This window comes from Pristiophorus japonicus, chromosome 7 (assembly GCF_044704955.1).
Source record: "Pristiophorus japonicus isolate sPriJap1 chromosome 7, sPriJap1.hap1, whole genome shotgun sequence".
NCBI lineage: Eukaryota > Metazoa > Chordata > Chondrichthyes > Pristiophoridae > Pristiophorus > Pristiophorus japonicus.
This window is the reverse complement of record NC_091983.1, coordinates 196,126,931-196,271,109: the sequence shown is the minus strand read 5'-3', so window position 1 is coordinate 196,271,109 and position 144,179 is coordinate 196,126,931. Positions and strand designations below refer to the sequence as shown.

At 46.0% G+C, this 144,179-nt stretch overlaps 2 protein-coding genes across 4 annotated transcripts in view; one reads left to right on the top strand and one right to left on the bottom strand.

Moving 5' to 3' along the window:
* Positions 1 to 28,184: 28,184 nt before the first annotated feature.
* mettl24 (methyltransferase like 24) lies at positions 28,185 to 109,045 on the top strand. 3 transcript variants are annotated; one of them, XM_070884551.1, is made up of 3 exons: positions 28,185 to 28,264; positions 47,787 to 48,015; positions 108,197 to 109,045. In XM_070884551.1, exons 2-3 carry the CDS (start codon positions 47,821 to 47,823, stop codon positions 108,509 to 108,511), a joined length of 510 nt encoding a protein of 169 aa, XP_070740652.1. In that variant the 5' UTR covers positions 28,185 to 28,264; positions 47,787 to 47,820; the 3' UTR covers positions 108,512 to 109,045. The 3 variants fall into 3 exon arrangements, with proteins under 3 accessions (XP_070740652.1, XP_070740651.1, XP_070740653.1); XM_070884550.1 differs by lacking the exon at positions 28,185 to 28,264 and adding an exon at positions 38,987 to 39,099; XM_070884552.1 differs by lacking the exon at positions 28,185 to 28,264 and adding an exon at positions 39,781 to 39,920.
* Positions 109,046 to 122,171: 13,126 nt separating this feature from the next.
* Positions 122,172 to 144,179, bottom strand: part of cdc40 (cell division cycle 40 homolog (S. cerevisiae)) — a 177,475-nt gene continuing 155,467 nt past the window's right edge. Inside the window, exons 13-15 of the mRNA XM_070885677.1 lie at positions 127,255 to 127,331; positions 125,284 to 125,428; positions 122,172 to 124,079 (exon numbers count right to left, since the gene is read on the bottom strand). Coding sequence (XP_070741778.1) covers positions 123,902 to 124,079; positions 125,284 to 125,428; positions 127,255 to 127,331 — 400 coding nt within the window. The 3' untranslated portion in view covers positions 122,172 to 123,901. The remainder of the gene's footprint in view (positions 124,080 to 125,283; positions 125,429 to 127,254; positions 127,332 to 144,179) is intronic.

Here is a 144,179-nt window from a genome sequence, read left to right as displayed (position 1 = left end):
GCCAGGACTTATTTTCAGGCACTTTGCCAGATTTTAGATATTTGAGGGGTGGGGAGGAATTCCCTGACACTTTCTGCTGACCTCTCCAATAGAACCAGGAAATCCCATGGGCGGGTGATTAACAAATCTGAACATACAATGCTGCAAGTAATTACAGCTAGTGTGGTAATCACAAGCCAAATACAGGAACGTGCACAAACCCCTCCAGTGATACTGATTGCAAGATTTTGCTAAAGAATGATAAAAATGCCTGGGAAACTTAATATTATCATGTGGGAGCTGGCACTTTCTTTGAAGATCTTTTGGAAACACAAAAGGGCTCCTAGACAAGAAGGGAGGCATGGGAAGAGAGAATTCTGTGTTTCAGCACAATAACTGAAGAAAGAAGCTGGCGGGATACCAAAAAGAGATTGCAGAGGAAGGTGTTGTGTTTAAATATCGATAGGTGTGGAACCTGAAGAGGAAAATTACAGAACCATTTGATTGTAGCATAGGAGAAGCTCACAGGACTGTGTTCCTCTCTGAGACTGTGGCCTAGATTTTCCAATCGGATGTGGAATAGGATGAGGCCGGATTAGTGCTCAGTTCACCCTACATAATGAGTATTGATCCTGCTGTAATAATTATCATGTCACACCGCTGATCATGGTACATCTACTATACATAATAGAAATCATTCTCAGATGCTGCGCTCAGGCTTTGCGCTCCAGTGCACTGGACATCGAAATTCTATTCTGCAGTTTCTATTCTAACTGCCCTCTGAATTGCCACAGTTATCACGAAGGCAGCTCACCACCACCTTCTCAAGGGCAATTAGGGATGGGCAAAAAAATGCTGGCTTTGCCAGTCACACCCACATCCCATGAATAGATTTTTTTTTTTAAGTTCGTTGCGTTTTAAGACCGTTCTGCTAATGTGTCCTCAAGACCTCATTACTGTCCCAAAGTTGTTTTAATTAATGCAAAGTGGTCTCCTGGCAAATTCCATGTGGACTTTCACAGGCAGCTCCTCAGTTGATGAGCAACAATATAAAATGGAGTGCTGGGAGGTGTCCATATTATGCGCTACAAAACTCCAGTACTTAAAGCTAGGTTACTTGATGAGTCATGGATTATTCTCTATTTTAGCACTTCTCTGGGGTACAGCTCCAACAAAATCATTCATGCTGCCACCAGTTACCATCCACAGTGATCAACATGGGCATTCCTGCCAATGGCTATCCTGGAATTACATAGAAGTTACAACACAAAAGCAGGCCATTTGGCCCAATCAATCCATGCCAACATTTACCCTCCAAACGCGCAAGAAATTCTAATCACATTTAACCACCCTCTTTCCATGTCCCTTCAACCCAGTCCAATCTAATCTTGAAAGTTTCTGCCTCAACCATTAATCCTAGAAATGAATTCTACAGCCTCATCATCATCATCATCATCATCATCATCATCATCATCATAGGCAGTCCCTCGAAATCGAGGAAGACTTGCTTCCACTCTAAAAGTGAGTTCTTAGGTGACTGAACAGTCCAATACGGGAATTACAGTCTCTGTCACAGGTGGGGCAGACAGTGGTTGAAGGAAAGGGTGGGTGGGGAGCCTGGTTTGCCGCACGCTCCTTCCGCTGTCTGCGCTTGCTTTCTGCATGCTCTTGGCAATGAGACTCGAGGGACTCAGCGCCCTCCCGGATGCTCCTCCTCCACTTAGGGCGGTCTTTGACCAGGCATTCCCAGGTGTCGGTGGGGATGTTGCATTTTATCAAGGAGGCTTTGAGGGTGTCCTTGAAACGTTTCCTCTGCCCACCTTGGGCTTGTTTGCCGTGTAGGAGTTCCGAGTAGAGCGCTTGCTTTGGGAGTCTTGTGTCAAGCATGCAGTCAACGTGACCCGCCCAACGGAGCTGGTCAAGTGTGGTCAGTGCTTCGATGCTGGGGATGCTACAGCCTCACTACTGTCTATGCAAAGATGTTTCTCTTGCTCTGTTCTAAATCTCTTACATTTAATCTTCTATCTATGGCGCCTTGTTCATGAACCCTGGAATCAGTCTGCTTCTACGTAAGCTGTCCCCTTCCTTTCATCATTTAAAACACCTCTTGTCATTTTGTCTCGTAATCAGCGCTGTAACAAAAAAAGACCCCTTTTTTCCCAGCTCCTACTGCTAAAGCCCATCCTGATCGGAGTTGAGCTAACCCCAAAACATAAATAAACCTTAATGCAAAAGCAAAATGCTGCCGATGTTGGTATCTTGAAGTAAAAACAGAAAATGCTGGAAATCTCAGCGGATCAGGCAGCATCTGTGGAGAGAGAGAAACAGAGTTAACTTTTCAGGTCGATGACCTTCGTCAGAACACAAATAAACCGCTTCCCCTGAATAAACAACCTTAATATAGGAAGCCATAATCTTATGGGAACTGGGATCAACTCCACTGCCATAACCACAGGCAAGGATTTTTTTTAAAAAAGGAACCAGATAGTGGCAAGAAAAAAAGGACAAGAAATAATAAAAGCGTGAGCCAAATAGTGCAACAGGCTCCAGTGCAACAGAAACTCCAGCAATGAATGAGATTATGAACAAGAAGGGGCAACTACACTCCTGCCCGAGCCCCCTAACCGCTAACCCTGAGAGTACATTCCACGGTGTATTGTTCCTCACAAAAGGCAACAACATTAACATTTCAGATTGTTTTCATTTACTATTCCAGTAGGGGGCGGGCTCCCACTGATGTACCACTTGATCTTGAGGACCCAAAAGTCCTGAGACCCTGCACTACCAATGGAAGTGCAGTGGGGTGTGACCTCTGGCTGTCTGCTACAAATAACAGAGACAGAGTTGTTTACATAGACAGGGTGGGTGGCCCAAGCTTGCTGAAGCGCAGCAGAGCTACCTGCCCCGATAGGTGGGCAGTAGTTGGAGCAGCACCCCACTGCTCTGATATGGGGACAGTGTGATCCGGGAGGAGCAAAGAAAGCTGACTGGAGCAAACGGACATCTTCTCAGTGGTAATCCTTCCCATCTGGGAACTGCTGGAGCATCCCAAGCCCCAGTAGCAGAGATCCCCTGGGCCCATCATTGGGTCGCAGACAGGGCAAAATTCCCAAGGTGGTCTGGGAACACCGTAGACACCCCACGCCTCCCCGCCCCCCCAGAACTTGCTGTCGATGTGGGATTGGGTGGGGGAGGGGGGCGTTGTTTGGGGGGGAAGATTGGTGAGCTGGAAGATCCTGCTGATCCAAGGCAGTTTTGTTTGGATTTATTCTGACTAAAATTGCGTTGAAACTGCCCAAAGCCTTTTCAGCCCTGGCAGAGACGGAAAACTTTGTTCTTGATTCAAACTCAGGTCCCAGAGGCCAGTGTATTAACATGTTTTGCCGCTCAAGCCCATGTTTAAAAATAAAGAAGCAATGAAGACGGAAAGGTAGTTTGTAGTTTCAAATATGAAGCCTATTAGCCGTAAACTTCTAAGTGCTTTGGGGTGTATATATATAATATACACACAAAAGCTCGTCCTTTCCTTTTCAAAGTAGGACAACATGTAGTATAACTAATCACTTCTTCCAATTGGATCAAATTAATTATATGTGCACATCAGGCCAGACAGCTGGCTGGCCATTGTGCAACCCTGTGTTTAAAAACAAATAATGAGCCTGACAGAAAGGAAATGGCAGGAGATCAACAACAGATGTGGGGGCAGCGGGGAGGGGGGGGAGCAACCTGACCACATTGAAATGGACTCTCGATGAAGGCACAGCTCAGCTCCAGGGACTTTAACTGAATGAAGCACTGATAGAGGCAAGAGGAAAGGAGGGTTGGGAGCCAGTCAAAGGCACACAGACCAGGCCTCTTTTGTTTTGCTCATTAATCTAAAGGTGTTTTTAACCTGATGTGAGCACAGTATCAATCACAGAGCCTCACTCGTTGAGGATGCAGGAGTGCAGAGTTTGGGCAACAGTGTTGTAGCCCTCTCTCCAACAACAACAACAAATTGCATTTATATAGCGCCTTTAATGTAGTAAAACGTCCCAAGGCGCTTCACAGGAGCATTACATAAGAACATAAGAAATAGGAGCAGGAGTAGGCCATAAGGCCCCTCGAGCCTGCTCCGCCATTCAATACGATCATGGCTGATCTGATCATGGACTCAGCTCCACTTCCCTGCTCGCTCCCCATAACCCCTTATTCACTTATCATTTAATAAACTGTCTATTTCTGATGATACAAAGATGGGAGGAAGGGCAATGTGTGAGGAGGACATAAAGAGGCTGCAGGAGGGCATAGACAGGCTAAGTGAGTGGGCAAAAATTTGGCAGATGGACTATAATGTTGGAAAGTGTGAGGTCATGCACTTTGGCAGAAAACAATCCGTATTAACAAACAAAATTTGACATCGAGCCAAATAAGTATCTATTAGGACAGAGTTTGGTCAAAGAGATAGGTTTAAGGAGCGTCTTAAAGGAAGAAAGAGGGGTAGAGAGGCAGAGGGGTTTAGGGAAGGAATTCCAGGTCTTATACCTCAGCAGCTGAAGACACGGCCGCCAATAGTTGAGCAATTAAAATCGGGGTTGCACAAGTAGCCAGAATTGGAGGAGCGCAGATATCTCAAGGGGTTGTGGGACTGGAGGAAGTTGCAGAGATAGAGAGTGGCGAGACCATGGAGGAATTTGAAAAAAAGGATGATCATTTTAAAATCGAGGCATTGCTTAACCGGGAGCCAATGTAGGTCGGCGAGCACAAGCAGCGGGAGGCAGGGGTGAGGGGGGGTTGGGTGAACAGGACAGAATTAGGATGGGGGCAGTAGAGCTTTGGATGAGCTTAAGTTTATGGAGAGGGGAAGATGGGAGGCCGGCCAGGCATGCGTTGGAATAGTCGGGTCTAAAAGCATGGATGAGGGTTTCAGTAGTCGATGAGCTGAGGCAGGGGCAGAGTTGAGCGATGTTCCGGAGATAGAAATAGGCGATCTTAGTGATGACGAGGATATGTGGTCAGAAGCTCATTTCAGGGTCACCAAGGTAGCGAACAGTCTGGTTCAGCCTCACACCTGCCAGGGAGAGGGATGGAGTCGGCGGCTAGGGAATGGAGTTTGTGGCGGGGACCGAAGACAGTGGCTGAGGTCTTTCCCATATTTAGTTGGAGAAAATTTCTTCTCATCCAGTACTGGATGGCGGACAAGCAGTATGACAAATTAGAGAGAGTGGCGGGGTCGAGAGAAGTGATGGCAGTGGATTCACCACAATTTTGGCCTGCTGTGTAGGGAGAAGTGCTCTTCAGGTGCGAAAGGTATTACTTTGCTAATTTCACCTTAAAGGAGTTGCACGCTAGAAACGCAGCGGCCCCGATTTTAACTCCCCCCGCCCCCCCTCCCCGCCTGGTGGAAACCCGCCGGGCGGGGCAGTTAAAGTGAGGGCAGTGACTTACCCCCTCTGAGCCCACTCCCTTCTCACTAGGTCCCGATGTTAACTAGCTCTTTTGATTCCCTGAAAGTGCCGCAGCAATTAAGGCCATTATTATGTAGGCAGTCCTGATTAATTATCATCAGGTTGCAGTTTCTGAATATCTATGTGGTCTACACAAGTGTTTGGCCATAAAGAAGCAAAGTCCGGAGCTGGCATAATTAGGCAAACAGCACTTCACTCTTATCTGGCCTGAGTTATACCTGACTCTAGGTGCGAAAATATTCCTTTCCCTTGAACCTTCTCGAATGTGAAAATTCAGTTGAAATAATTCTAAATAATAACCTTAACAGCATCACAGTAATGGTGTCATTCTTCCCTGTACTAGTTAATGCATATGCTTCTGTTCTCAAATCTAGTGGAGACACCTGCCACAATTCAAGCTCAGTCCAGATAATTTTTCTTATACCCAACATACGCCGTCCATTTCGGTAGATAAGCCCTCATTCCCTCTGAATGGAATTGTGATCTCATAAGCGGGGTGCCCAGGTGAACCATGAACCCCTTTATTGCTAATGAGCAACACACAGGGAATCCACTACATCTCATGTCACTTCAGACGATGGTTAATATTGGCTGTAACTTTTGTAACAAGCTAAGCTATCTACGAAAGAGGTTTATTCGTGATTAGGGCTATATAAGGACGAAAACAGTAAAAGCAAAGTATTGAAGTAAGCTAAAATCAGCGATCTGGAGCCAGTTCAGGGATGGTTAAATAGGCAAAACAGCCAGATGAGATACTTTGAAAACGTACTTTCTAAACTTTATGGAATCAATACAGAACTAGAAATACCATTTGACCCATTGTACTACTGCTAGCTCTTCCACTGGAGCAGTCTGGTCTAAACCCATTGCCCTGCTCTTTCCCCGTATTCTTCTACATTCTTCGTCTCAAATACTTATCCAATTCCCTTTTAAATCGTGTTTTGTAGTCTGTGCTTGTTTAGTGACTTGTGGTAAAGCATTCTATGTTCAAAAATGCACAGTGAACTTCTACCTTATCGCTTCATTCTTGCAGTGATAATCTTTAGCCTGTGCTGTTGCTGATTTGTCAACCAGTGAAAGCAAACTTTCACTATTTAACTTCTCAAAAGCTCTCATAATTTTTAAACCTCTATTAGATTCCCCCTCCCAGGGCTAGAATTTCCCATCAGCCCACCAGCGCCCGATTGCTGCCCAAAAGACCGCTAAGATTGGGAAGATTATCAGCGACGAAAATTTTCTCGCCCCCAAAAAATCTGGCAAGCAAAAAAAATGGGCGTTGCACCCCATTCTGGACAAAAAAGTGCAATTTAGGGTCGATTGGGCGTTTCCTAAACAAAATGAGCGATAAATTAAAAAATCAATAAAAATTTACCCCGAGGCTGCGGGTTGGGCCTAGCACCAAAAAACAATAAAAAATAATTTTTAAAAAAACATCACCTAAAAAAATCAAAAAACCAGTCCCACGATCCTTTTAATCTAAATCACAACAGATTTTTAAAATAATGAGTAAAAAAAACAATTACTAACCTTTTTCTTGAAGAGCTACTCACCTACCGCCTAGCTCCACTGATCCTCGTGGACGTTTTTTTTCATACTCATCTATGGTTCACCATTGACCCAAATATCACGCCAGGGCGATCGGAGGACGGTGCATGCTGGGGTCTGCTCCCCAGGGGTACCGCGAAACCGCCGGCGTAACTCAGGTTGGGAATTTTTCTAATTAGTGCCCACAATGGCCAATAAAGGAGGATCCTTCTACCCTTTCACAGACCTTCTCTTTTGTTCTCTCCTCTCCTCTCCCTTTCCCTGACTCTGTACTTGCTTTAAACCTGGTACATCTCTAACTTTTTCCAGTTCTGAAGAAAGATCATCGACCTGAAACATTAACTCTCTCTTTCTTTCGCCACAGATGCTGCCTGACCTGCTGAGTATTTCCAGCATTTTCTGTTTTTCTTTCAGATTTCCAGCATCTGCAGTATTCTGCTTCTCTATGTAGAAAGTGATAGTAGAATCCAGAAGAGGTAGTAACAATCCCAGGTTCCCCCAGCGGAGGGACAGAACCTACTTTACCTTCGATCTGGCACCTAGAGGTTTACTTGTGTAGTCCTACAAGGCTGCAGCTGCATCAGGATTTGGGATGCTGCTGCCTGTAGAGTGTTTGTTTTACACTCTACCTTGATTCATAGACCTCGGGAATTATAGGAAAAAAGACTACATGTGACGCAAAGTTTAGGCTTAACCCAGTGTCAGTTTTACTACGTAAAAACTAACTAAAAAAACTATAGACTAGACTTCTGAGAGAATTGACTGAAGACATACAATCACCCGTCCAGTTCATAGCTGTAACCGTAGATTGTAGGTTCGTGGTCGTTGGTTCCGTGACCGGTTGTTCCCTCTTCTGGTCTTTCTTTTCAGTCCTGTTCCTTCCCATTTACTTCCGTACTTCACTTCGCTTCCGTACTTCCCTTCTGAGCTGTTTCTAGCTCATATACTTATATCCATTTTATGAATAATCCCCCGCTGAGCTGCAGTTTTCGATAATGTGTTTGGATCGATACGTTGTTTGTGGTGATCTGTTCAACTGACTGCCATGATGGACCTGGATGTCCCCAATTTGCACACGGAGTCTACAAGGCAAAAGATAACTCTTTGGGCCCAAGTTTCCACATGATTTGCGCCTGATTTTTAGGAGCAATTGGTGGAGAACGGATTATCTTAGAAATCGCAATTCTCCACATTTTTTTTTCTGCAGTTCTAGTCAGGTAGAACAGTTCTACTTTAGAACAGAATTTTTTCTTCAAAAGGGGGCGTGTCCGGCCACTAACGCCTGATTTGAAAGTTTCCACAGTGAAAACGTACTCCAAACTAAAGTAGAATGGAGCAAGTGAAGATTTTTGTAGAACTGAAAAAACCTGTTCTACACATTAAAAAATCAGGCGCAGGTTACAAATTAGGCGTCCAGAATGAGGTGGGGGGGGAAGGGAAGTCATTAAATTCTATAATAAATCCTTATTTATACTTATACAAATATTATACAAATAAATCCAACCTGAATAAACATCTATAAGCAAAGAAAAGATTAAATAAACCATCTTCCTACCTGTGTGAAAGTGCTTCAGGCAGGCCCTACGGGACCGAAGGCTGAACGGGCCGGCCCCAGCACCAGATTTACAGGTAGGTGGCATTGGGTTGGGTCGGGTCGGGGAGGTTCGGTTCGGGTCGGGTCGAGGGAGAGAGGGGGGGAGGGAGAGAGAGAGAGAGAGAGATGGGGGGTGGGAGAGAGAGAGAGAGGGGGGGGAGGGAAAGAGAGAGTGGGGGAGGGAGAGAGGGGGGAGGGGGGGAGAGAGAGGGAGGGAGAGAGAGAGAGAGAGGGGGGAGAGAGAGAGGGAGGGAGGGGGGGAGAGAGAGAGGGAGGGGAGAGGTCAGGTCGGATAAAGTCCGGGAGCGGGAGTCGGGTCGGGTCCAGTGGTGGGGGGGGGGGGGGGGGGTAGGGTCCAGTCGGGGGGCGGGGCGGGGAGCGGGAACAGGAGCTCGGGTCGGGTCCAGTCGGGGGGGGGGGGTGGGGAGCGGGAACAGGAGCGCGGGTCGGGTCGGGTCAGTCGGGGGGGGGAGCGGGTGTCGGGTCTGGTCCGGAGGCAGGGGGGAGTGGGTGTCGGGTCTGGTCCGGAGGCAGGGGGGCGGGGGTGGAGTGGGTGTCGGGTCTGGTCCGGAGGCAGGGGGGCGGGGGTGGAGTGGGTGTCGGGTCTGGTCCGGAGGCAGGGGGGGGGGGGTGTCGGGTCTGGTCTGGTCCGGAGGCAGGGGGGCGGGGGTGGAGTGGGTGTCGGGTCTGGTCCGGAGGCAGGGGGGGGGGGGCGGGGAGCAAGTGTCGGGTCTGGTCGGGGGAGGGGGGGAGCAGGAGCTGGCCGTGGGAGGAGCCTTATTCACGCAGCCCCAGTGAGGCCATTCAGCCAGGGCTAGGGGCTGCGTGCTTCGGGCCCCTCCCACACAGTTAGGCGCCTGGAGCTACTGTACTTGCGTGCCCACTGTAGCGTGCATGTGCAGAGGTCCCGGCACTGTTTTCAGCGCAAGGACCTGGCTCCGCCCCCCCACAGCTCGTGCTGGCTGCGCCGAGGGCCAGAGGACCTGTAAGTAGGTGGAGAATACCGAGGGTTTTTTTAGGCGCACTTTGTGGCGCGAAAAACGGGCGTCCAGGTTGGGACTGCGCCGTTCTAGGCGCGTGTGGAAACTTGGGCCCCTTATGTTAAGTACCCCGTTCTCCAAAAATGTACGCCTTGTGGGGTCCCTTTGTTGTTCTGGTTCCTTGCAGACTTGGAGTCTCCAGAGAGCATTGTTTTTCTCCCTCCGGCCAATCAGTTCAGGTGCTCTGCTGTGGGTTTATATCAAATGTGTCAAACGCATTTTTTCTATGCATAAAACCAGTCTGGTTCTCAACCGCAGAGATTGTCCTTAATTGGTGATGAGTCACCACCTGCCCCAGGCTGGCGCCTTTTCCTCCCTTTGTCCAGTCAATCCCAAAAGCTAGTATTAAATCAATTTAATCAATTTTTTGTTTGTGGCCTCTTTCTGTGCCTTCTGGAAAAGTGTGTAACCTTACATGCCCATTTAACATTGTCCCCACTATATTGGTGCTGCAGGTCCTTCTTGGTGGCAGGAATTCCGCTAGTGCCGTGTGCTCTGCCCTAGGGAACGGGGTTGGGGCCTGGAACTCTGCCCCAAAGAGGATAATCCCAGCTTTTTTTCTCTAAAACCAATGTGTTGGTCTTTTAATAAATGCATAACTTCCATTCTGAGTCTGGTATTTTAACGAACTAAAAAGACAGGGGCAAAAATCAGAACAAATGGACAAATTATTCTATTCTTTGTCGCATTTAGACAATTTGCAAGACAGTTCATAGAATGATACAACACAGAAGGAGGCCTATGGTAGGACTATCCAATTGGTCCCACTCCCCTGCCCTTTCCCCATAGTCATGCAATTGTTTCCCTTCAAGTATTTTTCCAATTCCCTTTTGAAAATTACTATTGAATCTTCATCCATCACCCTTTCCAGATCATCACAACTCACTGGTTCTTTTGGCAATGATCTTAAATCTGTGTCCTCTGGTTACCGACCTGTGGAAACAGTTTCTCCTGATTTACTCTGTTAAAACCCATCATCATTCTGAACACCTCTACTGAATCTCCCAATAATCTTCTCTGCTCGAAGGAGAAGATTATTGGGAGATAATCTCAACTTCAATTATCAGCAAAGTAATGACAGGAATCATCAACATGCTTTCAAGTGCCACTTACTGACCAATAGCCGGCTTACTGATGCTCAGTTTGGGTTCTGCCAGGACTGCACCACTTCAGACCTCATTACACATAGATAAAAGAGCCGAATTCCAGAGGTGAGATCTCTTGTCATCAAAATAACATTCAACCAAGGACCCTAGGTAAATCTAGGTAATGAGGATCAGGGGAAAATGCTCCACTGGCTGGAGTCATACCTGGCACAAAGGAAATGGTTGTGGTTGTTGGAAGCCAATCATCTCAGCCCCAAGGCATTGGTGCACGAGTCCCTGAGGGCAGTGTCCTATCATCAGCTGTTTCATCAATGACTTTCCCTCCATCATAAGGTCAGAAGTGGGGATGTTCATTTCCATTTGCAATTCCTCAGATAAGGAAGCACTCCATGCGCACATGCAGCAAAACCTGAATAACATACAGGCTTGGGCTGATAAATTACAAGTAACACAAGAACCAGGCAATGACTCTGGTTAGGCCATAGCTGGGTCAGAGAGAAATTTTCCCAGATTTTTTCCCCCCAATTGGCCTAGATTTTAATCTATTTTTTGCCTGTCCCAGGAGATCACATGGCTCCTGTTGGGGTGGAGTGTAGAATGTTACGGTGCAAGGGGTGTGGCAGTTATGTGAGGCGGACTGGTTGGGTTGGGTGCTCTTTACCTGTTCATAGGTTTATATGTAACCTTCAGGGCTGCTGACTGAGGGTCGTGCGGCTCTTTGTCGGCCGGTGCAGACACGATGGGTCGAAATGACCTCCTTCTGCACTGTAGATTTCTATGTTTCTCTTGTCTCTGCATGTAACTGAAGTCCCTCATCTCTGCTACCATTCTAGTAAACCCCCTCTGCACCTTCTCCAAGGCCTTGACAGTTTACCAGGAGTAGTACCCCTGTAATTGAGAACGCTCCTTAATGTGAACGTTTTTAGTTTTCCATTTCCACAAATCCTTGATGCTTCTAGGGAGTGAGATTCACCATCCTTACTGTAGAATAAATGTTGTTATCCTCTTTGACACGATGTGAGTAAAAGAAGAATGTTGCTATAGTCTACACCGGGTTAATTGGTGTTATGCCGCAGTCTCCTGAGTGTCCTTGGAGAATACTCACTGTCGACGATTCCTGGCACATTTGCAGGATTATGTGAACCCTTGTGTACTGTTCTCCCACTTTAATCATCACATTATCATTATACCTTGCTTCCTGGCAACACGGCAAACAAGTGGACTCTGTATGTTCTGCTATGCTGCCTTACATCCCAAAGTAAACACAAAATTCCTTTTCTTGAGAGCTAGTTGAAATCTGCTTTGTGCCCTATCAACAGCAGTACTCAAAGCTCAGAATTCTGAAGAAGGGAGGGTTGCCAAAAACTATAGCTTTGTCCCTATTGCTAATTTAATATTTTATATTAATCTTTGCACCGGACATAGAGTGGCATTGATTCAACTGCGGATAACATGTTGATAACCTGGCAGGTATGTCTTCTCGTGTGTACATCATTGTGCATCACGGGGCACTGAGTGCTCTCATATCATGTCGAATGACAGCCACTGTCACCTCTACTTAAATGAACAGTTCAGGTCTGATTTTTCTCTCTTGGTGGAATGGACATTGTTCTTGAAGGTAAATCCTCTGCACGTATTTACAAGCTCTGAAATGGTAGACCCCTTCACCTAGATCACCATAAGTGTGTTTGGCCCAATTTTACCACACGGACTGCAGCGATTCAAGAAGACAGCTCGCCACCACCTTCTCAAGGGCAACTAGGGATGGGCAATAAATGCCGACCCAGCCAGTGATGTCCACATCCTGAGAATGAATTAAAAATAACAAGTTGTGGGATGTGGGCTGGAACCTCTCACCAGTTTCTTTTTGCTTGACCTCAACCCCCACCTACCCTTTTCTCTCAATATCCCTTAATCCTTCTCTTGCCAGAAGTGCAACTAATTGCCTCTTGAATCCATTTATACTCTCCAGATGACTTACCCATATAACTTATTCCATAAGATTATTATCCTTTTTAAAACAATGTTTGCCCTGATTGTCTTCCAAAGTTAGCTTTCCTGTCACATTCAAATTTAATAAATTGCAAATTAGTCATCTTGAAGCCTTGGAAATGGGTCACTCAACCTTTCTAAACATTATCGGGCTGAATTTAAACACCCAAAAATGGGTGGGTTAGAGTCAGGCCAGAGGTTAACATTTTTTTTAAATGTCAAACCCGACCCTAACCCGCGTTCAACTCGCCCACTGCTGGATTTAATGGGGGGCGGAACAAGGGGCAGGCAGCCAACCTGCTCCCAGGAGGCGGGTTGGCGATTTTAATATTGATGAGGCTGGCAGGTTTAACTGTGGCATGCCGGGTTTCCCAAACCTCGGGAAACTCAACAACTGAAGCGAGGACAGCTTTGGGGAGCAGGGAAGTGCCATTACAGCACGGCTTGTGGGTCAGGAGGAGCAGGCGTGCTTCCTCCCAGCCACCCAAGCTCCACCCCCATCAGACCAGCACAGAGACATAAAAGGATACGGTAGCACAGTGGTTATGTCACTGCACTAGTAATCCAGAGGCCTGGACTAATGATCCAGAGACGTGAGTTCAAATCCCACCACGGCAGCTGGGGAATTTAAATTCAGTTAATTCAATAAATCTGGAATAAAAAGCTAATATCAGTAATCGTGACTATGAAACGACTGGATTGTCATTAAAAACCCATCTCGTTTACTAATGTCCTTTAGGAAAGGAAATCTGTCTGTCCTTTCTCGGTCTGGGCCTATATTTGACTCCAGGCCCACAGCAATGTGGTTGACTCTTAGCTGCCCTCTGAAATGGCCGGACAAGCCACTCAGTTGTACCAAACCGCTACTGGAGCGGGTCAAGAAGACAGCTGACCACCACCTTCTCAGGGGCAATTAGGGATAGGCAATAAATGCTGGCCTTGCCAGCGATGCCCACATCCCAGGAACGAATAAAAAAAAAAGGCCACACAGCAGGTAGAAGAGCCACAGATTGGACTGCAAACATCTGTTGAGTTTTGGATTTCAATAAGTTAATGGGCACAAAGCTGTGGGATGTGGACTGGAGGCTCTCATTCTGACAAATTCCTGATCTTCGTTGAGTGCGGTAGAGAGGCGCCGAGGAATGACCAGGCATCTCTTCCTTGATATGAGGGACAATCTTCCCTGGCTCTTGCATGTCACCTGATGATAGTTGAGCGAGACACTGGTTGAGGTGTGGATGTGGGTCACTTTCCTCCCTCTTGTCCACGAGCAGTGTGAAATGATTGAAGAACCTGAGCAGAAAATAAAAGTGGCACCGTTTCGTCATATGTAGCTTGGAATTAAATACTCCATCAGAATCCTCGTGAATGTAGCTTGGAATAATGATGTGGATGTTAAGGAAAAGGAAGCAGGCACAGAGTTCACAATGTTTTGTGAGCAGCTGTCCTTTGTACTTTATTCAAACGAGACCAGTGGGTCAAGTTGCCCCACGCTGGATTTGCAGTGCATAATTCGAATTAGTAGGTCGAGTTGTGCTGGTACTGGAAATGCTGGAGCCGACACAACTTTGCTATCTTTTGCAGAAAAGAATGGGTGTGGTAACCGTGCCTTCTATCGGCGCTCCCGGAGTGCTCGCGCGGTGCTTGTGGCGTGCGTCGCTCAGCGCCACGCGACACATATCAATGCAGCGCTGATGATGTCAGCGCATCGTGTCATGCTGTCACGTCGCAACGTCCCTCCCCTTCTCTTAAAGGGGAGGGCCGCTGCAATCTGAGCAGCACTTGCAGTGCCGTCCACTAAGGCGTGTGTCGGCCGGGCCAGTGGCCGCCATTGAAAAGTCGGCCGACACAGAAAAGATGGAGGCTGCCACGACATCACCTCCCCTTTAAGGGCAGCCGGGGCGTCACAGCCACCGCAGCTTCTCCTGTCGGTGGCATCGCCCCGCGCAGACCTCGCTCCCGCGGGGCAATTTCCCCCGCGGGGGGGGCAAAGGGGTCGGGGCAAACTCCTTTTCGCCCACCGAGCCCCGGGGGGGCAAATCCGAGGGGAACGATCTGTGCACAGCGCCCGGGCAGTAACCCTTTAACGCACCCTCAGCGCCAGCCAGCCAGCGGCGCTCGCGGGCCTTGCCGCAAAGGAACAATTTTGACCCCGGTTCTAGCCACCAGATTCCGCGGAGATGGATCCCACCTCTGCGGTGAGGATGAAGCGAAGAAGCACAGCATCCCGCAGCAGCGATAGCACCTCTGATTTCAGGGCACTTCCACATGAGTGAGATATGATAGGCAAAGAGCAGGAAGAGATAGAAACGGGAGCCTCTCGAAGAACACCTCACACAGCTATATAGCATGGAAAAACCTAAAAAGGAAAAAATGAAATACCCAGCGGTTTCTCAAAGCCTGGCGAACTCCCAGCGCAAGGTTATTCTGGGAAGTATGCGCTGCTTTTCAGAATGGCTGTTGCCCAGATGCAAAACATCTGCCGCATGCTGGTTGTCTCAACAATCAGCCTGCTGTCTTGACCTGCCTGCACCTGGAATCCTGCTTCCACTGAGCTCAGGGAGTTGCACACCAAACTGCTGAGGAGAAAGCGAATGGACTCGTTTCAAAACAGCCTCATATTCTATTGTGGCTGAAGCGTTCCATTCATGGAAGGAGATTCCTTCAACATCCCGATGGAACAGCGGCTGACAATCTGCGGCTCTTCCAGTGCACTCCAATTTTAACTTCGGCGGGAGCACACCGGAAGTGTCACAGTTAGGCTGGATTCCAGTCTTTCATTAGAGATTCCACCGTAGCCTGTTGGGCACAGTGGGGCCAAAATGACCCCTCTCCTTAAGGCCTGTTACCCGTTGCAAATTGGCGGCCATGCTGTGGAGTGAAGTGGCTGCCAACTTTTCGTGGATTGGCCGCTGAAAGCCCAATTGCCCTCCCGAGTTTTCCTGGTGGTGCCCCGATCTCTTCCCCCCACCACCCCCTCCCCGCTCACCCCCCCCCCCCCCCCCCCGCCGCCGCCACCGCTCCACTGCTAACTATCCATCTAAGTGCGCCGTCACCGTGCGCACCGCCGATCTAACTCCGCGACGGCGACATTCCCCTCCGAATATCTTCGGCCCGTCCGACGGTGCCAAAACAAGCTTTTTCCCGGCGGTCCAGTGAGGCTGTGGCCTTCTGCAGCGGCCGTGCGGCTTCGCTTAAAGGGGAGGGCTCACTGCCGCGGCCGCCATGTTTTTCTTTTGGCGGCCGGCTGCCAGGTCGGACCGACAATTATGCCCCTGAGTTCGGCTGGGCCGCCAACAAGCAGCCTGACACCCCCCTCTTGGGTGCCAGGCCGCTGGCCAGTTCGAAACCCTCCCCGGTGGCCAAGTGGGCCGAAGTTTAACAATCGCAGAGGCTCTCCCCTTTAAGTGAAGTGGAGAGCCGTGATGATTGTGACAGAGGTCCGGATGCACGTCAAAAAAAAAAATCAAAAAACATCGTGCAAGAGGCGACCTGAACCGTCGCTCCGGTAAAAACCATCGAAACGGGGTGGGAGCGTCACGTTTCGGGCGGGGTCAATTTCTACCCCATGGAATCTTACAGCGCAGAAGGATGCCATTCGGGCTACTGAAGCAGCAGGTATATCTGGTCAGACTAGGCGTATATACCCACCAAATGGTACTAGTGGCCTGGATCCCCCAGAGAGGTGGTGGGGGAGGGGGATGGGCGGGGGTGGCTGGGTTTGTGGAGTGGGGGGGGGAACCTGGCACCCTGTCCCCCTCAGCCCAGCCAGCCACCTTTTGGCTTGATTTTCAGCCTCTTTGGTGAAAAGACACCCGAGATGCCTGTTCCATGCAAAACAGGGAACTTCTCCCAGACCCTATGAACTTTGACAGGGTCAGTGGCAGAAGTCCTGGGCTGGTCCATCTGCCCATTTATGCTGGGATGCCAGCCTGCTGTGAAGAGGATACATAGTTTAAAAAAAACGTTCCTGACACATGGAAACATAAAACAATGTGTAATGAGTGCACTTCTGTCCATACAGAATCGGAAGTAAATTCACTTTGGTGTCTCCTCTTGCAAGTTTAAAAAAAAATCTTCCTTTGCATCATTGCACACGAACATTGACTCTTGGGGAACAAAATTGCCCCGTGCTGAATTTGCGGTGCATAATTCGAATTAGTGAATCATTTTGCGCTGGTGCGGGAAACGCCGGAGCCGGTGTGGACTTTCCCTCTTTTGGGAACAAAAATGTTGGGTGAGGTAACTGTGTGTTCTTGCGGCGCTCATGGGGCGCCGGGGGAAATTCTGGGGGGAGTGCTCTGTGCGCAATGCCCGGGCGAAAACCCTTCAGCGCACCCTTATCGCTGGCCGCCAGCGCAAACAGGCCCTGCGCAAAGGGGCAATTTCGGCCCCCTAATGTGTTATGAAGCATTACTGCTGATGCATGGTGTGTGGTCAGAACTGGAAAATGGTGGCAGATTGGCTGTGGTTACTTGCTTTGTTTATGAGCTTTCTGGTGCTAGCTATCAAATTGCCAGATTTGTTGAATTCAATTTCACAACTTGCTATGGTGCAATTATACACTCACAAGCTCTGGGTCGCTAGTCCAGATCCAGAACCAGATCATGGAGATGAAAGTGTTTTGTTTGTTACTTCTAACCTGATGAAAGAAACTTAGAAACATAGAAAATAGGTGCAGGAGCAGGCCATTCAGCCCTTCGAGCCTGCACCACCATTCAATACGATTATGGCTGATCATGCAACTTCAGTACCCCACTCCTGCCTTCTCTCCATACCCCCTGATCCCTTTAGCCGTAAAACTCCCTTTTGAATATATCCAACGAACGGAACTCAACAACTTTCTGTGGTAGAGAATTCCATTGGTTCACAATTCTCTGGTGAAAAAGTTTCTCCTCATCTCGGTCCTAAATGGCTTACCCCTTATCCTTAGACTGTGACCCCTGGTTCTGGACTTCCCCCAACATCGGGAACATTCTTCCTGCATCTAATCTGTCCAATCCCGTCAGAATTTTAAATGCTTCTATGAGATCCCCTCTCATTCTTCTAAATTCCAGTGAATATAAGCCTAGTCGATCCAGTCTTTCTTCGTATGTCAGTCCTGCCATCCCGGGAATCAGTCTGGTGAACCTTCGCTGCACTCCCTCAATAGCAAGAATGTCCTTCCTCAGGTTAGGAGACCAAAACTGAACACAATAACTGAACACAACCCCGCCCAGACGTACCCGTGCACTCTCAACCCCCGACCTCACCCCACCCCGAATTTATTAGGCCCCGACAGGCGAGCAGCATCGGGACACGTGATTGGTGCCCAAACCTCACCTCAAGTTTTGACGGTGAGTCCTGAGGACTAATTTAGTTTGGTTTTCATGCCTCTCCATTCTGGCGCGCCATTGCTGCCACCTTTGGACCTACCCCCTGTCTTGGCTGCTAATGGATTCACCCCTCATAGCTCCCCTACATCACCGCAATCAGTTAGGGTAGCAATAGAAGACGCTACAGATGAGAGGGAACTGTTGTTCACCACAACTGTAAGATCCACTTAGGATTCTGAATCCTTGTTAGTTTCCAAAGTTACCAGGAAATCTGCCTCAGGTAGCAGCGCTAGACAACGAATTCTCCTTCTTCCACCTTTCAGGCACCATAACGGAAAGATGGGAAGAGATTTTACCATCACATCAATGATGACTGCAGATGCAGCTTTCCAGCTCCAGGCATGGGCCATATCACGAGGATAACTGACAGCTAGAATTATAACACTTACTAGGTCATCCACCTTTCCCTGAGCTACACTTTAAAACTCTTGCTTTGAGTCACTGTAAGGCTGTCAGTTGCCTTAAAGTGCTTGTACTTTATGTATATTGTTGTTCCTTTCTGGAGACAGTGGCCTCAATGCACCATTCTCTCCTTTCTTAAAAATGTTTAACGTCACAGCCCCAGTCTCCAAATTCCCTTTTGGCTTAGTCACAAAATGAGACCTGCCCATACGCAGGGGCTTGCCCAGTGAATCCAAGGTTGCTCCTATAAATGGATCTCTGCTGCTGCCAGATCAAAGTTTCATGAGCACAAGGCTCTATTTTATAACATAAAAACAGGTCACCGCATCCAATACCATCCCAGTAGAAAGTTGACCATTTTTAAATAGAAATGGGTGGTGTCAACGCATCAATCTAACATTCTCATCCTTGTTTTCAATTCCCTCCGTGGCCACCCTCCTCCCTATCTCTGCGACTTCCTCCAGCCCTACAAGCCTCCGAGATCTCTGCGCTCCTCAAATTCTGATGTCTTGTGCATCCCTGATAATAATCACTCCACCATTGGCGGCCGTGCCTTCAGCTGCCTGGGCCCTAAGCTCTGGAACTCCACCTCTCCGCCTCTCTTTCTTCCTATAAGATGCTTCTTAAAGCATTCCACTGTGACCAAGCCTATCCTAATATCTCCATATGTGGCTCGGTATCAAATGTTGTTTGATAATACTCCTATGTTAAAGGTGCTATATAAATATAAGTTAGTGTTCTCGATCAGGCCAACATCCCCAGCATCGAAGCACCGACCACACCCGACCAGCTCCGTTGGGCGGGCCACATTGTTCGCATGCCCGACACGAGACTCCCAAAGTAAGCGCTCTACTCGGAACTCCTACATGGCAAGCGAGCCCCAGGTGGGCAGAGGAAACATTTCAAGGACACCCTCAAAGCCTCCTTGATAAAGTGCAACATCCCCACCGGCACCTGGGAGTCCCTGACCAAAGACCGCCCTAAGTGGAGGAAGAGCATACGGGAGGGCGCTGGGCACCTTGAGTCTCGTCGCCGAGAGCATGCAGAAATCAAACGCAGGCAGCGGAAGGAGCGTGCGGCAAACCAGACTCCCCACCCACCTTTTCCTTCAACCATTGTCTATCCCACCTGTGACAGAGACTGTAATTCCCGTATTGGACTGTACAGCCACCTGAGAACTCACTTTTAGAGTGGAAGCAAGTCTTCCTCGATTTTGAGGAATTGCCTATGATGATGATGATGATAAATATAAGTTGCATAGTTTTTTTTTGGTTTTAAATTAAAGGAAAGGGGTAAGCCATTTAGGACCAAGATGAGGAGAAACTTCTTCACCCAGAGAGTGGTGAACCTGTGGAATTCTCTACCACGAAAGTTGTTGAGGCCAATTCACTAAATATATTCAAAAAGGAGTTAGATGTAGTCCTTACTACTAGGAGGATCAAGGGGTATGGCGAGAAAACAGGAATGGGGTACTGAAGTTGCATGTTCAGCCATGAACTCATTGAATGGCATTGCAGGCTCAAAGGGCCGAATGCCCTACTCCTGCACCTATTTTCTATGTTTCTATATAAGGTGCGGCCTCACCAAGGCCCTGTACAACTGCAGTAAGGCCTCCCTGCTCCTACACTCAAATCCCCTAGCTATGAAGGCCAACATGCCATTTTCCTTCTTCACCGCCTGCTGTACCTGCATGCCAATTTTCGATGTACCATGACGCCCAGATCTCGTTGCACCTCCCCTTTTCCTAATCTGTCACCATTCAGATAATAATCTGCCTTCCTGTTTTTGCCACCAAAGTGGATAATCTCACACTTATCCACATTATACTGCACCTGCCATGCATTTGCCCACTCACCTAACCTGTCCAAGTCACCCTGCAGCCTCTTAGCATCCTCCTCACAGCTCACACTGCCACCCAGCTTAGTGTCATCTGCAAACTTGGAGATATTACATTCAATTCCTTCATCGAAATCATTAATATATGTTGTAAATAGCTGGGGTCCCAGCACTGAACCCTGCAGCACCCCACAAGTCACTACCAGCCATTCTGAAAAGGACCCGTTTATTCCCATTCTTTGCTTCCTGTCTGCCAACCAGTTCTCTATCCATGTCAATACATTACCCCCAATCCCATGTGCCTTAATTTTGCACACTAATCTCTTGTGTCAAAAGCTTTTTGAAAGTCCAAATACACCACATGCACTGGTTCTCCCTTATCCACTCTACGAGTTACATCCTCAAAAAATTCTAGAAGATTTGTCAAATTGATTTCCCTTTCATAAATCCATGCTGACTTGGACCGCTCCTGTCACTCCTTTCCAAATGCACTGCTATTATATCTTTAATAATTGATTCCAGCATTTTCCCCACTACCGATGTCAGGCTAACTCCCTGTTTTCTCTCTCCCTCTTTTTTTTTTAAAAGTGGGGTTACATTAGCTACCCTCCAATCCATAGGAACTGATCCAGAGTCCATGGAATATTGGAAAATGACCACCAATGCATCTACTATTTCTAGGGCCACCTCCTTAAGTACTCTGGGATGTAGACTATCAGGCCCTGGGGATTTATCAGCCTTCAATCCCATCAATTTCCCTAACACTATTTCCTGACTGATAAGGATTTCCCTCAGTTCCTCCTTCTCGCTAGACCCTCGGTCCCATAGTATTTTTGGGAGGTTATTCGTGTCTTCCTTAGTGAAGACAGAACCAAAGTATTTGTTCAATTGGTCTGCCATTTCCTTGTTCCCCATTATGAATTCACCTGATTCTGACTGCAAGGGACCTACATTAGTCTTCACTGATCTTTTTTTCTTCACATATCTATAGAAGTTTTTGCAGTCAGTTTTTATGTTCACTGCAAGCTTACTCTCATACTCTATTTCCCCCTTCCTAATTAAACCCTTAGTCCTCCTCTGCTGAATTCTAAATTTCTCCCAGTCCTCAGGTTTGCTGCTTTTTCTGGCCAATTTATATGCCTCTTCCTTGGATTTAACACTATCCATAATTTCCCTTGTTAGCCACGGTTGAGCCACCTTCCCCGTTTTATTTTTATGCCAGACAGGTATGTAGTTCATCCATGTGACCTTTAAATGTCTGCCATTGTCTATCTACCATCAACCCTTTAAGTATCATTCGCCAGTCTATCCTAGCCAATTCACATCTCATACCATCAAAGTTACCTTTCCTTAAGTTCAGGACCCTAGTCTCTGAATTAACTGTGTCACTCTCCATCTTAATGAAGAATTCTACCATATTATGGTCACTCTTCCCTAAGGGGCCTCGCATGACAAGATTGCTAATTAATCCTCTCTCATTACACAAGACCCAGTCTAGGATGGCCTGCTCTCTAGTTGGTTCCTCGACATATTGGTCTAGAAAACCATCCCTTATACACTCCAAGAACTCCTCCTCCACAGTATTGCTACCAGTTTGGTTAGCCCAATCTATATGAAGATTAAAGTCACCCATGATAACTGCTGTACCTTTATTGCACGCATCCCTGATTTTCTCTTTGATTCCATTCCCAACCTCAATACTACTGTTTGGTGGTCTGTGCACAACTCCCACTAACATTTTCTGCCCTTTGGTATTCCGCAGCTCTACACATACAGATTCCACATCATCCAAGCTAATGTACTTCCTCATCATTGCATTAATCTACTCTTTAACCAGTAACGCTACCCTACCTCCTTTTCCTTTCTCTCTATCCTTCCTGAATATTGAATACCCCTGAATGTTGAGTTCCCAGCCTTGGTTACCCTGGAGCCGTGTCTCTATAATCCCAATTACATCATATCTGTTAACAGCTATCTGCGCAGTTAATTCATCCACCTTATTACAAATGCTCCTCGCATTGAGACTCAGAGCCTTCAGGCTTGTTTTTTTTAACACTCTTTGTCCTTTTAGAATTATGTTGTAATGTGGCCCTTTTTGATTTTTTCCCTTGATTTCTCTGCCTGCCACTCTTACTTTTCTCCTTCCTACCTTTTGCTTCTGCCCCCTTTTTACTTCCCTCTGTCTCCCTGCATAGATTCCCATCCCCCTGCCATATTAGTTTAAATTCTCCGCAACAGCACTAGCAAACACAACGCCTAGGAAATCGGTTCCGGTCCTGCACAGGTGCAGACCTTCCGATTTGTACTGGTCCCACCTTCCCCAGAATCGGTTCCAATGTCCCAGGAATTTGAATCCCTCCCCTTTGCATCATTCCTCAAGTATTCATCTGAACTATCCTGCTATTTCCACTGTGGCTAGCATGTGACACTGGTAGCAATCCTGAGATTACTACCTTTTGAGGTCCTACTTTTTAATTTAACTCCTCGCTCCCTAAATTCAGCTTGTAGGACCTCATCCCTTGTTTTACTTATATCATTGGTACCTATATGTACCACGACAGCTGGCTGTTCACATTCCCCCTCCAGAATGCCCTGCAGCCGCTCCGAGACATCCTTGACCCTTGCACCAGGGAGGCAATATACCATGTTGGAGTCTCGGTTGCGGCCGCAGAAACACCTATCTATTCCCCTTACAATAGAATCTCCTATCACTATAGCTCTCCCACTCTTTTTCCTGCCCTCCTGTGCAGAGAACTCACGTGATCTTATGGGCTTGGGAATTTCATTTTTATTTTCTATAGGAAATGTTTTGTAAGCAGATTTCTTGTAAACCTTTGATAAATAAAAAACCGATATTTCAGTACTGCTAATGTTGCATACCATTCGGTTCCACCCAGCTGTCTTTTTTGTAGAATTTCTATTTAGGTTCTGTCACCTCTTCCATCCCCAGTGCGATGACTGAAAAGTGCAATCTCATTTTCCCAGATAAGCCTAATAAATATCTGGTAGTATGTCGAAGGCAATCTCTCAATTCCCATGACCTTCATGCATTGTTCAAGCTTCGCTTTCGTAGTTTGCAATGTCATCAGAACTGTCTGATTGAATTACTGCTTTGCATCTCACTTCCAGCTATATATTAGCTTCGACATAGAAACATCGCAACAGTGACTACAAACTTGCAGCGAATGGTATTCAATTAAAAGTGACCGGCCTTTTTAGTCCTAATTGATTTTTGTTAGCAGATTATGTCTCATTTGGACTTGCGCAGTTACCAATCATTACCTTCCATTTGGTCTCTTTAATTGTTGCAGTAATCTCATTCTGCATCATTAGCAGTGCTGTATGTGTACGGAAAGAAAATAGGGCCACTGTTTTTCATCCCGCTCAGTTTCCAGGTGCAGTGAGGAGGAAAAAGGCACCATTAATTGGAGACCCATTTTGTTTAGCCTCAGCTCTCAATATGTTGTCCTGAGATCTATCGGGGGTTCTCAGATGGGTTTTATTGAGCCCAGGAACCACAAGCCAACTGTCCATACTGCAATGAAAGGACGCATTCCCGGCCTCCTGCCTAAGTCTCCTTCCCTAAATCCCTCCACTTCTCCACTTCCTTTTGTTCCTTTAAACGCACTTCTTACCAATCTTTTGGTTGTCCTTCCTAATATCTCTTTCTTTGACACTTTTCCTTATACTTCAATGAAGCACTCTGGGACATTTTTCTGTGTTAAAGGTACAATATAAATGCAAGCTGTGGTTGGTTCCTTCAGTACCTTTATTGGGACTACAAATGGTAGACACACTTTGGCCAATTTTGTCCCTGGTTTACACCTTGGTGCTAGTCAGGCGAAGTGCAGCCAAAGCCCACTTTGCCTGACATGACCTGAAATCCACCTGTACTTGCTGGTTCATTTGAGTGGACCCGCCCTCTTTCCACCCAGTGCAGGCCTGCACCCAGAATGGGGGGCGGAACTCCAGGCTCGACTGCAGGCAAGTGAGGTCTCTGCCTCTGGTCCAGAAACATCAGCCAGAAGGCCTCCAGTCCCAAAGGCACCTAGGAAACAAAACACTACTTGTCTTTTGCAGGTTCCTTTTACCTCCGATCTGAGCAGGGCTGTGTGCAGGGCCTAGTTCTTCTCAGATTCCATCCTAATCATCACCCAGCCGACATCGGGGTCAAAAAATGATTCAGATGTTGCAGCTTTTTCACTTTTGCCTCATTGTGCATTGGATTTGATCGCTTGCATGCTGTCCCTTCCTCCCCGTCCCGTTCCTTTCCCCCAGCATCACCTGGAAACCCTGGATATCCCAGGCCAACTGAGAGTTCCACGGATGCAAAGTGTATTAAATTTGACCATCCTAGCCTCTTCATCTGATGAGTCATATGTATGGTGGGGTAGAGTATTGGGCACAATTGGCGAACTGGGCACAAATTGCGCCCAGAATTTCATCCGTTTTGAAGAGTGTTTTTTTCTCGAGTTCCCAGTCAAACTTATTTGCATTTCGTCGAACACACAATCTGCCATGAACCAACGTGATTGGGCAGCGTTTTAAAATTTAATTGTTTTTTTTTTTAAATCTTGCTTTAAAAATTGTTCCTTGATATATTTAAGACTGGTAACTTGGTGCAGTTTGATTAATACAGCTAAAAGTGGGTTTATCATAAAAAATAACAATTTTTAATCAGTGGCAATTCACTGCCGGTAAGTAATCCAATTTTAAATGATTGAAAATAACTTTTATAAAATATACAGAACCATTTGCTAGTTATATTGGTGTACACTAGTCAGTTTCTTAGCAAATTAAAAAAAAAAAGATTCAAAAGCTTTTAAAACATCTCTATTAGTGTCCTTGTGCCCAAAAGAACCAGCTTAATTGTTAGAGCCTCCATGAAGGCCTGCAAACGAGCTCAATTAGCGGAATATCCCAATGGTGATTAATTCGATCCGGGGCATGGCCGGTTTTGTGGGTGGGGCCTGCTCCTAGCACGATGTTTTTTAAAGGAATTGACTGTACTTTTTCTGTGCTTCTGCGCATGCGTCCTGTCGAGACTCCACCCCTGATGCCTCCCACCCAAACCGGAAGTGCGGCCCCCGAACTAGAAGTAGGACCCAGCATCAGTCCGACCATGTTTGGTGGGCTTCCAAGCGACCGGGAGCGAGAGAGAGAGAGAGAGAGCTGAGCCGCTGCGGCGGTGTTCGGCAGGGGGTGTAGGAGAGAGAGAAAACCTGGGGGAGAAAGAGCTTGGGGGTGGGGGGGGAGAGAGAGAGCTTTGGGGGAGAGCGAGACTGGGAGCGAGAGAGAGAGCTTGTGGGGAGTGGGGGCTTGGGGGAGGGAGGGGTGAGAGCGAGCCTGGAGGGGAGAGAGACTGGGGCAGAGAGAGAGCTTGTGGGGGGGGGGGGGGGGGAGAGCTTCGCGGGGGGGGGGGGGGATGGTGAGAGCGAGCCTGGAGGAGAGAGAGACTGGGGCAGAGAGAGAGCTTGAGGGGGGTGGGAGAGAGCTTTGGCGGGGGGGGGGGGGGGGGGAGAAGAGAGAGAGCTTCGGGGAGAGAGAGAGAGCTTGCGGGGGGAGAGAGAGAGAGCTTTGGGGGTTGGGGGGGAGAGAGAGAGAGAGTTTGGGGGGGTGGGGAGAGAGAACTTGGGGGGGGAAGAGACAGAGCTTGGGGGGGGAGAGAGAGAGAGAGAGCTTGGAGGGGGGAAGAGAGTGAGCTTTGGGGGGGTGGGGGAGGGGAGAGCGAGCCTGGAGGGAAGAGAGACTGGGGGGATCGGAGGGGAAAGAGGTTTCTCCAATCCACAAGTCACGACACTGTCACTATTGTCTACTGCCAATGTAACCCCACTTTTTAAAAAAGGAGGGAGAGAGAAAAAGGGAATTATAGACCGGTCAGCCTGACATCGGTAGTGGGTAAAATGATGGAATCAATTATTAAGGATGTCATAGCAGTGCATTTGGAAAGAGGTGACATGATAGGTCCAAGTCAGCATGGATTTGTGAAAAGGAAATCATGCTTGACAAATCTTCTGGAATTTTTTGAGGATGTTTCCAGTAGAGTGGACAAGGGAGAACCAGTTGATGTGGTATATTTGGACTTTCAGAAGGCGTTTGACAAGGTCCCACACAAGAGATTGATGTGCAAAGTTAGAGCACATGGGATTGGGGGTAGTGTGCTGACATGGATTGAGAACTGGTTGTCAGACAGGAAGCAAAGAGTAGGAGTAAATGGGTACTTTTCAGAATGGCAGGCAGTGACTAGTGGGGTACCGCAAGGTTCTGTGCTGGGGCCCCAGCTGTTTACATTGTACATTAATGATTTAGATGAGGGGATTAAATGTAGTATCTCCAAATTTGCGGATGACACTAAGTTGGGTGGCAGTGTGAGCTGCGAGGAGGATGCTGTGAGGCTGCAGAGTGACTTGGATAGGTTAGGTGAGTGGGCAAATGCATGGCAGATGAAGTATAATGTGGATAAATGTGAGGTTATCCACTTTGGTGGTAAAAACAGAGAGACAGACTATTATCTGAATGGTGACAGATTAGGAAAAGGGGAGGTGCAACGAGACCTGGGTGTCGTGGTACATCAGTCATTGAAGGTTGGCATGCAGGTACAGCAGGCGGTTAAGAAAGCAAATGGCATGTTGGCCTTCATAGCGAGGGGATTTGAGTACAGGGGCAAGGAGGTGTTGCTACAGTTGTACAGGGCATTGGTGAGGCCACACCTGGAGTATTGTGTACAGTTTTGGTCTCCTAACTTGAGGAAGGACATTCTTGCTATTGAGGGAGTGCAGCGAAGGTTCACCAGACTGATTCCCGGGATGGCGGGACTGACCTGTCCAGAAAGACTGGATCAACTGGGCTTGTATTCACTGGAGTTCAGAAGAATGAGAGGGGACCTCATAGAAACATTTAAAATTCTGACGGGGTTAGACAGGTTAGATGCAGGAAGAATGTTCCCAATGTTGGGGAAGTCCAGAACCAGAGGTCACAGTCTAAGGATAAGGGGTAAGCCATTTAGGACCGAGATGCGGAGGAACTTCTTCACCCAGAGAGTGGTGAACCTGTGGAATTCTCTACCACAGAAAGTTGTTGAGGCCAATTCACTAAATATATTCAAAAATGAGTTAGATGAGGTCCTTACTACTAGGGGGATCAAGGGGTATGGCGAGAAAGCAGGAATGGGGTACTGAAGTTTCATGTTCAGCCATGAACTCATTGAATGGCGGTGCAGGCTAGAAGGGCCGAATGGCCTATTCCTGCACCTATTTTCTATGTTTTCTATGTTTTCTATGTTTTATATTCACTCCATACCCAATAAACCTGCGCTGGTGTAAGGGACTTCGGCTGGGGGAGGCAGCAGTTGGTGTAAGGGACCTTGAGAAGGTGGTGATGTTTTGTGGTAGTTTGATACATCGGAATGGCTTGCTGGGCCACTTCAGAGTCAATCATATTGCTGTGAAACTGGAATCACATAAAGGCCAGACCGTATCCAGACAGCAGGTTTCCTTCCCTGACGTTCAGTAGCGAACCAGTTGGGGTTTAATGACAATAGTGGGATCTGAATTGGTGTTCTGCTGGATTATTAGTCCAGGCCTCTGGGTTCCTGGTCCAGTAACATAAATAACTTAATTTCCGAGGCTGGTGATAACCTACTTGTAACTGAGTGGTCTGGTCAGCCTCACATGAGATAGATATAAGTGCCACTGCTCTGCAGGCGACAACGTGTCTTTAATTAGTTTAAGCTCCAGACATTGCAACAGTTTTCATAGTGTTCATATTTGAAAGATACAAAGCAACAATTGCCTTTTGTCGCTGAGCAGATTTCCTGTACCAATGTGGAAGAAAAGGGTTTGATTGGCAGCCTGGAGCCCACCCAGGAACCATGGCCTGTCTGCTTGGACAATACTTTTCACCTTGCTCAGCAGATCCACAGAAGACGGTGCCGGATTTATTCAGTGGGGTAAGTGTGATTTCGAAAGGTTCAGAATTCTGATTTCAAGTCAGTGATAAGAATGACAAGCTCTTATTTAATAAGTAACAGCCCAGGCAACGTTCACATTCGACCCAAAGGATCATTTTCTCATCTATATTGATTTGGAAAAGGCAGGCTTGGCCTCCGTGAGAAAGGGACAGAGATTTGTAACTGAAGAAGATTGTTAAAGTGTTCAACTTTCCATGGGATCACTCTCGTCTCCTGAGTCAGAAGGTCATGCAAGTCCCACACCAGAAACTCACTCACATAATCCAGGCTGACACTTTAGTGCAGTACTGAGGGAGTGCTGCACTGTTGGAGGTGTCGTTTTTCGGATCAGGCATTAAACCGAGGCCCCTCAGTCTGCCCCCTCAGCTGGATGTTAAAGATCCCATGGCATTATTTCGAAGAAGAGCAAAGGAGTTCTCCTTGGTGTCCCGCCTAATATTTATCCTCAACCAACATCACTTTTCTGTTCAATAACTCACTTCTGTTTGTGGGAACTTGCTGTGCGCAAATTAGCTGCCACATTTCCTACATTACAGTGACTCCACTTCAAAAGCGCTGTGGAATGACGTGAGGTCATGAAAGGCGCGACATAAATGCATAAAGAGTTCTGATGAAAGGTCATCGACCTGAAACGTTAACTCTGCTTCTCTCTCCACAGATGCTGCCTGACCCGCTGAGTGTTTCCAGCATTTTTGGTTTTTATATAAGGGAAACAGGTTCCCTGAATTAAGAGAGTAGTGTGGCCCTTTCGTGGAGTTTTTGGACCAGGCTTTAAAAGAACACCCACTGCAGTGAAAACTCAATTTGGAGCCATTGTTACGGGTATTGAGAAAGCTGCAGCTGATGCTTTGTAGCTGCAGTTCTGCTCCTGGTTCATCAGCAGTGGCATTACAGCCTTCTGCCTGGTGCATGTTTGCACTGCAAGCACTCCAGCTGTTCCTTTCGGACGTTTAAACAAAGAGCCACCACATGCCATGGCAGCCATTAACTACGGCCAAAATCAAGCTGTGAGTGCCACTGGATGCGGAGCAACCTATTTACATTTGCTGTCAACAAAAGCAACCACTGGGAGATTTTTGAAAAATAGGCCAGTGGTGAATTTGGTGCCTTTGACACCAATTATTAGCTTGGCACTGTGGCAGCTGAATTAACAGTGCAGTGTGATTATGTGCATTATGATACAGTCAGTATTCCAACAGATTTCATTTTCGGAATTGATTCACAGGTTAAACAGATGCCTTTAGGCTGTTGGCCAGATGTACATCCTTGGTATTTTACCAATCCTTTTTCGGTTTGTCAGCGTCAGGTCCTGTTTATGTTGGTAGCCTCCGCAGTTGCACTGAATTTCAACAATCTATAATGTAAACTTTGGACTTTGCCAGGTTAAGAGTGTTTGCAATGAAACAGATCAATGGTACGTGACAAGGTCCAGGAAATTACTAAAACATAGTCATACGACACTGGCAGGCCCCAGCTGGAGTATTGTGGCCAATTCTGGGCACCACACTTTAGGAAGAATGTCAAGGCCTTTGAGAGGGTGCAGATGAGATTTACTAGAATGGTACCAGGGCTGAGGGAGTGAAGGATTATGGGGAGTGGGCGGGGAAGTGGAGCTGAGTCCATGATCAGATCAGCCATGATCTTATTGAATGGTGGAACAGGCTCGAGGGGCCAAATGGCCTACTCCTGCTCCTATTTCTTATGTTCTTATGAGGGACTTCAGTTACATGGCGAGATGAGAGAAGTTGGGATTGTTCTCCTTACAGCAGAGAAGGTTAAGAGGAGAGTTATTAGAGGTGTTTAAAATCCTGAACAGTTTTGATAGAGTAAATAAGAAGAAACTGTTTCCAGTAGCAGAAGAGTTGGTAATCAGAGGAAACAGAATTAAGGAGATTGGCAAAAGAACCACAGGCAGCATGTGGAACAATTTTTTACGCAGTAAGTTGTATGATCTCGAATACACAGCCTGAAAAGTGGTGGCAGCAGATTCAATAATAACTTTCAAAAGAGAATTGGATAAATACTTGAAGGGAAAAGAATTTGCAGGGCTACGGTGAAAGAGCGGGGAGTTTTCTTTAATTTATTCATAGGATATGGGCGTCGCTGGCAAGGCCAGCATTTATTGCCCATCCCTAATTGTCCTTGAGAAGATGGTGGTGAGCCGCCTTCTTGAACCGCTGCAGTTCGTGTGGTGAAGGTACTCCCACAGTGCTGTTAGGGAGGGAGTTCTAGGATTTTGACCCAGCAACGATGAAGGAACAGCAATATAGTTCCAAGTCAGGATGGTGTGTAACTTGGAGGGGAACGTGGAGGTGGTGGTGTTCCCATGCACCTGCTGCCCTTGTCCTTCTAGGTGGTAGAAGTCGCAGGTTTGGGAGGTGCTGCTGAAGAAGCCTTAGCGAATTACTACAGTGCATCTAGTAGACAAGGTGCGCCGGTGGTGGAGGGAGTGAATATTTAAGGTGATGGATGGGGTGCCAAACAAGCAGGCTGCTTTGTCCTGGATGGTGTTGAGCTTCTTGAGTGTTGTTGGAGCTGTACTCATCCATGCACGTGGAGAGTATTCCTTCACACTGCTGACTTGTAGATAGTGGAAAGGTTTTGGGGAGTCAGGAGGTGAGACACTCGCCACATAATACCCAGCTCTGACCTGCTCTTGTAGCCATAGTATTTATGTGGCTGGTCCAGTTAAGTTTCTGATCAATGGTGACTCCCAGGATGTTGATGGTATGGGATTCGGCGATGGTAATGCCATTGAATGTTAAGGGGCGGCGATTAGACACTCGCTTGTTGAAGATGGTCATTGCCTGGCACTTTTGTGGCACAAATGTTACTTGCCACTTATCAGCCCAGGCCTGAATGTCATCCAGGTCTTGCTGCATTCAAGCATGGACTGCTTCATTATCTGAGGAGTTGCGAATGGCACTGAACACTGTGCAATCATCAGCGAACAACCCCACTTCTGACCTTATGATGGAGGGAAGATCATTGATGAAACAGCTGAAGATGGTTGGGCCTAGGACACTGCCCTGAGGAACTCCTGTAGCGATGTCCTGGGGCTGTAATGATTGACCTCCAACCACCACAACCATCTTCCTTTATGTTAGCTATGACTCCAGTCAGTGGAGAGTTTTCCCCTGATTCCCATTGACTTCAGTTTTACTGGGGCTCCCTGATGCCACACTCGGTCAAATGCTGCCTTGATGTCAAGGGCAGTCACGCTCACTTCACCTCTGGAATTTAGTTCTTTGTCCACGTTTGGACCAAGGCTGTAATGAGGTCTGGAGCCGAGTGGTCTTGGCAGAACCCAAACTGGGCATCAGTGAGTAGGTTATTGGTGAGTAAGTGCCACTTGATAGCACTGTTGATGACACCTTCCATCACTTTGCTGATGATTGAGAGTAGAGTGATGGGGGTGGTAGTTGGCCAGATTGGATTTTTCCTGCTTTTTGTGGACAGGACATACCTGGGCAGTTTTCCACATTGTCGGATAGATGCCAGTGTTGTAGCTGCACTGGAACAGCTTGGCTAGAGGTGCAACCAATTCTGGAGCTAGTGGGAATAATTGGATAACTGTACCAAAGAGCCAGCACAAGCATGATAGGTCGAATGGCCTCCTTCTGTGCCGTGTCATACTATGATACTATTTTCAGGGCTATGGGAACAGAACAGGAGAGTGGGACTAGCGGAGAGCTCGTTCAAAGAGCCGGCCACAGGCATGATGGGCCGAATGACCTTCATCTGTGCTGTATCAACCTATGATTCTGTAAAAACTGTCAATGCTGGAAGCACTCATCAGAGCATAACGTAAGCTTCAGCAAAGCTGCTCAATGTGAAATCTCAGGAAATAGCTCAAAATATCATATGCACCTTGCTCTGTACATTCGAGGTTCTGACCTATCAACATGCCTGCTCTCTCCACAGTTGCTCCCTGACCTGCAGAGCATTTCCAGCATTTCATGTTGCTGTTTCACATTTCCAGCACCTGCTGTGTTTTTTTTTAATTGCTTTTAGTTTTCCAGGAAATTACTGCTGGAATCAAAAGGTTTTTATCTGACCCCCCACTCCCCCACTCCCACCGCCTCCGAAGAATAACGAGCGACTGCTTTTTTGTGGAAAAAATAATATCCTGCTGTTTGTGTCTGCTAGTGGAAGAAGTTTGACCTCCTGTAAACAAAGCGAGGTTGATGTGATACGTCGAGCTATTTCCTGAGATTTGAGATAAAGTAACTTGGCTGAAGTTGTGCACTTGGTGTTCCAAAGGACAGGAAGTAATGGTAAACAAAAGTTCCACAAACTTTCGGAAAGAATTTTTGATCCTGTTTGAGAATTTAATGCAGGGAGGAGCACTCTCATTATTACGACCTTTCAGATCCTGAAAAGTTTTAATAGAGTGGGGCCGAGGTCCAAAAATAACAAATTCCCAACCTTCCAGATCCTGAGAAGTTTTAATTGCTTGAGTCCGATGTCCAATAATGCAGGACACCACCAAGGTTGAACAGAATAGGCGAGCAGATGAGATAGATCAGGAAGAAGTGGACACATAAGAACATAAGAAATAGGAGCAGGAGTAGGCCATTTGACCCCTCAAGCTAACATTGCTTGGGCACTAATTTTAGTGCCCGGACGATATTTAGTGCCAGCAGTAGTTTAGCGCCCTAAGATTGCAGTGGAGCGCTAAGGGACTTCTCTTACGTTGCTAAGCCAGTAGCGCTACTGAAGTTCTGGTGCTATAATACATAGATCCCCTTGCCACTGGATCAAGGCCTTGCTCTGTCAAGCCTGTGTGGTAGCTGGTGTGCAACAGCCACCCCACGTTAAAATAACTCATGCACAGGCATCTTCCACACTTTAAGATGAAGTTCGGGACCTGGAACGTCAGGATCCTCATGGACAACCCCAATAGGAACAGACCAGAACGTCGCACTGCTGTTGTTGCCCAGGCACTTTGACATAGACATCGTCGCCCTAAGCGAGACCCGGAGGGCAGGGGAAGGCCAGCTCCAAGAACAAGGTGGTGGCTACACCTTCTTCTGGAAAGGCAAACCAGAAGTAGAACGCCACCTCCATGGGGTAGGCTTCGCTGTAAAAAAACAAGCTAGTGGGCCGTCTCAGAGACTCCCCTTGTGGGATAAATGAATGCCTTATGACTCGACGGCTCACCCTAGGCAGGAACCAGTGTGCTACGGTCTTTAGCACGTACACCCCAACACTGGAGGCTACAGATGAGACCAAAGAGGAATTCTACTCCAGCCTTGCATAATCCCTGTCCTGAGTCCCAAAGGGTGACAAGCTGACCCTCCTCGGCGACTTCAACGCCAGAGTTGGAAAGGACACTGACCTCTGGGGAGTTGTGATCGGCAGAGAGGAGATACGGAAAGCCAACTCCAATGGCACCCTCCTCCTGACGAAATGCTCAGAACACGGCCTTGTCATAACCAATACCCTGTTCTGTCAGAAGGACAAATATAAAGCCTCATGGCAACACCCTCACTCCAAGCAATGGCATCTGCTAGACTACGTCATCGTCCGAGCGAGGGACCGCAAAGACATGCGCACCACCCTCGCTGTGACAGGAGCTGACAACTGCAGGACAGACCACCGCCTAATTCGCTCTGTCATCACCATCAACATTACCCAAAAACAGTGACGGCAACAGAAACAATGCCGCAGGAAAATCAACGCTGGAGCACTCCAAGACCCAGCTAAGAAAGTCCTATTCTTCCAGCACTTCACTACCAACCCGACGACTCCCAGTGACCCAGAGATACAGAGTGCCCACAGCGCCTGGTCTGCCCTCAAGGCTTCTATAATCAGCATCTGTGAAGAGACGCTCGGTCACTCGACCAGGAAACACCAAGACTGGTTCGACGAGAACGACCAGGAGATCCAGGAACTAATATGCCGCAAGTGCAAAGGCATTCTTGGATTGCAAACAGCAACACAACTCGAGAGCAAGAAAGCAGCTCTCAGACATCTGAAGGTCAAGGTCCAACAGAAAACCCGCGACCTAAAGAACAGCTGGTGGGTGGAGAAAGCTCAGGAAATCCAGCAGCTAGCCGACAACCACAACGTGCGAGGATTCTTCAGCGCAGTCCAGACGACCTACGGCCCAAGTACCCAAGACCACTGCTGGCCAAGAAAGGGGAGGTACTCATCAAGGACAGAGAGGCTGTCAGTGCCTGCTGGAAGGAGCACTTTGAAGATCTTTTAACCGAGACTCTATCTTCGACGTGAGTGTCCTCGACTCCATCCCACAGCATGCCACCCGCCACCATCTCAGCACAACCCCAGCCCGGCATGGGGTAGAAAAGGCCATCCAACAACTGAAGAACAGAAGTCATCGGGAGCAGATGGAGTCCCCGCCGAAGCACTAAATCATGGCGGAGAAGCACTACTGGCACAGATCCATGATCTCATCTCTCTTATCTGGAAGGAGGAGATCATGCCAGGGGATCTCAGAGACCATCTTCAAGAAAGGTGACAAGTCTAACTGCGGTAACTAGAGGAAATTCCCTGCTGTTGATCACCGGGAAAGTCATCACAAGAATCCTCCTCAATTGCCTTCTCCCTGTGGCTGAAGAGCTCCTCCTAGAGTCGCAATGCGGATTCCGCCCACTTAGGGGCACAATGGACATGATCTTCACCGCGCGGCAGATACAAGAGAAATGCAGGGAACAGCACCAACCCTTATACATGGCCTTCTTTGACCTCACAAAGGCCTTTGACACTGTCAACCATGAGGGATTATGGAGTGTCCTCCTCAGATTTGGCTGCCCCCCAAAAATTTGTCACCATCCTCCGCCTGCTCCACATGAAATGTAAGACATGATCCTGACCAACGGATCCATTACAGACCTATTCCATGTCCGGGCCGGGGTCAAGCAGGGCTGCGTCATCGCACCAACGCTCTTCTCAATCTTCCTCGCTGCAATGCTCCATCTCACCCTCAGAAAGCTCCCCGCTGGAGTGGAGCTAAATAACAAGACAAACGGGAATCTGTTCAATCTCCGCCGCCTCCAGTCCAGATCCAAGGTTGTCCCATCCTCCGTCATCGAACTACAGTACGCAGACGACGCTTGCATCTGAACCCCAAGCTGTCAACACCTTCACTGAGGCTTACGAGAGCATGGGCCTTACACTAAACATCCGTAAGACATAGGTCCTTTACCAACCTGTCCCCGCCACACAGCACTGCCCCCCCCGGTTATCAAAATCCACAATGAGGCCTTGGACAACGTGGACCATTTTCCATATCTCAGGAGCCTACTGTCAACAAGGGCAGACATTGACGACGAGGTCCAACACCGCCTTCAGTGTGCCAATGCAGCCTTTGGTCATCTGAGGAAGAGAGTGTTTGAAGACCAGGACCTGAAACCCGGCACTAAGCTCATGGTCTACAGAGCAGTAGTGATACCCGCCCTCCTATATGGCTCAGAGACATGGACTATGTACAGCAGGCACCTCAAAGCATTGGAGAAGTACCACCAACGCTGCCTCCTGCAAATCCATTGACAGGATAGGTGCACCAAAGTCAGTGTACTCGTTCAGGCCAACATCCCCAGCATCGAAGCATTGACCACGCTCGATCAGCTCCGTTGGACAGGCCACATCGCCCGCATGCCTGACACAAGACTCCCAAAACAAGCATTCTACTCAGAGCTCCGACACGGCAAGTGAGCCTCAGGGGAGCAGAGGAAACATTTCAAGGACACCCTCAAAGCCTCTTTGAAAAAATGCAACATCCGCATCGGCTCCTGGGAATCCCTGGCCCAAGACCGCCCAAAGTGGAGGAAAAGCATCCGGGAAGGCGCTGAACACCTGGAGTCTCTTCGCCGAGAGCAAGCTGAAGCCAAGTGTCGACAGCGGAAGGAGCACGCGGCAACCCAGGCATCCCAACCTCCCGTTCCTTCAACCACCGTCTGCCCCACCTGTGACAGAGACTGTAGATGCCGCATCGGACTCTTCAGTCACCAGAGAACTCATTTTTAGTGTGGAAGCAAATCATTCTCGAATCTGAGGGACTGCCTAAGAATAATACTGGCAAAGTAGCGCACTAAGGGAAGGTCAGCTGGACCACCTGAAGGGTAAAAATAAATGCGAGGGAAGTGAGTGGAACATTTTTAAACAGCGGACAAAATGAAACAAAGCGAAATAAAGTGCAAGTAAATGAAAAAACCTCACCTTCTAACCACTCACCTGATGACCCATTTCAGTATCGCCCCGGGAGCTTCAGGTACGCCTGATTTCACTGGCGCGCTGAGCGGCAGGCGCTAAGGCAGGTAAACCCATTGAAGTTCCAACCACCCACATTGACGTCATCAAGTGGGTGTCACTAGAGTGCGCATCGCTAACTGGTAGTGCCACCGGTAACCCTCCAATCAAGTTCTTGGGAGGCGCAGACAGCGCGGTGCTCTGGCGGTAAGTGCTTAGCGCCCCTCTCCAGTGCACTGTTACATTCACCTTTTCGCCCTATGTATTACAGAAGGAAGACTGAGGAATCTTTTTAGTCTCAACAAAGTGAGGATGCAGGGAGGAGAAAGCGGGTGTAGGACTGTGTATTTGGAGCTTCACAGGAGCAAGAGAGTGAAGTTCAGAGGAGCAATCACCACAGGCCACGGTAGCTAAAGTAGAGAGAGAAACAAAAAAGTTGTAATGGAGAGATGTCACAGGCTAGACATGAGCGAGACCTGTGTCCTGTGTCAGGTCGAAAGCTTCTCTGTACATAGAATTACATAGCATATACAGCACAGACACAGGCCATTCGGTCCAAACAGTCGATGCTGCCGATAATGTTCCACTCGAGCCTCCTCATGTCTTAACATAGAAACATAGAAACATAGAAAATAGGTGCAGGAGCAGGCCATTCAGCCCTTCTAGCCTGCACAGCCATTCAATGAGTTCATGGCTGAACATGAAACTTCAGTACCCACTTCCTGCTTTCACGCCATACCCCTTGATCCCCCGAGTAGTAAGGACTTCATCTAACTCCCTTTTGAATATATTTAGTGAATTGGCCTCAACTACTTCCTGTGGTAGAGAATTCCACAGGTTCACCACTCTCTGGGTGAAGAAGTTTCTCCTTATCTCGGTCCTAAATGGCTTACCCCTTATCCTTAGACTGTGACCCCTGGTTCTGGACTTCCCCAACATTGGGAACATTCTTCCTGCATCCAACCTGTCCAAACCCGTCAGAATTTTAAACGTTTCTATGAGGTCCCCTCTCACTCTTCTGAACTCCAGTGAATACAATTAACTCATCTAATAAGAACATAAGAACAGAAGAAATAGGAGCAGGAGAAGGCCATACAGCCCTTTGAGCCTGCTCCACCATTTAATAAGATCATGGCTGATCTGATCATGGACTCAGCTCCACTTCCCTGCCCGCTCCCCACATCACCCCTTATCCCCTTATCATTTAAGAAACTGTCTATTTCTGTCTTAAATTTATTCAATGTCCCAGCTTCCACAGCTCTCTGAGGCAGCGAATTCCACAGATTTACAACCCTCTGAGAGAGGAAATTCCTCCTCATCTCTGCGGCCCCTTATTCTAAGATCATGCCCTCTAGTTCTAGTCTCCCCCATCGGTGGAAACATCCTCTCTGCATCTACCTTGTCAAGCCTCCTCATAATCTTATATGTTTCGATAAGATCACCTCTCATTCTTCTGAATTCCAGTAAGTAGAGGCCCAACCTACTCAACCTTTCCTCATAAGTCAACCCCCTCATCCCCGGAATCAACCTTGTGAACCTTCTCTGAACTGCCTCCAAAGCAAGTATATCCTTTCGTATATATTGAAACCAAAACTGCACGCAGTATTCCAGGTGTGGCCTCACCAATACCTTATATATAGCTGTAGCAAGACTTCCCTGCTTTTATACTCCATCCCCTTTGCAATAAAGGCCAAGATACCATTGGCCTTCCTGATCACTTGCTGCACCTGCATACTATCCTTTTGTGTTTCATGCACAAATACCCTCAGGTCCCGCTGTACTGCGGCACTTTGCAATCTTTCTCCATTTAAATAATAACTTGCTCTTTGATTTTTTTTCTGCCAAAGTACATGACCTCTCACAATCCAACATTATGGGCCCAAGTTTCAACTGGATTTGCTCCTATTTTTTTGGAGCAACTAGCTTTTTTTGGAGTATCCTAGAAATTGCAAATCTCCACATTTAGTTTGCTCCAGTTCTAGTGAGTTAGTTTAGTTTCGCTTTAGTTCCGTTCTTTTTCCAAGAGGGGGTGCGTCCAGCCACTTACGCCTATTTTGAAAGTTTGAGCGCCGAAAAGTTACTCCAAACTACATTAGAACAGAGTAAGTGTCCACTTTTGTACGCCAGGAAAAACCTTGTGTAGAGTTAAGAAATCAGCGCAGCTAGCCAGAGATTGGGGGGGGCGGGGGGGGGGGGGGGGGGGAAGAGAGAGCACTAAACACCTTCACTTTTAAAAACAAAGAACCATCATCAATAATAAATGATGAATCAATAAATAAAAAAATAAAAGTCCCTCCCTCACCTACTGCAGCACGCAGCACCTATCCATTCGATCAGGGGCGGGAAATCGATCACCCAGCGGCAAAGCTCGCTAAAGCACGCAGCAGCATTTCTTCGGCCGTTCAGCCAGGGGCTAGGGGCAGGAAAGCACTCATCCAGCCAATGTTTCTGTGCCAGCACACTCTAACGCACATGCGCAACGCTGCCGGCACTCACAGACATGCTGGGCCCTAGCCCCGTCCCATGCCGGCTGTGTAGACACAGCACGTCAATAGCTCAAGCTGCGTTGCGCCGACTGGAAAACACTTCAGAATAACCAGGTATTTTTCAGGCGCATTTTTCATTCTAAGTAATAGGCGCAAGGCTCAGAGGTGCGTCGTTCTAATGACCAGTTCAAACTTGGGCCCTATATTCCATCTGCCAAATTTTTGCCCACTCATTTCGCCTGTCTATGTCCTTTTGCAGATTTTTTGTGTCCTCCACACACATTGCTTTTCCTCCCATCTTTGTATCATCAGCAAACTTGGCTACGTTACACTCAGTCCCTTCTTCCAAGTCGTTAATGTAGATTGTAAATAGTTGGGGTCCCAGCACTGATCCCTGCGGCACCCCACTAGTTACTGGTTGCCAACTAGAGAATGAACTATTTATCCCGACTCTCTGTTCACTGTTAGTTAGCCAATCCTCTATCCATGCTAATATATTACCCCCAACCCCGTGAACTTTTATCTTGTGCAGTAACCTTTTATGTGGCAACTTGTCAAATGCCTTCTGGAAGTCCAAATACACCACATCCACTGGTTCCCCTTTATCCACTCTGTTCGTTACATCCTCAAAGAACTCCAGCCAATTCGTCAAATATGACTTCCCCTTCATAAATCCATGCTGACTCTGCCTGACCGAACTACATCTATCCGCGTGGAGCGTGGAGCAGCGTGGAGGCCCCGACCTGCAAGAGACCATCAGCGGAAGATTGGGGCCATAAAAGGAGCGGCGAGCAGTGGCCTGGGAGGCATGCCACTACAAGGTACAGCGCGAGCTGGTGCAGGAGGGCAACGGCAGCAAAGAGTGACGTCAGCAAGGTCCATGTCGGTGATTGGGGCGTGGGAAGGTGCAGCAGGAGTGACGAGATCGGGGCGAAGTGAGTGGTGAGAGACTGTGGAGGGATGTGATCGGGGCCCAGGGGAGGCGTGAGTTCGGGGCCCAGGGGCAGCACGGGCCAGTCCACACTGCGATATGTGTGCGCATTGCAGCCGTGCAGCAGAGCAGGTCTCCAGTTGTCTTGGGTAATCCTTGCCACTGGACCAAGACCTAGCTCTGTCAAGCTCATGTGGTGGCTGGTTTGCAATGGCCACCACACGTTAAAAAAAATCCACGCACCGGCATCTTCCACCCTTGAGGATGTAGTTCGGGTTCTTCTTTCGAAACACCTGTGAACTCATCCTTTTTTTTTGGCGTGGAAGCAAGTTATCCTCGTTTCGAGGGACTGCCTATGATGATGATGTCAACATAACCCTCTATTTCCTTCTCCCTCTAGCTTCCCCGTCTGTACTATTGACCTCAACTGTTCCTTGTGGTAGCAAGTTCCACATTCTCACCACTCTCTGGGGAAAGAGGTTTCTTACTTTTGTTTCACAGCTATGGTTGTTTTGGAAAATTCACACCTTTCCCTGGAGCCTCTATTTCCACTCGCTGGGACTGCCTGGAGCGAGGTTCGTACCCTGCACCTTCTGACTCGAGGTGAGAATGCTACCACTAAGCTGAGCAGCTGTGGTAATACCTCCAAACCTTCACCTTCATAAGAAATAGGAGCAGGAGTAGGCCATCTGGCCCCTCAAGTCTGCTCCCCCATTCAATATCATGGCCGATCTGATCTTGGCCTCAACTCCACTTCCCTGCCCATAACCCTCGACTCCCTCATTGTTCAAAAATCTGTCTATCTCCACCTTAAATATATCCAATGACCCAGCCATCACAACTCTCTGGGGCAGAGAATTCCAAAGATTTACGACTCTCAGAGAGAGAAATTCCTCCTCATCTCCATTTTAAATGGGCGACCTCTTATTCTGAAACTATGGCCCCAGTTCTAGATTCCCCCACGAGGGGAAACATCCTCTTTGCATCTACCCTGTCAAACCCCCTCATAATCTTATACGCTTAATGACTGGCCAGGAAATTGTGGGGAGTGCACACGCAAATTTCTGATATGTGCTCCCAGCAGGCGTAGCGCCCTGCTGGGAGGGAGTAGGGCTTGCACATTTACTCCTATATTGACAGGTGATTATCTTGCAACAATGGTCTCACACGCTTGAATTCTTTGGTGTGACAATAGTGTCCACCAACCATTAGTGTCTGTCAGCATAGACATTGATTTAGTTTGAATCTGGAAATTCTGTGATCTTTTTGGAGTGGGTGTGTGGGAGAAATGGTCAATTTCCAGCAGAGGGGATCAGGATTTGGGGCAGGACTCACATATAAGCAGAGTTCGACAATTTCTAAAATACAGCCCGAATTCCGGCAGATGTTGGGGCTGAGTGGAAGATGCGTCTGCCTCAAACGTGGCAGATGTTTGGATAATGGGGGCGGAGCCTGATCCATTATTTAAGCCACTGTTGCACCAACTCAAACATGCACAGAGCAGGTATGAGTTGCCTGCCGACCTGCCATAACATAAGAACATAAGAACATAAGAATTAGGAACAGGAGTAGGCCATCTAGCCCCTCGAGCCTGCTCCGCCATTCAACAAGATCATGGCTGATCTGGCCGTGGACTCAGCTCCACTTACCCGCCCGCTCCCCGTAACCCTTAATTCCCTTACTGGTTAAAAATAATATTTGACGCAACAAATTAATTGACCGCGGCAGGACTAGAACCTGCAATCTTTTGCTAACATCACAGTTGCAATGAAAGTCAGACGCCTTATCCATTAGGCCACGCTTGTCATACCAGGGAGCGGTTGATTTCTCAAGCTCGGACTGCCCATAAACTATATCTGACATCTCAGTCAGGAGCAACCTGAATTTTATTTTTTTTGCTGTGCTGCTAAATAAAAGATTTTACCAGCTGCCTTTCAGCAGCTTTGGGCAGGGGCTGGTTTCATTGAGCCCACTTGCTTGAGGCTCCCTTTGGCCATTCCCACAAGTCTTTCTGTTGGAGGTGGAACAGGATCCTTCAAACTAATCCTCAAATTTGCTAAGTAAATGGAACAGGAGGAGGCCGTTCGGCCCCTTGAGCCTGCTCCGCCATTCAATTAGATCACGGCTCTGTATCTCATCTGCATTCACCCACCTTGGTTCCGTAACTCTGTATAAAATATACCAATCTCAGTTTTTAAGTTTTCAATTGACACCAGCCCCCGCACCAGCCTCAACTGCTTTTCGAGGGAGAGAGTTCCCGAATTCCCACTTACCCTTTGTGTGAAGAAGCACTTCCTGACATTCAGCATCCTTCTTGCTAGAGCACGGCCTGCTGAGATTTGAGTCCTGAAGCTCTGACTTCCGACAGACTGCACTGGCACCTGTGGCTCTCCCGGCACCCTTGTGCTCTGTGCATCTCCCAGTCACAAACACGCAAACGGCACTAACTAGAGGCATCTGGGTTCGGGGTGGGGGGAGGGGGTGATACGACGGATGCAGAGGCTCTTACAACTGCCACTCACCCCAAATCCATCGCGGACATCGCCAGAGTGGTCTTCACTGTGTCTCCCCCCCCCGCCACACGTCTCCGATCCTCTGAGCTCATTCTCAGCGCCTTTGCGTAAATGCGATGCTCGCTCAGCATCTCTTTTGCTGTAACATGGATCCCTGAGATCACGTTCCTGGTGCTCTGGGGCCAAGGGCTGTCTTCTGCAGCGCCTCCTCTGCTCATTGTCACCCCCGACTCCCACCCCTCCCCAGCACCCTCAACCTCTGTGACTCGCCCAGTTCCAAACTCTCATCAGAATTACGTAGATTCCCCCCCAGATGAATCTCTCTGGGTCGGTGGGTGAGAGAGACAACAGGTGAATTGTCAGCGTGGGTGCTGGGGGTATGATATTGGGGCGGTGGAAGAGGGCTGTCAGAGGCCCAGAGGTGTGCTGATTGCCCACTGTCTCAAGGAATCTGTGATGTATATACTCCTCCTCTGCAGCAGCTCGCTCGGGCTTATCCAAGAGGGAGAAATAAAGGAAAATACGCTCGAAGCACAGGCTGAATTACTGGATGCCTGCTCAGCTGGATTTACACAATACCAGTCACTGTCTTGCATGCATGCACGGTACACAAGCCTTTATTATGGCCAGACGCTGATGGGTCTGACAAACCTACAGCATGCCACAGGCGCCTCCCACCTCCCCATCTCGGCTGCCTGCCTCCCCAGGATCAACAATGCATCTTCCTCCTGTACCTCCACGGGTGCAGTGGTGGGTGGTTCTGCGCCCGTAGCCTGTGACTGGTTGTACTTGGGCCGACCTTTCCCCCGTGGTGGAGGATCAGTGAAGCAGAATAGTAGTTGTCTGTTGACAGTAGTGATGGCATTTACGGAGATGTGAGGAGAAATTTCTTCTTCTCAGAGAATTGTGTATCTTTGGAATTCCCTACCTCAGAGCGTCGTTGAGTATATTCAAGGCTGAGATAAATAGATTTTTGGACTCTAAAGCAATCAAGGGATATGGGGATCAGATGGGAAAGTGGAGTTTAGGTTGAAGATCAACCATGATCTTATGGCCTACTCCTGCTCCTATTTCTGAAGTTGAAGTTACACAGCCTGCATACACACCATCGCAAATTAAAATGAGCAATTCCCATGATTTCCGATAGGATGTGCACCACTGCAAAATGGCGGCTGGAAGTCCTACACACCTACTGTCCCCTCCTCACTCCCGAATTTCTCAGCTTTTCTCTGGCAAATTGTTGGTCATGTTTAGGATGCTGGATGATTGTTTATTTGCTTGTTGAAGCACATTGTTGGCACGCTCTGTTACAACAGTTGTCCATCCTAATACCATTAGAGCAAATGATATAACTGTTGGAACCTGAGCTGGGTTAATGAAGTGAGCTGGAGATGCTCTGGGAAGTCAATCTGAGGTCCTCCTAATTCACTTCAGACATAATCCTTCTAAATCCACTTTATTTTTCATTTCAGCAAACCCATCTTTTCACATTGCGGCCTGTGAAAAATCCTAACCTGATCCAATTCAATGTTTGTAGAAACTCATATATATATATATACCTTGAAGTGCTTGTTTCATTGGATGGTGGTTACTTTTCTGAACATTTTGGCATGGCCATTGTTGGGGACATCAGGTCCTGGCAATTGAAACATTTCTTGGGCATAGAAAGAACTTGGGGGGGTGAAATTATCCCTTTTTGAGAGGCCTGTTAACACGGCATGTTTTGCCCGGGGGAGGGGGTGGGGGGGGGGGCATGACGGGCTCCCAGGAAATTACCCGGAAGTTTGTGAAGGCGCTACCATGGCAGCGGCGCACCCTGGGCTGCCGCACAGCCGCCGATGATGTCATCGCCTTGCGCAGCGACCCCTTTCCACCCCGTGGGGGAAATTGCCCTGTGAGGCTGGAGCTCATGGATGTTAATGCCAGCTTCGTGGGTCGCGAAGCTGGCCGACATCCGCTCGCGGGGCGGAAGTTAAAGGGGAGATCGCTAGCCCACCGTGCTGCCATCTTACATGTTTTGCCGATTCTCGGGTCGGCTCACTTACCTCTTTTTTTGGATGGCAGCCCGGCACTCTGATTGGGTGACCTGGTGGACCGGTGGAGGCCATCAGAGGGCTTGTAGAGTGCGCAACGGCCCCTCCTTTAAGCGAAAGGGGAGCCGTGTTGAAGTGCGTCAGCCCCGCCTAGCGCTGCACAGCTCGCCTTGTTAGCACTGTTTCCTTTGAGGGGCAGTAAATCCAATTCACTGGCCAGGTCAGGACTTCCCCACCAGGTGTAGGAAACCCCGCTCTGAGTGGGTTACCGTCCCCAATCGGGGTGGGGGGGGGTGGGGGCAGAGCAATGTCACCCCCTTGCGATTGAAGTGTAGTCACTGTTGTAATGTAGGAAACATGGCAGCCAATTTGCGCACAAGATCCCACGAACAACAATTAAATAAGCAGGAAACGATAGACCAGTTAGTCTACCATCTGTGGTTGGGAAAATGTTGGAGTCCATTATTACAGAAGCAGTAGCAGGACATTTGGAAAAGCAAAATTTGGTCAGGCAGAGTCAGCATGGATTTATGAAGGGGAAGTCATGTTTGACAAATTTGCTGGAATTCTTTGAGGATGTAACGAACAGGGTGGATAAAGGGGAACCAGTGGATGTGGTGTATTTGAACTTCCAGAAGGCATTTGACAAGGTGCCACATAAAAGGTTACTGCACGATAAAAGTTCATGGGGTTGGGGGTAATATATTAGCATGGATAGAGGATTGGCTAACTAACAGAAAAGAGAGAGTCAGGATAAATGGTTCATTCTCGGCTTGGCAATCAGTAACTAGTGGGGTGCCACAGGGATCAGTGCTGGGACCCCAACTATTCACAATCTATATTAACGACTTGGATGAAGGGGCCAAGTGTAACGTAGCCAAGTTTCCTGATGATACAAAGATGGGAGGAAAAGCAATGTGTGAGGAGGACGCAAAAAATCTGCAAAAGGACATAGACAGGCTAAGTGAGTGAGCAAAAATTTGGCAGATGGAGTATAATGTTGGAAAGTGTGAGGTCATGAACTTTGGCAGAAAAAAATCAAAAAGCAAGTTATTATTTAAATGGAGAAAGATTGCAAAGTGCTGCAGTACAGCAGGACCTGGGGGTACTTGTGCATGAAACACAAAAGAATAGTATGCAGGTACAACAAGTGATCAGGAAGGCCAATGGTATCTTGGCCTTTATTGCAAAGGGAATGGAGTATAAAAGCAGGGAAGTCTTGCTACAGCTATATATAAGGTATTGGTGAGGCCACACCTGGAATACTGCGTGCAGTTTTGGTTTCCATATTTACGAAAGGATATACTTGATTTGGAAGCAGTTCAGAGAAGGTTCACTAGGTTGATTCCGGAGATGAGGGGGTTGACTTATGAGGAAAAGTTGAGTAGGTTGGGCCTCTGCTCATTGGAATTCAGAAGAATGAGAGGTGATCTTATTGAAACATATAAGATTATGAGGGGGCTTGACAAGGTGGATGCAGAGAGGATGTTTCCACTGATGGGGGAGACTAGAACTAGAGGGCACGATTTTAGAATAAGGGACTGCCCATTTAAAACAGAGTTGAGGAGGAATTTCTTCTCCCAGATGGTTGTAAATCTGTGGAATTCACTGCCTCAGAGAGCTGTGGATGCTGGGACATTGAATAAATTTAAGACAGAAATAGACAGTTTCTTAAATAATAAGGGATTATGGGGAGCAGGTGGGGAAGTGGAGCTGAGTCCATGATCAGATCCGCTATGATCTTATTAAATGGTGGAGCAGGCTTGAGGGGCCATATGGCCTACTCCTGTTCCTATTTCTTATGTTCTTATGTTAAATGAGATTATCTTTTGTTTTAGAGATGTTGGTTGAGGGATAAGTATTGGCCAGGACACCAGGGAGAACTATCTTGCTCTTTTTCAAATAGTGCCGTGGGATCTTTACGTCTACCCGAGAGCAGACAGGTCCTCAGTGTAAAGTCTAATCTGAGAGACGGCACCTCTGTCAGTGCAGCACTCCCTCAGCACTGCACTGGAGTGGCAGGCTTGTGCTCAAGTGTCAAGTGGGACTTGAACCCACAACCTTCTGAGATAGAAAGGAAAAAACGTATTAATGATGTATATACATTAATGATTTAGATGAAGGAATTGAGTGTAATATCTCCAAGTTTGCAGATGACACTAAACTGGGTGGCAGTGTGAGCTGCGAGGAGGATGCTAAGAGGCTGCAGGGTGACTTGGACAGGTTAGGTGAGTGGGCAAATGCATGGCAGATGCAGTATAATGTGGATAAATGTGAGGTTATCCATTTTGGGGGAAAAAACATGAAGGCAGAATATTATCTGAATGGCGGCAGATTAGGAAAAGGGGAGGTGCAACGAGATCTGGGTGTCATGGTTCATCAGTCATTGAAAGTTGGCATGCAGGTACAGCAGACGGTGAAGAAGGCAAATGGTATGTTGGCCTTCATAGCGAGGGGATTTGAGTTTTGGAGCAGGGAGGTCTTGCTGCAGTTGTACAGGGCCTTAGTGAGGCCTCACCTGGAATATTGTGTTCAGTTTTGGTCTCCTAATCTGAGGAAGGACGTTCTTGCTATTGAGGGAGTGCAGCGAAGGTTCACCAGACTGATTCCAGGGATGGCTGGACTGTCATATGAGCAGAGACTGGATCAACTGGGCCTTTATTCACTGGAGTTTAGAAGGATGAGAGGGGATCTCATAGAAACGTATAAAATTCTGACAGGACTGGACAGATTAGATGCAGGAAGAATGTTCCCGTTGTTGGGGAAGTCCAGAACCAGGGGACATAGTCTTAGGATAAGGGGTAGGCCATTTAGGACTGAGATGAGGAAAAACTTCTTCACTCAGAGAGTTGTTAACCTGTGGAATTCCCTGCCGCAGAGAGTTGTTGATGCCAGTTCATTGGATGTATTCAAGAGGGAGTTAGATATGGCCCTTGCGTCTAAAGGGATCAAAGGGTATGGCGAGAAAGCAGGAAAGGGGTACTGAGGGAACAATCAGCCATGATCTTATTGAATGGTGGTGCAGGCTCGAAGGGCCAAATGGCCTACTCCTGCACCTATTTTCTATGTAATTATTGGACATCTTTTCTTTTCTTATAAAACAATGGTGTTGTTTGTTAGTGTTGAGTAAAACCAATAAAGAATACAGTTCTGCCATTCCTGGGTCTGCAGTCAACAGTGTTCTATAACAGCTGTAATATTCATCTACAGCAAAGAGGTTCAGTGAATTGTTGGTCAGATATTTTTTCACAGTGTTTTGGTTTATGTTGATTTTTACTGCACGGCATAATTCCAGCACATGACTTATTCAACTTTTTGCTTTAGATTGGGGAGTGAAGACAAACATTTCGAAGTGGAAATGGCCAAAGCTGGATGTGAGGTTCACTATTTTGACCCAAGTATCAAAGAGGCCCACATTCAGAAGAGTGAGGGTTACTGGCACCATCGCATGTCAATCGACTGGAGAGATCCCAACCCAGCCATCGTAGCCCAGGGACAGCACAGAACTGCAAAAAAGTTGGGTGTAATAATGAATGAATTTGGCCACAGGAAGGTGAGTCTTACAATAGATGAAGGGGAAGCACTGCCCTCTCTAAGACACTTCTTTCTTTCCCTTTTTATCATTTATATTTGTAATTGTTTTTAGTCTGCCAAATTGTGACTAAGACTGGAAGACTTTATGAATCCTCTTCACAACTTGAGAGCAGCATTGCTGGCAGGCTGGGTGCAGGTTGTCTCCTGTTCGAGCTGTGAATGCTGAATGGAATATAGTAAGACATAATAATAAAAGGGGGGGAAAAAGAAGTATTATCTTCACCGAGGATGGTAATGTTATTCTTACCAAATGTAGGCGAAGAGTGAGGGTGGGGAAGGGGGATCTATTTTAATGTGGAGCCGGTTTTGGGACGAGTGCATAATGCTCTTGCTAGCCTAGATTTCAGGCTTTGTGCTATTTTAACTCCCAGGCCTGATTCCCACCTGATTGTGTTGGGAATGGGAAGCCCATCCACTTTCCATGAGAGGGGTAAGACTAGGGGGAGAAATGGCCTTCGCCGAGCTGGAGCAGTGTGCTCTCTACATTGGTGGCCCCTCGAGAGCTGTCCTCATTAGAGATTTCGAGGTGGACTGAATAGATAGGGGCTTTCACATGTCTTCTGCCGTCTGCTCTCGGCAGAGCAGTGGGACCGATGAGACTCAGCCCCAAGTGAGAGGCAGTGGTGCAATGGGAGTGTGGTGTGCCTTGCCCTCTTTCCAGATGTCAGATTGTCCGCCCCCTCCCCACACCCCCAACCGATACCTGTCTCACGCCGAACCGATATCTTCCACTCCTCCAACCGATACCTGCCACTCCCCCAACCGATACCTGCCACTCCCCCAACTGATACCTGCCACTCCCCCAATCGATACCTGCCACTCCCCCAATCGATACCTGCCACTCCCCCAATCGATACCTGCCACTCCCCCAATCGATACCTGCCACTCCCCCAACTGATACCTGCCACTCCCCCAACCGATACCTGCCACTCCCCCAATCGATACCTGCCTTTCCCCAATCGATACCTGCCTTTCCCCAACCGATACCTGCCACTCCCCCAACCGATACCTGCCACTCCCCCAACCGATACCTGCCACTCCCCCAACCGATACCTGACACTCCCCCAACCGATACCTGCCACTCCCCCAACCGATACCTGCCACTCCCCCAACCGATACCTGCCACTCCCCCAACCGATACCTGCCACTCCCCCAACCGATACCTGCCACTCCCCCAACCGATACCTGCCACTCCCCCAACCGATACCTGCCACTCCCCCAACCGATACCTGCCACTCCCCCAACCGATACCTGCCATTCCCCCAACCGATACCTGCCACTCCCCCAACCGATACCTGCCATTCCCCCAACCGATACCTGCCACGACCCCAACCGATCCCTGCCACTCCCCCAACCGATACCTGCCACTCCCCCAATCGATACCTGCCTTTCCCCAACCGATACCTGCCACTCCCCCAACCGATACCTGCCACTCCCCCAACCGATACCTGCCACTCCCCCAACTGATACCTGCCACTCCCCCAACCGATACCTGCCACTCCCCCAACCGATACCTGCCACTCCCCCAACCGATACCTGCCACTCCCCCAACCGATACCTGCCACTCCCCCAACCGATACCTGCCATTCCCCCAACCGATACCTGCCATTCCCCCAACCGATACCTGCCATTCCCCCAACCGATACCTGCCACTACCCCAACCGATACCTGCCACTACCCCAACCGATACCTGCCAACACCCCCTCCCCCAACCAATACCTGCCACACCTCCATCCAATACCTGCCATGGTGCTAGAAGGCCAGCTATAGGAAGCAGAGTAACAGGAAGAGTTCAACTCAGTGAGATGGCCGCTGAGATAGGGCGCCTGATCCGCTCCAGCTAAAATTGCTTTGGGGTTGTAGAATCATAGAGCACAGAAGGAGGCCATTTGGCCCGTCGTGCTTGTGCCAGCTCTTTGAAAGCGTTATCCAATTAGTCCCACTCCCCTGCACTTTCCCCATAGCCCTGCAATTCTTTCCCCTTGAAGTATTTATCCAGTTCCTTTTTGAAAGTTATTATTGAATCTGTTTCCACCAGCCTTTCAGGCAGTGCATTCCAGATCATAACACTTCGCTGGGTAAAAAGAATTCCCCCCATTTTCATTCTGGTTCTTTTTGGCATTACCTTAAATCTGTCTGTTCTGGTTACTGGCCCTCCTGCCCGTTTCTCCCGATCTACATCGTGCCATCCCGATTTGCTTGCAATCACGAGGAACCTGCCTGTTTGCAGCGGGCGTCTCAGCCGGCGAAAGGCAGTGAGCAGTTCAAACAGCGGCCACTGAAAGGGGGAGTAAGTCATGTCGCTGGATTTTAACGGCCTCCCTGCCCCATTCCCATCAAGTCTCCGCCCGAATCCTGACACTCTTCCCCCTCCCTTCCTGGAGAACCCGCTATTTTTGACCCAGAAAGATTGTAGAATGTCTAGACCACAGATGGATTAACACATTTCCTGTTGTTTTTATTACTCGGGTTTCTTCATTATAGGAAATTGTTGAAAGACTGCAATATTTTGGGAGAAAATAACAGTGTCACTCTTTTGCGACTATCAGCCCGGAGCAATCCGGCTCGGTGCCTTGTAGTGATTACAAACAGGTTCTGTTTTATTTTGCATTAAGAGTCCCACACACAGTTTGGTTGATGCATGTTCTTGGGCGCTAGGTAGTTGCACATGAGGTTCAAGGAAAATAGTTACACGAAATTGGAAGAAATTAGCATCAGTTATTTTGACTGGGCTTCTCCGGATCGAACGCCGTAACTTTGGTGGGAGATCTGCGGAAACACCATTTACATCCTTTCTCCAGGGTTCCAGCAGATTATTCTCCTCTGCAGAAGGAGGCAGGCCACACATCCTGATTTTATTGACAACAAGGTGAGGGAATGGAACTTTTCCCATTTCAGGCACTTGGTGTCAGCATCAAGCACTCCCAGGTCAGGTATTGCACAGCCAGATACAGCGTACAACTCTCTTTACTCTGCCCAAACTTCAGAAGAGCACCTCCAACTGCATCAGTACAACATTTGCTCCATTTCCTGCAACAGCCATCCTGTGATTTCCAACAAGTGCCAAATTAGGGACAGTTTTGTGCTCTAGGCCTATGCCTAGAACTGCATTGAGACCACCCAATCTCGTTAGACATAGGACCCATACAGAGACAGAGCAGACTTTCATCTCATTAGTCTGGGCTGCATTTGAACTCTGGCGCCAGAGATAAATAGTGAATATCTAATTCAATCCCTAAATCTGTAATTTTAATCACACAAATATTATTATTTTAAGATTTCCACAATAAAAAGTACAATATTTTTTCTCATTAGCATCTGTGCAATGACAGACCTAAGGACAGCAGGGATGACCTTAGAAGCTTTCAGCCAAGAAATTTATTTGTCTTCCACAAACTCCCTGTGCTTGTAATATCCTGTAAAGATGTCACTTGTTGTTTACAGTATGTTTTTTTTCCAGGAGGTTAGTGTTTGGTAAACACTTACGGAAAGCTTTCCGAATAGTATTGCTATGCAACATAACAAACTCGAGCTTGAAATTCCTGTTAACCCGTGAGTTAGCACGTCCATTAAAGTAGAATAGTTAAAGAGATCATTTATATTTGTGTGGCTGTTTTGACGACCCCAGGTTATCCCAGTGTGCTTCACAGCCAGTGAATCACTTTTGAAGTACAGGGAAACTGGTGGCCATTTTACACACAGCAAGATCCCACAAATGGAAATGAGATACTACAGTTCCCAGGAAATGTCGTATGGCCGTTCCTCTGTGTGTGTGGGGTGGGGAGGCGGGGCACTGTTCAATAGCTGGCTCACCAGGAAGAGAAGGAGAGAAGAAGTAAAGAAGTACAGCAAGGAAAAGTAGGCACAGAGAGTGGGGTGTGAGGTAGGCCAGAAGCTCTAACTCCAGCGGGTGTAGAGGGTCAGGAGGGCTTCGGTTTAACATTGCAACCGAAAGACGGCACCTCTGACACTGCAGCGCTCACGAAGTATGACACTAGTGTGTCAGTGTAGATTTAAGTGCTCAAGTTGGACTTGAACGATAACCTTCTGATTCTGAAGCGAGGATGCTATTTGCTGAATGTCTCAGTGCCCACGTCTCTCAACTCTAGTTTGATTAGATCAGGGAAAATAGAGTACGAGAGGAAGCTTGCAGAGAACATTAAGGCGGATTGCAAAAGCTTCTATAGATATGTAAAGAGAAAAAGGTTAGTAAAGACAAACGTAGGTTCCCTGCAGTCAGAATCAGGAGAAGTCATAACGGGGAACAAAGAAATGGCGGACCAATTGAACAAGTACTTTGGTTCGGTATTCACTAAGGAGGACACAAACAACCTTCTGGATATAAAAGGGGTCAGAGGGTCTAGTAAGAAGGAGGAACTGAGGGAAATCCTTATTAGTCGGGAAATTGTGTTGGGGAAATTGATGGGATTGAAGACCGATAAATTCCCTGGGCCTGATGGTCTGCATCCCAGAGTACTTAAGGAGGTGGCCTTGGAAATAGCGGATGCATTGACAGTCATTTTCCAACATTCCATAGACTCTGGATCAGTTCCTATCGAGTGGAGGGTAGCCAATGTAACCCCACTTTTTAAAATAGGAGGGAGAGAGAAAACAGGGAATTATAGACCGGTCAGCCTGACCTCAGTAGTGGGTAAAATGATGGAATCAATTATTAAGGATGTCATAGCAGCGCATTTGGAAAGAGGTGACATGATAGGTCCAAGTCAGCATGGATTTGTGAAAGGGAAATCATGCTTGACAAATCTTCTGGAATTTTTTGAGGATGTTTCCAGTAGAGTGGACAAGGGAGAACCAGTTGATGTGGTATATTTGGACTTTCAGAAGGCTTTCGACAAGGTCCCACACAAGAGATTAATGTGCAAAGTTAAAGCACATGGGATTGGGGGTAGTGTGCTGACGTGGATTGAGAACTGGTTGTCAGACAGGAAGCAAAGAGTAGGAGTAAATGGGTACTTTTCAGAATGGCAGGCAGTGACTAGTGGGGTACCACAACGTTCTGTGCTGGGGCCCCAGCTGTTTACATTGTACATTAATGATTTAGACGAGGGGATTAAATGTAGTATCTCCAAATTTGCAGATGACACTAAGTTGGGTGGCAGTGTGAGCTGCGAGGAGGATGCTTTGAGGCTGCAGAGTGACTTGGATAGGTTAGGTGAGTGGGCAAATGAATGGCAGATGAAGTATAATGTGGATAAATGTGAGGTTATCCACTTTGGTGGTAAAAACAGAGAGACAGACTATTATCTGAATGGTGACAGATTAGGAAAAGGGAAGGTGCAACGAGACCTGGGTGTCATGGTACATCAGTCATTGAAGGTTGGCATGCAGGCACAGCAGGCGGTTAAGAAAGCAAATGGCATGTTGGCCTTCATAGCGAGGGGATTTGAGTACAGGGGCAGGGAGGTGTTACTACAGTTGTACAGGGCCTTGGTGAGGCCACACCTGGAGTATTGTGTACAGTTTTGGTCTCCTAACTTGAGGAAGGACATTCTTGCTATTGAGGGAGTGCAGCGAAGATTCACCAGACTGATTCCCGGGATGGTGGGACTGACCTATCAAGAAAGACTGGATCAACTGGGCTTGTATTCACTGGAGTTCAGAAGAATGAGAGGGGACCTCATAGAAACGTTTAAAATTCTGACGGGTTTAGACAGGTTAGATGCAGGAAGAATGTTCCCAATGTTGGGGAAGTCCAGAACCAGGGGTCACAGTCTAAGGATAAGGGGTAAGCCATTTAGGACCGAGATGAGGAGAAACTTCTTCACCCAAAGAGTGGTGAACCTGTGGAATTCTCTGCCACAGAAAGTAGTTGAGGCCAATTCACTAAATATATTCAAAAGGGAGTTAGATGAAGTCCTTACTACTCGGGGGATCAAGGGGTATGGCGAGAAAGCAGGAATGGGGTACTGAAGTTTCATGTTCAGCCATGAACTCATTGAATGGCGGTGCAGGCTAGAAGGGCTGAATGGCCTGCTCCTGCACCTATTTTCTATGTTTCTATGTTTCTATGATTATCTCAAGGTCCTCCCTTCCCATATTCCCGTGACCAGCAATTTTTGACATGATTTTTGTGTCTTCCACTGTGAAGACCGAAGTAAAATAATTGTTTAAGGTCTCAGCCATTTCCACATTTCCCATTATTAAATCCCCCTTCTCATCTTCTAAGGGACCAACATTTACTTTAGTCACTCTTTTCCGTTTTAGATATCGGTAAAAGCATTTACTATCTGTTTTTATGTTTTGCGCAAGTTTACTTTCGTAATCTATCTTTCCTTTCTTTATTGCTTTCTTAGTCATTCTTTGCTGTCGTTTAAAATGTTCCCAATCTTCTAGTTTCCCCCTAACCTTGGCCACCTTATACGCATTGGTTTTTAATTTGATACTTTTCTTTATTTCCTTGGTTATCCACGGCTGGTTATCCCTTCTCTTACCGCCCTTCTTTTTCACTGGGAAACCTGAGAACAAATTCAATAGGGAAGGATGTAAACTTGCAATTGGATAGTAAGAATGTAGAAAGTGAATCTGTAAGACAGAGTAAACAAGTGTTAGTAAGTAGTAATTAAAAAGGTCTTCCTGTGCTAAATGGTAAATACTTTAATGCAAGGAGTATAACAAATGAGGTGGATGATCTAACAGCACACGTAGACACTTGCAAGTATGACATTTTAGTCATTACAGAAACATGGCTTAAAGAGGGGCAGGTTTGGCAGCTCAATATTCCTGGTTACAGGATTTTTAGACAAGACACAGAGGGGGGTAAAAAGGGGATGGGGGTCGCGGTATTGATTAAAGAAACTATTACAGCAGTGAGGAGGGATGATATGTTAGAGGGATCATCAAGTGAGACCATATGGATCAAATTGAAAAATAAAAAAGGGCGATCACATTGCTGGGTGTTTATTATAGACCCCCAAACAGTGGGAAGGTGATAGAGGAGCAAATATTTAGACAAATTTATGTGAAGTCCAAAAACCATAGGGCAGTAATAGCAGGGGATTTTAACTATCCTAATATTGATTGGGACATATATAGTGTGAAGGGTATAGAGGGTGCGGAATTCTTAAAATGCATTCAAGAGAACTTTTTTAGTCAGTGTGTAACAAGCCCAACATGAGAGGGGGCGGTTTTGGATTTAGTTTTGGAGAATGAAGGGGTATTCGTGGGAAAGCGCTTGGGTGCCAGTGACCATAATTCAGTCAGATTCAAGTTAGTTATGGATAAGGATAGACCAGGAATAAAAGTCCCAAATTGGAGAAACGCTCTCTTTGCTAAGTTGAGGAGTGATTTGGCCACTGTCATGTATCCAGACCTGTTTACTGCTTGTTCTAGTACATATGACGTGCCACCAGAGGGCACTACTACGGGAAACTTGTACACCAGCTGTATGGTCACTAAGGTGTGCCACCAGAGGGCACTGCAGTGGGAGACTTGTAGGTTACCTGTATAGGTGTGCCACAAATGCAATGATGTAAATGCAATTTTTTTTTTCTGGACTTCAATGTATATGAATGTAATGAGCCACTGGCATAATCTATATGTGGGGGTGGGGGGGCGGGCGGTCGGGGGAGAGAAGGGAATGGTCATGGACTCACAAACAGAAACCACCAGCACCTCTACTGCCAATGAAACACCACCTACTCACCCAAGATGGAAACAACCCTCCAAGGGTCAACCAGATAGAGCTAAGCCCAGAGCACAGTCAATGTATGAAGGCGATTTGCACCAAGGACTTGGGGGAGAGTGATGTCACGTATTAAGACATGTTTACTGCTTGTACTATTATATATGAGATGCCACCAGAGGGCACTACAATGGGAAACTTGTACACCGGCTGTATGGTCACTAAGGTGTGCCACCAGAGGGCACTGCAGTGGGAAACTTGTAGGTTACCTGTACAGGTGTGTCAGGTCTAGTATAAAAGGCAGGCCACCATGTGTGATCATAACTCTGGAGTTATATTAAATGGACTAAGGGCACTACAGTTCAAATGCAATACATTGCCTCGTGGAGTCATTATCAGGGCATCTAAAGACATAACAGCTACAATGGACTGGAAAGAGCTACTTGAAGGTAAATCAGTGTCGGAACAGTGGGAGGCATTCAAGGAGGAGATCCGGAGGGCTCAGGCCAAACATGTGCCCGTAAAGAAAAAGGGTGGGAATAACAATTCTAGAGCCCCCTGGATGTCTAGCGACTTACAGGGGAGGATAAAGAAAAAAGGAGAAGCTTATGTCATATACCGACAGCTAAATATTGCAGAATCTTTGGAGGAATATAGAAAGTTCAGAGGTAAAATTAAAAAGGATATTAGGAATGCTAAGAGAGAGCATGAAAAATTCTTGGCAAGTAAAATTAAGGAAAACCCAAAGACGTTCTATAAATATATTAAGAGCAAGAGGATTACTAAAGAAAGGGTAAGGCCTGTTAGAGACCATGTGGAGGCGGAAGATGTTGGGAGGGTTCTTAATGAACACTTTGCATCTGTTTTCACAAAGGAAAGGGGCAATGTAGATACTGCTATCGAGGAGGAGTATGAAATTCTGGATGAAATAAATATAGTGAGAGAGGAAGTATTAAGGGGTTTAGCAGCTTTGAAAGTAGATAAGTCCCCAGGCCCAGATCAATTGCATCCCAGGCTATTGAGTGAAGTAAAAGAGGAAATAGCAGAGGCCTTGACCATCATTTCCCAGTCCTCTTTGGATTTGGGCATGGTGCCGGAGTACTGGAGGACTGCTAATGTGGTACCCTTGTTTAAGAAGGGAGAAAGGGATAGGTCGAGTAATTACAGTGGATTTCAGTGGTGGAAAAATTATTGGAAAAAATCCTGAAAGACAGGATAAATCTACATTTAGAAAGGCAAGGATTAATTAGGGACAGTTAGCACGGATTTGTTAAGGGAACATTGTATTTGACTAACATAATTCAATTTTCGAGGAGGTAACCAGGTGGGTCGATGAGGGTAGTGCGTACGATGTAGTGTATATGGACTTTAACAAGGCTTTAATAAGGTCCCACATGGCAGACTGGTCACGAAGGTTAAAGGCCTTGGGGTCCAGGTCAAAGTGGCAAGTTGGATCCAAAATTGGCTTTGAGGTAGGAAGCAAAGGGTAATGGTTGATGGGTGTTTTTGTGACTGGAAGGATGTTTCCAGTGGGGTTCCACAGGGCTCAGTACTGGGTCCCATGCTTCTTGTGGTATACATCAATGATCTAGATTTGAATACAGGAAGTATGATTAAGAAGTTTGCAGTTAACACTAAAATTGGCTGTGTGGTTGATAATGAAGAGGAAAGTCATAAGCTGCAGGAGGATATCAATCTACTGGTCAGGTGGGTAGAACTGTGGCAAATGGAATTTAATTCGGAGAAGTGTGAGGTAATGCGCTTCGGGAGGGGTAATAAGGAAAGGATATACACATTAAATAGTAAGCCACTTAAAAGTGTAGACGAACAAAGGGATCTTGAAGTGCATGTCCGCAGATCCCTGAAAGTAGCAGGCCAGGTGGATAAGGTGGTTAAGAAGGCATATGGAATGCTTGCCTTTATTGGCTGAGGCATAGAATACAAGAGCAAGGAGGTTATGCTTAAATTGTCTAATACTCTGGTTAGGCCACAGTTGGAGTATTGCATGCAGTTCTGGTCACCGTATTATAGGAAGGATGTGATTGCACTAGAGAGGGTGCAGAGGAGCTTTACTAGGATGCTGCCTGGAATGGAGAATCTTAGCTATGAGGACAGATTGGATAGAAAACATAGAAAATAGGTGCAGGAGTAGGCCATTCGGTCCTTCGAGCCTGCACCACTATTCAATAAGATAATGGTGATCATTCACCTCAGTACTCCTTTCCTGCTTTCTCTCCAAACCCCTTGATCCCTTTAGCCATAAGGGCCATATCTAACTCTCTCTTGAATGTATCTAACGAACTGGCATCAACAACTCTCTGCGGTAGAGAATTCCACAGGTTAACAACTCTCTGAGTGAAGAAGTTTCTCCTCATCTCGGTCCTAAATGGCTTACCCCTTATCCTTAGACTGTGATCCCTGGTTCTGGACTTCCCCAACAAAGGGAACATTCTTCCTGCATCTAACCTATCCAGTCCCGTCAGAATTTTATATGTTTCTATGAGATCCCCTCTCATTCTTCTAAACTCTAGTGAATACAGGCCCAGTCGATCCAGTCTCTCCTCATATGTCAGTCCTGCCATCCCGGGAATCAGTCTGGTGAACCTTCGCTGCACTCCCTCAATAGCAAGAACATCCTTCCTCAGACTAGGAGACCAAAACTGGACACAACATTCCAGGTGAGGCCTCACCAAGGCCCTGTACAACTGCAGTAAGATCTCCCTGCTCCTATACTCAAATTCTCTAGCTATGAAGGCTAATAGGCTGGATTTGTTCTCATTGGAACAGAGGAGGCTGAGAGGAGACCTCATTGAGATATATTAAATTTTGAGGGGCCTGGATATAATGGATAGCAAGGGCCTATTTCCCTTGGTGGAGGGGTCAATTACGAGGGGGCACAGTTTTAAGGTGGTTGGTGGAAGGTTTAGAGGGGATTTGAGGGGAGACTTCTTCACATAGAGGGTTGTGGGGGTCTGGAACTCACTGCCTGGAAGGGTGGTGGATGCAGAAACCCTGACCACATTTAAAAGGTGCTTGGATGGGCACTTGGAAGTACCGTAACCTGCAGAGTTACGGACCTAGAGCTGGTAAGTAGGATTAGACTGGATAATCTCTTGTTGGCTGCCGCAGATACGATAGTAAGTACTTCAGGGAATCAAATACGGCCAGGGTGATCTCCTGGACTAGTTTCGATCGCCTGGATGGGTCGAAGAGGAATTTTCCCAGATTTTTTTCCCCAACTGGCTGGGTTTTTATCTTTTTTCATCTCTCCCAGGAGATCACATGGCTCCGGTTGGGATGGAGTGTAGAATGTTGCGGTGCAGGGGATGTCGCAGTTGTGTGGGGCGGACTGGTTGGGCCGGATGCTCTTTATCTTTCCGCCATTGTTCATTGTTCATAGGTTTATATGTAACCTTCAGGGTTGCTGGCCGAGGGCCGTGTGGCTCTTTGGCGGCCGGCACGGACAAGGTTGGCCGAAATTGCCTCCTTCTGCGCTGTAGATTTCTATGTTTCTATGTCTGTTGTGCGGTTCTTTGTGTTTCAAAGACTTGATGCAATGGGCCCCATGAGCTGATGGTATTGGCAGTGGAACAAGAGTTTCCTGTAACAGGTGTTGAACAGGCATATTTAGTGGGAATGCTTTCCCTTAAAATTACGCCCCATAAAATAATTTCCCTTTAATTCTGATTCTGTTAATTACAGACTGCTACTGTGTATTCAAGTGAGAATTTAGACTTGTGGTAGGTCACACGTTAATTGGAGTAAAGGGTTTTTTTGGAGAAGAAATGCTACATATCAAAAAGATCAATTGAACGTTTTATGATCAAACCTAAATATAATAGCAGCCTAGTTAAAACATTAGGCAGCAGGTACAGTAAAGGAGTAAATCAATTCATTTTAATCCAGCTGAAGCTCCTTTTAATCCAGCTCCTTTTAAACTAGTCTGCTAACCTAGGCCCTCACGTTCAAATTAAAATTCCAAAAATTGGATATATACTTGAAAAAGAAAACATTGCAGGACTATGGGGAAGAGCAGGGGAGTGGGACAAACTGGATAGATCTTTCAAAGAACCGGCACAGGCAGGATGGGCTGCACAGCCTCCTCATGTGCTCTATGATTATACGATTCTTGTCCTGCTCTATGAAATACTAATTGTTGAAAAGGCCAAAGGAGAGTCCAGTGTGGGGTTATGTCAGCCTAGAGGAATTTGGTATGGTATATTATGTTGGTGCTGCAGTAAGAACTGGCTTGTTTTTAATGAATACGAATGATGTCGCTCTCGGTCCCGCAAGAGTAATAGAGGCAAAAATTCTTAGCTGCTGTTTTGCGTCTTTTTCTTATTTGATTGGTTGACCGTACCACTGTTACCACAGCAACAGGAGTACGACCATACGAAAATAATGGACAAGAAAAGACCAGCTCCATTGAGTCACCAGGAGCCTTGACGCCTCCCGGGAGAGGCAAAAAGCAGAAAATGCCCTACACCAATTCAAGCGGGCGGGGCGGAGGGCGGATCTGTGAGTTCCTCTCTACTTCCAAGGCAATGAAGACAAGTTCCAGGAGACCACGTGCCCATTAGACACGTTGTCCAGTACCTCACCTACCTGTTTTTATACTGTGATATCAGCCACACAAGGACCTCATCCGGCTCCCACTTGAAAGCTCTCAGCAAATTCGACTCATTGCATGAGCTGGCAACTTGTTTCAAGGTTTGATGACCATCTCTGTAAAGAAAAATCTCCTGACATTTAATCTAGTTCTATGTTTATGTATTAAGACGCACGTCTCCTGGTTCTCTGGAACCTATTCACGTGTCAGCCGTGGCTCAGTGGGTAGCACCTCAGCGGTTTAGGTCCCACGGCAGGGACTTGAGCACAAAATCTAGCTTGACACTCCAGTACAGTGCTGAGGGAATGCTGCGTGGTCGGCGGTGTTGTCTTTCGGATGAGATGGTAAACCGAGGCCTTGTCTGATCTCTCAAGTGGACATAAAAGATCCCATGGCACTATTTCGAAGACGAGCAGGGGAGTTATCCCTGGTGTCCTGGCCAATATTTATCCCTCAATCAGCATCTCTAAAAACAGATTATCTGGTCATTATCACATTGCTGTTTGTGGGAGCTTGCTATGCACAAATCGTCTGCCGCGTTTCCTTACAACAGTGACTACACTTCAAATGTACTTCATTGGCTGTAAAGTGTTGTGGGCCGCCTGGTGGTCGTAAAAGGTGCTATATAAATGCAAGTCTTTTTTGTCTTTCATGGACACTATCTATTACGTTCATTATGCTAGTGGCCGTTGCTAATAACCGCCTACTTGTTACAGAGTTTGAGCGATTTTTATTAGGTAAGGTTATCAAGGGATATGGATCAAAGGCGGGTTACTGGAGTTGAGGTACAGATCAGCCATCATCTAACTTAATGGCGGAATGGGCTCGAGGGGCTGAATGACCTCCTCCTGTTCTATGTTCCACAGTTCTTTTTCCAAACTTTTGAGAAGAGCAGGTTAAGGCGGAACAGATGCAAGCTTATGAGCATGAAATCCAAAATCCCAAGATGTTTTTCTGTAATGTTACTTACACCAAAAGTCATTTGTAGATCTTTTGGCTTTTGTTTTGTGCGATATGTGATAAGCTAGAGAACATTTTATTCGTCTGCACTTGAATCTTGATACAGAGTATTGAGGAGGAATCAAAAAGCTTGCACGTAATGCAAAGCAGAACGCCTCTTCCTCTATTCCAGGGTCACTTATCCAGGTTTGCTTCTGACCTGTTCTGTTTGTTTTTTCGATGGTGCGTTCGGAAGCTACACCCCACCAGTAGCGTGCGTGGCCTGGAGAATCTGGAGGGTAAACCCGCTGCACTCGTGGGGAAGGTACGATCCAGTGCACTCACGGGGAGGGTATGTCCAGTGCACCCATGGGGAGGGTATGTCCCGGTGCACTCACAGGGAGGGTGTGTCCGGTGCACTCACGGGGAGGGTAGGCCCCGGTGCACTCACAGGGAGGGTGTGTCCGGTGCACTCACGGGGAGGGTAGGCCCCGGTGCACTCACAGGGAGGGTGTGTCCGGTGCACTCACGGGGAGGGTAGGCCCCGGTGCACCCACGGGGAGGGTAGGCCCAGTGCACCCATGGGGAGGGTAGGCCCCGGTGCACTCAAGAGGAGGGTATGTCCGGTGCACTCACGGGGAGGGTATGTCCGGTGCACTCACGGGGAGGGTATGTCCGGTGCACTCACGGGGAGGGTATGTCCGGTGCATTCAGGGGGAGGGTATGTCCGGTGCACTCACGGGGAGGGTATGTCCGGTGCACTCATGGGGAGGGTAGGCCCAGTGCACTCACGGGGAGGGTATGTCCGGTGCACTCACGGGGAGGGTATGTCCGGTGCACTCACGGGGAGGGTATGTCCGTTGCACCCACAGGGAGGGTATGTCCGGTGCACTCACGAGGAGGGTATGTCCAGTGCACTCACGGGGAGGGTATGTCCGGTGCACTCACGGGGAGGGTATGTCCACCGCACTCACGAGGAGGGTAGGCCCCGGTGCACTCACGAGGAGGGTATGTCCGGTGCACTCACGGGGAGGGTATGTCCGGTGCACTCACGGGGAGGGTATGTCCCGGTGCACTCACGGGGAGGGTATGTCCCGGTGCACTCACGGGGAGGGTATGTCCACCGCACTCACGAGGAGGGTAGGCCCCGGTGCACTCACGGGGAGGGTATGTCCTGGTGCACTCACGGGGAGGGTATGTCCCGGTGCACTCACGGGAAGGGTATGTCCACCGCACTCACGAGGAGGGTAGGCCCCGGTGCACTCACGGGGAGGGTATGTCCTGGTGCACTCACGGGGAGGGTATGTCCTGGTGCACTCACGGGGAGGGTATGTCCCGGTGCACTCACGGGAAGGGTATGTCCACCGCACTCACGAGGAGGGTAGGCCCCGGTGCACTCACGGGGAGGATATGTCCGGTGCACTCATGGGGAGGGTATGTCCCGGTGCACTCACGGGGAGGGTATGTCCGTGCACTCACGGGGAGGGTATGTCCCGGTGCACTCACGGGGAGGGTATGTCCGTGCACTCACGGGCGGGCATGTCCAGTGCACTCGCTGCCTAACTTCCGATTCCACGGGAGGAAGAGTTTCGTAAGATTTGGAGGCAGCGTTTCTCAAGTGCACTGGCTTCAATATCACTCTGCAAATGAATGTAAATCAGCCCCTCTCCGATTGCCCAGGCCTTCTTGCAGTGCAGCTCCTGATTTGCCGAGTCCCTGTTATAAAATGCATGCTGCCAATTGGTCAAAGAAGTCCACCACTTAAGGTGAGGTTGCCATGAAGATATACATTCCGGCTGGTGTTTTTGACATGAGTAACTAAACTGTGAACTTTAGGGCTAGTGCGGTTAAACTTACAAAGCTGATTCTGCTGGGCTCGCATCGTAATTCTGGTGGAAGTCTGACTGAAAGGCTCGGAAAATGGCCGGGGACTGGGCCACTTCAGATCCTGACCTAAACTGGATTTCCACTTTGGTCTTGTGAGGGACAGCACCTCAGCCTGGGATACTCCTGTAGTGCCACAGGTGCCCATGCAAATGAGCTGCCCTACCACTGACCCCACAGACTCTGGGGGACACCGGCGAGTGCGATCCCGGTGCTAATGCGGTGATCATCACCCTCGGATTTTTACACCCAAATTTTTTTTCTTGCCTGCTCCTGCTCTGTTTTCCTTCAGTTCGGAACTCATTTGGTGTACTTCTCTCACAGCAGCATCGCAGCCCTTTAAGAGCTGCTGCACTCCTGATTCCCTGTCCCCATGCAGGTGCAAATATGCAAGCAGCAGAGAATTATACAGCACAGAAGGAGGACATTTGGCCCATTGTGCGTGTGCTGGCTCTTTGAAAGCAGTATCCAATTAGTCCCACTCCCCTGCTCTTTCCCCACAGTCCTGTAGATTTTTCCCTTTCAGGTATAAAACCAATTTCCTTTTGAAAATTACTATTGACTCAGCTTCCACCAGCCTTTCAGGCAATGCATTCCATATCATTGCATCGCTGCATTAAAAAAAATTCTACTCCTCTTCCCTCTGGTTCGTTTACCAATTATCTTAATTCTGCGTCCTTTGGTTATCGAATATTTAAACCATTTAAATTAGCCAATGCCATGAAATCCGGTGGGGTCAGTCTTCCGCCCAAATAATGTGTGTGTGCAGGCCCTCTTTTGGCCATAGCGCTGAATCAGCTGTTGTTCATGTAAAATTAAAAAGTACATTCAGTCTATTTAATCTCCAGATACTGACCTCAAAGAGTTAAGAACGAAACAACTTGCATTTCTATACTGCCTTTCATGATGTTCCAAAGCGCTTCACAGCCAATGAGTTACCTTTGAAGTGTAGTCACTGTTGTAATGTAGGAAACGCAACAGACAATTTGTGCAGAGCGAGGTCCCACAAACAGTAATGAGATAAAGGACCATCTGTTTTAATGATTTTGGTTGAGGGACGATGTTGGCCAAGAGACTCGTAAAACTCCATTGCTCTTCTTCAATTAATGCCACAGGTTCTTTTATATCCACTTTAACATGCAGATAGGATCTCAATTTAACATCTCATCCAAAGAACAGCACCTGCAATAGTGCAGCACTGAAGTATCATGCTGGAGTCCCTGAGCAAGGATTGAACCTATGACATTCTGACTCAGAGGCAAGAGTACTATCACTGAGCCAAGGCTACACGGTATGTTCCAGCTGGGCACTACCTCAATATACTGCTTGACTGCAACTCCAAGTTAGCACCCAAGGGACCAATCTGTGCATGTGTAAAACATGTTAAATGTTTAGAATGAATGGGCTGGACCATCACCACTTTCTGAACTTGTAAATTAATTGCAGCCAGGTTTAAAATATGGACAATAGGCAGTATTTTTCTAATGATACAATCATAGTTTCACAGCACAGAAGCAGGCCAATTGTACCTGTGCCAGCTCTCTGAAAGAGCTGTCCAATTAATCTCATTCTCCTGTTCTATCACCATAGCAGTTATGTTTTCCTTTTTCTATTATTTATCCACTTTCCTTTCGAAAGCAATTTCAGATCCTGTTCCCACCACTGTTTCTAGTACAGAATTCTAATGACTTGAGATCCTATGTTTTTGCTATTGTCTGACACCGATAGTTTTGGCTAGGGTTAAGATTGTAATTTACTTTATTAAAAAGGGCTGTTATGGCTAATAACTGGCATAGCACTAATACGCTTTATGCCAATTTAGTCGTGGCTGAACCCTGGGCTGTGCAGTCATGCACTACAGGACATGATTCCCTTGTCGCCTGCAACCGGAGACTGGACATCATCCGGACCAGGACTCGCCCTTTCTCTGTGCCCCTGACCCCAGTCCATTTTCTGGGGTCAGTGTATCTTGCATACATAGGACATGTGCCAGCACCAATTTTGGGTAGGATGCAGATGGGAAGTTGCTGGGGCATCTCGTCAACTGCACCAACCAAAGAAATTATTTTTTTTAATTCTAATTTCTTAAAATGTGACTAAAATAGTTAATTGCACTCTGGCAGGTTGCCTTATGCGAAGTGGCACTTTAACTATTAAATCTTCCCATTCCTCCCACAGCCCATAGCAACGCTGGTCATCTGTGTTCTTTGTGCCTAGCTTTGCTGAGGGAATGATGAGAAATGCATCATACAACGTCATTGTATCTTATATTCCTGACATCACAGGGATAGAATTACATAGGATTACATAAGATATACAGCACAGAAACAGGCCATTCAGCTCAACCAGTCCATGCTGGCATTTGTGCTCCACTCAAGCCTCCTCCTCATCTAAATCTATCAGCCTAACCCTCTATTCCCTTCTCCCTTGTATGCTTGTCTAGCCTCTCCTTAAATGCATCTATACTGTTCGCCTCAATCACTCCCTGTGGTAGTGAGTTCCACATTCTCACCGCTCTTTGGGTAAAGAAGTTTCTTCTGAATTCATTACTTGGTTTCTTGGTGACTATCTTGTATTGATGACCTCTAGTTTTGCTCTTCCCCACAAGTGTAAACACTTTCTCTGTATCCACTCTATGAAAATCTTCCATAAATGTAAAGACCTCTATTAGGTCACCCCTCTCAGCCTTCTCGTTTCAACTAAAAAGAGACCCAGCCTGTTCATCCTTTCCTGATAGGTATAACTTCACACTTCTGGTTTCAGCCTTGTAAATCTTTCTTGCATGCTCTCCAGTGCCTTTATATCCTTTTTATAATATGGCGACCAGAACTGTACGCAGTACATCAAGTGCGGTCTATCCAACGTTCGATCCAAGTTTAGCATAGCTTCTCTACTTTTCAATTCTACCCCTCTAGAAATAAACTCTAGTGCCTGGTTTGCTTTTGTTATTTATTGATCTACATCACAACTTTTGGTGCTTTGTGTGTTTGTACTCCCAGATCCCTTTGCTTCTCTACTCCATTTAGAATCTTATTTCGAAGTAATATGTGACCTCCTTATTTTTCTTACCAAATTGTAATACCTCACACTTATCTATGTTGAAATTAATTTTCCAATAATATGCCCATTCTGCAAGTTTATTGATGTCTTATTGTAATTTGTTGCAGTCCTTCTCAGTGTTGACTATCCCTCCCAATTTGGTGTCGCCCACAAATTTAGAAATTGTGTTTCTGATTCCAAAGTCTAAATTGTTAAGCTAAATTGTGAACAACATGGATCCTTGTGGGACCCCAATTCCCACCTTCTGTCACTGTCAATAGCTACCCTTTACTCCTACTCACTGCTCTGTCTTTCGGCCAGCCAGATATCCATTCTGCTACATGTCCCCTGACTCCGCATGCACTGACCTCTAGATGTATTACATCAAGCGGCATAACTGTACAAGAAAATAAATTGCAACAAGGTGACCTAAATAAAACAGGCAGCCCATGCTCCACTGACTCCCATGCTGCATCCTGTTGTAATGTTCCTCGGGATGATAGCTGATAGCGCAGGTTATTCTGAGCCGCACTGGAAAAAGGCTCATATTACTGATGTTTCAGTATTCTGACCCCCACATCTCCAGGGGTGAGGGAATTTTTTTGTTGTTGCTGGTTTCACGCTAGAATAATATCGTGTTAGTAGTTTTGAAACCTAGACCAGGTTTTCCCTAGACTAAAGTCTGCAGTATGTAAATAGAGCTTTTGTTCCCCCGAATTCTCAGCCTTGATAACCTGCTGAGGCTGGCAGCTCTGGAATTCTACTAGAGACCCTTCCACAATCTGCCTCCATATGTCGGCTGTACAGTACCATCTGCTTGGAAGTGGCTGCGTCAAATTGTTCCAGTTCAGTGTGAGGAGGTCATGGTTATGCATTTAAGAGAATGTGATTTAGCTCTTTGTGATTTCAGGGCAAGTTTCTTTCTTGAGCATGCACATCTGAGCAAGTTATCTACAAGAGGCAATCTCTCCGCTCACTTACCGTCCCTATTGTTCTGTGTAGACAGGGAAAATGGGAGAGAGGAAGGCTAGAGGTAGTGGCTTAGATTTTTCCCAACGTTACTCGATTAGAGTACACAGGGTAATTCTCTGGCGGGTCACTCTGCCTTCATTGGAAATAAAAATCCGGAGAGTTGTAATCATCATCATCATCATCATAGGCAGTCCCTCGGAGTCGAGGAAGACTTGCTTCCACTCTAAAAGTGAGTTCTCAGGTGACTGTACAGTCCAATACGGGGATTACAGTCTCTGTCACAGGTGGGGCAGACATTGGTTGAAAGAAGGGGTGGGTGAGGAGCCTGGTTTGCCGCACGCTCCTTCTGCACTTGATTTCTGCACGCTCTTGGTGACGAGACTCGAGGCGCTCAGCGCCCTCCCAGATGCTCTTCCTACATTTTGGGTGGTCTTGGGCCAGGCATTCCCAGGTGCCGGTAGGGATTTTGCACTTTATCAAGGAGGTTTTAAGGGTATCCTTGAAATGTTTCCTCTGCCCACCTGGGGCTCACTGACTTGCTATCATCCATTTTACACTATTGCACAAAGTCAAGACCTACTCCTGTGATGGCTCTTTGTTCAAGAAATCTAAAATTAATCCCTGCTCTCTCTCCATAGCCTTTATCTTTCTTTGCTTCAAAAGTATCCACTTTTCCTCAAAAGATGCAATGGTCTTGCCTTGCCTGTGGACAAGCATTCCACGCTCCACAACCCTCAGTGTCACTACATTTCATGAGAATTTGTAGGAGTCATCACTTTAACCATCATGGTGGGAAGTTGGTATAAATAACGCTGAGTAAAAACGTTGAGCCGGATGCTTGCTTCAACTAACTAAGATTACTTCATCCTTCATCTGCACACTTTATGGTCTCAATTGATCTTCTCCAAATGAATCTGCTCTTTCTACAGTTGTCACGATCTTGCTGCACTAGCTCAGCAATAACTCCTAACATTTCATTGGTGTATATCTGCTCTTAAGATGGTTGCGGGCAACTTGCAGACCATGCCTGCCCCTTCCACCCATGATATGCCATGTATCTCTCTGCCTCCGTTCCCGAGCCAGCTAAGTGTGGGTTGTTAGCAGAGATGAGTATTAGTACTTGTGCCTCTCTGGCTCTCACTGTGCAGCCAACTAATGGTGTAACTCGCATTTCTATAACACCTTTAACTTAGAAAAAAGTCCTGAGGTGCTTCACCGAGGCATAAGGAAAACTGGACGCTATGCCAAAGAAGTGGAATGTCCAAAAGCTTAGTTAAAGAGTAGTGGGGTGAAACAAGGCACTAACATTTGAAATCTGGAAAAATTAGCGGCAGGTGCTAACGATTCTCAGCTTTCTCTAAATTGGATGTTAGCGCTCCAGGCGGGGCGGTAGTGGTGCACACTGAGCCATGCAGCGCTGCCGGAATCCGAGGCTCCTTTCCTCCCTTAAAGGGAAGGGCCACCGCTGCAGGCTCTGCATTGGAACAACTTAGCTGGTCCCCGATGGCAGCCGCGATCCAGCCCAATCAGCCCGAAGCACTCTAGCAGGGTGCCGGGCTGATTGATCGCAGCCGAAGAAAAATCGGAAACTAACCATTATGCATTCGGAAAATAGTGTTCTTCCTCGCACCAACATCCCCTTTAACTTGCGGCCCCCCCAAGCTCCCGGCCTTCTGAACAATGCCTCCTGCAGCTGTTGGTGTTGCTACAAGGCTTGACAGGGTAGATGCAGGGAGGATGTTTCCCCTGGCTGGGGAATCTGGAACCAGAGGTCACCGTCTCAGGATAAGGGGTCGGCCATTTAGGACAGAGATGAGGAGAAATTTCTTCACAGAAGATGGTGAGTCTTTGGAATTCTCTACCCCAAAGGGCTGTGGAGGCTCAGCCTTTGAGTATATTTAAGACAGAGATTGATTGATTTTTGGATATTAAGGGAATCGAGGGATATGGGGATAGTGCAGGAAAGTGGAGTTGAGGTAGAAGATCAGCCATGATCTTATTAAATGGCGGAGCAGGCTCGAGGGGCCGAATGGCCTACTCCTGCTCTTATTTCTTATGTACTTATGTTTGTCGCTCGTCAATGTTGCAGGGGGAGGAACCGAAGTTCGGGCCCTGGGCGCTACCAGGGCGATGCGCACGGCAATGATGTCACGATCTCCGTGGCGCTAGGAGCTACCGCAAACCTCACAGGGAATTTAGGGGGAGTCGTTTCTTTTGCCGTGGCCGGTCAGTAAGTCATTTGCGCCCTATTATCGCCCCTTGGAGGCCATAACGGGAGGGGTAAAGGAGGCCAATTTCTAGGCCCAGGTATTAAGTATGATCTTAAAGAAAGGGAGGGAAGTGGAGAAGCAGGTTTTAACGAGGGAATTCCAGAGCAAGGGGCCTAATCTTTCTTTAGGCAGCTCAAGGCACAGCTGCTAATGGTGGGCGATGTGAGGAAGATGCAAAGAAGCCAGAGTCAGAGGAACAGAGAGTACGGGGTGGGAGGAGGAGGGGGGAAGAGGTAGAGCAGGGGAGGAGAAGGATAGGGAGAGAGGAGGGAGGGGGAGGAGGAGGAGGTAGAGTGGGGGAGGAGGAGGATAAAGGGGAGGAGGAGGGGGAGGAGGAGGAGCCGGGGAGGGGGATGGGAAGGAGGAGGAGCGGGGGAGGGAGATGGGAAGGAGTGCGGGAGAAGGGATGGATTGGTGTTGTAGCGCTGAAGCAGGTTACAGAGATGGGGAGGGGTGAGGCCATGAAGAGATTTAAACACAAAAACGAGAATTTTAAATCTGAGACCAGGAGTCGATGTAGGTCAGTAAGGACTGGGTTGATGGATATGTCTGCAGAGAGCTCTCAGTTCATGCATACACAGCACACATATACACATATACACACTAAAAGAGTGAGAAATCTAAAAAAATAAATAACAAATAATAAACCAGCTTTATATAATGTTCAGAGAGATATTCATCAGCAATCAGGAACAAACTCTGTCTCCTCTGAAGGAGGGTCACGGTGAGTATGTGTCCAGACCCTGACACAGTGACTCTCTCTAAGTGCTTAAAATGGTAAATGGATTCTATAGAGTAGATACAGAGAAACTATTTACTCTGGTGGGAGAATGTAGAACGAAGGGGCACACTCGTAAAATTAGAGCTAAGCCATTCAGTAGTGAAATTAGGAAGTATTTTTTTCATGCAAAGGATAGTGGAAATCTGGAACTTTCTCCCAAAAAAGGCTGTGGATGCTGGGGGTCAATTGGAATTTTCAAGACCGAAATGGATAGAGTTTTGTTAGGCAAGTGCATCGAGGGATATGGTGCAAAGGTGGGCAAATGGAGCTGAGGTACAGATCAGCCATGATCTAATTGAATGGCGGAGCAGACTCGAAGTGCTGGATGGCCTCCTCCTGTTCCTATGTTGCATTGTTGATGAAAGGTCATCGACCTGAAATGTTAATCCTAAGTTTCTCTCTCTCTGATCTGCTGAGTGTTTTCAGCATTATCTGGTTTTATTTCAGATTTCCAGCATCTGCAATATTTTGCTTTTTGTTCCAATGCATGGGACTTGGTGCAGGATTGGATACAAGTGACACAGTTTTGGGTGAGCTGAAGCGGGTGGAGGATGGGAGAATATAAGAAATAGGAGCAGGAGCAGGCCTTTTGGCCCCTCCAGCCTGCTCCGCCATTCAATAAGATCGTAGTTGATCTGATCTTGACCTCAACTCCACTTCCCATAACCCTTTGACTCGCTCACCGTTCAAAAATCTGTCTATCTCCACCTTAAATATATTCAATAGAGGGTGACGAGTAGAGCTTTGGAATAGTCAAGTCTGGAGATGACAAAGTCATAAATGAGAGTTTCAGCAGCAGATACTGAGGCAGGTATGGAGGCAGGCATGGAGTCAGTGGCAATAGTGAGAGTTTGTAAGAGAAAGAATAAACTTGAATTTATATTGCATCTTTCACGTCCTCAAGACTTCAAGCCAAGGAATTGCTTTGAAGTGTAGTCACTGTAGTTTTTGTAGGCAAACACAGCAGCCAGTTTGCAATCATCAAGATCTCAGTAATAAGAAAAATGAACAAGTAATCTGATAAATTGATGTTGGTTGAGGGGTGACTATTTTCCATGGTACCTGGATCACCCCCTGCTGTTCTTCAAATAATGCCGCAGGATCTTTTACATCCATCCGAGCAGGTAAATTGGGCCTCAGCTTAACATTACAGCCAAGAGACGGCAACACCAAGAATGCAGCACTCCCTCAGTACTGCACTGAAGGGTCAGCCTAGACTATGTGCTCAAGTGGGGCTTGAGCCCACAATCTTCTGACACAGAGCCAAAAGTGCTACCCCTAAGCAATACTGGCACTAGCAAGTGAGAAGGAGGAACCACAATTGCTTGTGGTAAAAGTAGACGTACTGATGTTGGTCAGAGTTAAATTGATTATAGAATCATTGAAACTTACAGTACAGAAGGAAGCCATTTGGCCCATCATGCCTGTGCTGGCTCTTTGAAAGAGCAGTCCTGCTTAGTCCCACATTTTCGCCTTTTGTCTGTAACTCTGTAAGTTCCTCATCCTCAAGGACCTGTCCAACTCTCTCTTAAAGTTATTTATGGAATCAGCTTCCACCACCTCTTCAGGTAGAGCGTTCCAGATTGCAACAACTCTGAGTGAAATCATTTCTCCTCATCTCCCCTCTAGATCTTTTGCCAATGATTTCAAAGCTTTGACCTGTGGTTATTGACCCACTCACCAGAGGGAAGAGTTTTTTTTCTATCTACTCTATCAAAACCTTTCAGCATCTTGAAAACCTCTATTAGGTCACCTCTTAACCTTCTCTGTCCTAACAGTCCTCACTTTTCCAATCTCTCCTCATTACAGATCCCACATCAATGGTAATATTGTACAGTAAACTTCCTCTGTACCATTTCTAAGACCTTTCCACCTTTCCTGAAGAGTGGTGCCCAGAATTGTTCACAATACTTATCTGAAGCCTAACTTTCTAGCATGATCTCTTTGCTTTTATATTCTATTCCTCTATTTATAGACCCAAGTATACTTTTTTAACAACCTTATCAACGTTCCCCGCCACCTTTAAGGATTTGTGTATATAGACGGCAAGGTCTCTGCTCAGCTACACATCAAAATCTCTTTCCATAGTAGTCCTCCCAAAGTGCATCACATTACACTGCTCCCTACACCCGAGTCCAGGTCATTTATATAAAAAAGAATAATGGACCCAAAACTGACCCTTGTGGAACACTTCTGCAAACCACCTCCCAATCTGCATGACATCCATCCACCACTACACTTTGCTTCCTGTCACTGAGCCAGTTCTGTGTCCATACCACTATTTTCCTCAATACCATGAGTTTAATAAGCCTCCTGTGTGGCACTTTGTTGGATGCCTTCCAAATGTTCATCTATTGCACTAACTTGATCAACCTTCTCTGTTAGCTCATCGAAGTATTCAGTCCAGTTAATCAGACACGATTTACCTTTAACAAATCCATGCTGGCTCTCCTTGATTAACCTATGCCTTTCTAAATGAAAGTTTATTTGTCTCTGATGATGGTTTCCAGTATCTTCCCCACCACCGACGTTATGCTGACTGGCCTAAAGTTTCCTGGTTTATCCCTCTCTCCTTTCTTGAATAGTGGTATAACATTAGCAACCCTCCAGCCCTCGGGCACTACTCCCGTATCCAATGAGGATTGAAAGATTGTAAACAACGCCTCTGTTATTTCTACCTTTTCTTCTTTCAGTAACCTAGGATGCATTCCATATGGACCAGGTGATTTACCAACTTTCAGTAATGCTAATCTTTTTAGTATGTCTTCTCTATCTATTACTATCATGTCCATAACTTCCATATCCTCTTTTAGTGTAACCTTCACATCATCCACTTCCTTTGTGAAGACTCATTTAACATTTTAGCCATGTACTCTAGCTCTGCATGAAGATTTTCGTTTGGGTTGTTAATAAGCCCAATTTGTTCTCTAACTAATCACTTACACTTTATATTTATAAAATGATATAAGGTTCAATTTAATGTTGCCTGCTAATTTTTTCTTGTAGCCTCTCTTTGCCTCCTGTACTTTCCATAATAATAATTGAAATGCAATTAATTTTACCTTTCGTGAGGAAGCTGGGCATTTATAGCACAAATAAAATGAGCTTTTATAAAGCAATTTCATTACATCAAAGGTGCCACAAATAGCATGCCAGCAATTAATAGACTGGAGCTCATATACTGTCATAAACAAGAAGAAATTGTAAACTTTTCAATACAACCACTTCAAAAATGCAATTATATTGTGCAACCAAGATGATCCTTGACAAATGGCCCATGAAACCATTGTAATCATTAACAAAATCAGCCAAGCACATAGTTTTTTAAAATATAGTTGTAAGCATTGTTTCAGTGTATTGAAAATCACATACTCCAAAATTACTGGGCTGATCACTTATTAAAGATTATTTCAAGTTGTTGTATGTGGTGGTTTTATCCCTTGAGGTTCAAATGCTCATCATTGAGTGCACAATTGGTAATGTATGTTCTCCCTGTGGTGGCACTGCTTATGTACATAGTACTAGTCTGATTTCCATGGTAACAGGTTGTAACCTGGGGATGATGGATGGCTCAGTGCCACTGACTGATGCCTGTGCCTCAGGAAGATCAAGGCCACCTGCCATCTCCTTAGAGAGATGAGTACCTTTTGTGACTTCCAAAGGTGTGCTGCTCGCTCAGGTTTGGCAGTGCCGTAGATAATATGCTGACCAGCGAGGGCAAAATTGCCCCTTTTTATAGCCCCGTTGGTGCCTCCGGGGGAGGGGGGAAAGACACTTTTCACCCAGGGGAGTGGGGCGCTACCGCCGATTATGTCATGGGGAAATTGTCCCACGGGCTGCGAGCGGATGTCAACGCCACCTTCACGGGTCATGAAGCTGGTGGACATCCACTCTCGGGGCGCTCCTTAAAGGGGCGGGGTGGGGGGGGGGGCGCCAGCACCCAGGGCCACAATCTTTTTTTGTCGGCCGACACTCGGGTCGGCTCAACAATGGCACATCCGCATAGCGCTTCCTTCAGTGCCCCAGTAGCGCCCGATTCCTTTCGGGGCAGTAAGGACAATTCCACGGTGGGGGCGAGTCTGCTGCACCAGGCGATAAAAGTTCCGGCCCCAGAAGGTTACCGTCCTCAATTGGGGCGCAGGGCAATTTCGCCCCCTTATCCTGTCCATGATGTTAAATATCTTGTGGTTTTTAGAGCGTCGGACAAATCTGGATTTATGACAAACCCACATGAAGCAAATTATCTCTGATGATAGTTGAATCAACAGGCAGAGCTGTTTCTATTGCAGACATCATACAACCCCAGTCAGGACAGACTCAAACCAGCTCTTGAGAAATCCATACGAGTAGCATTACTACTCTTTGCCTCATTGTTGAGTGCACATTCTCTTCCCCATAACAACACATTCCATTTGAGATGCTACAATTGGGCTCTCCACCCCTGGTTTGGAAGGGGAAAATCAGCTGGGTTTTCTAGTCCTGGTTCACTCACTCCTAGAATCATAGAATACTACAGCACAGAAGGAGGCCATTTGGCACATCGAGTCTGCACCGGCTCTTTCAAAGAGCTCGTTCTGGCCAATATTCATCCCTCAACCAACGTCACTAAAACAGATTATCTGGTCATTATCTCATTGCTGTTTGTGGGACCTTGCTCTATGCAATTTGGCTGCTGCATTTCCGACATTACAACAGTGACTACACTTCAATGGCTAAAAGCGCTTTGGGACATCCTGAGGTCATGAAAAGCACTATATAACTGCAAGTTCTTTTTATAATCTAGGCTCTAGAATCTGCAAAGTGAGCTGAATTCCTGCTAATTGGGAGCCCATGGCACCATGCAAGTATTGCACATTCACCATGTCAGTACACAAGGCAGTTCTGGGTTAATTTGCAGCCGATCTACCTTTCAGCTATGGCCTTTGACAGATTGGCTGCTTGTTGTGTCTCCAGGTCTTCATTTCACATTGCCTGCCTGGGATTCTGCTCTCTCTCCTATTTTTACCACCCAGCAATAAAAGGTACGGCAGTGATGCTATGAGACATGACTGTTCCAGCTTCTATCCAGTGCGTGCAAGGGCACTAAGAAAAGAAAGAAAGAAAAGAAAGAAAGGAATTAATTAACTAATTAATTCTATAATGTCTTTCACAATCTCAGGATGTCCCAAAACACTTTAAAGCCAAAGAAGCACTTTTGTAATGTAGGAAACACGGTAGCCAATTTGGGCAGAGGAAACGTTTCAAGGACACCCTCAAAGCCTCCTTGATAAAGTGCAACATCGCCACCGACACCTGGGAGTCCCTGGCCAAAGACAGCCCTCAGTGGAGGAAGAACATCGGGGAGAGCACTGAACACCTCGAGTCTCGTCGCCGAGAGCATACAGCAAACAAGTGCAGGCAGCGGAAGGAGCGTGCGACAAACCAGTCCTACCCACTCTTTCCTTCAATGACTGTCTGTTCCACCCGTGACAGAGACTGTAATTCCTGTATTGGACTGTTCAGTCACCTGAGAACTCACTTTTAGAGTGGAAGCAAGTCTTCCTCGACTTCGAAGGACTGCCTATGATGATGAGCCAATTTGCGCACAGCAAAGTCCCATAAACAGCAATGATGTAAAGATCAGATATTCTGCTTTAGTGATGTTGGTTGAGGGATAAATATTGGCCAGGACACCATCGAGAACTCATAAAACTGCTGGCCATATACTTTTGTATTTCTTTCCCTCCTTCTGGAGAAGTGACTGGCATCCACTTAGCAATGGTTCTATTGCGATCATGAGTTCCTTGTGTGAGAAATTACAGGTGCAGACCCACGTTTCATCACTCTATGGTGAAGCGTGTTGCCATTGTCGCGGTCTGGATTTTCTCTCTCTAAACTTGTGTTTACAGTGAAAGGGCAGTTTACAGCAGCAGACCTGCATATTTTGTGACCAAAAACCTGTAACAGCGAGATCTCGCTATGACATGAATGGGATAGCCACAGGACTAACAGCTACACTTGGCCGATGGGGTTTGGCATGAGAGACCACACGGGTTGCATGCCACTTTCTCCTGTCCGCTCGAAAGGCAGGAAATAGAGTGTGACATTCAGTCTAAACAAATACTTTTATTTTACAAGTAAAGGTATTGCACAGAAACCGATTCACGCAACAGGAATTCGCAATAGCAGTACAATACTTGACTTACACATTACAATAAGGAATCCTGCAAATTTAGAATTTTATTTCAATAGCTTTTAAGCTGAGTTTCTGATGAACTGTTAGATGGTGAAGACTCCATGGAGCCCCTAGGTTGCCTCCACTGAAATAAGCAGAGAATGACAGAGAATTAACTACTGCAGGGCACTGGATGCTTATATTTCTCTTTGAAGTCCAGGCAAAAAAGCAAAACAACTACTTGCATTTTTATAGTGTCTTTAATGGCCCTGAATTCGGGTTGGGCGTAGCCAAGGAGTACGCCATGGCAAGGAAATCCGCACTTACCTCGCATGACCCCCCCCACCTCCCCGCCCTTCGAGACCTCGCTTTCAAACGCTGCAGAGCCGTGCCCAGGGAGAGCACCGGTGTACGCTGGGATCATGTGGGGGCGAGCTCCTTTCCTGACTCTTAACCAATTGTCAATCCAATACTCCCGAAGTGAAATTCTGGGTAAATAGGGAATGCAACCAGTGTGCTGTTCATTGAGCAAACTTTTTATGTTGGAAATATCACCATCATACAATGTAAAATCTCTTTGTTAGGTTGAAGTGGTAATTTTATTTTTAGAAATCATAGAAATTTACAGCACGTAAGGAGGCCATTTCGGCCCATCGTGTCCACGCTGGCCAACAGAGCTATCCAGCCGCATCTCACTTTCCAGCTCTAGGTCCGTAGCCCTGAAGGTTACGGCACTTCAAGTGCATATCCAAGTACTTTTTAAATGTGGTAAAGGTTTCTGCCTCTACCACCCCTTCAGGCAGTGAGTTCCCCCACTGCCCTCTGGGTGAAGATATAGATTGTAAGTAGCTGGGACCCAAGCACTGATCCTTGCGGCACCCCACTAGTTACAGCCTGTCAACCTGAAAATGACCCGTTTATTCCTATTCTCTGTTTTCTGTCCATTAACCAATCCTCAATCCATGCTAGTATGTTACCCCCAATCCCATGAGCCCTAATTTTGTTCAATAACCTCTTGGTGTGCAACCTTATTGAATGTCTTCTGAAAATCAAGATACACCACATCCACTGGATCCCACTTATATATTCTGCTAGCTACAACCTCAAGAAACTCGAACAGATTTGTCAAACATGATTTCCCTTTCATAAATCCGTGTTGACTCTACCCAATCCTATTATGTGGCCAGGTGTGGTCTCACAAATACCCTGTGCAGTTGGAGCAGGACTTCTGTGCTTTTATACTCTATCCCCCTTGCAATAAAGGCCAACACTCCATTTGCCTTCCTGATTACTTGCTGTACCTGCATACTCACATTTTATGTTTCATGCACAAGGTCCCTCTGTACAGCAGCACTTTGCAATTTTTCTCCATTTAAATTATACTTTGATGTTCTATTATTTCTGCCAAAGTGGATAATTTCACATTTTCCCACATTATACTCCATCTGCCAAATTTTTGCCCACTTACTTAGCCTGTCTATATCCCTTTGCAGATTTTTTGTGTCCTCCTCACAATTTGCTTTCCCGCCCATCTTTGTATCATCAGCAAACTTGGCTACATTACACTTGGTCCCTTCTCGGTCTCCCCTCAGCCTCCTCTGTTCCAAAGAAAACAAACCCAGCCTATCCAATCTTTCCTCATAGCGAAAATTCTCCAGTCCAGGCAACATCCTCATGAATCTCCTCTGTACCATCTCTAGTGCAATCACATCTTTCCTGTAATGTGGTGACCAGAACTGCATGCAGTACTCTAGCTGTGGCATAAATAGTGTTTTATACAGTTCAAGCATAACCTCCCTGCTCTTGTATTCTACTCCTTGGCTAATAAAGGCAAGTATTCCGTATGTCTTCTTAACCATCTTATCTACCTGGCCTGCTACCTTCAGGGATCTGTGGAGATGCACTCCAAGGTCCCTTTGTTCCTCTATACTTCTCAGTTTCCAACCATTTAATGTGTATTCCCTTGCCTTGTTAGCCCTCAACTAATGCATTACCTCACACTTCTCCAGATTGAATTCCATTTGCCACTCTTCTGCCCACCTGACCAGTTCATTGATATCTTCCTGCAGTCTTCAGCTTTCTTCTTCATTATCAACCACACAGCCAATTTTTGTATCATCTGCAAACTTCTTAATCATACCCCCGACATTCAAGTTTAAATCATTGATTATATACCACAAAAAGCAAGAGACCCTGCGGAACCCCACTGGAAACAGCCTTCCAGTCACAACCTATCAACCATTACCCTTTGCTTCCTGCCTCTGAGCCAATTTTGTAGCCAACTTGCCACTTTGTCCTGGATCCCATGAGCTTTTACTTTCATGTGTAATGAGAAGGGACTAATTAGCAATCTTGTTCTGCGAGGCCCCTTGGGGAAGAGTGACCATAATATGGTAGAATTCTTTATTAAGATGGGGAGTGACACAGTTAATTCAGAAACTAGGGTCCTGACTTAAGGAAAGGTAACTTCGATGCTTTGAGGTGTGAATTGGCTAGAATAGACTGGCAAATGATACTTAAAGGGTTGACGGTGGATAGGCAATGGCAAACATTTAAAGATCACATGGATGAACTTCAGAAATTGTACATCCCTGTCTGGAGTAAAAATAAAACGGGGAAGGTGGTTCAACCGTGGCTAACAAGGGAAATTAAGGATAGTGTTAAATCCAAGGAAGTGGCATATAAAGTGGCCAGAAAAAACAACAAACCTGAGGACTGGGAGAAATTTAGAATTCAGCAGAGGAGGATAAAGGGTTTAATTAAGAGGGGGAAAATCGAGTACGAGAAGAAGCTTGCCGGGAACATAAAAACTGACTGCAAAAGCTTCTATTGATATGTGAAGAGTAAAAGATTAGTGAAGACAAAAGTCGGTCCCTTGCAGTCGGATTCAGGTGAATTTATAATGGGGAATAAAGAAATGGCAGACCAATTGAGCAAATACTTTGGTTCATTCTTCACGAAGGTAGACACAAATAACCTTCCAGATGTACTAGGGGACCGAGGGTCTAGTGAGAAGGAGGAACTGAAGGATATCCTTATTAGTCAGGAAATAGTGTTAGGGAAATTGATGGGATTGAAGGCCGATAAATCCCCGGGGCCTGATAGTCTGCATCCCAGAGTACTTAAGGAAGTGGCCCTATAAATAGTGGATGCATTGGTGATCATTTTCCAACAGTCTTTCGACTCTGGATCAGTTCCTATGGACTGGAGGGTAGCTAATGTAACACCACTTTTTAAAAAGGGAGGGAGAGAGAAAACGGGTAATTATAGACCGGTTAGCCTGACATCAGTAGTGGGAAAATGTTGGAATCAATTATTAAGGATGAAATAGCAGCACATTTGGAAAGCAGTGACAGGATCGGTCCAAGTCAGCATGGATTTATGAAAGGAAATTCATGCTTGACAAATCTTCTGGAATTTTTTGAGGATGTAGCTAGTAGAGTGGACAAGGGAGAACCAGTGGATGTGGTGTATTTGGACTTTCAAAAGGCTTTTGACAAGGTCCCGCACAAGAGATTGGTGTGCAAAATCAAAGCACATGGTATTGGGGGTAATGTACTGATGTGGATTGAGAACTGGTTGGCAGACAGGAAGCAGAGAGTCAGGATAAACGGGTCCTTTTCAAAATGGCAGGCAGTGACTAGTGGAGTGCCGCAGGGCTCAGTGCTGGGACCCCAGCTCTTTACCATATACATTAATGATTTAGATGAAGGAATTGAGTGTAGTATCTCCAAGTTTGCAGATGACACTAAACTGGGTGGTGGTGTGAGCTGTGAAGAGGACGCTAAGAGGTTGCAGGGTGACTTGGACAGATTAGGTGAGTGGGCAAATGCATGGCAGATGCAGTATAATGTGGATAAATGTGAGGTTATCCACTTTGGGGGCAAAAACACGAAGGCAGAATATTATCTGAATGGCAGCAGACTAGGAAAAGGGGAGGTGCAATGCGACCTGGGTGTCATGGTTCATCAATCATTGAAAGTTGGCATGCAGATACAGCAGGCGGTGAAGAAGGCAAATGGTATATTGGCCTTCATAGCTAGGGAATTTGAGTATAGGAGCAGGGAGGTCTTACTGGAGTTGTACAGGGCCTTGGTGACGCCTCACCTGGAATATTGTGTTCAGTTTTGGTCTCCTAATCTGAGGAAGGACGTTCTTTCTATTGAGGGAGTGCAGCGAAGGTTCACCAGACTGATTACCGGGATGGCTGGTCTGACATATGAGGAGAGACTGGATCAACTGGGCCTTTATACACTGGAGTTTAGAAGGATGAGAGGGGATCTCATAGAAACATATAAGATTCTGACGGGACTGGACAGATTAGATGCGGGAAGAATGTTCCCGATGTTGGGGAAGTCCAGAACCAGGGGACACAGTTTTAGGATAAGGGGTAGGCCATTTAGGACTGAGATGAGGAGAAACTTCTTCACTCAGAAAGTTGTTAACCTGTGGAATTCCCTGCTGCAGAGAGTTGTTGATGCCAGTTCATTGTATATATTCAAGAGGGAGTTAGATATGGCCCTTTCGGCTAAGGGGATCAAGGGGTATGGAGAGAAAGCAGGAAAGGGGTATTGAGGGAATGATCAGCCATGATCTTATTGAATGGTGGTGCAGGCTCGAAGGGCCGAATGGCCTACTCCTGCACCTATTTTCTATGTTTCTATGACTAGTCTGCCATGTGGGACCTTATCAAAAGCTTTCCTAAAATCCAAATACACTACATCAAATGCACTACCCTCATCGATCCTCCTTGTTACCTCCTCAAAAAATTCAATCAATTTAGTCAGACACAACCTTCCCTTAACAAATCCATGCTGACTGTCTTTGATTAATCCGTGTCTTTCTAAATGAAGATTAATCCTGTCCCTCAGAATTTTATCCAATAATTTTGCCACCACCGAGGTTAGGCTGACTGGCCTGTAATTACTCGGTCTATCTCTTTCTCCCTTTTTAACCAAAGGTACAACATTGGCAGTCCTCCGGCACCACACCTGTAGCCAGAGAGGATTGGAAAATGATGGTCAGAGCCTCTGCTATTTCCTCTTTTGCTTCTCTTAACAGCCTGGGATAGATTTCATCTGGGCCTGGGTATTTATTCACTTTCAAAGCAGCTAAGCCCCTTAATACTTTCTCTTTCACTATGTTTATTTAATCTAATATTTCATACTCCTCCTCCCGATGACTGCATTGCACCTCCCTTTTGTGAAAACAGACGCAATGTATTCATTAAGAACCATAACCATGTATTCTGCCTCCACCTACAGATTATCTTTATGGTCTCTAATGGGCTCTACTCTTTCTTTAGTAATCCTCTTGCTCTTAATGTATTTATAAAACATCTAGGGGCTGAAATTCAGGCCCGCCAGAAAGCTGGTGCACCTACCTTTTTCTGGATGTTTTTACCGTAAGATCCGACGAGGCGGATTCTTGATCCATTTTCAGCTCTTTGGCAATTGTTTTGGAGCAGACCAGAAGTCGGTTATAATGGGGGCGGAAGTGTGGTGGTAATTGCTGGTGAGGGGCAGAAGTGGGGGCGGGACAGAATCTCCGCCATTGATATCAGTGCGCATGTGTGTCACCATGTCCCTCCCCTCATTTAAAGGGGAGACAAGCGGCGATTTTTTCGGTTCGGCCACTGAGCCACGAGGGAGGCTTTCAGCTGGGCCAGCAGCCTGGCACACAAGAGGGGGTGCCAGGCTGGCTGTTAGCGGTCCAGCCAAACCCAGGGTCATAATTGTCCGGCTGATCGGGGTGTCGGCCGGCAATAAAAAATATGGCGGCCGCTGTCAGGAGCATTGAGCGACGGAGCGTGGATTTTTTCAGGTAAATTTCACACGGAGTGGGATGGAGATGCGGGAGATCGGCAGTGCACGCTTGGGGTGGTCGGCAGAGGTGGGGCGGAAGTGGGGACCAGCCAAAAAATTCCCGAGTTGAATTTGGATTGTGGCGGCCAATTGACTGCAACGTGGTGGCCACTCGATTCCACCGTATGGCCGCCTCAAAACGACGATAATGGGCCTTATCCGGACCCTGAATTTCAGCCCCCTTTGGTTTTCCATGATTTTACTTGCCAACATTTTTTCATGCTCTCTGTTTGCTTTCTTAATTTCCTTTTTAATTGCACCCCTGCACTTTCTATACTCCTCTGGGATTTCTGCAGTATTGAGCCCTCGGTATCTATCATAAGCCTTCTTTTTTTTCTTTATCCTACCCTGTATGTCCCCAGATTTGTTTGTCCCCTTTTTCTTTAAGGGAACATACTTGCTCTGAACCCTCAGGATCTCTTCTTTGAATGCCTCCCACTGCTCTGACACTGATTTACCTTCAAGTAGCTGTCTCCAGTCCACTTTGGATAAGTCCCATCTCACCTTAGCAAAATTGGCTTTTCCCCAATTGAGAACTTTTATTCCTGGTCTATCTTTGTCCTTTGCCATAACGACCCTAAATCTAACTGAATTATGATCACAAGCTCCAAAATGCTCACCTACTGATACCCCTTCCACCTGCCCAGCTTCATTCCTGAAAATTAAGTCCAGAACCGCCCCTCCCTTGTTGGGCTTGGTAGATACGGACTAAAAAAGTTCTCCTGAATGCATTTTAGGAATTCTGCACTCACTAATTCTAAGCCAGTTAATATTTGGCTAGCTATTACTACCCTATGGTTTTTGCACTTTAATTGGTTAACATAGAAACCCTAGGTGACCCTAGGCCAGTGTTTAATGTGCATTGAATAGATCTGAGAAGAGTTTCCTGCAATGCAAAAAATATTAGAGGTTTTTTTTAAGTGTATGTTACTAAAATCGACTTGCTTCTAAAAGTTACTGATTTGGAATTATACATTTTTCTAATGAATGAGAAGAAAATGTCCATTGTTTGATGTGGGATATAGAAGTGAAAGTTTACTTATGGCCACTTGTAAAGGGGTTTATATCAGGGGTGCTGCAAATATTCAGAGTCAACAAAATGAACTTTCTACACAAAGAGATGTTGAGATTTCTAGGTGTAGAATTGGTTTAAAATAACAAGCTACACCAATCCAATGGCAGCAAATAATTGAACATACATACTTACCTATTGTGTGGCACCAATTAATAATTTGGATTTAGTGGGATGTGAAATGACGTTAGTTGTTTATTACTTTTATCCCCATATTCTCATTTTGTCCCCTTGTCCCAGTACTCTTTTTCTTTCTTTTTATGAGGTTTGTTTTTAAAAACAAAGTCACTGCCTTGGTCATCCAATATGTGCATGAAAACAGCGTTTTAACATTCACGAAATCAACCTTTGATATTAAACTGTTAGGGTTAACCAACTGGAAAATGACTAAAGATAATGGATAGTTATTAAAACCAGAATACTGGCCCCCTTATGCTGTGCAACAGGCATCCTTTTTTCAGTGTAATTACCTTGCAGTTAGCCCAACTTTTCGCCAGCACTTTCATTTGTAGGAGGAGGTGGAAGACGCAGTAAAGCCAATGTGCAGCCGGAACTTGACAGATCACAAGTTCGGGATTTAGCACATGAGCAGCGCATGCGGAAATCCAGAACTTGAGTCCATTTCAAACGCAGTATGACGGCGTACTCTGAGAGTACACCATCATACTGACTGCAAATTCAGGGCTACTATATTAAAATGCTGCAACGTGCTTTGTATAAGAGAGTGCGGATGTTAAACAATTAGAGTTAGGAGAGGTGAGCGAAGGCATAATCGAAGAGATCGGTTTTGAGTAGGCTTTAAATGCAGGGAGAGAAAGAGGATGGACAAGCGATTCAGGGAGGGAGTTCCAGAAAATAGAGCTGAAGGTTCTGCCACTGATGGAGGCACAACAGGAGGGGAGGAAGCTCAGCAGGCCGAGGACCGAGGGTCACGGGCTGGGACACAAAGAGGATTTTGATATGTCCTTACTATACAGTATAAATGCACACGAGGCCCATACTTGAGAGAAGGTCACTCTGTGACCAGTAACCTTTATTAGCCAGCACTGAAGTGATGAAGGTGGGTGGAGCGTCCCCTTTTATACCTGAAAGTCCAGGTTAGGAGTGTCTCCCACAAGTTCACCACCTAGTGGTCAGTGTTCTCACGGTGTACAACTTAGGTCAGTTTATACATGGGTTACAATGATAGTTGAATACATGACATCACCTCCCCCCCAAAAGTCTTATTGGGATCACAGGTTAAGCCTCTCTGGTGGTTTACACTCCCTTGTAGAGCGCCTGAGTTGGGGCTCCGGTTGTTGGGCGCTGGCCTGAGTGTCTGCTGTTTGCGGTGCCTCAGGCCTGTCCGGACTGCCCACAGTGACTGGGCTCTCCTCCACTTGGTTCCGGTGTTCGGTCACCTGTGGAGGAGTGAACTCTACATCGTTTTCTTCCTCTGCTTCATAAAAGGGTTGCTGAACCTCCTTTTTGTTTGATCCATGTGTTTGCGGCAGATTTGTCCATTGGTAAGTTTAACTACCAGAATCCTATTCCCCTCTTTGGCAATCACAGTGCCTGCGAATCATTTGGGCCCTGCAGCGTAGTTGAGGACAAAGACAGGGTCATTGACATCAATATATCGCGCCCTCGCATTCCCGTCATGGTAGTCACATTGTGATTGGCGCCTGCTCTCAACAATTTCTTTCATGGTGAGGTGTATAAGGGATAACCTGGTTTTGAGCGTCCTTTTCAGCTCTGTGGGTGGGACCCCTGTGAGCGAGTGGTTGGGATCTATTGACCAACAGGAGGCATGATAAGCGGCTTTGTAGGGAACGCCCTTGGATTCTGAGCATCCCTGTTTGATTATCTGCACTGCTCGTTCCGCCTGGCCGTTTGAGGCCGGCTTGAACAGTGTCGTTCTGACATGGTTGATACCATTTCCTGCCATGAAGTCCTGGAATTCACTGCTTGTAAAGCACGGGCCATTGTCGCTGACCAAGATGTCCGGTAGACCATGGACGGCGAACATTTCCCGTAGACTTTCTACCGTGGCAGAGGATGTGCTTGAATTGAGAATGTCACACTCGATCCATTTGGAGTAGGCGTCTACTACAACCAAAAAAAATTTTCCATGAAAGGACTTGCGTAGTCCACATGGATGCGTGACCATGGCTTGGTGGGCCATGGCCAGGGGCTAAGGGGGGCTTCCCTGGGCACATTGCCCAGCTGGGCACACGTGTTGCACCTGCGAACACAAAGTTCCAGGTCTGCATCTATCAGTAGCCACCAAACGTGTGACCTGGCAATTGCCTTCATTGTGACAATGCCCAGGTACTCATTGTGGAGTTCTCTGATGAACATCTCTCTGCCCATCTGGAGCATTACTACTCGGTTTCCCCATAGTAGGCAATCAGCCTGAATCGAGAGTTCATCCTTGCGCCTGTGAAATGGTTTGAATTCCTCAGGGCATGCCCCATACGTGGCTGCCCAGTCCCCATTCAGGACACATTTCTTGACTAAAGACAGTAGTGGGTCTCTATTTGTCCAGACTTTGATCTGATGGGCTGTCACGGGTGAGCCTTCACTTTCGAAAGCTTCAACAGCCATGACGATCTCAGCAGCATGCTCGGTTGCCCCCTCGGTGGTGGCTAGTGGGAGCCTGCTAAGTTCATCGGCGCAGTTTTCAGTGCCTGGTCTGTGCCGAATTGTATAGTCATAGGCGGCTAACGTGAGTGCCCACCTCTGTATGCGGGCTGATGCATTAGCATTTATGACCTTGTTGTCGGCCAAAAGGGACGTTAGGGATTTGTGATCTGTCTCCAGCTCAAATTTCATGCCAAACAGGTACTGGTGCATTTTTTTTATTGTATATACACATGCAAGCGCTTCCTTTTTTACCATCCTGTAGCCCCGTTCTGCCTGGGACAGACTTCTGGAGGCATAAGCTACTGGCTGTAACTGACCCTTGGCGTTAACATGCTGCAGCACACACCCAACCCCATAGGACGACGCATCACACGTTAAAACTAGTTTCTTACATGGGTCATATAGCATTAACAGATTGTTGGAGCATAATAAATTTCGTTCTCTATCAAAAGCCCTTTCCTGGCTGTCCCCCAGACCCATTCACGAGCTTTACATAGTAGCACGTGTAGCGGCTCTAACAGCGTGCTCAATTTGGGAAGTAAGTTACCAAAATAGTTCAGGAGCCCCAGGAACGAACGCAGCTCTGTCGTGTTGCGGGGTCTGGGTGCTCTCTGGATCGCTTCCATTTTGGACGCAGTAGGTCTGATCCCGTCTGCTGCTATCCTCATCCCCAGGAATTCTACCTCTGGAGCTAGGAAGACGCACTTCATCTTTTTCAGTCGCAGCCTTACACGGTCCAGTCTGCGTAGCACCTCCTCCAGGTTGTGGAGGTGTTCTTTTGTATCGCAACCCGTGATGAGGATGTCGTCTTGAAAAACCACCGTCCTTGGAATCAACTTGAGGAGGCTTTCCATATTTCGTTGAAAGATCGCGGCGGCCGAGCGAATCCCAAACGGACATCTGTTGTACTCAAACAACCCCTTGTGTGTCGTGATGGTGGTCAGCTTCTTTGACTCACTTGCCAGCTCCTGGGTCATGTAAGCTGAGGTCAGGTCCAATTTTGAAAAAAGTTTGCCACCTGATAGCGTCGCAAAGAGGTCCTCCGCTCTCGGTAGTGGGTACTGGTCTTGGAGTGACACCCTTTTGATGGTGGCCTTGTAATCGCCACATATCCTGACCGACCCATCGGCCTTGAGCACCGGCACAATCGGACTCGCCCAGTCACTGAATTCGACTGGCAAGATGATGCCTTCCCTCAGCAGGCAGTCCAATTCGCATTCTATCTTTTCCCGCATCATGTATGGCACTGCTCTGGCCTTGTGGTGTACTGGCCTGGCGTCCGGGTTTATGTGAATCACTACCTTGGTCCCCATGAAAGTGCCAATGCGAGGTTGAAATAATGAGTCAAATTTGTCCAGGACCTGTGAGCATGACAGCAAGCCAACTCCTCCCCAGTAGTGCGGGACCGTCCCCAGGACAATCCACAGTGGCAATCTGTTCTCCGAATCTTTGTGGGTCATGACTACCGTGGCGCTGCCTAGCACCGGAATGATCTCCTTTGTATATGTCTGTGGCTGTGCATCAATCGGCAATAATTTTGGCCTCCTGGCCTTGGACGCCCATAACTTGTCAAACTATTTGATACTCATCAGGGACTGGCTGGCCCCCGTGTCTAGTTTCATTGATACTGGGATGCCATTGAGGAGCACTTTCATCATTATCAGTGGAGTCCTGGTGTATGAACGGTATATGTGCTCCACATGAACTTGCTGAACTTCAGCTTCCGGCGATTTCCCCCAGTGTTCATTTGGCCTCGTAGGGCTTACATCGGGCCCGTCCTCCTCGTACATCAACCTGGCTGCAGGCTTCCTGCACATACGTGCCAAGTGACCGCTGGCGTTGCAATTTCTGCAGGTATATTGCTGATACCTGCAAGCTCTGGCTGGGTGTTTGCCTCCACACCTCCAACATGAGCCGTTGTTGGAAACAGAAGGTCCATTACCAGTCGATCGTCTCTGACTGTCTCTGTAACTGCTCTTGAGCGCACCATTGACAGGTGTTGATGGCCACATTACTGGCCGCATTGTCCCTTGCGATGGCATGAATCGCCGTTCAGCTAGCCATTGTCTCTGTTGAATTCCCCCTTTGGGTTCGACTACATGCTCGGGCATGTCGATTGCCCCTGTCTGCCTGGAGAACTGTGTGCCGCATTAACAATGTTGACTCTCTGTCCATTTGCTGCATTTAAGCCAAGATTTTTGTCAAACATCATTCTGGTCTCTTCCTCCCCTGAGATAAATGTCTGGGCCATCAAAGACGCTGTTTCCAGAGTCAAGTCTTTGGTCTCAATCAGTTTCCTGAAAACCCCTGCGTGCCCGATGCTGTCAATAAAAAAGTCTTGCAGCATCTCCGCTCTGCGTGCATCTGGGAACTTACATCGGCTCGCCAGTCGCCGGAGGTCTGCCACGAAGTCTGGAACGCTTTGCCCTTCTCGCCGCCGGTGCGTGTAAAACCGGTGTCTCTCCATGTGCATTCTGCTCGGCGGTTTAAAGTGTTCCCCGATCAACTTACTGAGCTCTTCAAAAGTCTTGTCCACCGGCTTCTCTGGCGTTAGAAGGTCCTTCATCAGGGAATACGTCCTGGATCCACAAACCGTCAGGAGATGAGCCCTGCGTTTGTCGGCCGAATTCTGTCCCAACCATTCCTTAGTGACAAAACTTTGCTGTAGTCTCTCAATAAAATCGTCCCAATCATCACCAACACAGTACCTCTCATCTGTGCTGCTAGTGGCCATGCTCGCGTGGTTTAAATCCCAGTTTCTCGTCGCCAATGATATGTCCTTACTATACAGTATAAATGCACACGAGGCCCATACTTGAGAGAAGGTCACTCTGTGACCAGTTACCTTTATTAGCCAGCACTGAAATGATGAAAGTGGGTGCAGCTTCCCCTTTTATACCTGAAAGTCCAGGTTAGGAGTGTCTCCCACAAGTCCACCACCTAGTGGTCAATGTTCTCACGGTGTACAACTTAGGTCAGTTTATATTTGGGTTACAATGACAGTTGAATACATGACAGATTTAACGGTAGATTGAGGCTAGATTAATGGCAGGATTGTCGACAAAAACAAGGATTTTGAATTCAGCGTGTTGGAATGCAGGGAGTAAGTGGAAGAGTACAAGGGGGTGATGGGTGAGTGGGATGGGATAAGGCAGAACGTTGGACAAATTGGAGTCAGTGTAGAGAGGAAGTCAGAAGGCTGGTGAGGAGAGTGCTGCAGTAATCAAGTTTTGAGGTGACAAAAATATATGTGAGGATTTCAGCGGTGGCAGTGTGAGATGGGATGGAGACAATCAGTGTTGCAGAGGTGAGTGTAAGCAGTCTTAGTGATGGATAGGATATGGGGTTTGAAGTTAAGCTTGAGTGGGCGCTGTTGAAGATCAAAGGGGCCCTTCCCAACAGTCAGGCATTCAAGATATTAATCATTTCTACAACTTAAGTAGGTAAGGCATTTGTTCTTGACACCTGGACACAACAGAATCTAATCTTAACATCTGAGTCTGCAGGTTTGTATGCAAGAACATTTAATCGCCGTAAGGATCAAACCAAGCAAGCAATCTGATCAGGCAATGGCGCCAACAAAGGCTAGCAGTCTCCCCATGAAACTAACGGCTATTTCTAGACAGAATTCTCTTCCTCCTCTGACATGAGACCAAACAACGCTTTGAAGCTGAAAACGCTACACCAAGATCACTGTGCATCTGGCATTATCCTAGAATCATACAGCACAGGCGGAGGCCATTGGGCCTATTGTGTCTGTGTCAGCTCTTTGAAAGAGCTATCCAATTAGTCCCATCCCCCTGTTCATGCCCCATATCCTTATCAAGTATATATTCAATTCCCCTTTGAAAGTGAAGGAGAGCTTCTCCGAGAATGCAGCTCAGTACTGCATTGAAATGTCTGCCTGGCCTGTGCCTTAGCTGTGCCTGTCGGGTTATAAGTTGACCTCACCGCATAATGCAAGGTCAGACAATTGAAACTTTTAGATGGCAAATTAAGCATGTAGCGAATGACATGCTGGAGGAATGCCGAGGTCTGGGGGGTGGGGGGGCGGTGGGGTGTGTTTCATTAATGCTGAAGGCACAAGCAGTCCTGGTGCAGCATTATCAGAACAATGGCGTAGTGTTGTTTCGCGTCACTGGGAAAGAAACAATTCTGTCTAGAGAGAGCCATTCGTATCATGGAAAGACAGCAGCTGTTAAAGGGCCGCTAGCTTCCCTTAAAGTTCTGACTGTTTTTTTTTCAATAGTCTTTTGCCAGAAAGGTCAATACCCACCTCAGGCATTGGAGGCCGTTCAGGAGGAGTTCCTGGAATGAAAGGTGATCTTATGTGGACCACCTGCAATAAATAGTCACAATTCTCATCAGGTCTCCCTTGTAGTACCTGCCACTGATTGTCTGGACTCTTGTTGAGGGACTCCAGACGCTTTATGGGGCTTTCGTTCATTATCCTCAACCTCAGGGCTTTTATGATTCTTGTAGAGCGTCTGTGCATAAGCTTTAAGCATACATATCTTCTGGGCCCCAATGCAATGTTCATTGCCCATGGGTTATGGAGTATACCTCTGCCTCCATGCCCAATATAATGCAGCTCTGACATCCATCTGCAGCGTTTCTGGCCCTTTCCATTGCATTACCTCAGCCGCAAATAAACAGACTCAACTGACTCCATCCATCATCATATAAAAATGCTGCAATACATACATTTGTGTTCAAGGCATGTCAGAGATCTACTTCCAATACATCAACACTTCTGATGCTCAAGCAGGACATTGGTTGGAATGATGGTCCTTGACAAAACGTTAGTGAATAAAGCAGGTGCAGGGTTTTATGAAGTTGCTGCCTGGAATGCTGTGGTTCATTCGGAGGACATTCCATAGCTTTGTTTTGCCACCAGGGAGTTCTGGCCCATCCAGTTGTGAATATTGGAAACTCAGGCATGCACTGTGCATGATTACCCAACCATTTAAAGGAATGGTTAGGAAAATCATGGGTAGCACACTCCCAGATTTCCAATAAATGCAATATACCTGCCAACAGGGCAGAGTTAAATAATGACTCTTTTACTCTCTGCTTCAACTCTGCACTGGTGCGTCAATATTCCTAAAGGTTGTGGAGGTGAAATTGGACCTCCGCGGTAGCTTAAAACATGCCATAGCGAATCGCCAGCCCATTTTACACACTGCCTGACTGCAGCAGGAAAGAAAATCCAGCAGGGTGGAAAATGAGTTGGCGATTCGCAATTATCCATTTTTGTGCTTCCACTGCAGTCGAATTGCCTCTCCCCCCCCCCACCCCACCCCCGAGTGTGCTTATCCTGTACCTCTTGACTACAGCAGCTTTGAATTGATATAGTTGTAGTGGGTGGAGAGGAGAAAAGATGACGACATTGCCTGCTCCAGTAAAGTGTCAAATCAAATCATAGGCAGTCTCTCAAAATCGAGGAAGACTTGCTTCCACTCTAAAAGTGAGTTCTCAGGTGACTGTACAGTCCAATACGGAAATTACAGTCTCTGTAACAGGTGGGGCAGACAGTGGTGAAAGGAAAGGGTGGGTGGGGAGCCTGGTTTGCCGCACGCTCCTTCTGCTGCCTGCGCTTGATTTCTGCATACCCTTGACAACAAGACTCGAAGGGCTCAACGCTCTCCCGGATGCTCTTCCTTCACTTTGGGTGGTCTTGGGCCAGGGATTCCCAGGTGCCAGTGGAGATGTTGCAATTTATCAAGGAGGTTTTGAGGATGTCCTTGAAACATTCCCTCTGCCCACTTGGGGCTCGCTTGCCATGTAAGAGTTCCGAGTAGAGCGCTTGCTTAGGGAGTCTCGTGTCGGGCATGCGGATGATGTGGCCCGCCCAACGGAGCTGGTCGAGTGTGGTCAGTGCTTCGATGTTGGGGATTTTGGCCTGAGCGAGAACACTGACGTTGGTGCGTCTATCCTCCCAGTGGATTTGCAGGATCTTGCAGAGTCAGCGCTGGTGGTACTTCTCCAACACTTTGAGGTGTCTACTGTATACAGTCCACATCTCTGAGTCATATAGGAGGGTGGCTAGTGTACAGTATAGGCAACCCTGGCAGAAGAACAAAAATAAGTTAATTTTGTATTTAAAAAGTATCCAATTGGCCATGCCTACTGTAAATGGTGAGGTCTCAATCCTGCAGGTAGTAAATTGTTCCTAGAGGTTTTTTAAAATTAAATCAATTTTTTTTTCTTTTTCCTTTCTGTCTCTTTTTTCTTCCTCTCTTAATCTTTCTTTCCCTCTCTGTATCTAATTTGACTTTAATTCACCTTATTTCCTTCTCTGTCGTTCACTCTGTTTCTTTCGCTATCCTTAAATTTCATTGGTTAGGGAGTTGGACCATTGGGCCCGACTTTCAGAAGGTCCCAGATGCCCAGTTGACCTCACCACGCCGTTGTCATTTCGCATTTCCAGAAATTTGTGGCATAAAAATAATACGAGCTGAAGAGTGAGGGAAAAAATTAAATTCACTGCGCTCGATGCAAGATGTCCCACTCCAGCAATTTCTGGGCCAACGTGTGCCGACCTCACTTCTGGCAGGAAATCACGGAAGTGGTGCCCCGTGGGAAGGAGCCAGGATAATTGCTCCCTGTCTGATTTTCTTCCTGCACCCGCTAGTTATGTTGGGGAACCCAACGTAACTGCACAGAAAAACCAGCCCAAGGGCTTTTTGTGTGGTTCCAGACCGGCACTGTACCTCATCAGATGCCTGTTATGAAAACTCTTCAGTAAGTGCTTGTTTATAATTTTGGCACAGGTGCTACCTCTGAATGCAAGGTATATATGGACTGTCACAAAAACATCCTGCAAGATCCGAGAGCACAAATTACAAAACCTCCAGGACGTTTACTATGCGATACTTCATATCATTTCGAAGCATTTCAAAAATCATGGTGCTTAAATTGTTCTACTTAACTGTTTAATCTATTTAGTGTACAGGCTTTTCACCTACCAAAGCTGACTGAAAGCACTTGGGAAATAAAAGATTTCAGTATATCAAGATTGTACTGTAAAGGGACTACGTCCAAATTGGATTTTGCCAGTAATTAAAGAGACGTTCTCTAGGTTTTAATGATCATTTGTTCAGGCATCTGGATTGTCCAGTACTGAATGTCACCTTGATTTCTCAGTAAATGCCACTTTCTGGTCTTTTTCGTATTCTGTCAACATTAACACGAATATGTACCACTGCTGTAAGCTTTTTAAGTAATGCTTGTAGTTTTCCAGAATCAGAATTCCATTATTTCTTGCAGCATTATCGAATGCTGCCCTTTCATGTCTTTCCGAGTATGGTTGGCATCACTTCCTACTGTCAGTTGGCTCTCCCGCAGGAACATTAATTATAAATCAGCAGCTTTATTTCCCTCTGCTGTTTGAGGCACTGTGGCTCTGATTGCCTGCTTGGAATGCTGGTTATTATATGACTAGTATCGCGAATAAGAGCAACCAGTCTGGTTTGACAATTTCCCGGGAGAAAAAAATAAATTAGTTTTATATTTTCATAAGCAGCAATTGTTTGGGGGAAGAATTTAATAACAAAAGGGATTCTCCACATTATTTGTTAACTGGAGCACAAGGATGTTTCATTCAATTGAAAGCTCAGTGCCATGTTTATTGAGATTACACTCAGGACTTTGCATATAAACTAGGGCTGTCAATTCTGGCGGGATATATTTACATAGATTTACATCGAGTCTACAGCACAGAAACAGGCCATTCTAACCAACTGGTCTATGCCGACCTTTATGCTCCCTCCATCCCTCCTCATCTAACTCTATTAGCATATGCTTCTATTCCTTTCAACCTCAAGTGCTTATCTAGCTTCTTCTTAAATGCATCTATGTTGTTTGCCTCAACTACTCCTTATGATAGCGAATTCCATATTCTAACCACCCTCTGAATAAAGAAGTTTCTCTTGAATTCCCCATTGGATTTTTAGTGACCAATTAATATTTATAACCTCTAGCTCTGGACTCCCCCCACAAGTGGAAACATCTTCTCTATGTGGCTAAAGTAAATGTTGGTCCCTTAGAGGATGAGACCGGGGAATTAGTGATGGGGAACATGGAGATGGCAGAAACTCTGAACAAATACTTTGTATCAATCTTTACGCTAGAGGACACTAACAATATTCCAACAGTGCATAGTCAAGGGGCTATAGGGTCGGGAGGAACTTAACACAATCACAATCACTAAGGATGTGGTACTCAGTAAGATAATGGGACTAAAGGCAGTAAAATTCCCTGGACCTGATGGCTTGCATCCTAGGGTCTTAGGAGAAGTAGCGGCAGGGATTGTGGATGCATTGGTTGTAATTTACCAACATTCCCTGGATTCTGGGGAGGTCCCAGCAAATTGGAAAACTGCAAATGTGAAGCCCCTATTTAAAAAAGGAGGCAGACAAAAAGCAGGAAACTATAGACCAGTTAGCCTAACATCTGTGGTTGGGAAAATGTTGGAGTCCATTATTAAAGAAGCAATAGCAGGACATTTGGAAAATCAAAATTCGGTCAGGCAGAGTCAGCATGGATTTATGAAGGGGAAGTCATGTTTGACAAATTTGCTGGAATTCTTTGAGGATGTAACGAACAGGGTGGATAAAGGGGAACCAGTGGATGTGGTGTATTTCAACTTCCAGAAGGCATTTGATAAGGTGCCACATAAAAAGTTACTGCAGAAGATAAAAGTTCACGGGGTTGGGGGTAATATATTAGCATGGATGGAGGATTGGCTAACTAACAGAACAGGGAGTCGGGATAAATGGTTCATTCTCTGGTTGGCAACCAGTAACTAGTGGGGTCCTGCAGGGATCAGTACTGGAACCCCAACTATTTACAATCTATATTAACGACTTGGAAGAAGGGACTGAGTGTAACGTAGCCAAGTTTGCTGATGATACAAAGATGGGAGGAAAAGCAAAGTGTGAGGAGGACACAAAAAATCTGCAAAAGGACATATACAGGCTAAGTGAGTGGGCAAAAATTTGGCAGATGGAGTATAATGTTGGAAGGTGTGAGGTCATGCGCTTTGGCAGAAAATAATCAAAGAGCAAGTTATTATTTAAATGGCAAAGTGCTGCAGTACAGCGGGACCTGGGGGTACTTATGCATGAAACACAAAAGGATAGTATGTAGGTACAGCAAGTGATCAGGAAGGGATGGAATCTAAAAGCAGGGAAGTCTTGCTATAGCTATACAGGGTATTGGTGAGGCCACACCTGGAATACTGCGTGCAGTTTTGGTTTCCAAATATACGAAAGGATATACTTGCTTTGGAGGTGGCTCAGAGAAGGTTCACTAGGTTGATTCCGGGGATGAGGGGGTTGACTTATGAGGAAAGGTTGAGTAGGTTGGGCCTCTATTCATTGGAATTCAGAAGAATGAGAGAATATCTTACCGAAACGTATAAGATTATGAGGGGCTTGACAAGGTGGATGCAGAGAGGATGTTTACACTGATGGGGGAGACTAGAACTAGAGGGTATCTTAGAATAAGGGGCTGCCCATTTAAAATAGAGATGAGGAGAAATTTATTCTCTCAGGTGGTTGTAAATCTGTGGAATTCGCTGCCTCAGAGAGCTGTGGAAGCTGAGACATTGAATAAATTTAAGACAGAAATAGACAGTTTCTTAAACGATAAGGGGATAAGGGGTTATGGGAAGCGGGCAGGGAAGTGGAGCTGAGTCCATGATCAGATCAGCCATGATCTTATTGAATGGTGGAGCAGGCTTGGGGCGCCGTATGGCCTACTCCTGTTCCTATTTCTTATGTTCTTATGTCTACCCTATCAAACCCTTTCATAATCTAGCAGGTCACCCCTCAGCGTTCTCTTTTCTAGAAAATGAGCCCCAGCATGTTCAGCCTTTCCTAATAAGTATATCCAATCTGTTCTGGTATCATCCTTGTGAATCTTTATTGTGCCTTTTCCAGTGCCTCTATTTCCTTTTTATAATATGGAGATCAGAACTGTTCACAGAACTCCGAGTGTGTTCTAACCAAGGTTCGATACAAGTTTAACAGAACATTTCTGCTTTTCAATTCTCATCATCATAGGAAGTCCCTCGGAATCGAGGAAGACTTGCTTCCACTCTAAAAGTGAGCTCTCGGGTGGCTGTACAGTCCAGTGTGGGAATTACAGTCTCTGTAACAGGTGGGACAGACAGCCATTGAAGGAAAGGGTGGGTGGGGAGTCTGGTTTGCCGCACGCTCCTTCCTCTGCCTACGCTTGTTTTCTGCATGCTCTCGGCGACGAGACTAGGCTCACACGGCAGTGCCTGGTCTTCAGTCGTCTTGGACCCCCTTGCCACTGGACCAACACCTTGCTCTACTACGCCCGAGTGGTAGCCGGTGTGCAATGGCCACCCCACATTAAAAGAACTCATGCACAGGCATCTTCCACCTTTCAAACGAAATTCAGGAACTAGAACGTCAGGACCCTCATGGACAACTCCCAACAGCGACAGACCGGAACGCCGAACCGCCATCATTGCCCAGGAACCTAGATGCTTTGATGTCGACGTCGCTGCCCTAAGCAAGACCCAGCAGGCAGGGGAAGGCCAGCTCAAAGAACAAGGTGGAGGTTACACCTTCTTCTGGAAAGGCAAACCAGCGGAGGAATGTCGCCTCCACGGAGTTGGTTTCGCCATCAAGAACAAGTTGGTCGACCGCCTCAGAGACTCCCCCTGCGGGATTAGCAAATGTCTCATGACTCTCCGGCTCACTCTAGCCCGGAACCAGTGCACCACAGTTATCAGTGCGTACGCCCCGACACTCGATGCAACAGATGAGATCAAAGAGGAATTCTACTCCAGCCTCTCAAAATCCCTGTCCCGTGTCCCTACGGACAACAAACTGATCCTCCTTGGCGACTTCAATGCCAGAGTCGGTAAGGACACAGACCTCTGAGGAGGCGTGGTCGGCAGAAAGGGGGTAGGGAAAACCAGCTCCAGCGGTACCCTACTCCTGACAAAATGCCTAGAACACAACCTTGTCATCACCACCAGAGGGACAAGTACAAAGCATCGTGGCAACACCCTCGCTCAAAGCACTAGCACCTGTTCGACTACATCACCGTTCGAGCCAGGGATCGCAAGGACGTGTGAATCACCCGCACCATGACAGGAGCCGATGACTGCTGGATGGACCACTGACTAATCCGTTCTGTCATCAACAATAATGTAGCCCCAAAGCGATGGCGGCAACAGACGCAATGCCGCAGAAAGATCAATTCTATTCAATTCAATTCTATCCCTCTACAAATGAACCCCAGTACTTGGTTTGCTTCTTTATGGCCTTATTAACCTATGTCGCTACTTTTAGTGATGTGTCTATCTGTACCCCTAGACCCCTTTGTTCTTCTACCAGATTTATTATCCAAGCAGTGTGTGGCCTCCTTATTCTTCCTAACAAGTGCACCACCTCACACTTGTCTATATTGACATTAATTTGCCAATTGCAAGCCCATTTTGCAAGTTTATTAATGTCTTGTATTTTGTTGCATTCTTCCTCAGTATTAACTGTACCCACCAATTTGGTGTTGTCTACAAGTTTTGGAATTGTACTTCCAATTCCCGAGTCCAAATCGTTAATGTAAATGGTGAACAATAGTGGTCCAGTACCTGTGGAACACCACTTCCCAGCTTTTGCCAGTCTAAGTAGCTACCCTTAACCCACATCTGTTTTGTAGTCAGCTTGCTATCCATTCTGCTTCTTGTCCCCCGACTCCACGTGCTCTGTGCTTAATCCTGAGTCCACTATGCAGCAGGTGGGCCGAAGGTCTTTCCTCTGTGCAGTGCTATGCTATGATTCTATGTTTTCATGAACTTATCAAATCCAAATATCTTACATCTATTGCATTATTATTGTTTATCATTGTCTACTCTTTCTGTTACTTCTTCAACTGTCCAGCCTTTGGTCCTCCTTTCATCATGACATTTCTTCAACTACCAATCTGCTCAACCACACCCTCACCACCACTTTTGATGCCCTAGTCCCTGTTAAAACAATCTCTCACCCTGACCGTTTACCCTGGTATGGCTCTCCTATTCACTCCCTTAAGTCCAAGGGACGCAGACTTGAACGGATGTGGCCGACATCTGGTTTAGCCATTCACTGCCACATCTGGCCACATAAACATTATCGGGTCCTGCTCTCGTCTGCCAAATTTGGAAGTTTATTAATCATTCTGGAATGCAAAGATAAACCCCAGCTTCTATTCTCTACTGCTAACCGTCTTCTTAAACCCCTCTCGCCAGTCTCCACCCTCACCTCCGACAAATCTGTTTGATTTTTTTTCCCATTAGTTGCCCGCGATCGATCAGCCCGGCACTTTGCTGCAGTGCATCAGGCTGATCGGGCCGGATCGCAGCTGCCATCGAGCAGAAGGTAAGTCTTCTTTAGCTGAGCCTGCAGCGATGGGCCTTCTCTTTAAGGGAGGGAAGGAGCCTTCCAACGTGACAGCGCTGCACGGCCCATTGTGCAGCACTGCCCCGCCTGCTGCCGACTGCGCTCCTATGAAACATCACCATAGGCAGTCCTTCGAAATCGAGGAAGACTTGCTTCCACTCTAAAAGTGAGTTCTCAGGTGGCTGTACAGTCCAATGTGGGAATTACAGTCTCTGTAACCGGTGGGGCAGACAGAGGTTGAAGGAAAGAGTGGGTGGGGAGTCTGGTTTGCCGCACGCTCCTTCCACTGTCTGGGCTTGTTTTCTGCATGCTCTCGGTAACGAGACTCAAGGTGCTCAGCGCCCTCTGGGATGTTTTTCCTCCACTTTGGGCAGTCTTGAGCCAGGGATTCCCAGATGCTGATGGGGACGTTACACTTTATCAAGGAGGCTTTGAGGGTGTCGTTGAATAGTTTCCTCTGCCCACCTGGGGTTCGCTTGATGTGTAGGAGTTCCGAGTAGAGCACTTGCTTAGGGAGTCTCGTGTCGGGCATGCGGATGATGATGAGTGTGGTCAGTGCTTTGATGCTAGGGATGTTGGTCTGAGCGAGAACACTGACGTTGGTGTGTCTATCCTGCCAGTGGATGCAAGCCTTGATCCTGACCAACAGATGCACCACAGACCCAATCCACATCCGCACCGGGGTCAAGCAGGGCTGCATCATCGCACCAACGCTCTTCTCAATCTTCCTTGCTGCAATGCTCCATCTCACTATCAACAAGCTGGAGTTGAACTAAACTATAGAACCAATGGGAACCTGTTCAACCCACGTCGCCTCCAAGCTAGATCCAAGGTCCTTCCATCCTCTGTCAACGAACTACAGTAAGCGGTCAACGCTTGTGTCTGCGCACACTCAGAGGCTGAACTCCAAGCCATCGTCAACACCTTCACTGAGGCGTACAAAAGCATGGGCCTTATGCAAAAAAGCGCTCCATTTTCTTCCTGGAACGCAAATGCCGAATTTTTTTAAAGTTTGAAAACATTATTGCCTGGCGCTAATTTTTCAAACTTTTAATAGTTAGCGCCCCAAACGGGGTGCTCCCCCATTTTTCCCCATTAGATTTTCTTTCAGGCTTTAGTTGTGAAATGAATTTATTGAACAGGAAATGAATAAATAGCAGAAATTTAACATTATTAGAGCCAATTCCTGATGCACTAGACAATAATTAAGAGTTCGCAACACTGTGCTAAACTAATTGTAATCAATCTTCCTATGTAATGAATTTTTTCCCCTTTTCTTATCATCCGTGGGTGTTATCCACCGTAACTATTTGGGATATTTGTTCATCTTCACCATGTGGGTCATAATCTGGTGGAGCAGATCACCCGCCCAATGTAGAACCAGCCCGATATTTGTTCCATTGAAATCATGAAATTCTCACTTTACTTCTATACTTTAACCTGGACTGTGTCCAGTACTAAGGTTTTCCCCATTAGAAACAACAGCAGCATACATTTTGTTCGAGGTATATGTGTAACAGAATGCCATGGAGTAACTTTGTCATCAACAGTTCTACTGCTGTGATTCTCCACATTGTTTTCATGCCTATCCCCCGCGACAAAGCAGCACGCGTGGTTGAAAAACATGAGGAACTCTTTCTAGTGGCATGTTATTCCTCCGCGCCAGTGGACTCTTTCAACTTTCCACTTTTTAACATTTGGTTTCTCTTTTTCCTCCCTCACCCGACACGTTCAGAGTTGTTCAGCGCAGAGCTGCACATTCCTGCCTCTGACATCGCTCACCCCATTCCTGCCTCTGACATCATCACTGACCCCCATTCCTGTCTCTGACATCATCACTGACCCCATTCCTGTCTCTGACATCATCACTGACCCCCATTCCTGCCTCTGACATCATCACTGACCCCCATTCTTGCCTCTGACATCATCACTGACCCCCATTCCTGTCTCTGACATCACTCACCCCATTCCTGCCTCTGACATCATGACTGACCCCCATTCCTGCCTCTGACATCATCACTGACCCCCATTCCTGTCTCTGACATCATCATTGACCCCATTCCTGTCTCTGACATCATCACTGACCCCCATTCCTGTCTCTGACATCACTCACCCCATTCCTGCCTCTGACATCATGACTGACCCCCATTCCTGCCTCTGACATCATGACTGACCCCCATTCCTGTCTCTGACATCATCACTGACCCCCATTCCTGTCTCTGACATCACTCACCCCATTCCTGCCTCTGACATCATGTCTGACCCCCATTCCTGCCTCTGACATCATCACTGACCCCCATTCCTGTCTCTGACATCATCACTGACCCCCATTCCTGTCTCTGACATCACTGACCCCCATTCCTGCCTCTGACATCATCACTGACCCCCATTCCTGTCTCTGACATCATCACTGACCCCCATTCGTGCCTGTGACATCATCACTGACTCCCATTCCTGTCTCTGACATCGCTCACCCCCATTCTTGTCTCTGACATCATCACTGACCCCCATTCCTGCCTCTGACATCATCACTGACCCCCATTCCTGTCTCTGACATCATCACTGACCCCCATTCCTGTCTCTGACATCGCTCATCCCCATTCCTGTCTGACATCATCACTGACCCCCTTCCTGCCTCTGACATCATCACTTACCCCCTTCCTGCCTCTGACATTACTCACCCTCTTCTTGCCTCAGACATCATCACTTACCCCCACTCCCTTTCCTATAATATTTAAGAATGGTTTGTGCCAATCTAACCATTCCCCTAAGGCCCACTCTTTTACGCATGTAAATTATTCCTCCAGCTCCTCCCCGCCTTCTCCGAGTGAGCCAGTGCTCATTAAACACACCCACACACACACATATAATGACACTCAGATGCTGGGCGTATGAAGCCAAGTTTTACCATTCCACTAGCTGCAAGGGAAATAAAGTTAATAGTAATCCCCATCTGCAGATGTAATTTTGTTTTAAAATGTATAGCTGGCCTGCTGTGTTGGAGAGGAAGGATAGTCACGTCTGGGCCCGATGTGCAACGTGCTGTACTTAATAAGCCAATAAATGTTCATTTTTGGAGAAAAAAGCAATTTACAGCCCTGAGTTTACTTGTGGGTTCCACTGGATTCAGAAAAAGTCTGGTGGCACCCACCAGAAAAGCCAGGGACCAGCGTAGGCTAGGTCCCCACCGATCCCATGATTTCCTGCTCGGCCTGACAGGGGCAGAATGTCTGCCTGTGACACTAAAGGGGCAATGACTCTGAGACTGGGAGTTCGCACTTCACTGGGTGATAGGGATCCAGCACATTACCAGAGACCACTGTTTCGAGCGAGAGAGCGCGACGAGGTGTACCAGCCTTTAGATGGATGCAAGTGGGCCCTCCCAGGGGTTTGGACCCAGTGCAAGTAAATGGTCTGGACCCCCTAAATAAAAAGTAATAAAAGGATTGGCCTCCTTGCACAAAAGGCTGAGGGTGTGGGTCTGGGTGGGAGATGTACAACCGGGTCTCGGGGAGTGGGCCCAGGTACCCCCACCAATAGCGGGCAGGTGCTAGATTTTTCCGCTTCGCGGAGCACCCGTGAGTATCGTGTAAATGATGTGCCGTTCCGTTGAACTCACAAACTCCGGCAGGGTCAGTGCCAGAAGGCACCAATGGGCACTATTCCAGCAGAGCTTCTGGGATTGCAGTCTGCAGATTGTTGAGACTTTAGGATCTGAAATATCAAAACATCAAACACTTTTTAACACCGAACGTATATTTCTGGATGACGTATTGTTAAATATCTCACTTTCTAAACTGCTCATTTTATTATGTCCCTTTGAAACATCCCATGCTTTGTTACATTTGAAATGCAGTCATTATTACAGCTAGTAAAAATGTAACTGAGCAGTAAGTCTATTTTTTAGCCAAATTGTGCTGTGGGATCTTTAAAATTCGCCTGAAGAAGTCCTCAGGCAGGACGGCACTCCCTCAGTACTACGCTGAAGTGTCATCCTGGATTACATGCCCAGGTCCTAGAGTAAAGCTTGAACCCATGACCTTCTGAGGTAAGTATATAGCACTGAGGCAAACTGACAGCTAAAATAAAATAATGCTGTTTGTGATTTCCTTTAGGGTAAGACTGATCCACTGTTGGAGCGTGGCCCAGCTCATCATTTTGCTAACTCTGTTCTGGGAGATGCCAATGTCCCTGTTTCCATGACAACACACTGCAGACGCAAATGCAATGGACTTATCATTGCTTGTTACTGTAACCAACCCTCGGGGAGAACGGAGACTGGCAGGACCATCCTAATTGAATGCGCGTTTTCCCTCAATCCATTTTAAAATTGGATTTAAAATCTTAAATAAAAAGCAAGGGGAATGAGAGTACGTGATAATTCCGCGTAACATTATTCAATCACATTTGCAGCTTGCTACCCTTTTTAACCTGCATGTTTATTCAAATTTGCAGCCCTTTTTTAATTTAGATGTTTCACGCCAGTCAGTTCTGCCTGCGATGTCGTACGAGGTGGTGATTGAGAGCCATGTGTTGTTCAGTGGCCCCATAATAGCTCATGAAACTCAGTTGTAACGCCTGCATTTAGGGATTTTCCAGACATATCTTTGGTTTGCACATGGGAATGAATATAAACAATGTTTTTTCTTTGGGGAATAGACATCAAATTTCATTTGCATATCATTGTATTCTATTCAAATGTATTCAGCATGATAGAGATCAGTACCTAGGAGAGTTAGTTACTGCCAGTGACTTATTCTATTACTTTGGTGTTTGTACAGATGTGTACACATTTGAATAAAAGGAGCGAGTCTTTCTTTCATGGTAACCACTTTTTCAGATTGACTTCCTGGCTTCAGAAACTGTTGTTATTGTAAACCATAGCACATGAGGTGGTACTGCTATTTCAAGCTTCATTTTACTTTGATTTGTTTTGAGTTGTATTCCCTGGAGTTTGGAAGGTCGAGGGGCGATTGAACTGAGGGGTGCAAGTGATAAAAGGAACAGCTAGGGTAGATAAACACAAGCTGCTTCCTCTGGTGGGGAAATCCGGAACAAGGGGGGGGGGGGCACAACCTTAAAATTAAAGCTAGGTCATTCAGGAGTGAAATCAGGAAGCACTTTTTCACACAAAGGTTAGTGGAAATCTGAAATTCTCTGCCCCAAAAGGTTGTGGATGCTGAGTCAACTGAAATTTTCAAGACTGAGATCGATAAGTAATGGAATCGAAGAATATGAATAAAGGCAGGTTAATGGAGTTAAGGTACAGGTCAGCTATGATCTAATTAAATGGTGGAACAGGCTCGAGAGGCTGAATGGCCTACTCCTGTTCCTTTGTTCCTAAAAACAGATATATATTTGATGCCTGTGGGGAGAGTATTTGATACAATATTTGGTTGAGCACTTTAAGGATTGAAGCAATTTGTTTGGTTTTGGTTACAAGAGTTCAGCTAGTGGGTTGGGGTTAGCAATGGTATCCTGTCTAACTCGAGGGTCTCTTGACTGAGACTGTTGGCTTTGCTAGATATTGGGTGGGCCACTGTTGCTCTCTTCCTGTTTTGACGTGCTTTCTCGCCCTGGGAGGTTGCTAGTGGTGTGGGGGGGGGCGCAGCAGCGGCATGGAGACTTCAGACAATATAAACTCTTTGTTTACAGAAAATAACTACCCTTGCATTTAGCCCATGGCAATATTCAGGATATATACATTGCAGGTGGTCTGGAGCCCTAATGTGTTTCAGCATCAATGGATGGCGATGCAGGTTTGATCTCTTTGCAAGGACCCTGGTCCTAACTGAGTTGCTATAGACAGAACTGCTCTGTCATCGAACTACTGTACACAGACGACGCCTGCGTCTGCGCACATTCAGAGGCCGAACTCCAAGCCATCGCCAACACCTTCACCGAGGCGTACGAAAGCATAGGCCTTACGTTAAACATCCGTAAGACAAAGGTCCTCCACCACACAGCACTGCCTCCCGGTCATCAAAATCTACGGCTCAGCCCTGGACAACGTGGACCATTTTCCATATCTCGGGAGTCTACTATCAGCAAGGGCAGATATCGATGACGAGGTCCAACACCGCCTCCAGTGTGCCAGCGCAGCCTTCGGTCGCCTGAGGAAGAGAGTGTTTGAAGACTAGGACCTCATGGTCTACAGGGAAGTAGTGATACCCGCCCTCCTATATGGCTCAGAGACGTGGACTATATACAGCAGACATCTCAAAGCGCTGGAGAAGTACCACCAGCACTGCCTCTGCAAGATCCTGCAAATCCACTGGGAGGATAGACGCACCAACGTCAGTGTTCTTGATCAGGCCAACATCCCCAGCACGAAGCACAGACCACACTCGACCAGTTCCATTGCGCGGGCCACATCATCCGCATGCCTGACACGAGACTCCCTAAGCATGCGCTCTACTCGGAACTCCTACATGGCAAGCGAGCCCCAGATGGGCAAAGGAAATGCTTCATGGACGCCCTCAAAGCCTCCTTGATAAAGTGTAACATCTCCATCGGCACCTGGGAATCCCTGGCCCAAGACTGCCCAAAGTGGAGGAAGAGCATGCGGGAGGACACTGAGCATCTCGAGTATTGTCGCCGAGACAATGCAGAAAACAAGCTCAGGCAGCGGAATGAGTGTGCGGCAAACCAGTGTGCCCACCCACCCCTTCCTCCAACGACTGTCTGTCCCACCTGTGACAGAGACTGTAATTCCCGCATTGGACTGTACAGTCACCTGAGAACTCATTTTTAGAGTGGAAGCAAGTCTTCCTCAATTTCGAGGGGCTGCCTATGATGATGATATAGTCCAGTGGTCCCGCCCTCCCAGACATAAGACATGGAAAATTGGACGATGTCTCTCCCCTTCCTGCTGTTTCACACCTTTTTGTGGTTGATTCAAAGTGGCATTGCCAGTAGCCTGGAAACGGGTCATCAGGCTGTATGTAGGTGGTACGTAACCGGGGAGATCAAGGCAGGACTGAGAATAAAAAGCGGAATTAATACGGTCAGAAAAAAGGGGGAGGGGGGAACTGTCATAGGTTTGACATAATTTCTAGTTTAATCTCTGCAAACCTACTAATTCCGGTCACGTTTTACCAAAAAATAAATTAAAAGGATTCAGCCAGAATTAGGTCAGTAAATAGATTGAACCCATTGTCACAAATATTCAAAGAGCTGATATACAGCCAGAGAATTTCCCTTAGTTGCCATGATCCAGTGTACTGAAATGGTTGACTGTGAGGCTCCATGTGGGATGCCCTCTAATTGATATGTTTTTTAAAATAAATCAAATGAATTAAGAAGAAAATTATGAATAACTGAGTCATGGTGTGTTATACACTGTGACAGTTCAGATGATGAGATGAAAGTTTGACCTGCAGGTGCTCTGTGTGGAATGAGTCGGGAAGCTTCAAGCCATTCCTCAGCACAATACGGCCCAGAATTTGGTACCAATTGCTGCTGAATTTGTACTGTCACTCAGAGAGACCAGAAGGTTGACTAGTGTGGGGAATGGAAATACACTGCTGGGAAATTGGGGGAAAGCAGATTGTGGCAGCAAAATAGAGGGAGGTTTAAGAAAGAAATAATTGGATATATATAGCACCTTTCATGACCACCGGACATCTCAGAAGTGCTTTACAGCCAATGAAGTTCTTTTGGAGTGTAGTCACTGTTGTAATGTGGGAAACGCGGCAACCAATTTGTGCACAAACAAGCTCCCACAAAGAGGAATATGATGATGACCAGATAACCTGTTTTTTTAATTGTTGATTGAGGAATAAATATTGGACACCGGCAATAACATCCCTGCTCTTCTTTGAAATCGTGTCATGGGATCTTTTATGTCCACTTGAGAGAACAGATGAGGCCTCAGTTTAATGTCTCATCCTAAAGACGGCACCTCTGACAGTGTAGTGCTCTCTCAGTACTGCACTGGAGTATCAGCCTAGATATTGTTTGTGCTCAAGTCCCTGGATTGGGACTTGAACCCGCAACATTCTGACTCAGAAGTGAGAGTGCCACCCACTGAGCCACAGCTGACACTGTTTAGTCTGCATCTGATGATATAGGGTACTGAAAGTAGAAAAGTATTCTATTTACCAGGACTGATATCCATCACTATAACAGACACAGAAAGAAAAAAGATAAATTTGTGAATGAAAAAAAATAGTACTTATTCTTACACTAAAGTACCCATTTAAAGAAACAAATTCTCTTTGGTGTTAAAAAAAGTCTTTTTATCTCCATTTTCTTTCCTCTCTTAAGATGCTCTTTTGTGATCCCACAGTTGCTGGCATTTCTCAGGCACCTCACTCACATGTCCATTTTCCACATGCAAGCTCTGCCCTCACCAAATGTCCACACTGTTTCCAGCAGGGGGTTGCTGGATGACAATCAGGAGCCTGATGTGATATTGTCTTGCCGAGCATCAGTGAGGTCAGGCACTAGCTCTCCAGCTACTGCTCTGGTTGAGATCATCGTCATCATAGGCGGTCCCTCGAACGAGGATGACTTGCTCCACACCAAATGGGATGAGTTCACAGATGTTTCAATGAAGGACCCGATGTTCCAGTCCTAAACTCCAGTTGAAGGGGTGGAAGATGTCTCTGCGTGGATTTTTTTAACGTGTGGCGACCGTTGCACATCAGCCACCACACGGGCTTGACAGAGCTAGGTTTTTATCCAGTGGCAAGAGTTAACCAGGACGACTGGAGACCTGCTCTGCTGTACGGACCTAGTGCGCGCACATATCGCAGTGTGGGCTGGCCCGTGCTGCCCCTGGGCCCTCAGCTCTTCTGGGCCACGTACCCTCATTTGCCGCACTTCCGCCACGATCTCTCACCGCACCTCCGCACCAAACATTCGCCTAACCTCCGCCACGATCACCCACCAAATCTCAGCCACAATCCCTCATCACTCCTCTGCCTCGATCACTCACCGCACCTCCGCCACGACCTTCCCGCTCATCTGCTGTACCTGAGTCCAGCGGATACTCCTACCCATGCTCCAAACGGCGACCTGGGTCCTGATGATGTCACTCGGTCACCCACCTCAAAACTGTCGCACACTTGGAGCAGCTCGCGCTGGAAGGTGTGGTGGTGCGCTGCTCCAGCTCTTTTATAGCCCGACCTGTGAAGGTGTTTTCTCGCAGGTCAGAGGGTCACGATGTTGCAGGGCCTGCCGCTCCACCTCTTTTATAGCCCGACCTGTGAAGGTGTTCTCTCGCAGGTGAGGGGGTCACGATGTTGCAGGGCCTGCCGCTCCACCTCTTTTATAGCTGAGATCAGCTAATACTGGATATACTGGAGACTGAGGCCGGTCTCTCCTGGCCTGTGTGGCTCAGTCCCACAATGAGCAATGTAGTTATTCACAAAGAAAGACTTGTATTTATATAGCATCTTTCACAACCTCAGGATATCCCAAAGTGCTTTACAGCCAAAAAAGTACTTTTTGAACTGTAGTTATTGCTGTAATGTAATAAACGCACCAGACAACTTAGGCACAGCCAGTTCCCACAATCAGTAATGTGATAATGACCAGATAATCTGTTTTTAGTGATGTTGGTTGAGGGATAAATATTGGCCAGGACAGCAGGAGAACGTCCCTGTTCTTCTTCGAGTAGTGCCGTGTGATCTTTTACATTCACCTGAGCGGGCAGACGGGGCCTCGGTTTAATGTCTCATCCGAAAGACAACAGCCCCGACCGTGCATCACTCCCTCAGCACTACACTGAAGTACCATGCTAGATGTTGTGCTCACGTGTCTGGTGTGGGGTCACTGATTAGTTTGATATATTCCCAGTTCAGTCTGCTTGTGCAGCAGTGATTTAAGAATGCATATCCCAACAAATCTGTTTTCTTTTCCTAGATTGATGTTCTCAAGGCAGATATGGAGAGTGCAGAGTGGAAGATTCTGGAAAACCTAATTCTGGAAAATGTCGTTGAAGAAATTGGACAATTGGTTTTTGCAATACATCTACACTGGCCTGGGTTCGAGGTCAGTGGAGGTGACAGTGATGTTGTTCGGTATTGGTACAGTCTTCTGAAGGAACTAGAACTGAGGAGCTTCAAGCTTTTCCGCAGTTATAAGAACATAAATAAGCCACAAATCTTCCTGCGAAAGCAAGCTTTCAATGCTAGTAGCAGCTACATACTCAGCTGGGTCAATACCCAGTGGAGATAGTATTGAATCAGGAGACACAGAACATATTGCTAACAAACTGCACTGACCTATGCGTTGAGAGGGTAGAACAGCATTATGCTGCTGTTTCGACTTTCAAGTCCTCTAATTGTAGCAGCCTATGAGGCATACATTTGTTTGCCTCAGAAAAACCTGCTTCAGGAAATTTAAACTATTCCAAAGAAACAAAGCCTTCAGACCTTATGGAAGAACAATTTCAGTTGTCACCGTGGCTGCTTATTTACACATCTTTGCTTGATGCTTATGGCTTTCTCCAGACAGTAAAATGAACAGGACCGGCATCTGATTTAGATATTACTGAAGCAGAGACATACAGTCATCATGACGTATGTGTATAATATGGACAAGCTCAGCTGTTATACACATTAAAGGTCAAAGGTAACTATCGTGTAATGTGGAATGCATTTATGGGAGACCTGGTTCTCAGGGTAGATAGTTGTCAGCATTGTTGACAAAATGATATACATATTACCGAAGGAAATAAAAACAGTCAGGAAAATAAAATCTTTTAAACAACTTGCCTTCTTTTTCTTTGGTTCTAATAAAGAGAAAGTTTAATTTACAAATGAACACCATGAAGGTTGAAATCAGTTTGTACTTATAAGGGGATGGGTTGAAGAGCTGGTGCTGCTTTCAGTGCCTTAAATTAATAGAAATAATTTACATTAATATAGCACCTTATCCTATCTTAGAAAGAGTTCACAAATAATGAGTTTGAATCACTATTATTGGAGGCAACAGGAGCAATTTTGTACAGAACAATGAAATGATTGACCACTTAACATTAATGAAAGATTTTTTTTTAATTATGAAGGGTTTTGATAGGCTGAATGCAGAGTCAGTGACGAGGGGTCCTCAATTTAAAATTGATGCTGATAGTGAGGTGACAGATTGGGAATAACATTATATGTGGTTTGTGGTAGAATGGAATGCTTTGTACAGGGAGTGGTTGAATGAGAGCCGATTACATCTTTTAAGGAAAAAGTGGATAAATATTTGAAACCGAGGAAGATACAGGGCTATTGGAGAGAGCATGGATTGCGTGACTGACTTTGGATTGCTCAATTAAAGAGCCAGAGGACACACTGGGCCGAATGTCCTCCTTCTGTGCTGCAAACTTCTATGGTCCAATTTGATTTGTTTTATGGTGGTTGAATGTTAGCCAGGACATCAAGAGAACCTCCGCCCCCTTCAAATATCGCCATGGCAACTTTAACACCAACCCGAATCAACAGACAGGGATTCAGCATAACATTTCAACCAGGCGCCACTACCTCTGACAATGAAGGACTCCCTCATTATTGCCCTCGCTTATATGCTCAAGTCCTGGGAAGGGGCAGGGGGCTTGAACCCATATTCTTATGGTTCAAAGGTGAGAGTGCAAGCACTGTGCCAAGCTATATGATCTTTTAGTTTATTGCAGGAAGAATGCTGAGAAGGATAGTAACAGATTCCAGGAAGACATTGACTGGTGAAATGAGCAGAAATGTCCAATTGTGGGCACCACACTTTAGGAAGGATGTCAAGGCCTTAGAGAGGATGCAGAAGAGATTTACAAGAATGGTACCAGATGTAATGTATGCACCTGTGGCTATGCTCACAGGGTTGTAGATCTGTTGATTTATATGTTTTAAAGTTTAATTTGCTTTAATTGCTGGGCTTTGGTGTCCCCCTCCCCTTTTATAGGGGGCACTTGTAAATTATATGATTTTAATGTCCCCAAAAAAATCACAAAAAAACCCCACACAAAAAAACAAAAAAATACAAAAAAAGAGGGCAGTTAAAAGTGTCTGGAGTGTCCCCCAGAACGGGGGGCACTCGATCTAATGTTTATTTTGTCCCCCCCCCCCCAAAAGAGTTGTAGATCTGTTGATTTATATGTTTTAAAGTTTAATTTGCTTTAATTGCCGGATTATTAGTGTCCCCCTCCCCTTTTATAGGGGGCACTTGTAAAATATATGGTTTTAATGCCCCCCAAAAAAATCACAAAAAACCCTCCCCAAAAAAAACATTTATTAAAAAAAGGGGCAGTTAAGTGTCTGGAGTGTCCTCCAGATCAGGGGGCACTTGATCTAACGTTTTATTTTGTTCCCCCCCCAAAAGAGTTGTAGATCTGTTGACGAACTGACTCATGTCCGGACGGAATTCCTCATCGGCGCCAAACCCCGGAACCTCCCTCGGGAGCCGGCGCCTCACAACTTGAGCCTCCTCGGGGAAATCCCCTCCGTGCCCTTCAGTTCCGTGTGGAGGGGGTTCCTGTACGGGCTGCTCCTGCACATTCTCAACCTTGCCATCCTCGTCTGCCATCCGGAGGAGGCGGGGGTCCCCAATGGAGGGCACTCTACGCGGGAGTCCTCCCACTATTTATCGGGGACTTGGCCTGGAGGGTGGTGCATGGAGCAGTCCCATGCAACAAATTTTTACGCCGGTTCACGGGCTCCCAGACCGCCTGCAATTTCTGCGGTCTGGAGGAGTCCGTGTTCCATGTTTTTATCGAATGCACGAGGTTGCAGCCCCTGTTCCATTATTTAAAGGGGCTGCTCCTCAATTTCTGGCTGCACTTCAGTCCCACACTCCTGATCTTTGGGCACCCTGAGCGGAGGGGAGCGGGTAGGTCCGAGGCCCTCCTTGTCGGACTGCTGGGCACGGCCAAGGGTGCCATCAGCCGGTCCAGGCAGCGGGTGGTCAAGGGGGTCGTTCAGCCTGACTGCCTGCCTCTCTTCCGTGCTTACATCCGGGCCAGGGTGTCCCTAGAGATGGAGCACGCGGTGTCCACCGGTACGCTCGCGGCCTTCCGCGAGAGGTGGGCACCGGAGGGACTGGAGTACATCATCACCCCCGGCAACCAAATTTTAATTTGGTTTTACATGTTTTAAAGTTTAATTTGTTTTAATTGCCGGGTTTTTAGTGTCCCCCTCCCCTTTTATAGGGGGCACTTGTAAAATATATAATTTTAATGCCCCCCCCCAAACAAATCACAAAAAAACCCCACATAAAACAACAAAAAAAACAAAAAATATAAAAAAAGAGGGCAGTTAAAAGTGTCTTGAGTGTCCCCCAGTTCGGGGGGGCCACTTGATCTAATGTTTATTTTGTTCCCCCCCCCAAAAGAGTTGTAGATCTGTTGACCTCGTAGGACTGCTCCTGGGCACGGCCAAGGGGGCCATCAGCCGGTCCAGGCAGCGGGCGGTCGAGGGGGTCGTTCAACCTGACTGCCTGCCTCTCTTCCGCTCTTACATCCGGGCCAGGGTGTCCCTGGAGATGGAGCACGCGGTGTCCACGGGTACGCTCGCGGCCTTCCACGAGAGGTGGGCGCCGGAGGGACTGGAGTGCATCGTTAACCCCTGCAACCAAATTTTAATTTGATTTTATATGTTCTAAAGTTTAATTTGTTTTAATTGCCGGTTTTAGTGTCCCCCTCCCCTTTTATAGGGGGCACTTGTAAAATATATGATTTTAATACCCCCCAAAAAAATCACAAAAAACCCCACAAAAAATAATTAAAAAAGGGTAGTTGAAAAGTGTCTGGAGTGTCCCCCAGATCGGGGGGCACTTGATCTAACTGTTTATTATGACCCCAAAAGAGTTGTAGATCTGTTGATAGAGGTGGGCGCCGGAGGGACTGGAGTGCATCATCACCCCCGGGAATCAAATTTTAATTTGATTTTATATGTTTTAAAGTTTAATTGGTTTATTGCCGGGTTTTAGTGTCCTCTCCCTTTTAGCCAGGGGGCACTTGTATAATTTGTGGTTTTAGTGCCCCCCCAAAAAAAAAGGGCACTTGAAAAGTGATTGGAGTGTTCCCCCCACCCCCCTTTTTTTAATCAGGGAGCATTTGATTTAATTGTTTTTGTTTTGCAACAAAATAGTTGTAGATCTGTTGATAGAGGTGGGTGCCGGAGGGACTGGAGTGCATCATCACCCCCAGTAACCAAATTTTAATTTGAACCATGTCTAAAGTTTAATTTGTTTAAGTTTGTCGGTTTTAGTGCCTCCCCCCCCTCCACTCCCCCCCTTTTAGCCAGGGGGCACTTGTATTAAACTTTGCCATCTAATTTACCCCTGTAATAAGGGGGCATTTAATTTACGGATGCAACTAAAATACTTGTAGATCTGTTAATTATGAGTGGCGTAGCCAGTTACGTGATGTTCACAAGACTCCATAAAACTCCAACCAGTTGGGTTCAGGGGAACCACTATGAGACATGTGATTGTGAACCTGGTGGATGAACTGGTAATGTGTAGTGTGATTATTAAACCTTTACTAATAAACCAACTAGTTCTTAATAGCAAAGTGTTCCTATGAATTCTTAAGCAAAGAACCCATGAAGCAAATATGGACCAGGGATGAGGGACGTCAGTTAGATGAAGAGACTGGAGAAGCTGGCAAGCTCAGCATTAATTGTCCATGAGAAGGTGGTGGTGAGCCGTCTTCTTGAACTGCTGCAGTCTGCGTGGTGAAGGTACTCCCACAGTGCTGCTAGGTAGGGAGTTCCAGGACTTTGACTTAGCGACGGTGAAGGAACAGCGATCTATTTCCAAGTCAGGATGGTGTGCGACTTGGAGATGGTGGTGTTCCCATAGGCCTGCTGCCCTTGTCTTTCTAGGTGGTGGAGGCCGCGGGTTTGGGAGGTGCTATCGAAGAAGCCTTGGCGAGCTTAGTCACTCTGTCACTGCCCTCTAAAAGTCTCCCCCTCACCATCCTTCTTGCTTTCAAAAACCTCTATAAGCCTCTTTTTCATTGCACATCCTTGCCCTCTTCTCTTCCCCCTCCTGCTGTGTTCTCTCTATCCACCACTCTGCAATGCTCGGTGATCTCGCTGTACCTAATGAGTCCAATATAAATATGTTGCTGTTGTTGCAGAACATTTTTTTGTTATTCAGTGAGCTCATCTGAGCTATGCCCTGGGAACACAGCCAGAAAGTCTAGGCAGAGAAGTCCTTTGCTTTGGAAGGTGGCTTTGGATCAAAATACTAAATTATTACAACCAATCGACTCAATCTCCCACAGCTTACTGGGTCACCCTGAAACTCTTGGAATCTAATGAAATCAGAACAGATTTCAGGGAGAAAAAAAATGACCTGGAGTTTCTGCTCAGATGTTCTGATTTTTTTGGTGCAATTTGCCCGAAATCGACGTAACCCACGCAATAGATTGCGGAATTTTCAGCACAAATTATGTTCAGCACAAATTGACTTTCTGCAATCTTTTGGGCTAGTTTATAAAACATTGCGCTGGAAAGTCAGCTCCGCCCACAAAACCGGCCATGCCCCGGATCGAATTAATCACCATTGGGAGATTCCGCTAATTGCGCTCGTTTGCGGGCCTTCGAGGAGACTCTAACAATTAAGCTAATTCTTTTGGGCACAAGGACACTAACAGGAATATTTTAAGAGCTTTTGAATATATATAATTTAAGAAACTAGTGCACCCCAATATATGTAGCAAATGGTTCTGTATAGTTTAAAATATTTTTTAGTTATTTAAAATTGGGTTACTCACAGGTCGTGGACTAGACACTGATTAAAATGCTTATCTTTTTGTGATAAACCATTTTCAGCTGTATTAGCCAAACTGCACCAAGTTACCGCACTTAAATATAATGAGGGAATATTTTTTAAAGCAAGAAATACGTTTCGAAAAGGCTGCCCGATTGCGCTGGTTCATGGCAGATTTTACGTTTGTTGATACATAAATGAGTTTGAGCAGATACTTGAGAGAAAAAAACTTCTCAAAACTAGCGTAATTTTGGACACAATTTGGGCCTGGATTGCCGATTACGCCCACAGTGGAAACTCCAGGCCGGCCTTTTTGGGCATTTTGTTACATTGTTCTGAATTTGTGGTCTCCTCCAGTCAGATTTGTTTTCCATCTACAGCTATCCTGAATCAAGGGTGAAAAATCTGAAGCAGCACCATAGCAAATGGTGAGGCATAAACTGCAGGGAGTTGAGAACTCCGATGGGACTTTTGGAATAAAAACTCAACTGTTCAGCAATGGAATTTTGCCTTCAGGCGCAAAGCGAGAGATTCAAATCAGACTCGTAAAAACAGCCGATGGAAATTTCTTGCTCATTTCAAGTGGAATTCAGACCTCAGCACTCGCAGTGGCTCAGGGCAGCTGTCAGTTTAAACCTTCTTGGAAGAATTCATGTAACGCTGATCCCAGTGGAGCGGGAGTTCTGTGAAAGTACAGGCAGGGGTACAGTTTGATATAGCAAAGCTGTATAAGCTTTTCAGTTTTTCTTATTGTATGCAAGTAAAATAGCTTCATTCAGGTTATAAGATTATGGACGATGACAGCTCCATTACTGTTATCAACATCTGATTGCAATTGGAGCTGCTCCAGCTACTTATTCTTTCAAGTGGAACACGGAGCTCTTGGTTAACAGTACTGGGTAATGACAGTGTAATGCCAAGTTCTGGGGGTGGCAGGTGGTAAAGAGCACATTTTCAGATTTCAACTGATGTTTTTTCCAGCTGTTCATTCTGTGTTTAATGGGCATCCTATTATTTTGACCTACTCTGCAAAACAGAGAAAACATTCCGCACTTTGCCAGAAAGTTGAGTCTGTTGAAAGTGGAATGCACACAATAATTCAGAAGAGATGTGGGCAGGGATGAAGGGCTGGTGAGCAAGGTCAAGGAGGGATTTATAAATAAGATTCTGGAGCGGTCCTGCTGCAAGTGTACAGGGCATTGGTGAGACCGCACCTGGAGTACTGCGTGCACCTTACTTAAGGAAGGGTATACGAGCTTTGGAGGGGGTACAGAGACAATTCACTAGGCTGATTCCGGAGATGAGGGGGTTACCTTATGATGATAGATTGAGCAGACTGAGTCTTTACTCGTTGGAGTTCAGAAGGATGAGGGGTGATCTTATAGAAACATTTAAAATCATGAAAGGGATAGACAAGTTAGAGGCAGAGAGGTTGTTTCCACTGGTCGAGGAGACTAGAACTAGGGGGCACAGCCTCAAAATACGAGGGAGCCAATTTAAAACCGAGTTGAGAAGGAATTTCTTCTCCCAGAAGGTTGTGAATCTGTGGTATTCTCTGCCCAGAGAAGCAGTTGAGGCTAGCTCATTGAATGTATTCAAGTCACAGATAGATAGATTTTTAACCAATAAGGGAATTAAGGGTTACGGGGAGCGGACAGGTAAGTGGAGCTGAGTCCACGGCCAGATCAGCCATGATCTTGTTGAATGGCGGAGCAGGCTCGAGGGGCTAGATGGCCTACTCCTGTTCCTAATTCTTATGTTCTTATATGAAATTAATGCACAAAGGTAGGGGTGAGTGGTGCTTAGTATGGAATAGGGTTGCAGGTGGTGGAGTTCTGGATATTGAAGTTTGTGTGGGGAGAGCTGGAAAAAGCCTTCCAGGTCCTGCATCTACTGCACAGAGACAACCTGTTCCTGGGGATGCTGCCCAAGCTGTTTTTGACTCGACCTCCAGGCTGGCCAGGTGAACTCCCTCATTTTCATTTAGCCCTGTGGGGAAGTACCTGACCGTTGCTTGGTATCTCCCCATCAGGAGCCATTTTTGTGTTGACATCAACCATTTATGTGATCTATGTCTACAATTATATTCACCCAAGAAAATTAATGATTAGAGATGGATTATAATTAAAAATATTGAGAAATGATACCCAAAATAGGCACTGAGAACAACAATGATAGTTAAATAAAACATTTAGCTCAGGCAAATGAACATTTAGGCCGGAATTCTGCCTACCCGGGCAGGTCCGGTGTCAGTGACGGGTCGCGGCCCCGCTGTTGGCTCCATCCCGCTGTTGAAAATTAACTTACCTTAACGAGACCTATTAAGCCCGCCTAGCGCGTTACCGGGCCAATGAGATGGAGCGGGTCTGGTGATGTCATTCATGACGCGTTTTCAGCCGGAATCCTTAAAGGGACCGTGACCACCTTACATTTGAAGTTTAATCTAACATAATGCTGTCAGTGCACTACAGCATTGGAGTGCTGCGAACACGGACAATGATTGCACAGAGGCAGAGGGCTGCACCCAGGCTCTCCGATGACTCCCTCCATATGCTTATGAAGGAAGTCAGAGTACACAGGGAGGTCCTCTTCCCTTCCGATGGGCGGAAGAGACCTCGCCAGGAGACCAAGATAGCCTGGTTGCACATTGCAGAGGTTAGAAGCAGGGATGTGTTCAGGAGGACCTGGGTGCAGTGCGGCAAATGCTTCAATTATCTCAGATCAGGAAACGTTAGTACAAAGCCACACTCAACTGCATCTTGCTATGCCTCTCATCACATCCCCATCACTGCCTTCCCTGCCCTACTCCTGCACACCCTTACCGTCACCAACATACCTTGCACGTCCACCCACCTCTGTCTACCTCATCACATCCCCATCACTGCCTTCCCTGCCCTACTCCTGCACACCCTTACCGTCACCAACATACCTTGCACGTCCACCCACCTCTGTCTACCTCATCACATCCCCATCTCACTAACCACCCCGCACACTCACCCTCATCCTAGTGCAATCATACCCAACTAACACACAAGGGTAGCCACTTGAGTGTTTTATGCAATGGTTATGTAAAGTTTCCATTAATGTGGTATCAAACATAAAAATATTTACTTTTAACACTTTCTGGTCTTGGACAGATTTGTGTGCACCTTTGGAAGTGGCTTAGTGAGTGGCAGTAAATGGTGAGACATAACAGTACCCCCTGCAAAGGTGATGAGTGTGAAAGGAATGGCTTGGTCATTGTAGGGATGCTTTATGGTGTTGGTGTGGCGTGGTGTTAACCTGGCGCATCATGTGGCAGCCTTATGGGTGTATACCGTAAAGTTAACTAAATCTGTCCATGATGAGGACATCCCCAGCCTCTCGAGCAGCACTGTACTCGGGTGCTGATGCCCTGTGCAGCATCAGGTGATTGCGGAGAAGATTGGTGTTGTTGTTAGTGCTGCTGGTGTTGGGGCTCGTCGTGGTCCGATTCTGAAGACCACGATGAGACAGTATAAACGGCACCCATGTTGATGGAATTGATGGCAGGTGAAGTACAGATGACAGAAGCATTCTGGCAATGGTGAAAGAGTTCTTCCAATGAGGTGACACTGGGTGGAGACTTTGCTGCAGCCACCTGGGGCCAGACTTTCCACATAGCTCCATTTTGTGGCGTTATTTCCGATTAACGGCTGTTTTTTTTGGCCAAAATAACGCCGACAAAAAAAAAGGCCTAAGTTTCGCCAAAAGTTTAAAAAAATTTTGGCGAAACCTTAAAATATCTCCATTTCGGCAAGTTTGTTCGCAAAAAAGACGGGGCTTTCGGCAATCTTAACATATCCTTAAATAGCATTACTTGTTTGCATTTCACCCCAGCTCCTTAAACTAATAGCAGCTATAGTAGCCTGAATTAAACAGGAGGGATTTGTTCACAGAACCCCGAGTTGGAAGGATTCCCACTGACCCGATTGTGGATGGCAGAGATTTTGGCCACCACCCATCTCCAAAACTTTCAATTGTATTTTACTATTCCTGAAGGACCTTTGTATATTGGTAATACCTTTTGAATTAATTTGCTCCAGCAGTTATAATGGTTGGCTGATGGATCAATTAATAATCAGATATAGGTCACAGCAACGATCTAGAATGCTGGATATACATTTGTAGGAAATGCTGTAAACATTTTTAAGTAGTTTTTATATAAAATATAGGTTTTGTTCCCTCCAAGTTTTAACTTTTAGCTCTGTTTCACAAGATGACCCCGTTAATGCCGATTTCGATCAGACTCAACTAGGTAAAGCATGCTTTTTAAAAATGGTATTTAGCATTGTCCTTAAAAATATCCTTATTGGAAAAACTCGCAAAAACAGCGTTATCGTTGGGTTTGACCCCGAGTGACGTCACAAAAACGATTCTTAAAAGAAAACGGCCCTAATTTTTTAACGACGACATTATACCATTGACAAAACTAGCAAAATTGCCTTAAATTTATTTAGCTCCAAAAAATGTAGCTAAAAATCGATTGTTACAGCAGCGAATTTCTAGCCCTTGCAGCCTGCAGAATCTGTGCTGGAAATGGACTGAACAACTACTTCTGGCTGAGGAAAGTGATCATCTGTCGGGTGGGAGCTTTCATTAAACATTTGTTGCTATTAAGTAATTAGCTGGAGCAATGGCCACAGAACTCCCGCCTCAGGTTGACTGACGTGGTTCCTGAGCTGTGTGAATCTCATGGCCATGCAGGAAAAGTTAAAAAGTAGGCGCAAAAAGTCTCTTAAATGCCTGTAAACCAACTGATAATCATCTCAATTGGATCCCCGCCACTGTCGATCGGCTCCATGATTACAGATGTGCGTGGGAGAAAAGCACGTGGGAGTGAGATGACAGCGGGTTCGCAACTCGGTCAAAAATAACAACTTTCCCACCAGATCAGTCACCGATCATGCCTGCTACCATCCCGGATAATTCCAGCCTTAATAAATGCACGAGATTTCTTTACCTGTTATTTTAAATGCTGTACTAGCCAGTTTATTTAAATGGATCAACACCTCTGTGACAATAGCTAAAGAAATGCCATACAGCCATTTTGGGTGTTTGCCCACTAATAGGAATTTCTATGCTTTAATGTATTAAGTGTTGAAACATTGTGTCATCACACTGCAAATTCAAAGGAAATTTTGTAAGCCATAGAATACAAGTACAAGGCAATGGGCTCGATTTTAACTCCTGGGCAGGAATGTGGGCAAAGCTAAGCGACTGCAGAGAGGCTCAGCAAATTTCAGTATCCGGCCTCAATAGCGATGCTTCTTGCCGACCAAGGGGTTGGAGGTTGTTGCTGGGGACCAAGGGGTATGTGCTCCAGGAAGGGAATGGAAGCTCATGGCAGAGATAGCCAAGGTTTCCTTCTGGCCCACTAGGAAACTAAAATAGGTTACACTTATTTTGCTGGGTCTCTTCTGGCCTGGGCTGCTATTCCCAGCCGGCTTCTCCACTATAGGCTTGAGCGCTTCATCTAAGCTGGTACTTCAATGAGGGAGTGCTGCTTGTTGGAGGTGCCATCTTTCGGTTGAGATGCCAAAGCAAGGCCCAGTCCTGCTGCTCAGGTGGATGTGCAAGATCCCGTGGCACTATTCAAAGAGCAGAGTTCTGGCCCACACTTCGCTCTCAACTACCATCACCAAAAACAGATTATCTGGCCCTTCATTGTTTATGCGATATTGCCTTCTTTGACTTTACAAAGGCCTTTGACACTGTCAACTGCGAAGGTCTATGGAATGTCCTTCTCCGTTTCGGATGCCCTCAAAAGTTCGTCAACATCCTCCACCTGCTCCACGACGACATGCAGGCCGTGATCTTTACTAACGGATCCATTACAGACCCAATCCACGTCCGGGGTCAAACAGGTCTGCGACATCGCCCCAATCTTCTCAATATTCCTCGCTGCTATGCTCCACCTCACAGTCAACAAGCTCCCCGCTGGAATGGAACTAAACTACAGAACCAGTGGGAACCTGTTCAACCTTCGCCGTATCCAGGACAGGTCCAAGACCACCCCAACCTCTGACTTCGAGCGACAGTATGCGGACGATGCCTGTGTCTGCGCACATACAGAGGCTGAACTCCAGGACATAGTCGACGTATTTACTGAAGCGAACGAAAGCATAGGCCTTACGGTAAACATCCTTATGACAAAAGTCCTCCACCAGCCTGTCCTCGCCGCACTGCACTGTCCCCCAGTCATCAAGATTCACGGCGTGGCCCTGGACAACGTGGACCATTTCCCATACCTCAGGAGCCTCTTATCAAATAGAGCAGACATTGATGACGAAATTCATCACCGCCTCCAGTGCACCAGTGCAGCCTTCGGCCGCCTGAGGAAAAGAATGTTCGAAGACCAGGCCTTCAAATCTGCCACCAAGCTCATGGTCTACAGGGCTGTAGTAATACCTGCCCTCCTATATGGCTCAGAGACATGGACCATGTACAGTAGACACCTCAAGTCGCTGGAAAAATACCACCAACGATGTCTCCGCAAGATCCTACAAATCCCCTGGGAGGACAGACGCACCAACATTAGCGTCCTTGACCAGGTCAACATCCTCAGTATTGTAGCACTGACCACACTTGATCAGCTCCGCCTGGGCAGGCCACATTTGTCCGCATGCCAGACACGAGACTCCTAAAGCAAGCACTCTACTCGAAACTCCTTCACGGCAAACGAGCCAAAGGTGGGGAGAGGAAATGTTACAAGTACACCCTCAAAGTCTCCCTGATAAAGTGCATCTACACCTGGGAGTCCCTGGCCAAAGACCGCCCTAAGTGGAGGAAGTGCATCCGGGAGGGTGCTGAGCACTCGAGTCTCATCGTCGAGAGCATGCAGAAATCAAGAGCAGGCAGCGGAAAGAGCATGCAGCAAACCTGTCCCACTCACCCTTACCCTCAACGACTACTGTCCCACCTGTGGCAGGGACTGTGGCTCTCGTATTGGACTGTTCAGCCACCTAAGGACTCATTTTAAGAGTGGAAGCAAGTCTTCCTCAATTCTGAGGGACTGTCTATGATGATGATGATGTGATATTGCCGTGTACAAATGGGCTGCTATATTTGCATGCAAGATAAAGAGTGTTGGCACTCCAAAGCTAATTCATTGGCTGTGAAGGGCTTTGAGGTCCTCAGGACGTGAAAGATGGTATTTAGACGCAGTTTATTTCATTCTAAATGTTGCTGTTTATACCTAGTTATAATGGCACTATAAAAATCAAGCACATTGGGCTTTCAACAGCAGGTTGCTATTTCTCTGTAGTAACAGTCCAGATGACCAACCCATCATCAGCAATCATTGCATTGCAGGTAAATAAAAGAAGAATATATTATCTTTAGAGAAAGCACTGAGTGAACTGGTGAACAATCCAAATTTAGCCTTTCAAAAAGTTAACTTTAGGTCTGGATAAAAGGAGAAGGGGAAACTGCCAAAAAGGCACATACCAGGAACCCTGCTGCTTTCTTTAGGCTTGTCCTGGGTAAACATTTGTTGAGAAAACCTTGTGCTTTTGAGTGGATTTGTTTCAACATGAGATCACTTCCTTTACCCGCAAACTAGAAGAAAAGGCTTGGTTTCTCAGTCTTTACTAAGCATTTGCATAGAAACGGATTCCGTGCCTCAGCTCTGACATCAATCAACCTGTTAAATTGTCACAATACCACCACACTTGTCTTATTTATGACCTCTGCAAATTCAAGCCTATTACATTCACAAATGCGAGCTTATTCTGTGCATCAGATAACTTCATACAAGATTACACGGTAGCCTCTATGCTGATTGACCCGTCAAGATATGAAAATCAGTATCAAATAACAAAGAGTCAGTCAATTTTAATTTCTAATATACTATTCAAAGAGCACAATAATTAATAACTGTCCAGATCATAACCTCTTTTGTCTCAGAGATTTATAAAAGTCAAACAGGCTATTTTCAGTGCATAAAAGTTCAAGTGTTCAAGTTGAACTTCCCTCTGTAAAATGCTTTCTGTTCGCCTGTCAAAGTTGACTGCTTGGCATTTTATTATGAACTCTGTCCTTTCCCCGTCAGCCTTAAATTGACACTGGAAACCAACATGCCACTGAAACAAATGCACTCACACACATGCACATACACACGATGGAATAGAAAAGTACGTTTATTAGCATACACTGTACAACAAAGAAGCCACAGTAGTTAAAAAAAACCCTTTGAACTCAATTTACCGTTAAGTCTGCATATTCAATGTCAAAAAATAAACTCTTATTAATCATGCAGCATAATCATGCAGCATAAAAATAATTTAAAGACTTCTGTTGGGAGACCCGTGAATGCCAGCATGTATGGGTTTTGTTTCAACTCCATGCCCTCCTTGCAACTTTCCACAAAAAAACAGGTACTTAGGATTCTCCCTTCTGGTTCAACCAGCATTCAATGATACAGAAATATAAATGTTGGAAATACTCAGCAGGTCAGGCAGCATCTGTAGATAAACAGCTAACGTTTCTGGTCGATAACCTTTCGTCAATAACTGGAAAATGTTACATTTTCCAGTTCTGACGAAAGTCACCAACCTGAAAAATTAACTCTGATTCTGGCTCCACTGATGCTGTCTGACATGCTGAGTAGTTCCAACAATTTCTGCTTATATTTCAGATTTCCAGCATCCGCAGTATTTTGCCTTTGTTTCAGTTATGCAGAGGTTATTCACATTTCACTAAAAGCCTTGGAGTTATGTAACCAGCTCTCTGTATAAAAGGTCTCCATTGTATAAAGGGTCACCATTGCATTGAAGGACAAACTCTTCTTGCAAGGTTTATAGTACAGAATATGCAGATGTATGGCTAGGATCGTACTAATTTTGCAATAGGAATAAACAGAAAAACAAAAAAAAATCCTTTTATACAAACATTCCTGACCATACAGTCAACAATGGTTTTGAACCAGTAAATAATTTGGTTTCTGAATGATATATATAGTTTACTATTTCAACAGAAAGTTAAAGAATGGTCACTTTCATTAATGGGACACCATGAGGGTCAAATTCCTTAACAGTAGAATGGCTGCTTTTCTCCGTAATTGATGGTTCTCTAACAGAATCGTATCCTCAGAAATTATTCATTTCAAAACTGAATGTTCCTATTCCATATTCATTAAGTATGGAGAAAAACAGGCATTATCCAGTTTCCATTAAAATATACATATGATAAAAGAAAGCAACCTGAAATATCAGGAGAATGGTACCCATGGTTCATTGAAGTAATACATTAGGTATAGTTGCATCAAACAATAGTTCTGCATTCCAAAGGCATCAGGTTCTTTGAAGACACTGCAATCCTGTGAGGGCTCTTTTAACTGATTTTTCCAAAATAAGCAAATGGCCCAGTCTTTGCACTGAAAGATTTTCATCACCAATATTTGGATTTTTGATGTTATGCATTTGAAAATCTCTTCTATCTTGTATTTTCCAGTTTGTGGCCACAGCTTTCCTTAGAACTGCACAAATTACAAAATAAATAATGGGGGATGCAAGCGATACTGAAGATTTTGAAATCTGTTCAGAGTCTGAAAAGAACCTTTTAGAAACTGGAAATGGCTTTAGGCTGCGATGGTTTTGTTGGAATTTAAAAAAAAATGTAACCTACAACAGAAAATTACTCAAATTTAGAAAAGGTTACGAAGCAGACGAATATGCTTGTGTATTGAACCTTTCAGTCTAATATACAGCCAACTTCTCCTTGAGCATGTCCGTGTCTTCAGCCAGCAAGGAAGGCACCAAGTATCTGGCCAGAGAGCACTTCTCAAGGAACCTAAACACGATTTCTCCGAAGAGTCCCGATACCAAATAAACCTTTAAATTCCAGGAACTCCCATCAGTCCCACAGTTTGATCTGCCCGTCCCAGCCGCACGTGATGACTTTGGACGTTTCATGTGGGTGCCAGATTGCACTTATGCAGACCTTATCGTGCGCTTTGATTCGACTGTAAAGTTTGGTCGTCTTCCAGTCCCAGATATTCAGTTTTCCATCAGCATCTCCTGAGGCGACATAGCTGTTTGAACAAAAAATAATTATTTCAGAACGCATGGCAAAGTTTGTTTTAAAGTTTGTTTGTTTCAAAGACTAGGATATCGGTCTTTAGGTGTAAAAAAGGCATACGGACACCAAAAGAAGTACCTGTACAAGTTTTTTCAGTGACCAAGATTTAGTACTTTTTTTCCTTTAAAATAAATTTACGTGGATGTACTGTATATAAGTTTAGACAACGAAGTCTAATTCATCATTTAAATATGGATTTTTAAGGTAGTTGTGAAATAGGAAGCTTCATGCAAATAGTTCCAAAGATACCTTCCATCTGTGATGCAAGGCATGAAAAACCTGAATAATAGAAATAATACACTATTCTTGAGGAGTTTCAAAATATCATAGTACTAGCAAATACCTTCCAAGGTCAATCACTCAACATTAACTATTTGTTCCATTGCCATGCTTGTTTCAAACAACAATAGTTTTCAATAGAATATTCAGATAACTGTCATACAAACTACATGTATTTTCCACACAAAACTCTGTCCAGTGTATGCCCGCCAATAATTACAAGGTTTAAAAAAATGTAGTATAGTTGCATCCTTTTCCCCAAAGGTCACCTCAGTTCAGCCTTTAACACTGCATACTCTTTCTTTAATTCACTCATGGGATGTGGGCGTCGCTGGCAAGGCCAGCATTTATTGCCCATCCCCAATTGCCCTTGAGAAGGTGGCGGTAAGCCACTTTTTGAACTTCTATAGTCCGTGTGGTGAAGGTCCCCCCCATAATACTGTTAAGTAGGGAGCTCCAGGATATTGACCCAGCAACAATAAAGAAATGCCAATATATTTACAGGTCAGGGTGGTGTGTGACTTGGAAAGGAACTTGGAGGTGGTGGTGTTCCTTTGCGCCTGCTGCTCTTGTCTTTCTAGGTGGTAGAGGTAGCAGGTTTGGAAGGTGCTATCGAAGAAGCCTTGGCGAGTTGCTGCAGTGCATTTTGTAGATGGCACCCACCGCAGCCACGTTGTGCCAGTGGTGGAGGGAATGAATGTTAAAGGCGGTGGATGGGGTACTGATCAAGTGGGCTTCTTTGTCCTGGATGGTGTTGAGTTTCTTGAACTGCATTCATCCAAGCAAGTGGAGAGTATTCTATCACTTGAAAAGTTCTATTTAAATGCCACAGAGAATCAGAAATAAATTCGTCAAAAAGTCACAACTAAAAAACTCACCTCATATCAGGTGAAAAATCCACCTGACAGGCATAACCTGCCACCATGTGGCCCTTGAAGATCTTTTTCTTGTTCAGTCTAAATCTATTTTGCGCTCCAAAGATTAGAATTTGGTTGTCCATTGATTGACATGCCAGCCATTTGCCTACACAGGAAACAAAGGAGAAAGTAATCAGGTCTTTTGCATGTATCCCACACAATAATTACTATTTAAGGCTTAAATGTAAACTCCTGCAAGTGCCAACTTTACGTCAGATTTAAAAGTATGTCTCAGTTTCTTTAACTCCCTCTATCCGTATTAGAGATTAATTTATTATGAAGAGTTCTTGTAGATGTACCAGTATCCTGAGACACAGAGCAGTAGGATATGAGTCGGAGAAGTAAGTTCCATACCTGGAAGATCTGTATCTTGTTTGCCTCACAAAGCATGTTTGCCCTTGGGAGGGGGCAGGGCGGGAAACAAATATAAATAAGGTGAGGAAGTACACCAGGATGTGGCTCTCCCAAAAGTCTTTTACAAGGTAGTGCATAAGTAGAGGTCGAGAAACAGATCACCTAGCATGTAGAATGAAACGTTGCAATGGGGAGGAAGAAAATTTTCTAGTTTTACCCCAAAATTTGTCCACCTTGCCTACATTCATGATTTTGGTGCTCAGAAATAATATACATCCCAACTATATTTTAATGGATGAAACTGCTGATGGCACAAACCATCCATAACTTCCAAATAATCACAAAATATCCAAGATGAATGGTTTTTTGTTGTAGGCCCTCCCCTATCTTTAAAATAAAAGGGCAGTGTTTGCAAGTGTAGCAGGTCGGACAGCCAGACATTTGTGACAGAATAGTTAATTCCATACAAGTGGCTCATACAAAGTACATCTATAGTAAAAACAAATTCACATCTGTGTGTGCAATTCTGGTGTCAACCGTTTCCATTTGAAGTTCCCAAGTTCACATTTATAATGGAAACTGCCTATGTAAACTTGTCACAGCTGTAACACTTCCCAGCTCCTCAGCCTGTACTCCAGAGAAATTCCTATGCTCCAACGAACTCTACTTTTCTGCTTCCCAAATTCTTGCATGTTTTGCTACTTAACTATAAATAGGAACACAAAAATCAAAAGAAGAAGAACAAAATGTATAACTTTAAAATGGGGACCGAATTCCATATGTGCGCCCGGTCCAAATATCCTTGTCCTTCAACTCCGCTTCACTTGAAGACTACATTTGGTCTTGATTCTGTGTACAACACCATCCACCCCTGCCGTAATTCATCTGCAGCTGAAATCCTCATTCATGCCGGTTACCTCTAGACTTGACTATTCCAATGCTCTCCTGGCCAATCTCAATCTTACACCCTACATAAACTTGAGCTCATCCAAAACACCACTGCCCATATCCTAACTCGCATCAAGTCCCGTTCACCCATCATCCCTGTGCTCGCCGACCTGCATTGGCTCCCGGGCTGGCAACAACTCGATTTTAAAATTCTTATCATTGTTTTCAAATCTCTCCATGGCCTCACCCCTCCCTATCTTTGTAACCTCCTCTAGCCCTACAACCCTCTGAGATCTCTGCTTTTCTCCAATTCTGACCTCTTGCGCACCCTGATTTTAATCACTCTACCATTGGTGGCCGTGCCTGCAGCTGCCTAGGCCCCAAGCTCTGGAATTCCATCCCTAAACCTCTCCGCCTCGCTACCCCTCTCTCTTCCTTTAAGATGCTCCGTAAAACCTAGCTCTTTTGGTCATCTGTCCTAGTATCTCATGTGGCTTGGTGTCAAATTTTGTTTGATAGCGCTCCTGTGAAGTGCCTTGGGACATTGTAAAGGTGCTATATACATGCAAGTTATTGTGACCAACTATATTGTTAAATAAATTAACATAGCATCAGGCACAGTATTTTTTAATTAAGTTGTGGCTTAATGGTCAGGATAGCACAATGAGTGCAGAGAATAGACAAACTCACCGTTTGGTGACAACGTTACTGCAGGCATGGAGTGCATACTTGGCTCAGCAATGTACTTGAAGTCCACAGGAATGTCCCTGTAAATATAGCAACAGAGACAGATAAGGCAATGGGAAAAAAAAATCCCTGTTTAAAGTTCTGCCAAAGTTCAGACTATTCAGTTTGCCCGAGTTCCAGAGAATGCGATGAGCAAAAAACTCCAAAAGCACAAAGCATGTGCTCACACAAAAGCCAACCTGTCAGAGTGATGAATAAGTGGGATAAAAGCTCCAAGAGGAAACCTCAACAACTGCTTTTTTATTTTTAAACATAGCAACTATTTTGTACAGTATAGAGAAACAAAGAGGACAAAGTACACGTCGTCCAGTTGAACATCACATTAGAGTGATAAACCAGACCATGAAAGGAAAGCAAAAAGGAGGATTGTTGAACAAGCAGATAATGCAAACAACTTAACACGGAACTATTGCAATTATTAGCCTAGTGTAAGAGAGATATTCCCATTTAGATAAACAATGCTTAGGAATCTAAAGAGAATGGTTACAGCTGTACTCAAAAAATGAATGCCAAAAACCTCTCTGTAATTCAAAGTGTTTAAAGCGATAATTGCTTGAGGGTTAGGAGAAAGCAGTCGAAAAATGCTCCCTGTCAAAACTGATTATTTCCTTTAAAATACATATTTATAACATTTCTACAATTTCAGTAATATTACTGCATCCTCCATTTTGTAAAAAAAAAGAATATATCCTCTTCAGAATTCAGTTATGGGTATCCAACTGAAGCAGCAAGAACATTGCAATATTGCGGTTAAAATTCATATAGTTAGAAAGTATTGAGATTAAATTCATCCTTCTATTTAATCTATTTATTGAATTTATGAACCCATTGTTTTGAACAAGCGCTGATAACCCAGGGTTTAAGTTTGCAGCTAATTTAGGTGCGATCTTCCTCACCGCCTCTTTATTTCAGCACTTTATTTTAAGCACTGGTTGCAAATTGCTCAGTAATGGCATCATCAGGAGTGAGAGGGAAGAGAAAAAAAAACTAACTTGCAATGGTTACAGAGCCTAACAGAATGAGGGTGCTCACCTATTGGATATTCATAGAATCACAATGATACAGCACAGAAAGAGGCCATTCGGCACACTGTGCCAGCTTTTTGAAATAGCTATCCAATTAGTCCCAGTCCACTGCTCTTTCCCCATAGCCCTCCTCAAGTATTAATCAGTTTTATTAGTATTGATTCTGGTTCCACCAACTACCCTTTCAGGCAGTGCATTCCAGATCAAAGCAACTTGCGGTGTAAATTTTTTTCCACTTGTTACATAAGAACATAAGAAATAGGAGCAGGAGTAGGCCATACGGCCTCTCGAGCCTGCTCCGCCATTTAATACGATCATGGCTGATCTGATCGTGGACTCAGGTCCACTTCCCTGCCCACTCCACATAACCCCTTATTCCCTTACTGTTTAAGAAACTGTCTATTTCTATCAAATTTTTTCAATGTCCCAGCTTCCACAGCTCTCTGAGGCAGCGAATTCCACAGATTTACAACCCTCAGAGAAGAAATTTCTCCTCATCTCAGTTTTAAATGGGCAGCCCCTTATTCTAAGATTATGCCCTCTAGTTCTAGTCTCCCCTATCAGTGGAAACATCCTCTCTGCATCCACCTTGTCAAGCCCCCTCATAATCTTATACGTTTCGATAAGATCACCTCTCATTCTTCGGAATTCCAATAGAGACTCAACCTACTCAACCTTTCCTCATAAGTTAACCCCCTCATCTCCAGAATCAACCTAGTGAACCTTCTCTGAACTGCCTCCAAAGCAAGTATATCCTTTCGTAAATATGGTAACCAAAACTGCACACAGTATTCCAGGTGTGGCCTCACCAATATCCTGTATAACTGTAGCAAGACTTCCCTGCTTTTATACTCCATCCCCTTTGCAATAAAGGCCTCTGGTTCTTTTGTCAATTACCTTAATCAGTGTCCTCTGGTTAACGGCCCATCTGCCACTGGAAACAGTTTCACTTTATTTACTCGATTAAAATCCTTCAAGATTTCGAACACCTTTATCAAATCTCCCTTAACTGCCTCTGCTCGAAGGAGAACAGAGCCTGTAACCACATCAGGCATACATCTGGGGTGCTGAAACCTTGTATTTAACATGTACCAGAATGTATTATAATATTCCCCAGAGGCAGTAGCAAAATGGCAGTGATGTGCTGCACAATATAACCATGGAAAGAGACATACAACTATCTACTTGATGAAGACATGAGAGAAGTCATGGCACACTAAGATGATAATGATGACAACACCAAAAGCAGGCTATGATTGAGGAGCTCTTTCCTCAAGGCCAAACGTTATTAATTGAATGTTCTTTTCTGGTTTTTGTAACCAATTTTTCATTATTGCTGTTGCTTCGTGCCAGCTTGACTCAGTGATAGGACTCTCGCATCTGAGCAAGACCCCGCATTTACAGCCAGTGTAATGGCCTCTCACACCAGCCTGAATCCCTGATTATTAGTGTGTTGGCCCTCTGCATGTTGACCCCTTGCACAATACAGAGAAGATCTCATAACATAAGAACATAAGAAATAGGAACAGGAGTAGGCCATATGGCCCCTCGAGCCTGCTCCGCCATTCAATAAGATCATGGCTGATCTGATCATGGACTCAGCTCCACTTCCCTGCCCGCTCCCCATAACCCCTTATCGTTTAAGAAACTGTCTATTTCTGTCTTAAATTTATTCAATGTCCCAGCTTCCACAGCTCTCTGAGGCAACGAATTCCACAGATTTACAACCCTCTGAGAGAAGAAATTTCTCCTCATCTCTGTTTTAAATGGGCAGCCTCTTATTCTAAGACTATGCCCTCTAGTTATAGTCTCCACCATCAGTGCAAACATCCTCTCTGCATCCACCTTGTCAAGCCCCCTCATAAGCTTATATGTTTCGATAAGATCACCTCTCTTCTGAATTCCAATGAGTAGAGGCCCAACCTACTCAACCTTTCCTCATACGTCAACCCCCTTATCCCCGGAAACACCTAGTGAACCTTCTTTGAACTGCCTCTAAAGCAAGTATATCCTTTCGTAAATATGGAAACCAAAACTGCACGCAGTATTCCAGGTGTGGCCTCACCAATACCTTGTATAGCGGTAGCAAGACTTCCCTGCTTTTATACTCCATCCCCTTTGCAATAAAGGCCAAGATACCATTGGCCTTCCTGATCACTTACTGCATCTGCATACTATCCTTTTGTGTTTCATGCACAAGTACCCTCAGGTCCCGCTGTTCTGCGGCACTTTGCAATCTTTCTCCATTTAAATAATAACTTGCTCTTCGATTTTTTTCTGCCAAAGTGCATGACCTCACACTTTCCAACATTTACTCCATCTGCCAAATTTTTGGCCACTCACTTAGCCTGTCTATGTCCTTTTACAAATTTTTTGTGTCCTCCTCACACACTGCTTTTCCTCCCATCTTTGTAGCGTCAGCAAACTTGGCTACGTTACACTCAGTCCCTTCTTCCAAGTCGTTAATACAGATTGTAAATAGTTGGGATCACAGCACTGATCCCTGCGGCACCCCACTAGTTACTGGTTGGCAACCAGAGAATGAACCACTTATCCCGACTCTCTGTTCTCGGTTAGTTAGCCAATCCTCTATCCATGCTAATATATTACCCCCAACCCCATGGATTTTTATCTTGTGCACTAACCGTTTATGTGGCACCTTGTCAAATGCTTTCTGGAAGTCCAAATACACCACATCCACTGGTTCCCCTTTATCCACCCTGTTCGTTACATCCTCAAAGAAATCCAGCAAATTTGTCAAACATGACTTCCCCTTCATGAATCCATGCTGACTCTGCCTGACCGAATTATGCTTTTCCAAATGTTCTGCTACTGCTTCTTTAATAATGGACTCAACATTTTCCCAACCACAGATGTTAGGCTAATTGATCTATAGTTTCCTGCTTTTTGTCTGCCGCCTTTTTTAAATAGGGGCGTTACATTTGCAGTTTTCCAATCTGGGACCTCCCCAGAATCCAGGTAATGTTGGTAAATTACAACCAATGCATCCACAATCCCTGCCCAGTTTGCTACTTCTCTTAAGACCCTAGGATGCAAGCCTTTCCCTCACACCATCGACTATAACCTGGAGATCGTCATCTACAAATCTTTACTTCCTCTGTATGCACAGTCCTTTCACTTCTCCTTGAAATTGTGCACCAGAGTGCTATTTACACTGGTTAAATGGCCATTTGCATTTGCTTTTGGATAGGCACTACAGTTGTGCATTATTTTTAGCACACCTAAACACACCAGAGCTTCCGGAAAAATTGTGTTTGTGAGAGTGCACAAAAAAAGAGCAAAATCATTTAGACATCACTCAGGTGTGCCAAGAAAAATTTCACCCCCAGATGTTATACAAAAATGAAATACTTTTTTCATTTCTGACAAAGAGCAAAAAACAAGCTTTAAATCAATGTTCACTGGAACAAAAATAAATCTTCATTATACATTTACTTGAATGTTCTCCAAAAGGGTATTTTGAGTTAGCGTGCAAATGGAATACCTGGGTAAAATGATTTGCCATTCTGACGGTTGTGGTTTTAATACAAGAACTTATGAAATAGGAGCAGGAGTAGGCCATTCGGCCCCTCGAGCCTGCTCTGCTATTCAATAAGATCATGGCTGATCTTCCACTTCAACTCCACTTTCCTGCAGAATCCCATATCTCTTGATTCCCTTAATATCCAAAAATCTATCGATCTGTCCACAGCCCTCTGGGTAGAGAATTCCAAAGATTCACCACCCTCTGAGTGAAGAAATTTCTCCTCACCTCACTCCTAAATGGCCGACCCCTTATTCTGAGACTGTGACCTCTGGTTCCAGACTCCCAGCCAGGGGATACATCCTCCCTGCATCTACTCTGTCAAGTCCTGTAAGAATTTTGTATGTTTCAATAAGATCACCTCTCATTCTTCTAAACTGTAGAGAATATAGGCCTAGTCTACTCAATCTCTTCTAAAAGATCAATCCCTCCCCACCCCCCACCCCAGGAATCAGTCTGGTGAACCTTCCTTGCGCTTCTATGGCAAGTATATCCTTCCTTAGGTAAGGTGACCAAAACTCCAGGTCCCACCAGGGCCATATATAATTGCAGTAAGACATCTTTACTCATACTCAAATCCTCTTGTAATAAAGGCCAATTGCTTACTATACCTGCATGTTAACTTTCAGTGATTCATGTACTGTACAAGAACACCCACGTCCCTCTGAACACCAACATTTCCCAATCTCTTACCATTTTAAAAATACTCTGCTTTTCTGTTTTTCCTACCAAAATTGATAACTTCCACATTTCTCCAGATTATATTCCTTTTGCCATGTTCTTGCCCATTCACTTAGCCTGACTATATCCCCTTGAAGTCTCTTTGCATCCTCCTTACATTCCCACCTAGCTTTGTTTCATTAGCAAACTTGGATATATTATATTTGGTTCCCTCATTCAAATCATTGATATAGATTATGAATAGCTGAAGCCCAAGTACTGATCCTTATGGAACCCCACTAGTCACAGTCTGCCAACCCGAAAATGACCCGTTTATTCCTACTCACTGTTTTCTGTCCATTAACCAATCCTTAATCCATGCTAGTATATTACCCCCAATCTCATGAGCCCTAATTTTGTTTAATAAGCTCGTGTGGCACTTTGTTGACTGTCTTCTGAAAATTCAAATACATCACATTCACTGGGTCCCCCTTATCTATTATGTTAGTTACAACCTCAAAACACTCAGATTTGTTAAACATGATTTCCCTTTCATAAATCTGTGTTGACTCTGCCCAGTCCTATTATTCATTTCTAAGTGCCCTGTTGCCATGTCCTTCATAATGGATGCTAGCATTTTCCCTACTACTGATGTCAGGCTAACTGGTCTGTACTTCCGTGTTTTCTCTCTCCTTCCTTTCTTAAATAGCAGGGTTACATTAGCTACCTTCCAATCTGCAGGAAGTGTTCTAGAATCTATGGAATTTTGGAAGATGACAACCAATGCATTCACTATCTCTATAGCCACCTCTTTCAAAACCCTAGGATGTAGTCCATCAGGGCCAGGGGATTTATCGGCTTTCAGTCCCATTAATTTCCCCAGTATTATTTTTTTTTACTGATACTAATTTCTTTCAGTTCCTCATTCGCGCTAGACACATTGCTCAACTAATTTCCGAGAGGTTTTTGATGTCTTCTTCCGTGAAGACAGGTACAAAAAGTATTTGTTTAATTTCTCTGCCATTTCCGTATTCTCCATTATAATTTCTCCTGTCTCAGCCCGTAGGGGACCCACATTTACTTTTGCTAATCTTTTCCTTTTTACATACCTATAGAAGCTTTTACAGTCTGTTTTTATGTCTCTCGCTAGTTTATTCTCATATTCTATTTTCCCTTTCTTTATCAATTTCTTGGTCCTCCTTTGCTGAATTCTAAAATCTTTCCAATCCTCAGGCTTACTACTCTTTTAGGCAACATTATAAATCTCTTCCTTTGATCGAATACCATCTTTAACTTCTCTTGTTAACCACGGTTGGACCACATTTTCTGTGGGGTTTTTGTGCCTTAAAGGAAGGTATATTTGTTGCAAATTATGTATTAATTTTTTAAGTGTCCGTCTATCATCATACCTTTTAATGTATTTTCCCAATCTACTTTAGCCAACTCGCCCCTCATACCAATGTAGTTTGCTTTGTTTAGATTTAAGACCCTAGTTTCAGATTTAACTAAATCACTTTCAAACTTAATATAAATTCTATCATATTACGGTCACTCTTCCCCAAGGGCCCTTTTACTACAAGGTTATTAATTAACCCTCTCTCATTGCACAAAACTAGATCTAAAATAGCCTGTTCCCTAGTTGGTCCCTCACCATACTGATCTAGAAAACTATCTTGGAGACATTCCATGAATTAATCCTCCACACTATTACAGCAAATTTGGTTTGCCCAGTCTATATGTCGATTAAAGTCCCCCATGATTACTGTATTATTACCCTTGTTAGATGCGCCTCTAATTTCCTGATTTATACTCTGCCCTACATTAGAACTATTGTTTGGGGACCTATAAACAACTCCCACCAATGTTTATTGCCCCTTGCTGTTTCTTAACTCTACCCAAACTGATTCTATTGCTTGATTTTCAGATCCTTTCTCTCTACTGTCTATCCCATCCTTTATTATCAGAGCTATCCCTCCTCCATTTCCATTTTGCCTATCTCTTCTAAAAGTATCCAGGAATATTTAGTTCCCAATCTTGGTCACTTTGCAACCATGTCTCCCGTAATGGCTCTTAGATCAAACCTATTCATTTCTATCTGCACTATTAATTCATCTATTTTGTTGTGAAAGCTTTGTGTATTCAGATATTGGGGGAGAAATTTGGTTGGTTAGCGCCACCCGTTAGCACCCGAGAGAGCACCTCCCGCCCGAGCGCCGAAGGTTTAGCGACTGCGATGACAGTGCGCTGTGCTTGCTAGCGCCGCCCACTCATTGACGTCACCGAGTGTATCGCGGTCGCGAACTTGACTGCTTTCGCATGCCGTAGCGCCTGGCATTAATTCAGACAGGGAAAGCAGGCATCACGGGCGATACGTCAGAGGGGCCATATTTTTTTCCCATTAATGCATCTCTCTAGATGCTGAACACTGTTGTTTAGCTGCCTTGGCTTTTCCTTAACTTTTCGGGTGGCCCAGCTGACCTCCCCTTTAGGCGCTAAGATGCCTGTTTCCTAGCGCCAGAACTTCAGCAGCGCTCTCGTGATAGCACCCCAGCAATCAGGGTTAGCGCCCTAAGGGTGTACAACGCTTCTCTTAGTGCTCCGCTCCACTCCACTCTTGGGGTGCTAAAAGTGAATACAGGTTAGGTTGAACCTCCCTTATCCGGCACCCCCGGGACCTGGCCTGTGCCGACTAAGGGATTTTGCCGGATGAGGGGGGGTCAGCAGGTCGGTTGAGGGGAGGGGTGGGGCGGAGGCGGCCCGAGGTCGGAGGGATGGAGGGGGGGGGGGAGGTGGTCGGCCGCCCGAGCGGGCCTGGAGCCTGGAGTCGGTGCGACCCCGCTGAGTGGAGGAATAGCCGGGACCGAGGCCCGCCGGCTTGACCCCCTTGGAGGGAGTGCTGAGCGGAGGAGCGGCCGGCCTGAGGATGTGACCCACCGACCCGACCCCCTCGGAGGGAGCGCCGAGCGGAGGAGCGGCCGGCCCGAGGACTGTAGTTCCAGCAGGGCGACGAGGAGGAGACAGCCGATAACCCCGGCATCGAGGAGAAAGATTATATTGGTGAGTACCCTGTACAAATTTTTTTTTTTTTAATGTATATTTCTGAGAACGGTTGGGCTGGTGAGCCGCGTCCTCTGGCCGGCCGCTCCTCCGCTCAGCGCTTCCTCTTGGGGGGGTCAGGCCGGCGGGCTGAGTCCTCGGGCCAGTTGCTCCCTCCGCTCAGCGCTCCCTCTGGGGGGGTCGGGCTGGCGGGCCGCGCCGACTCTTCGTGCCCTCTCGGGGCGTGCTGTCTCTTCGGGCTTGCTCGGGCCGCGCTGACCTCCCGGTGGTGTCGCTGACACTTTGGGGCCGGCGGTCAATCTTCTCCCCCCACCCCTCCCCCCGACCTGCTGACCATCTCTCATCCGGCAAAATCCCTTATTCGGTACAGGCCAGGTTCCGAGGGTGCCAGATAAGGGAGGTTCAACCTGTACTGTCAAATATTAAGCAATGACCTAGAAACAAGGTACCCTGTAATGTAATACAAACCAGAAATCTTCCAAGGCAGAGTGTACATGTATTTTATTAAAGCATGTAATATTAAATGTTTCATGCAGAGGAACTGCTTCGGCACATGTGAGTCACAGGAGATACCAAGAGCAAGCGGGGCAGATGTGAAAAATAGATTTGTAAAACAGCTTTGTAAAAAATCTCTGCCAGCTAGTTAAAGTTGACACATAATATAAAAATATGCATGTATAATTTTATTAGCCGTATCACTATGAATATGTTTTCCTCAAAGAATTTCAGAGTTTCCCATGATTTTCTGTGGAAACATCTGGTTTGCTCCAGCTCGACAGATTCTGCTCAACATCAAGGATTCTAGAACTCGTGCACAATTATTAAAAAGATAAAACTATTCTTGGTGCAAGCACCCAATTGTTAATTCATTTTCTACATTTTATTAAAAATTTTTTTAACATGGCAAATATGTTCCTACTTTTGTTACCGTATCTAATTTTAAGTACCACATACTGATATTGGGCCGAATTATTTTCTCATCATATGATGGACAAGCATTCATAGAGTTAGAGTTTGGTTAGTATTTTCTTTATTTAAATCCCGTTACTGTAATTACTCAAGACAAAATGCATTTATTCTCCCAACCCATCGGTATTAATAGACTGGTTCATGTTTGAACAAAATCTAACCTATTTTGAAGTCATCATTATCATAGGCAGTCCCTCGGAATCGAGGAGGTCTTGCTTCCACTCCTAAAGTGAGTTCGTTGATGGCTGAACAGTCCGATACGAGAGCCACAGACCCTGTTACAGGTGGGACAGACATTCGTCGAGGGAAGGGGTCGGTGGGGCTGGTTTGCCGCGCGCTCTTTCCTCTGCCTGCGCTTGGCTTCTTCACGCTCTTTGCGTTGAGACTCGAAGAGCTCAACGCCCTCCCGGATGTACTTTCTCCACCTCGGGCGGTCTGCGGCCAGGGTCTCCCAGGTGTCAGTGGTGATGTTGCACTTTACCAGGGAGGCTTTGCGGGTGTCCTTATAACGTTTCCGCTGTCCTCCTTTGGCTCGTTTATCATGAAGGAGCTCCGCATAAAGCATTTGCTTAGGGAGTCTCGTATCTGGCATGCGAACTATGTGGCCTGCCCAGCGAAGCTGATCGAGTGTGGTCAGTGCTTCAATACTGGGGATGTTAGCCTGGTCGAGGACACTGATGTCGGTGCGCCTGTCCTCCCAGGGGATTTGCAGGATCTTGCGGAGACATCGTTGGTGATATATCTCCAGCGACCTGAGGTGCCTTCTATACATCGTCCATGCCTCTGAGCCATACAGGAGGGCGGGTATTACTACAGCCCCGTCGACCATGAGCTTGGTGGTAGATTTGAGGGCCTGGTCTTCAAACATTCTTTTCCTCAGACGGCCGAAGGTTGCACTGGCATACTGGAGGCGATGTTGAATCTCCGCATTAATGTCTGCCTTTGTTGATAAGAGGCTCCCGAGATATGGAAAATGGTCCACGTTGTCGAGGGCCGCGCCATGAATCTTGATGATTGGAGGGCAGTGCTGTGCGGTGGTGACAGGCTGGTGGAGGACCTTTGTCTTACAGATGTTAAACTTAAGGCCCATGCTTTCATATGCTTCAGTGAATACATTGACTATATCCTCAAGTTTAGCCTCTGAATGTGCGCAGACGCAGGCATCGTAGGAACAGGTTGAAACGGACATGACCCAGACATGCATCCAACCTTTCCTTATTGAGAACACAACCCAAAATACAAGAGTGGTCCTCAGTGACAGATTCTTTCCAGCTGTGGATTATAACTGCTAGGTCAAGTCTGTACAATTGCAGTCGGGTCTGTGTTAAAATGGTACAACGCAACATCCCCAGTAGCTGCCAGAAAGATCAACTTAAATCTTTTAATATCAGGCAGCTTTTGTTTTAAATACATTCAATGCAAACTTTGAAAGATACATTCTGTTCTTGGTGCACTTTTACAAATTCAGGTGAACTACATGCAGAGAAAGATGTCATTCCTATATGTTAAAGTTTTGGTCTACAGCAAGTCAAGGACAGTAGTTCTAATACGAGGAAGCATTTCAAATAACTAATGGAATCAACTGCAGATTCTACATTATTGAGGAGGGTTAAAACTGGCGGCACACCTAGCACAAACCTATGGAAAACGCTACAGTACAAAAGCGTAAATGCTCTCTCCATTTATAATAAAAGGGGACAATCTAGGTCAAGATGAAAGGCGGCAAGCCTTCCCTATGTTGCCACAAACCGTTTTTCCTTACATTCTGACAAAACAGCAGCAGGATGCTGCTTCAGGTTTATTTGTTGCAAATCTTTACTGGAACACATGTTTCAAGGCCATCCAAAACACACAAGGTACAAGATTGTGCTAAATCTGATATGTTACTTGCACTATGAAAAAGATATAACTGTTAATATTTAACTGTCCATTTGTTACCAATACTGTGGTCTCCCCAAAATAAATAATGCCACAAATGGTGAATTGACGATTTCAGGATTGTCAGGGGTGGGAGGAAGGTATGGTGCTCCCATAGGAATGGACATCATCTTGAGTTGAGTGTGGTGTCAGAGAATTGAAAAGATATCACCCGATTGCTCTCTTGATTATTAAAGTTGCATAAGGAGGAACTCAAAGAGAAAACAAATGGAAGTAGTGAATTTTTAAAAACATTTTGCATAAAAAATATCAGAAAGGTGTGGAACAAAAATAAAAATCACATCACACTTGACGCTTCCTACAAGCCATAAACAGTTTGACACCTCATGCACTTGTGAAATGAAAAATAAGATCCTGGAAATATACTGCAGGTCAATTACCATATGTAAAGAGAAAAGATGAGTTATGACTTTTCGGATGCTGACTAGCCTGCTGTTCCTCCAACATTTTCTACTTTGTTTCAGATTTAGAGCAGTTGCAGATTTTTCTTTTATTGCGCACTTTCTACAAATTATTTAATCTCCTGAAGGAAGTGAATAACAAGCTGATAAAACTTGGTAACTTCCCCTCGACTTTGAACGTGAAAGAGAACTCTAGGATATGAATTTAACATTATAATCAACATTACTCAACCATGACCAGCTGCACAACGGTCCTTAGAGATCCCAACAGGATTCGAGCCATAATCTTACCCCATTTATATTAAGAAAATGCTTTGTGGTCGCAAACTACTTCTGAACAGCTGTACATGTGCAAAGCTTTCATGCATGCAGTTCTTCTATTGTTGCTGAATTAGCCTTGCAATGTAAATGGAGCAAATTCAGCAGCAGCATTTTCTTAATATAAATGGGGTAAGATGCTTAGTGTAACATTATGGTTCGAATCCTGTTGGGACCTAAGGAACGTTGAGCGTTTGGTCAAGGTTGAGTAATGTTGATTATCATGTTAAATTCATATCCTAGAGTTCTCATTCATGTTCAGAGTCAGGCAGAAGTTACCCAGTTTTATCTGCTTGTTATTCACTTTCTTCAGGGAGATTAAATCATTTTGACATTCTGGATGTGACCTTCCCTGATCTCAGAGGAAGGTCCATGTAGGCCAGTAGTGATGATAATCATAGAATCATAGAAATTTACAGCACGGAAGGAGGCCATTTTGGCCCATTGTGTCTGTGCCCCTCGACAAAGTGCTATCCAGCCTAATCACACTTTCCAGCTCTTGGTCCGTAGCCCTGCAGGTTACAGCACTTCAAGTGCACATCTAAGTACTTTTTAAAAAGTGGTGAGAGTTTCGGTCTCTACCACCCTTTCAGGCAGTGAGTTCCAGACCCCCACCACTCTCTGGGTGAAAATATTTCCCCTCAAATGCTCTCTAAACCTCCGACCAATTACTTTAAATCTATGCCCCCTGGTTGTTGACCCCTCTGCTAGGGGAAATAGGTCCTTTCCAGCCACCCTATCCAGGCTCCTCAATTTTATACTTTTCAACCAGGTCTCCCCTCAGCCTCCTCTGTTTCAAAAAAAACAACCCCAGCCTATCCAGTCTTTCCTCATAGCGAAAATTCTCCAGTGCAATCACATCTTTCCTGTAATGTGGTGACCAGAACTGCACGCAGTACTCTAGCTGTGGTCCAACTACTGTTTTGTACAGTTCATGCATAACCTCCCTGCTCTTGTATTCCATGCCTCAGCTAATAAAGGCAAGTATTCCACATGCCTTCTTAAGCAAAATTCGGGCAGGCAGAGTCAGCATGGATTTATGAAGGGGAAATCATGTTTGACAAATTTGCTGGAATTCTTTGAGGATGTAACGAACAGGGTGGATAAAGGGGAACCAGTGGATGTGGTGTATTTGGACTTCCAGAAGGCATTTAACAACGTGCCACATAAAAGGTTACTGCACAAGATAAAAGTTCACGGGGTAGGGGACAATATATTAGCATGGATAGAGGATTGGCTAACTAACAGAAAACAGAGAGTCGGGATAAAAGGTTAATTATCTGGTTGGCAACCAGTAACTAGTGGGGTAGTGGGGTCCCGCAGGGATCAGTGCTGGGACCTCAACTATTTACAATCTTTATTAACGACTTGAACGATACAAAGATGGGAGGAAAACCAATGTGTGAGGAGGACACAAAAAATCTGCAAAAGGACATAGACAGGCTAAGTGAGTGGGCAAAAATTTGGCAGATGGAGTATAATGTTGGAAAGTGTGAGGACATGCATTTTGGCAGAAAAATAATCAAAGAGCAAGTTATTATTTAAATGGACAAAGATTGCAAATTGCTGCAGTACAGCGGTACCTGGGGGTACTTGTGCATGAAACACAAAAGGATAGTATGCAGGTACAGCAAGTGATCAGGAAGGGATGGAGTCTAAAAGCAGGGACGTCTTGCTACAGCTATATAAGGTATTGGTGAGGCCACACCTGGAATACTGCGTGCAGTTTTGGTTTCCATATTTACAAAAGGCTATACTTGCTTTGGAGGCAGTTCAGAGAAGGTTCACTATGTTCATTCCGGAGATAAGGGGGTTGACTTATGAGGAAAGGTTGAGTAGGTTGGGCCTCTACTCATTAGAATTCAGAAGAATGAAAGGTGATCTTATTGAAACGTGTAAAATTATGAGCGGGCTTGACAAGGTGGATGCAGAGAGGATGTTTCCGCTGATAGGGGAGACTAGAAGAATAATCTTAGAATAAGGGCTGCCCATTTAAAACAGAGATGAGGAGAAATTTCTTTGAGGGTTGTAAATCTGTGGAATTCGCTGCCTCAGAGAGCTGTGGAAGCTGGGACATTGAATAAATTTACGACAGAAATAGACAGTTTCTTAAACGATAAGGGGATAAGGGGTTATGGGGAGCGGGCAGGGCAGTGGACCTGATTCCATGATCGGATCAGCCATGATCGTATTCAATGGTGGAGCAGGCTCGAAGGGCCGTATGGCCTGCTCCTATTTCTTATGTTCTTATCGACCTGACCTGCTACCTTCAGTGATCTGTGGAGATGCACTCCAAGGTACCTTTGTTCCTCTACACTTCTCAGTGTCCTACCATTTAATGTGTATTCCCTTGCCTTGTTAGCCCTCAACGAATGCATTACCTCACACTTCTCCAGATTGAATTCCATTTGCCACTGTTCTGTCCACCAGTTCACTGATAGCTTCCTGGAGTCTACAACTTTCTTCATCATTATCAACCACACAGCCAATTTTTGTATCATCTGCAAACTTCTTAATCATACCCACTACATTCAAGTTTAAATCACTGATTATATACCAAAAAAGCAAACGACCCAGCACCGGTATCCCTGCGGAACCCCACTGGAAACAGCCTTTCAGTCACAACCCATCAACCATTACCCTTTGCTTCCTGTCTCAGCCAATTTTGGATCCCACTCGCCACTTTGTCCTGGATCCCATGGGCTTTTGTGACCAGTCTGTCATGTGGACCTTATCAAAAGCCTTTCTAAAATCCATATACACTACATCAAACGCACTGCCCTCGTCGACCCTCCTGGTTACCTCCTCGAAAAATTCAATCAAGTTAGCCAGACATGATCTTCCCTTAACAAATCCATGGTGACTGTCCCCGATTAATCCGTGTCTTTCTAAATGAAAATTTATCCTGTCCCTCAGAATTTTCTCCAATAATTTTCCCACTATCAAGGTTAGGCTGACTGGCCTATAATTACTTGGTCTATTCCTTTCTTCCTTTTTAAACAGTGTGTTGCTTGCCTGCATAGGTGGGATGAAATTTCAGTCAGAATAAAGATGCTGGTTCAGGTGTGTACAATAGAGGTGGCACTTCGCTGTTGGAGACATTCAGTGAAACCCCCTCTTCAAATGGCACCATTTTTGGATCACTTTTATGTTAAAGGGTTGCTACATGACACACTCGCTGGTGACAACTCTATAAAGCAACTGAAATAGAAATGCCTACATTTACTCTTAAGCCATCAATCCTTTTCTCAAGTAGATACTTCTCAAATAGACTTAAACTTAAAAAAAGGGTTAAGCAGCACAATATTAACTGCTGCCTATTCCATATATCTTTTTAGGAAATCATTCTTCATGTGAAGATATTGCTTGAGACATGCCAATATTGAGCAGAGGTCCTCTTATTCGGTGATCACAGTTCCAGTTACATAATTGCTTATTGATGCATTACTCATTCATGACGTTAGCGCTATCGCAGTTTTTTTGGCGATAACCGCGGTGTTTTATTTTAGCGCCGGGATACCGCTATCGCTGGTCAGCATTTGGCGAATTTTGCGACATCCAGCGATAGTGGTAAATCCACGTTGCACAACAGCATTTGTACAGCGGAGGCGAATTTTGCGATCTTAAAGAAAAATGGACCTTCTGCGCATGCGCATTGTTTTTTCTCCTCCCGGTTTTTTCCCCCAGCAATTCTGGTCAACTGTCAGGGTGCGCCCACGCATGCGCAGTACACCCAGGGCTCAAGTCATTTTTCACAGACCAGACAACATGCAAGGAGAATATAAACAGGCGGAGAGCGAAGAAATTCAGTTTGGACGCAAACGAGGCCCTCATAACAACGATTGAAAGTAGATGGGGGGATTTTAATATGCGGGGTCAAAGTAAACCGCAGCCCCTCTCCCCCCGTTATAAAGGCGATTGTGGACTAGTGTTGCTGAGAAGGTTTCCTCAGTCGATGAAATTAGGAGGGACCACAAACAGTGTCGGAAAAGGTGGAATGACCATTGCAGGGTCCTGAATGTAAGTAATATTTTTATTATTGCACAACTTGATTACTTAAATTGTAAATCTGACATGTATCGGTAGGCTTAGTGTTACACCTTATTTGCCATGAATGATCGTTACACATTATCAAAAGTGCTTTTTAGCATCTTAAAAGATGTTTCTGCACTTTGATGTCTTCCTCATGAACCATGTGCAACTACCAGCGCGATTAAACAGACTATATTAAATGCACACAGTATGGTATAAGTGCTTTGATGGCTATCTGTGTGTGCCACAAGAACAGACGGGCCTTCTGATAACCATTCCTATTGTCATTTTTGCAGGAAAAGTTGTCCCACAACTGCCACGAGCAGCGGTCCACCCGAACCATGCCAGTGACAGACCTGGAGGAGCGAGTAGCTGGTCTCATTGGTGCCTCCGGGAGGGCAACTACCCGTGCAGGTGCTGAGCCCATGTTTGAAAGTGAAGATAAATCCTGCAAAATCCACGGGCTGGGTTGGGGCAATGTGATGTAGTGTCTGTGGACTAGGGTTGGGGCAATGTGATGTAGTGTCTGTGGACTAGGGTTGGGGCAATGTGATGTAGTGTCTGTGGACTAGGGTTGGGGCAATGTGATGTAGTGTCTGTGGACTAGGGTTGGGGCAATGTGATGTAGTGTCTGTGGACTAGGGTTGGGGTAATGTGATGTAGTGTCTGTGGACTAGGGTTGGGGCAATGTGATGTAGTGTCTGTGGACTAGGGTTGGGGCAATGTGATGTAGTGTCTGTGGACTAGGGTTGGGGCAATGTGATGCAGTGTCTCTCGACGACATATAATGCAGTAGTGGTGGTCCTTCAAATAAGCCTGCACTATGTGATCTTACTCATATCACTCTGCCCCTTCCCCTGCTGCTAACCAGTCATCTGTTGTTTTCTATTTTGCAGATGAGGATTCTGAGGCACCACATCCTCC

Coding starts and splice junctions, on each gene's coding strand:
- mettl24 (XM_070884551.1), top strand. CDS start 47,821: ATGGCCAAAGCTGGATGTGAGGTTCACTATTTTGACCCAAGTATCAAA. Junction 48,016..108,196: donor ATGAATTTGGCCACAGGAAG/GTGAGTCTTACA, acceptor TTCTTTTCCTAG/ATTGATGTTCTCAAGGCAGA.